Source organism: Periplaneta americana, chromosome 11, assembly GCF_040183065.1.
Source record: "Periplaneta americana isolate PAMFEO1 chromosome 11, P.americana_PAMFEO1_priV1, whole genome shotgun sequence".
NCBI lineage: Eukaryota > Metazoa > Arthropoda > Insecta > Blattodea > Blattidae > Periplaneta > Periplaneta americana.
Window position 1 is genome coordinate 32,718,090 of NC_091127.1, and position 144,179 is coordinate 32,862,268.

Here is a 144,179-nt window from a genome sequence, read left to right on the forward strand (position 1 = left end):
TTTTTTAGATCACACTTTTGCTCGTAAGTCAGTCTTGATAATAGAATTGTCCTAAACAATTCAAGTAAATTGGTGTCAGGAACTGTTATTTCACTCATTATTTATTATATCAGCCACAAAGCACACTAACACTTCAACTGAACACAACTGACGAAAAGGGATAACTCGGAAACTACTTATTTTCAATGTCAAAGCTAGCTTCCTGCGAGCCTTGCAACCCTATAAAACGTCTTTGCTTGCGACCAATGTAGTTTAGTTAGAAAGGGATGGAAAATCTGCGGGGTGGGTTACACAGAAGAATGAGTGTAAGAAACCAGTCTGCTTGGAAGCTGGTGTGTGCAGGCTTCTTGTTTACTGCTACATCACAAATCATCCTGAGCTGCCGCATCACAATATTTAACGCATAAATATAAATTTTATTAAAATTAATAAATAATTTTGTCCATAAATTTCAGGTTTATTATGAAATTATCATTAACTGGGGAAGCTGAGCTTTTTAGCTTACATTGACGCTACACCACTGGTAATTATCGCTATTAAAATCTAACAAAGACACAAAGTCCCTTGTCATAGCATCATGGTCTAAGGCATCATGTCTAGTACTCCATTACGGAATGTGTGCTGATTCGAGTCCTCATGAGAAAGGAATTTTCTCATGAAATTTCGGCCAGTGTATGGGACTAGTGCTCACCCAGCTAGTCATGGACTGTCGTGCCACATGAAAAAATCCAACGAAATTGTGTTATGTTCATTTATAATTGCCAACTTTTTTTTTTAAGAAAATACGGGAGATTAAGAAATTGACAAAATTTCACATACAAAATTGGCAAATTATTCAATTCAGTTACTAAAAAGCAACTTCATTCTACACTTCGACAGCTAGGCTTACATTAAGAGTATTTTGAGACAGATCTTGTCTCGCATAATAGTTGAAGTCAATTGCAATTTACAGCTTTGATTAGATTATGTCGTACTATTGTTTCGAACACATGTCCAATTACGAGTATTGTTCATGAGTTAAAACATTCTTTTTGTATGAGCATTACTATTTGGTATGCATAGAAAAAAACTGGACAGTTTTTTCCAAAATTATAATATTAGTATTGTTTGTTTATAAACAGGTGAGCATTACCTTCCGAAAAGACTGCACATTTCAATGCATCTCTTGAACAACAAAATTCATCATATAAACAATAATCATTCACGGCAAAATGAAATGTTTAGAATAATTATTTTTACATTGCAAAAATAAAGGAGAAAAATGCTCGAAGAGAAGAAAAATACGGGAGCTGGAAGACTGTTAAAAATTAGGGGAAAATACAGGAGATCCCAGGATATATGAGCGGGTTGACAGCCCTACATTCATTCAAGCATACGAACCCTGTTAACATGTAATTATTCTTGATGATTTTTTTATGTTTATAATGAATCAGGTATGTAACAGAGTGAAAATGTTCATATACCGTGTATTGTAACATAACAATTGAAAACTTTTTAGCAGTTTGATAAAAATTTAACATTGTCATAAAAAATAATTTGAAATCTTTGTTCTCGTGTTACTACTGCATTTTTAGTTAGTCGTTTGTATTCAAATAATTTAATTATAGTTTACTCAGAATAAAACGTCACAACACCATACATTCTATGATCGCAGATGCACTTCAATCCAAAAATCTAGACGTTCACGAGGAAGTTCATTGTATTGCTAATGGAGGAAGCAATCGTAGGATCGATATCATAGCTATAAATAGGAATAAACAGTCAGCCGAAATAATTGATCCTACCATCAGATTTGAAATCTCAGCCACTCAACCATCTGAAGTAAATGAAGAGAAAAAGAAAATCTACGAGCCCACGATTCAGTACCTTTCGGCAAAATACAACATTGAAAAAATCACAGTTACCGGTCTCTTCTTCGGAGCGAGAGGCACCATCCCGAAAGCCTTTGTAAAGTGGAGGGAAAAATACAAGCTGACGAGAGATATTCAAGATGCTATCGTCACAACCATAATAAAATTTTCTGTAGCGATATTTCGTCAGCATCTTTATGGTGTACATTCAATTTAAATTACACTTGGTTCTATTTTTTTTCTTATGTCTTATTCACTTTTGTCTGAAACCTGTTTATATAATTTTTCATTTTAAATTTTATTGTGAGATATTCTGTGTCGCAGGGCAAACCCAAAATATTGGGTCAGACTACTAAATTAAGTTTAAAAATTCGCGGTTCTTGACAATTTACATATTTATTTTATATTTTGTTATGTGATACGACTCAACCTTCTATCTAATAAAGTAAAAGGAAAACAGATAATTACGCAAATTCGTACCTAAATCTAAATTTTATTACAATAATGTATATTATGACAAAGATTATTTTAATTATTCTAACAACAAAAACTATACTAAAATAAATTGTAGTTATGTCGTAGTGTAGTGGGTTATTATAAAAATACTTTGAAAACATATTATATTTTTAGATTTCTGTAACGCACATCCACCCCTGAAGTGATTTATTAATATGTAATGCTTAGTCTTTACGTAAAGAGCTAATAATCATTGTTACCACAACAGATAAATTCTGTAAAACCAAAAATTAAGCAGTGCTCGTTAGGACAGTTATGCACGCAGAACCTATACCCACTGCACAGTGCTGTGGATTGAACGTCGGCGTAGCTCAGCGATTAGAGCGCTTGGTACATAGAACCAAGGACCCGGGTTCGATTCCTGGTACCACAGCGAATTTTTCTCCTTTAATAATCATTGTTTAGTCTTTGTTTTATGAGCAACAAAGTGTCTCGTAAATCGGATCTGAGTTTCATGATGTTTTCAGGCTGCTCTTACATCTGCATCAAGTTGTAAATTCAGTTAATTATTGTTGTGGATTTCGTAACCTATCTTAAATAATTAATGAACAATAAATGTTTTAATTACCACTGAAAACTATTTTTGTATTAATATAGGTATTTGAATACAAGTAAAATGTGTGGAATTTTGGATAATTATATAATTCAGTCTTTATTTTACTTAAGGTTGACAACCTCATTCAGTCGACTAAAATTTTCGTTGACATTTTTAAAATTGTAATTGATATAAATCTTGTGATTTTTTCTGAAACTCAAGATCTCGATATTTAAACCGTATTTTCAACTATAAACAACAGTGGTTGCTTCAGTAGATGTGCTAGACGGGCTCAAATACCATACAAAACTGTGGGATAAACTTTTTTTTCTTTTATCGTAAAGAATAAACATTTACTTCTATAATTAAATGAAAACTGAAACTACACTCAAATCAATTCTTATAGTTTACTGATGGTGATAAGATAATATTAATATTTTTCGGAAGATGAATATTTCCATCTTATAGTGATTAATAAGATTTCACAACATTTCGAAGATTGATCATCTCATAAACAAAAAGAGTAGTGAGAAGGGAATAATGTCTTGTTTAGGTCTTTACAAACGACTAAGTCCACTTGACTGACCTTCTAAACATTGTGAAATCTTGTTCATCATAAGCAGTGGAAGAATTCCAAACTATTACTCTTCTGAGTAACCCAACATTGGTTTTTCCCTCACTCAGAACTCTAGTTTGCAGTGGCGTAGCATAAAATTTTGAGCAGGGGAAGCTAACTCAAATTGTCTTCCATGTACATATGAAAAAACGTATTGCAAAAATATAGTCTTAAAATAAATAGTACCCGGTAATCAATGTCAAGTCAACAGTCCGAAGATTGGTTGGAACCTCGTAAATAACACCAATAAGGCATCACCTCAAATAGTACCTAGTAAATTATGATTTCATGGTTTACACATAGCTCTAACAAATAGACACCTATATGTATAATTTAACACTAGCTCACTCTCTGTCATAGTTAGAGAAATCACAATATTAACGGTCCATAAATACAGTATTAGTAATTACGTAAGTATGCGTCTGTCTTGGTTGTGTCCTTCATTGACAGCAAGGGAGTCGGTCGTTTCTTTTTAAATTACACTTTTGTTCATAAGTCAGTCTTGATAATGGAATTGTCCTAAAAATTCAAGTAAATTAGTGCCAGCAACTGTTATTTCACTCATTATTTATTATATCAGTCACAATGGACACTAACACTTCAACTAAACACAACTGACGAAAGGGATAACTCGGAAACTAAATTCTTTTCAATGTTAAAGCTAGCTTCTTGCGAGCCATGCGACCAGGGTAGTTTTGTTAGAAAGAGATGGAAAATCTGTGGGGTGGGTTACACAGAGAATGAGAGGATTGCAAGCTGGTGTGTGCAGGCTTCATGTTTACTGCTGCATCACAAATCATCCTGAGCTGCCGCATCACAATATTTAACACCTAAATATAAATTGTATTAAAATTAATAAATAATTTTGCTCATAAACTGCAGGTTTGTTATAAAATTATTATTAACTGGGGAAGCTGAGCTTTTTAGCTTACATTAACGCTACGCCACTGCTAGTATGCTTACTGTGTTTGTCATTAAATAGTTGAAGATGTAGATATTTATAGTGTGCAATGAAATCAATATAATGTTTTACTTGTTTTGATAATTTCCTGAAGTCCCATTTACTGTTTCAGTTAAAATGTAAATTGTTACAATTTTATTACACTAACTTGATATATTGTGCCATAACCTATTTGTCGTTTATGAGGAAGATGAAAGTAAATATTTCTAGCTTGTACAATTTACTTAAATCTTTCTCTTAAAAGTATTATACTACCCAGTGTAATTTACTGTGAATGCATCTATAGGAGACTTGGGCAAAGCAGTGAGTGAGCTAGTGACAGTGATGACAGATGAGGACCAGCATTCAGAATCGGCCAGCCCCAGCGACGAAGACCTGCTTCCCTCGGCCAGGTTCAACCCCAAGTAGAGTGATGGAAGACTGGCTTAAAACTTTGTCTTCAAGTGCTTCGACCAGTGACCCCCTTTCATTATGGCAGTATGATTGTTATGTAGGTATTTCTTATATCGTTCAGGTATATGTCTAATGTTTTTAAACTTGTCCCAGCATTTCAGAGATTGAGTTTTCTTCCGACAAACCTACTACAATACTGTACACAGCATAAAAATATAATAACATTTCTTTAAAAATCAATTAAAAATTCAGTCAATTTTTTACAATATTATATGACTTTTTGCATAATTGTAGGAAAATTGTGTGTATAGCAGTATATGTAAAGTGGTAGTGAAATAAATATTATATTTGAAAAGAGATAGAAAGTAAATTCATAGTGGAGAAAATTGTAGTTACAGTGAAACCTGATATATTGGCCACCTGTAGGCGGCCAATTTAAATAGTAATAGCTTTCAATTTTTGTGTCACTGATTTATATGTCTTAAATGCATTTGATGAAGTTTGAAGTTACATCATTAATCACTGATCATGTGACTGTGAATTAAAAACAAATGATAACAGAAACAAGTGAACTGCACAGATACTTAAAAACATTCAAGTACTTACTGAGAATGAAAGTAGCTGATTTTAGTCAGTGTGACCAACTTAAGAACGTGAGAAATAATGTGTCATGTTGCAAGATAAGACAAGTAGACGAATTATAGAGGGTTTTGAAAATAAATACGACGTTGAATTAATGGAAATATAAGTACCTTCACAGGTTTCACTGTATTTTATTAAGTTTTATCGATCTAAACAAAATTGCATAGTGCGAAAGGTAGATTCAATCTCTGCAAATGTATGACTAAATCATTAGTCATTACCGAATAATTGTTACTCACTGCTACTTCAGAGTTGTCATAATATCGTTAAACAGTGAGTGTCAATGAATCAGCACAAATTAATAGGACCAATCAACGGAACTGATTTATCGAGTGGACACTTATAACTGCGTTTTTTGAGTGTTGGACCTAATGAAAATGCAAAACTGCCATATCATACAAAATGTTAAATTTTTTCTCTTTGAACTCAAGCTGATATTGAATCCCAAACACATCTTATTTGACATATCTGTTCCCCGGAACAATGTTTTACTGTCTGTTGGCAGATTGGTTTATATATTTAGGGTGTTATTATCATTATAATGTATCTTGGATGATGACAACTGGATGTAAATAAGCAAAACAAATTTAAAAGATTTGCAGGATGAATGCATAGTCCTATACATACATATACACAATTTAAAAGTGTGGATTACAGGTTGTTCTCTCTTTCTCTGTCTCTTTTAAAAAAAAACGAAAGAAGTTTTCTCCCTTTGTGAACTGCACAAACATGGTGCTTTAAATATTAAAAAGTAAGAGATTTACATAACCCCAAAGACGTCTTCGCGTCGATAAAAGGCACATATCCTTCCCTGTATCAATACAAAGTCTTAATATGACTCTAAGTTAGAATGATAATCTTTTTATTACTTCGATTAGTTTTATTTTCTTATAATCAATTTACCAAAACGTTTTTTCATCGGGTGCTATGGCACCTGCCATCTTTTCTATCCACACACAAGACTTGAATAGCTCCACTTCATCTCGCATTGTGATGTAAATATAAAATTGTTTCATTGCTGTAGATAGTTCGGTCACAATGGTAGCAAGCTTCAAGGAGGAACCACCAGTTTGAGTGGCATCTCCTCTGGCATCTGATGATCGTGTGAGTGGAGCATGGAAGTACCATAGATATGTTGTTGATAATGAGTATGGTCTTCAGAGTGAATCTTTATAATTAAAAAGTAATATTTGTAAGAGTATTAATTCCATTATATCACTTAAATTGAATAAAGAAGTTGGTAGAAATAAAACAGCAGCTCTCAAGCCGTGGTTCCTCTTTATGCACAGTGATGACAACTGATGCAAACTTTGCACTGTTTTCTCTCCTTACTGTTCCCTGCATCACAGATAGATTTGACAACCACAACATCAAAAAAATTGATTATAAATTGCAAATGCTTTCTCATATATAATGACAAGCGTTCCTTTTAAGTTTTTAAATATTGACGGGAAAGGAACATTAGGTCCCCCCCCCCCAATCCCCCAGTGGAATGTATCTGACATTATCATCAGTGCCTCAAGCTCCTTTCCCTTTATAAGAATAATATTCCAAAGCTCAAATCGTTTTTTTATTTTAACTACAGAGATTCGATCTTGTTTTATACTGAGGGAAATTTCTCGCAAAATTTTTAGTTTTTATACAGTTGGCTGTCAATATGTTTTCAAATTCTTGGAACCAATGTCCTTTGCTTGCCATTAATCTACGAAACGAACGGGATCTCCATTTTTATTTCCCATTCGGAAAATATATATAATATACAGTATATCTCGCCCTTAAAATTCACCTTCTTGGTTTAACAAACGAAACTCTAAAGAAACACTTTTAAGACGCAAGTTTTAAAATTGAATTATTTTATATCTTAGATTTATTTCAGGAACTATCTACTGTAAATTTTTAATATGACGTTCATAACATGGACGTATATAGTCCATACTACAGAACGTCCATATAATAAAACGTCCATAAGATCAAAATGTCCATACAGCGAAAATGTCCATGTACTAAATGTCCATATGACAGAAAGCCCATATGATAAAACATCCGTAAGTTCAAAATGTCCATAATGTCCAAGTTCACAGGAAAATTCTGCTTGAATAGAACACAATAAATTTTATTCCATAGCTCTTACAAATAAGTTATTAATCATCAGGAACCGGTGCCCCACTCTTAAGATGGTAACCAATACTTTAAAGGTATATGAGAATTTCTCCATTTTCTTTTACCTGTTGTAGTTTCTCACAATCTGGAAAACGTCTTTGATTCGTCAAATACGTTTCACTCACCGGCTCTTTAATTTGTGTATGCTCCCCTCTTACTTGTAATATTTGTGTCCAAATTCCATTTTCTTCGCGCTTTAAGCACTGTATAAATCGTCAAATGGATGGATGATGTACAGCCATCACGCATTGAAGAAGATTGTGCCAGTCGTCTACCGCATTGTTTGTGGGCTGCATGCCTTTCAGGCTTGGGAGGTTCATGTTCCTGTATCGCCAATATATTTTTGTCCTATCTGTATTAATGTCATGATGTTGGTACAGGTATCTACGAAAAGAAAGAAGTGGCTTACCCTTCTGTGATGGCACTGACTGAGGATTTCGTTCCATCTTTAAAAAATTCAGTTCTGATTAGTTCTGCATTTGAAAATTTGTACATAGGTTACTATAACTACCATGAACAATGGATATAATGTACATTATAGAGCTATGGACATTATGACTCTGGACATCAGAGTGAAGTGGACATTATAGAACTATGGACATTTTGACTCTGGACGATTTAGCATGGACATTTTCAACGTGGACATTTTGACGTATGGACATTATAATCCTGGACTTTATGTCTGGTAACCCTATGCGGCAAACGAGAATTGTTGTAAATGCTTACCTCATGGCTGTACTTTGAATTTTCTGAAGTACAAATAATGTTTAAAGACAATCACTTTTATAGTTAATTCTCTTTGAGATTGTAATTACCTTAAAATTATAATGAAAGTCGTTATCATTAGTCAAATGATCAAGATGAATAGATTTTCAAAGGCTAACAATAAGATAAAAATCTTCCTTTGTCAGGCCCGGATTCATATTCTGGTTGGGGTTTTTTTTCCTAAGTTTTTTCTCAACCACTTGAAGCAAAATTGCTGGGTAACATTCGGCATTGGACCTCGGACTCATTTCGCCATGACAATGAAAAAGAAACAAAATGGCAGTAAAAAGAAAAAAAAAAAAAAAACTGAAAATGAAAATGACACTTTGGGCCGTTAAACATTTTCACTTTCAGGAACTATTTTATGTTAGGCTAATTACCACATGGCTATAATTATTAATTATGTGAAGAATAATGTTGGGCTAAATTATTTGCATGCAGGTATTTAAAATGTTTGAATGTACAAATGAATGGTTTTTATTTTTGTAAATAGTACTTTAAAAGTATCTATGCCATATGGTTATTGATTTCATAAAGGTGTGTAACCTCACGACACTAAATATGTTTTATTTTCGAACAAGCATTAGCTTTGTTTTAATATATCTTAACACTAATGCACTGAATGAACTTTGTTCTATTTATGGCCATCTTAGTAACTAGATACATAAACTTTCATCAGCAAAACATTATAATCCACAGCTGCTGCAGTTCTTCCTTGAATTCGCCTCCCACACTACACGCAAGGTACCTGTGTGTTGCAGGATGCATTTCTTTGAATCTCCCTGGCTTATCGTTTTGAGCATATTTGTGGTAGAGGGTGGAGTGGGACCAGTCTGCACAGAAATACTCTATATGTAATGCTAATTTGTACAGAAATCTATTACAGAATGCTCTCATTTTCGTATTTATTACATAAAAGGTAAAACTTCGCGTTAAATTTAGCATCATAGACCCTTTACAGTTCACTTATTTTTTACCTCGTGCATAAATTACTATTTTAAATTTTTGTTAATAACAAAAAAAAAAAGAAAGGATACAGTTCACCATATCTGGAGGCACTGGCAACCATCCAACCAGTATAGTTCCTACTTCTGTAGTCACGAAATTAAGAAAATATCTCCAGGTCTCGTTCCCTTTGTTAGGATCTGATCATATGGAATTTGTCCGAATTCACTGTAGTGGTCCAGGATGCATAGCACATATTACGAGAACCAATACCAGTACTATATTAGCTTCGCTTCGTTATTTAAGTGATTCATCCATCCATTTTAATAGGCCTACATGACTGCAATTACATTATATAAAGTGAAACGTCAGTAATGTCATTAATTTCAGGGGGGTTATTCTATGAGATATTTCAAACAAGAAAATTTAGTGCAACTTTGCTTGTTTTTGCTTCCTTTTGGAGATAAAAATTGTTATATATGAAACATTTCATAGCGTGTTTTGGGAAAGTCATTGATTTAATTCCAAACATGCTCGGTCAATTTAAGAGAGCAGTGTATTATGATAATAAATGTTTGAAGTAACTTCAGTTTTGTCCTTTAAATGTGCAGAAATTTTATGAAAACATATATAACTTTTCGTTCTGCAAAGAAATTTTAAAATGTTACATTTTTCGGATCAAATTTCTCCACATTTAAAGGACAAAACTAAAATTCTTTCAATCATTTATTATCGTAATACCATTGCTCTCCTAAATGGACTGAGCATATTGGGAATTAAGTCAATGGCTTTCCCAAAACACGCTATGAAATGTTTCTTATAAAACAATTTTTATCTCGAAAAGGAAGCAAACACGAGCAAAATTGTATTAAACTTTTTTGTTTGAAATATCTCAAAGAATAACCCCCTGAAATTAATGACATTACTTACACTTCATTCTGCATAGTCAACCTCACGATTTTCATTGTAGAGATGAACTACATGCATCTAGAGTCCTGCAATAATGACGAATTGGTAAAGTGGTGATGCATTGGTGTCCAGTTGTTGTTTCCGTTTATATTTTGACTGGAAAGTAGGTCCGTCTTGTTCATACAACACTACATTCAGGATCGATGATTAAGTTCAACTGATGTAATTATCATCCTGTAATTATACAGGGTGTTAAAAAAAAGTATCCAATATTTTAGGAGGAGATAGTATGCATCAAAACAAGAAAAAAAGTCTAATGAACATGGGTCCTACAACACATACCTTCTGAGATCTGAACACTTGTTCATAGAAGGTGCTCAATGTGACGTCCATTTATGGCAATGCATTTTTCTGTACTACAATACAGCAGGCTACCAGATAATCATACCGTAGTTGACACCCCTGGCATGGAATACTGATACATCGCAAGGAATACTGAAAAGAAAAGTTTGGTTGCGGATATGAGCAGGGTTCAGCTGAGATGGTGTTGTGAATTTTCGTAATCAGCATGTGTAAGCTGATGAAAATTCCCATGCACTTGAAGAAACAAAGCATCAGCACCGATTCTCAATCAACGTATGAGCAGTCGTTCTTGGCGATAGATTAATGGCCATACCACAGAGATTAACTGGGGATCGTTATCAGGACTTTCTTATTAACGTATTGCCTACCTTGCTGTAGCATGTCCCATGTCAGCAAAGACTACAGATGTGGTTCATGCATGATGGCACACCAGCACATTTTCTCTGCAATGTGTGTGAACACCTGACTCTGACATTTCAGGACGCTGGATTGGTTGGGGAGGCCCCACATCTTGGCCTGCTCGTTCCTCAAATCTAAATCCCCTAGACTTTTGGTTATCAAGAACAACCAGATCAATTTCAAATAGTGCGTGATTCCTTACGCCGAAGGGCAGAGGAATGCATTGCCATGAATGGACGTCACATTGAGCACCTCCTATGAACAAGTGTTCAGATCTCAGAAAGTATGTGTTGTAGGACCCATGTTTATTAGACATTTTTTTCTTGTTTTGATGCATACTATCACCTCCTAAAATATTGGATACTTTTTTTTAACACTCTATATAACCAATTTTTCCTAAGGATGTAATTGTTTGTACAAGTTGAGAGGAGAAATGTTGTTGTGGTATGTTATTCCCTTTGGTTTCCACTGTATTTCGGATGGCAATGAATTATTGAGAATTGTTAGAATTATGGCAGGAAAAACAAGGATTACTCTAAGAATAACCTGCCCCAACATTCCCTTTACACACCACAAATTTACCGGAATTTGAAGTCAGACCTCAAACATAAAAATATTACACTGAAGCTGTTCGACTAACAGTGCACCGAACATCATTTTTATGTAATTATATATGAGAAAGTAAAATGCAAAATTTGTCTCACCTTTGAGTTCATATTACATGTAGGAAAAATTACTTTTCTGAACATTGATCCATATCTATGTATGTGGCTTTGTACTAGGGCCTCTGTGACTTGCATGTTACTGAATGTCTAATTGGACGCCCCTTACAAAATCTTGGAGTGTTGTTGGTTGCATATAACGATTTGTAATATGGGCTCTAAGGTCACAGTTGTGTATAGAGATCCCACTGTGCTGTATGTTCTAGCTTGTGATCTACCGAACCCCGAACCTTTCTTTTTTTTCTCCATCCTTCCTCAGCATTTTGAATGTTGAAAATATTTTGCAATAGCTGATGGCCTTACAAGTAGAGGTAACCTAACGTAGATTGGCCAGGGTCATTTCCTTGATTTCAAATTTTTTAATTGTAGTAATATGCAGTTCCTCTTTGTTGATTAGAACCAGAAATTTGAAAAAAAAAAAATGTAGTTATTCCAAGAATGTTCCTTGAAAATAGAATTTTCAACAAAAGACAATTTTTTGCTTTTTCTTCAATCACATTTAGGAATGTTTTCCTCTTTTTATGACTCAATTTCAGTTATCATTTGCTATGTACGGTATGCAGTGTTAAAATGGTTTGAATACATTTAATTTTTAAACTTCTCCTGACAATGGGTAGAGAATATAGTACAGCCAGGAAGTCTTTATGTTTATTCTTTGTTGTGCGATGTTCGAATGTTTTCAGCCGGAATACAGACCTTTGTGTTTAATGTTTGCTGTATACAGTTCTGAAAACTACAGTTGTATGTTGCCAGTATGGACTACCATGCTGCCAGCTGATGGAAGCTAGCAATTGACGTTAAGATGGCTGACGTTAAAACATTTATTGACAATTGACGCGAAGGTAAGAAAACAATACAAAAATCGACAGAGAATCAAAGACGAAACATACCAATGCTAACATTGTGTGCACAATAAATGTCGCCAAGAGAGCAAGCTATTAAGCACTCGCCACGTGAGAATGGTAAGTTTGGCAACTCAACCATTGTTACCAAAGCAACAGGCCTACCACGCTATGTGACATTCAGTTGTTTTTCCGATTGCAACACTCCTGTCATGTCCCATCTTTCAAAAAAACAAGTATAGTGAAGATCCCGCGTTATCTTTGGTTTCCTGTTGTGATGGGGTGTGTTCATGATTGTGTCGAGTGTGTTTTGAAATTAAGTTGAGTGTTCAGGATGTACTGGGGATGTATTTTTGTATATTTGTAAATGTCATATTGTCCTGTTGTTACAAACATACAAAAACACTCCCCCAACACATCCTGAACACTCAACTCAATTTCAAAACACACACACTTTTCGACACACTCTACCACAACAGGAAACCAAAAAATAGCGCTGGATCTTCACTAGGTTTCAGACAATGAAGAATACCACTTCGAAACTAGTCAGCTAAGTAAAATTCCTCATACTAACACAGTAAAAAAGTTACAAAGTTAATCAGTGATTATATAAGTGTTAAAAGTTTATACGATGTAGAACAATGAAGAAAAAAACAATAGATAGCAGGTGCACATGTAAACAAAGACATTGGGAAGGCGGAGCTATCTGTAACTAATTTCTTCATCATGAGGTTCAGATTTACACGAAGAAAAATCGAACAGTTTTACGGTATTATTAATTCTGCTTGGTGTACATAGTTTTTTTTGAGTTGCCGATCTCCACAAGAATATTCTGTTCACATACTACCAACTTCATCACATTGAGAATTGACGTATAAAATCATTTGACACCTCATGGAATCCTTCTCAGCTACAATTGTACATGCCGAAATGAAGTCCAAATGTTTCTCCACACTGGAAACTATTCCAGGTCAATAGCAGATAACCCATCTCATCATTTTTTTCCTCTTTTCTCACCTTATGAAGTCATGTTACATAAAATCATTGGTTATTTATTATGTAAAATATCAGAAACAATAGAAATTAACGGAAATGAATAGACGAGTACAAGGCTTTGAGAGTAATTTTTTTTATATATTATGTTTGGTTTTTTTTACAACTGATATCCAATGTTTCGAAACTACAGGAAAGATTTTTTTACAAACATCATGGAACTTTACTCTTGAGATGATGTGTTCCAATGCAGGACATCTTCGTCCACCTGCATTTCACTCTTATCAGTCGTGATCAGTGGAGTCACCAGCATTTTTAATTTTGGGAGGGAAGCACTCAGGTGGACAGAACTTGTTCAAAATGACCAATCGTCCTACCTCTTTTTTCCACAAATTCAAATTTATAGAAAAGAATCTCTCATCAGAGAAGTATTGTTATTGCAGCAGGCACAAGAAGTCAAATGTAATTTCAGAGATGTAATTCTTAACATGTTACGTGAAGGACTCCACCGAGTTACGAGGAACATATTCTGAAGATTCTAGGTGTGTGCACAGATAACTGGTACCGTAATCATTCTGAGCATCTACTTTAAAAAAAATTTTTATTATGTTTTATTTAACGACGCTCGCAACTGTCGAGGTTATATCAGCGTCGCCAATGTGCTGAAATGTTGTCCCGCCGGAGTTCTTTCACATGCAAGTAAATCTACTGACATGAGCCTGTCGCACTTAAGCACATTTAAATGCCCTCGACCTGGGCCGGGATCAAACCGCAACCTCGAGCACAGAAGCTTAACACTCTACCGACTGTGTCACCCAGGCCGACTATCTAATGTACATAATAAATACTGGTGCAAAGCATTTCATTGCAAAATTAAATTATATTTAACTGGTATACAACTTATTGCTGTGAAAGTGCCTTGTGGAAGGCTTTGATGTAGTTTCATCCTTAAGAATAAAAGTTACATGAGATCTAGAAGTTTATCAGTAACAGATTGTTCAACTTTTCAGGTCTTTAACAGCATTACAGTGAATAAATATTTCCGGAACGTCAAAGAAATTAAAATCATATAGGCCTATACGAATTTAGTTAATTCTGTTGAAAATAGTTTAAGAATTTATTTTTCGAAATTTTTAAGTTTTTACATCTTGTCATAGATGTAAAAACATCTAAAGTTTTGGAAATGTGTACCTGTACCGGTACCATCTCCGTAATAAAGGAAAGGGGAACCAGCAACTCATCTGTTGGATGTTCTTCAGAACTGGATATATTTCTCTTTCCTTGCTTCCCTAGTAGTGATAGATTCAATACACAGCTTCGAAACGCCCCTTGTTTTTACATAATATGACACTGTGAAAAGCATATAAGTTCTCTTTCTCTTGCATTTCCTGACGATGAAGCTGATACCGGTACATAGTTCCAAAACATTGACTGTTTCTACATTTATGATATTCTACAGAAACTAAAATAAATCGTACCGGTACTCAATTATTTGTTACCTTACTATGTTAATAAAGGTAGCAATCAGTTGATTTCATTAATGTAATTTCTTTAACCCTGGAACCGAAACACCAGCCTGTAAGACTTTAAGTGTTAAAGAATAGTATATTGTGGCAACACTGTTGGAGCTGCGCTTCTCTCCTCTCCTCCATAGTACCTTCATTTCAGACATTTGTCTACAATGCACAGAAGTTATTAATTATAGTCGCGATGCTGTTATTCCCGGCGTGACTCCTCCTCTTTGCTTACGTCTTAGGAAGTGAAGGCTCTATAAAGTCTAGGTAAGTAGTATCGTCCGCCATTTTTGTTCTTTCGTTCCCGAGCTACCAGACGAGGGATCTATTTGCCACACCATTAAACATTATCATGTCATAACTCCTACGATAATAAATCAAACGCACTGTAATTCAGCAAATAATTGAGTGGCAAATAACGTCTTCGTGTGCTTTCTGCGAACGCTAATGGAAGAGCCAAAATGGCGGGCGATTATATTAAGTATTTATCGAGCCTTAAGAAATGAATAACGTCTTCCTCAGCGAATCACAAGATGCACACGTTTAAATGTAGCCTACCTACAACGCGATTGGCTGCCGGAAATTAGAGCGATGGGACTATAGTTACTGAGCGATTATTGGAAGTTCCGAATCGTTTTGTGAAATTTTGCTGGGAACTCTATCCAGATGTTTCTTATTACACACTAAATCTATTAGGTATGTAAGACCAGATGTTTCGCGTTGTTTATGCTTAATGGTTTTCTGAATTCTTTTTATTTCAGTAGTATAATGTATCAATTGTAGGGAATTTTTTCGGGACTATGGCAACATCAAGTATTGGTAAATCATCAACAGCTTCGAAGAAAGAGAGATTTTACTTCAATGACGAGAACTTTGAAAAGAAATTTGCACATCGGTGGGACATGAGTGAAGACGTGTGAAGAGGAATTTGATGACTCAGATGCCGATCCTGACTTTGTAATGTATGAGGGTGTGGAAGAAAAAGGAGAAAGAATAGACGGAAGTGATACAGAAAGTGACATTATTGATGATGAAAACCCTGAAAACCTTCTATAAAATGTACATGAGATTCCGATCAATGATAATTCACATGATGATGAAAATGAAATTCCCCAGTCTTTCATCGGGAAGAAAGATAAATGGGATTCCATTTGGCAGTCACATAAGCCTTCTCCAGCGAAGAGAAGGACATTATTCGAAGTGTCCATCCTTCAAGGAGAAGAAAACATCTTACAAATGAATAAAGCATAACAACCTTATCTGCTTAGAATGTAGAAGAAAATTGTGCGTCACATGTCCAGTAACAAGCAAGAAAGTGGATCACCTTGTTAATCAGTTACGATATGCAGCATATAAGTATAATGAAACTAAAGTGAATATAGGTTAAATGGGTCCGTCTTCTTGCTTATCAAGTAATGTGTAGTCTTAATTATTAACTATGTCACATTTAATAATAATTAAGACTACACATTACTTGATAAGCAAGAAGACGGACCCATTTAACCTATATTCACTTTATTTAATTGCTTATCAGTCTACACCACCTTTACAAAATGAAAATGAAACTAGCTTGAGACATGTGTAAATATTTTTTGGGCATACCGCAATGTTGTATAGTTTCACTTGTCAATGTTTGTTTGCTTCTACTGCCTATTAACTTATATTTATTTTTCTCTTTTTGAGTATTGCTTTAGTCTGAAGTTTGTAATTTTTATGTCGGTAAATATTTTATTTCTTTCAATATAGTATATAATTTTTGTATGTTAATAAATTACATATAGTATCAAATATAACAAAACTAGTGAAATAAAACCATGAGAACAGCGATTAAATCATATCAAGTCTCAGATCGGATGTTTCTAATTATGTACTACTAATCGATGTTTCATTTTAAGGGTTAATTTGTATAGGTATATGTTGTGAATTCTCTACTCAGAAGACAAATTTAATGCAAGATTGGAAGAGTTTTCTGATATATAATCCAATACTCCTGATTTGACCACTTTCCTGTTTCCCACGAATATCCCATCCTAAAACATCCTTTTAACAACCATCAAAGGAAAATTGTCAACATTGAAGAGTAAAAGGTAAGTTATCAATCAATTCATTCATATATTACGTTGGCCTTTTGTATTACCTTAAATATTTTATAATGCCAATATATCATTTTATTACTGCTGTATACTGGTATTTTTTTAGTTGGTTATTTAACGATGCTATATCAACTACGAGGTTATGTAGCGTCGATGAGATTGGTGATAGCGAGATGAGGCCGAGTATTCGCCATAGATTACCTGTCATTCACCTTACTGTTGGGGAAAACCTCGGAAAAACCCCAACCAGGTAAACAGCCCAAGCGGATATCGAACCTGTGCCTGAGCAGAACTTCAGACTGGCAGGCAAGCACCTTAACCAACTGAACCACGCCGGTGGCGGGTATTTATTTAAAACAACCTTTAACAATACAAGGGTATTTATCTAACACAAAATGGTATGAAGCAAACAGTGTAAGAATCTACATAAGAAATAAAGCAGATCGAATGTAATGTACTAAGGTAATGTCTATTGTTTTGTGATAATGCCTCACATTTTTTAAGAAATTATGATGATGTCGATGATATTATTATTATTACTAGCCATACCCGTGCGCTCCGCTGCACCTGTTAAAATAAATATAAAGTAATTACATTATTAAAATAGGACGTTTGATCCAGGGCACATTCGTGTTTGATAGAAGGATAAATCGTTTAATATGTTACTTAATTTAAATTGTATTTAAATAATTAAAATGCGGTCATTTTGGTCCAGAGAGCAATCATTTGGTGCAATGACAATTCCTTTAACATGTTTCTTAATTTAATTTCAATGTTATCTCTGTAGGTTCTTATGGCCTAGCAAGGTCAATGTGGATATCTGTTCCTCGGAAAAAATCAATACTTTCGCGTCTGCGCACATCTCACAACATACGGAACATTGCTGAAGGTCAAATACAATTAAAATTAATTTCTATCATTACAAATAATTGTTATTACATGCAACCATAGTTTAATGAAGATTGACATGTCATTTAGTTTTAATGTGTATACTTTATATTACTTACTATATGTTTCAGAAGTTACTGTAATAACATTGTAGAATTATGTCCATCTAGAGAAACTACACTTTCCAATGGTAAAATAATAATTAAACAATTATTAGCTTCCGATATTACTTCATACAAACACAGAAACATTCTCTTAGGCTATGTTTAATAGCTTTCGATTGTTGTTGTCCAAGGCCCCTTATAGACGAAATCATTTGTTTTTGTTTCAGTAGAGCGCCTTAGATGGCATTGTTATTGTAATTTTAAAACTCATTTATCTCATTAAATATCAGTCCTATCAAAATTTTGTATAGGATAAAACTTATCGGAAATTATTTTTAAAGAAACTTTTGTTATGTAATATTGTGCATGAAAATAAATAATAAGCGAGATATTTCGATTTATTTAATTCAGGCCCCCTTATAATCACCCTTTTAAATAAAGTATTTTGAATGCCATATAGCCTAAAATCTAAGTTACAACGAACTTAATTTATATTCCAATTTTCATATAAATCGGTTCAGGCATTATCGCGTGAAAAGGTAACAAATATCCAGACAGACATACATACAAACAAAATTTTCAAAAAAGCGATTTTCGGTTTCAGGATGGTTAATTATACATGTTAACACCAATTATTTTTGGAAAATCGAAAATTACCAGAAAAATTTCGGCTACAGATTTATTATTAGTATAGATTATTATTATTATTATTATTATTATTATTATTATTATTATTATTATTATTATTATTATTATTATTATTATTTGAAAAAATGGAAAAACTTATTTACAGTAATAATAGTTTATGTACTCTACTTTTCACTGAAATTTTCACACGATTTGTCTGCAGTAAATTCCTGTATAACTGTAATGAAAAAAAAGTGTCATTAACACTGCATTGTTTATATTAATGAATATCAGAGTTGACATAGAAACACAAAGTAGTTATGAAACATTTATACTGGTCTTCCCAGCTGACGTTACATTCGACTTAACAATCAAAGCTGTTATATAATTTATGGGTTTTCCCACATGTTAACTACGTTGTCCTCATCAATATCTCAAGTTGTGCTTGATGAGGTCGAATTGTAGAAGTAGTTGTTACATCTTTCAGTTGAAATTCGTTGAGTTAAGTGCCTTTTCTGCAATCGATTATTTCCTCTTCATGTCACAAATTGTAAATGAAATTGTATTAAGCTGAGAAATAGTTTTCGAGATTGTGATGGAAGTTCTCATATTTATCGCTCATACCCCGAAGAAAAATATTTTTGTCATTTTACTATCAGTTTCTCAGAATACGAAATGTAGTAGCATACGTACATGAGGTACGTATCAAAAATATTAGTCCTAATAATACATGAGATATCTATCGATATGGACAAAAATCACGATCCTACTCGCAATAGTTACTGAATAAGAGGGTGTTAAACATTTGAGGGGGGGGGGACATTTTTTCTGACAAAACTATGGATTTTCCACAAATATGATATTACACTTTTTTGTTACATACAACATAAGCTATTTGCTCTGAAAATCTGTAGGGTTATTTCACTTCCACCCTGTATAAGCAGTTTTTTCATTGCTTGATATTTTTTTAATTCCGTAATTTTCCTCAACATAAAATTCTGAATATTGATTCTAAATCATTACGGGTGCTATTCATAGACATTTCGCTAGTCTGCGCTACGAGCGTGCTAAACTAGCCCCGACTATCGACTGATTACTTGTACAGGATTCATATCATATCATACCGCGAATAGTGGTTTATGAATACGAAAAACGTTAGTTCGCTGATCATCCACCGGAAGCCCGCGCTAAGAATGTCTATGAATACGGCCCTTCATTACTTATTTTTGTGTTTGTGCCCATAGACAAAACACTTCAGCAGAAAGCAAAACTGATCGCACTGTATTTGTATATACAAGGTGCTCAGATACTGAATTGAAAGGAACTGGTTAAGGACTAGAAGATACCGGGTGGCGGTAGGAATTTTCCCGCACCAAAACTTGTAATAGCTCCTTTTCCGAAACTGTTGCAATTGTGAAGCCTTTTCAACACAACTTTTTCTCAATTTTTATTCGATCTCTTAAAAAGTGTTAAGACCCAGAAAATTTATATAATACCTGAACTTTGTACGCCACTTTATCTTTTTATATCAAGCTAATCTTAGAATCTCAACATTCTCATTACAATGTAGACGATCAAACGTCCCCCCCCCCCCAGGAAAACAGACTGTGAGACTTGCAGTAATGTCTGCTAACAACGTGCTCACTTAAAATTCAAGGTCTTCTACGAGTCCGTAAAACCCAGCGAGATTGATACTTTTATTATTGTCAGTGACCTTTCCTATTCTTAATCAAGTGTATTAATTCAGAAGTGGGTTTTCCTTTAATTAACATTTTTATGTCCACTTGGTATTCCAATCATAAATTCCCCACAACACTACACGATAAAATATAACAATAAACCGATGGTGTTTGAGTTAAAGGGAGATAAGCCATAAAAATTAGTTTTGAGATAAATGAAAATTAAACTTTGTATCCTTACTGTAAATAATTTTCTACACAAATAAAACACATCAAATGCTACTATTATTTATTTTTCTTTTGCACACCCGCTTGTAGAATTTAACTTGCGTATTAAACTGGAGAACAAAACCATATTTGGTACTATTATTATTATTTTTTCGTGCACACTCTCGTTTTAGAATTTAACTTGTGTGTTCACCTGAGGAACAAAACTATATTTGCACAAAAAATGACTTAACCCACTTTGCCCGAACACCATCGAAACAATCTTATAGTACAGGTTATCATTCAAAATATTTAGGATATTAACTGGCGTAGTTCAGGCTACCGTCTACCGCGTGTTTACCTACCTACCGACAACTGCGCTCGGGCGAATCCAGAACACATGTATTTCCGTGAAAATCTCGAAATGTTTACTTCTTATAATGTGAAATTAAAATATGTAATTGAAATTCCATTGTAAGTAAATGAATGAACACACGTAGCTCACATCAAATAGTTACCGTACGTTTCGTCACCTGGTAAACACAATCTCAGCGTAAACAAGCGCATTAGCTGTTTTATTGCATACAATTAAATCACTGAGAGTCTTGCATTACAGATAAAGCGCTTCTTTCCAGGAATTTTCTGCAGATTATGCAATTTGCTTGCGATGATGCAACGTGCATAGACTGAAACGTGAATATCAAAATAAACATAATAATTTGATGTGTAATTCAGCAATAAACATCACTCATTCCCGATTTCACAGTATGAAACCAGTGCAAAACCCAGGCCTATTTGCTGGCAGAGGTATGAAATAAACGGTAGTCGAAGAAAATGTTGAAAAGTGATTTGCTAAACAGACGGATCTTCTAATTCAGTGGTTCCCAAACTTTATGAAGGCACGACCCACTTTTGAGCGAGAATTTTGTTTGCGACCCTCATTACCGTATGGGTACCTAAGGGGAAGGACCTATAGAAATTACCAAATATGTGTTAAAATTATTATAGTTTTATTTTTAGCCAAAAAATACTTCATAGCACTGACATCATTTGAGCGAAATTGCAAGGTTGTTAGGAAGATAATAATTGCTTTTACACCATTTTTAAATGTATGTGCGCATATTATTATTATTATTATTATTATTACTTACTTACTGGCTTTTAAGGAACCCGGAGGTTCATTGCCGCCCTCACATAAGCCCGCCATTGGTCCCTATCCTGAGCAAGATTAATCCATTCTCTATCATCATATCCCACCGCCCTCAAATCCATTTTAATATTATCTTCCCATCTACGTCTCGGCCTCCCTAAAGGTCTTTTTCCCTCCAGCCTCCCAACTAACACTCTAAATGCATTTCTGGATTCGCCCATACGTGCTACATGCCCTGTCCATCTCAAACGTCTGGATTTAATGTTCCTAATTATGTCTGGTGAAGAATACAATGCGTGCAGTTCTGTGTTGTGTAACTTTCTCCATTCTCCTGTAACTTCATCCCTCTTAGCCCCAAATATTTTCTTAAGAATCTTATTCTCAAACACCCGTAGTCTCTGTTCCTCTCTCTAAGTGAGAGTCCAACTTTCACAACCATACAGAACAATCGGTAATATAACTGTTTTATAAATTCTAACTTTCAGATTTTTCGACAGCAGACTGGATGATAAAAGTTTCTCAACCGAATAATAACAGGCATTTCCCATATTTATTCTGTGTTTAATTTCCTCCCGAGTATCATTTATATTTGTTACTGTTGCTTCCAGATATTTGAACTTCTCCACCTCTTCAAAAGATAAATTTCCAATTTTTATATTTCCATTTCTTACAATATTCTGGTCACGAGACATAATCATATACATAGTCTTTTCGGGATTTACTTCCAAACCTATCTCTTTACTTGCTTCCAGTAAAATTCCCGTGTTTTCCCTAATCGTTTGTGGATTTTCTCCTAACATATTCACGTCATCCGCATAGACAAGCAGCTGATGTAACCCGCTCAATTCCAATTATTATTATTATTATTATTATTATTATTATTATTATTATTATTATTATTATTAATTATTAGTATTATTATTAATTTATTATTAATTGTATTTTTATTGGTTATATTTATTATTAATTGTCATTATTGAGTGTAATTAGTTACCACTGCCACCGGGTATATACCCATTTGCAGTGTGAATAAATACATACACATACTTATCCGTTGAATATCCGGAATTTGTTTATTTTACATTTTTCAACATTTAATATGTAATATCTCAGATAATAATAGAGATAAATGAATAAAATTTTCAGGGCTTGTGAATAATTCTGTAAGAGGAAATTGTCAAGTTGCAAATTAAAGAATAAATTAGAAATAGACGTAAGTAATTGATTAACTAGCGGACTTACTCGTGTGAATTATGTTTGTGCGGCTTACAGCTGTTTCGGTGCTTCATCACACCATCCTCAGAGCCTGGCACCGAAACAGCTGTAAGCCGCACAAACATAATTCACACGAGTAAGTCCGCTAGTTAATCAATTACTTATAGTGTACCCAAGATTCAAAATGGATAAAAATAGACGTGCAAATTTTCCTTCTGCTCATAAAAATGGAGAATAAAAATAAATATAAAAATTAAAATTTCTAAAAAATCATTAAAAACATTGATTAGCAGTCTTTTAGCTTTCCTTGAAGACAGAATTTGTGATTTTGTACTACTCTTGAGAGCAGATACCGGTATATAACTTTTTGTAATACAGCATTTTTTGCAATTTTTTATGTCTTGTCACTATAACATAAAGGGCGAAATTGAAAATGTTATATTTCAAAGGCTTCATACATTGATATGAAACTACCTATGTTAGTGAAATAGAGGTCCACTTAAAATAATATAAGAAATGAGGTTTCCTGTAGCTCTTTCCCCTTAACTTCAATAAAAAATACAAATCCCTCTAAAATCGGAAAGAATGCTAATTTTACTCAAAACCATTTGATACCGTCAGACTTCTAATGTACCGGTACCTGCAAAACGAGAAACTGGAATATTTAAATCTTCTTTCCAATTGTCTTTTGTTTCTTAAACTGGTCGGCCATCCTTGCTGATATATTTTTCGAACTTAAACGCTTTGATTAATAGTTTGCAAGGCCAAAATATTAACATAATAGGCAGAGGTCAAATAAAATCGACGGGTTTATAAAGAAACTTAATTTCGGGTCGACAACAGATGACAAAAAGAAATTTAATTAATTCCAGTGTATTAAAGAACTCTTGGATACTTTAACTACGTACCGTACGCTATGACATACAGGGCATATCAAAAGTCCGGTAACACTTCCAATATTTTATTACACAAAAACTACAAATGATAGCACTTTCAAACACACGTCAGTTTAAAGTCAAACTCTCAAAGTTCTGTTTACACCTTACGGAGATTAAATGTGTGAACCACGAGTGACTCGGCAGATGTCCAAACGATAATCAAACTCTTCCCATACCCTTTTCAACATATCCTCTGTGACCGTGGCGGCAGCTTCTCGAATTCTGGTTTTTAGTTCCTCTAAATCACGTGGCAAAGGCGGTACAAACACACGGTCCTTTAGCTACCCCCATAGAAGAAAGTCACATGCAGTCATATCGGGTGACCTTGGTGGCCATGTCATGAAACATCTGTCCCTTACTCCAGCACGTCCTCTCCAACGATCAGACATCAGGTAAGCACGAACTGCATTGTGGAAATGTGGCGGAGCCCCATCTTGCTGAAAGATGAAATCGTCATCGAGATCTTGTCTAAGTTGAGGCACCAACCATTGCTCCAACATGTCCAGATATGAATGTCCAGTTACAGTAGCCTCAATGAAGAAGAAAGGTCCGTACAGTTTGACTTTAAACTGACGTGTGTTTGAAAGTGCTGTCATTTGTAGTTTTTGTGTAATAAAATATTGAAAGTGTTACCGGAATTTTGATAAGCCCTGTATACTATTTGCCTCTGGGAGACATGCAATTAAGTTTGCACAATTTTAAAGAACGGATATTTTTATAATTTTCCTGAATAATCTCAAAACTGTTATGACAATAACAGAAGGATACTGAATCCGTTTTTAGATACTTGCTTTCAACTGGCTGAAATTACAAAGAATATTAAGGAAAGACTCGAGGCGTGTCGGCAAGCAGGTCGCTGCTATCGGTTTGTTAAGATTAGTTTGTGGTTATGTTACAGACTTGCAAACTTTTCTTCATTGCGTGATCCAATCGCAATATTAGTCCACGACTTCCTTTCGACCGCATCTAATCTACCGGATATTTTCATTTTTAATGTTATATTTCCGCCCCATTCCCATTATTTTTATTAAAAAGGATATTCCCTACCAAATTCCCATTTCTTGTAGATTAGCAGGTCTAATGTTACATGTCCTCTGTAACTGTCAAGAATGACGTAAGAAATTTAGTTCAGTATTTTGCCGGCACGGTTGGAAGCTTGGTCGAATAACAGTCAGTTTTCAGTACACTGCTCCGTCGATATAGGAAAAAGCCAACGTTTACCTACTTAGATATAACACGCAGAGCAAGTCCCCTGTAATCGGCAAGCATCATGTTTAGGTATAGCTTAAAAGTCAGAGAATATTAAGGACAGTAAAAAGTTGACTATATTGGAATGGGTATTTAAGAGTTGTTAATTCGTTATAAAAAGTAAACCTGATACAACGTTAATACAGATTAATTTTATTTCCTAGAATATATCAGTCTATAGCAGTGATGTTAAAGCAAGCGCATTTTTCTGACCTTGATGTCGTGCGCTGGCAGCAAGCGCTAAGTATGGAAAGAGGAAGGGTTGTGTATATGAATAAGCAACCTGTTGGATTAAGGAAACAGTGGTGCACAAACTTCAAACGGAACGTGAAATTTTATGTCGTTATTTTTACATGAATCCCTTCTGTTTAATATTATCTATATTGTCTCTAAAACAAAAGTACCAACACTGATTTCTTAATATTGTGTTTTTAATCTTAATAACATAATAGAAAGTTAAGAAGGAATATTCACTTAAATTCCATAGTAGTATAATATTGTACTGTATTAAGTGGATGAAACACATCATTCATAAAGAAAGTGATATTCCAAAGAAAGAGATTGAGTATGACATGATAAGTTGGAATTTATATTGATGGTATCTTTAGCCTTACAAAAGTAATCAATAAACTAATCAAAACAATATTACAGTACAAAGCAAAGTTACCTAGGTACTGTATCTGTTTTAAATGTAACTAATATTACATAACAAAACTCTTATCGCATTATGCTTTTAAGGTGATATTTGTGAGCAACTTCCTATCATCAGAATGTTAAATTATTTTCTCGAAATGTGCTGAAGCTATAGAGCTGACATTTTTACAACACATGGGCACGTATCTTTTGCTTATGATGTAACAGTAGTTGCTTTGTTAATTAATTTCCTTACAAACAATTTCCATGCGAATATTTTCAAAATTTTCAATACACTATCTCCAGTAATACGTATATACGGTATATTAGATTTACGAAAACATTCTGTAAGGCTACTAAATAAATAGGCCTATACCTGAAAATTTCACTTTTCTATACGAAAAGTTGAGAAATATTTCTTTTGAATAAAGAAATCAAACTTGTGAAAAATGAGCATTAAAATTAAAACTTAGATTCTTATAATGTACTTATACTTCTCAGGCAAATCTAAAAATTAACATGGATACAGTTTTAATAAGTTCTCTTCCCTTTATCTATTGAATCAGTGCTGGCCATCCCTGAATATAGCTCGATCAAGCGGCATATACCACCTCTTTCGTCTGTCTCTTTCCTTTCCGCTGTAAAGCGCTCAGGCTCTCCTGGGCTCTAAAGCGCGCGCTTGCTCCTGTGGGCATCAATTGACATATCTGGTCTATAGGATAAAATAATAAATAAATAAGAAAGTAAATAAATAATAAATATTACCTTAAACTCTCCTTAATATTTGCGCCGATTTCCAGGCGTTGAATATTATTTATTTTGTCAGAAATACTCAGACGTGAAAGTGTTTGTGACATGGTGCCTTACAGGAATGCGAGGGCTTGGATTTTCGTCACAACAACGGACCACGTTGCAGTGGTTTGCTGCTTTCTTTAGACTCAAAGGCATTCTCATCCTACTAAATCGGCGGAACAGTGTTTTATAAATCAATTCCGAATCCAGTCAATTAGAAGACTGTAGACCTAAACTGCAGCAGAAGATCCTGTGAACAATCTTCCATCGCTAAATTAAAAAAAAATGTAATCGATTCCTTTATTTATGGCAGTTCTAGACATTTTGGTTGATCAACTTGACAAAATTCCAACTCACTTTTTATAACCATATAATTTACAAGCGTTGATTATTATAATCCGTTTGTTTTCGACATGAAAGTTATTTTCTGTGTTTGCCAACACGTCATTGTATTTTACTTTATAGAGGTTATTAACACGTGTAAATTAAAGCGGTTTTATTACAATGAGCAGAACTCTGACGACGTGGGAACAACGTCTCCGGAAGCCATATAAATGAATGGGTATCTACGTTCAATTCATACAGACGACTGACACTTAGAGTGAAAGACTTGTCTTCAATACGGGTGTTTTATATTATTTATTTTAGATAGTGTTACCTGTTGTTTGTTTCGTTGCGCTGTGAGATGAGCTTACTCTTCTAAGTGCATATTGTAACCTACTGACGTGTCATCAGATCAATTTCGTCGTGATTTAAAAGATAACATGATAGAGACACATTTGTGCATTACTTTCTCATTCTTCTTACTATTATAGGCATATGACTATATCGCCTACATAGTATATATCGCCATTTTTTTCGTTCTTATTTCCTTTTTTCTAAAGTTTTATAGTGTAAACCAATCGTGTAGCTTATATGATATTTAATTTTTCATTTTTTTTATCATTAACATATTATTCTTTTTTATGGCATTGTTTATTAGCTCTCCTCTCTTGCAACCCTTCATTTTCCTCGAGAATCTCATCTCTAAGTTTTGTATTCTGGATACATTTCTTTAAGTAGGGAGCCAGCGTTCACTGCCATATAGTAATGTCAGAATAGCTATTACCTTGTAATATAGATATCATTCTTTTTTTCTACGTGTTTCATATTTCTTCCACTATTTTGTATTTTGTTACTTTCATTTCTGTACCTATAACTATACAAAAATTCTAAGTTTATATCACAAAGGAGCTTTACTTATTCTCTTTCGCAACAATGAACATATTTTTCTTATCTCTTATGTACATCACAACAATTTTCATATCGATATTTCTAGCGTTATATATTTATTTCACACGAAATTTCTCATTCTGGCAGAAACATAAATTTCCATATGAAAAACCACTGCCTTTTCTCGGAAACTTCAAAGATGTTATGCTACAAAAGGTAGATATCGGACACCATCTTAAAAATATCTACAATGCACATAGAGATAAACCCTATGTAGGGATATTTTCTTTCGACAAACCTGCCCTTCTTGTTCGCGATCTCAAACTAGCGAGAGATGTATTAGTAAGGGATTCCAATGAGTTCTTCGTGGATCGAATACTGAGTATGGACGAGAGAGTGGATCCATTGGGTGCAAAGAATTTATTCAGCCTTAAGGGACAGAAGTGGCGCTACATTAGAGGCATACTGACACCCTCTTTCACATCAGTGAAGATGAAGAAAATGTTCTGCATCGTTAACAATTGCAGCTTGGAGCTCGTTGACTTCCTCGTCAGATCTACTGCAGATGGTGAGTCAATTGTGCATCTACATGGTGGTAATAATAGGCTGTAACTTAACTGTGCAGATTTTAACATCTTATTTCTAGTGACGAAACTCTTAGGGCTCTTTTGAGGCTTAGCCTACCCAGTGTTTTCCAGTGACGAAAGAGCTTTCAATATTGAATCATATTTTCGCACAGGTACTGTCGTCCGTTTGCCTACGTCGCATCCCCGTTTTCCCACCCGCTTCTGCTCGCCCCTCTGTAAAGGCTAGTGGCTGGGCTGTATTAGCTCTTTTCTGAAAACATTAATTTCTGTTAGGAATTGGACGTCTACGTAATATTATACAATTGTTTAAAATAACTTAAATAAAAGGGCCTCGTTAAGTAATTAACTGTCACGTGATTTCTCCCCTTTCTTCGACTTTGCGACAAAACCACTTGGACGGACAGCAGATAGCATGTCTGAGTAATTTTATCTTTTCGAATCGGGCAGAAGTGAAGATTGTATTTACAGTACGTAAGGTACTCTTTTATAGAATAGGTACAGAATTATTCCAACATGAGTTACTAGTACGAAGGACGAAACTGCTAATTGGAATTAGGTACAATAATCTATAGTGCGATAATATGCACAAAAGAACTGAAGCCTGTATCGAAATGAACGGCCACCATTTAAAAAAAAATGTGTTTAAATATCCATATTATAATTATTTTTTAATTTAGCTTCATTCTCTATATTGCACGCTAATGTGCTGTAGACAGTATAATGTACACTGCATAATGAAAACGTCCGCATGGATAGCTCAGTTCGTGAGTAAAACACTTATTGTTAATAAAGTACCGTATTTTGATTAAACAAAAACCTAATGAAAACTATCAAACTCAAAATCGCGATATTTCCTAGTTTACGTAAATGGATGAACTACTTTTCTTCCCTCCTGTACCTAGTAAAGTGATTTGTTTGTATTTTACTCCAATGATTCAATATTGAAAGCTCTTTCGTCACTGGAAAACGCGAACATATTTCTGGAACGTGCTATACTCACTAACTCAGTACTGTTTAAGGCGACTTTGACTGCATACGCGGCCTTAGTTCTGTGTGGACGACGATTGGAAGTTTATTAGTAGAGGGGGTGGAAGTGAAGTACATTAAAAAACTCAGGTATAATAAAAATTGAAGTAAAAATAAAATGATGTCCATGTATAAAGGGAAAGTTTGTTATATCAAAAATCATCGAACTCCAGTCGTAGAAGGGGGTAGCAAACGGTGTTTCCGGTTCTCAACCGTTAATCCAAAGGTATAGCCAGATTAATATTAGAAATGTTAGTAAAAATAAAATAATGTCCCTGTACTTCTTACATTGAGAATCTAAAAAGTGACAATATCATGTGGCAAAGCAGTTCGTTGGCCTCCATTTGAATTCGCCCATGCTTTGTGTTTGATTCAGGGTCTCCGACCGAGGTGAAGGACACCATGGCGCGGTTCACGACGGACGTGATGGCGTCCTGCGCCTTCGGAATCGACAGCAATTCTCTCAAGGATCCGAACGCCGAATTTCGCAGAGTGCTGCGAACTGTATTCCAGTTCTCGCTGCAGAAAGCTCTGGCCGGTTTTACCGCCTTCTTCGCGCCAGCTCTGCAGAGCTTCTTGAGGCTTCGTCTGATAGATGACAAAATCACGACTTTCGTGAGGAACACTGTCTGGAGCACCGCCGCCTACAGGTCAGGTGCACTCGATATCGAGATTTGATTCGATTCGATTCGTGAAGTGCAAACGTCGGAAATGCCGAAATATTTAAAATGATAAAGTAGCCTATTAGATATAAAGCATGAGTCCACACCTGTCAGCGCGTCTGGCCGCGAAACCAGGTGGCCCGGATTCGAATCCCAGTCGGGGCAAGTTACCTGGTTGAGGTTTAATATTTAGAAGAATTGTCAATCATTTTGTCATTAATAATAACCGTAAAAATTGCTAAAGACGGCAGCCATATTTCCATTTATTTTCTTGTTTTTATCGCCAACACGCAATTAGTTTATAACAGGCCTGCACAAACAGTGCTCAACGAGCGCGCGCGCTCCTTCGGAGCGGGAGAGCGGTGTTTACCGCTCGCCGAAACGGAGAGGAAGATCAAAGACGTTTTATAGTTTAGGAAGATACGTCAGAATGACATAGACTTGCTTTAGGTAGAGGAGAGGGAAACGACCACTCAATTATCTAGTGGAGTGCATTGTGTAGGCTTATTCTCAGTAACTGTTTCACGTTGCTTACCTACTGCTACAGTACAGTATGGAGGAATCTAAAAGACGGAACATAACATTTAACTATTTACAGCTCGAACTTATTGATCTTCAATGTGAACTAAGGGCTAAAGATCATTTGAATAATACTAGTAGCCTAGTTGAGTTTTACAAGACTAAACATTAGCAATAATATCCACGACTACACAGGCTGGCTGTGAAAATGATTGCTATGTTTGGCTCAACATTTATATTTGTGAGCAACTGTTTTCTATAATCAACTTTAATAAAGGCAGATATCGAACATCTGTAACTGATGTTTCATTACGATCAGTAGACTACTGTTCCTGTCAGGTGCCAACAGCATAAAACCCCGTTTGGATGTACTGATAAATAAAAATATAACAAAATGATATTGTACATTTAAGCAGCTATAGAATTTCTATTACTTCTGTAAAATAAATATTTCTTTATTAATTAATAATAGTCCAAGACAGTTTTGCAAACACTGAACGGGAATTCATTTCATAAGCACTCGTAATAGTATTTCCTTTTGTGTATATTTTGTACGAGATTATCCCTTCTTCCAGTCCACCCTATACAGAGCGCAGCTAATATCTGCATTCCGCTCATGAGCTGTGAGCCGGCTCGGAGAGCGCAAACCTTGTGCAGGCCTGATTTATAATTATCAACAATTAACGTTTGATACGACCGCGAACATAATTCAACACACACTTATATTGTAACATTAATTTACATTGAAAATCGGCATTAGCACCAACACGTGTTCTGGATAGTAGGCCTCCGTTTGACAGTTAATTACAGTGTTGCTGACGTATGGCTTCGGATTGTAACTGAAGAAGGCTCTTACTGTAAACAAGACCCGTGTCGATGATTCACTGCACGTGAAAGTGCCCCAGTGGCTCGTGCAGAATTAATCGACCATTTTTCGCATACGTAAAATTTTAACTCTATACACTACCGTAGTATAGACCTACATAAATGCAAAAAAAAATCAGCTCCACTGTATTGGTCACATCGTCTGTGGCTCAGGTTCCATCTGTACGAACCACAAAAAACTATATAGCCTGACATTTACTGTTAAAATAAAGAAAATTAAAAAAAAAAACTCTATTTTTCGTGTTTATCGTGCAAGTTGAGACTTTCGCAAGAAAACTTAAAATTCGCAAAAATTCGCCTTGAAAGAATATTGTCATAGTTAAACTGTACTTAACACTAAACTTGTACATATCCGTAACCATGACTAAAAATTATTTTTCGTATTTATCGTGATACACAAAAAAAAACACGGCTCTGTGTAGTATAGAGCTAATAATGGTTCAATGCGAGTCTAAGTTGATGATAATAATAATAATAATAATAATTATTATTATTATTATTATTATTATTATTATTATTATTATTATTATTTATTTTAGCTGGCAGAGTTAAGGCCGTAAGGCCTTCTCTTCCACTCAACCAGCAAAAAGTATACATACATAATATGTATGAACTTACAAAGAATTCAACAATTTGATTTAGATAAGAGCTACATGTATACAAGAGTTATTTACGAATTAAACAACAAAATAATATGAACTATTAATTAAACACTGAAATACAAACTATGTAGCAGAATTAAGCTAAAATACATAGAATGTTAATATATTTCAAATAATGTTAGATAATAGAAAGAGATTATTCTGAGACAATTTTGAAAATACAGCACTATCAGGATGCATGTCTAAAGGAAGGAGTAACAATGTAGACAGTGATAGTTTGTCAGATGATTGGAGTGATATGCTAAGAAGGTTATCTTTTAAGCTGTTTTTAAAATGTTTATTGTCTTGCAGCCCCTAATACTTTGTGACAGGGAATTCCATTGTCGCGAGGTGGATACTGTAAAAGATGACGAATAACGAGATGTTCTATGAAGAGGTATACTTAACGCGCCACAGATAAGTGATCTGGTATTTACGTCGTGGTTAGAATATAGATAAGAGAAACGAGACGAAAGGTAATTTGGTGTTGAAGTGTGCAGAAGTTGATGTATCCAGCCTGAGTCTAGTCCTCTAAACACCAGCCAATCATTCATGAACGCAAAACATCAGCCCCATTCTATCAAGGAATAGGAATCGGCACTGTTTGCTGTTTATATCTGCAGCGTGAAGCAGCTGATTTCTGTCCTCAGGCAGCAGAACGGAGTTGTGCGCAACGACTTCTTGGACAGTATCATAAAGCTCTCGCAGAAGAACGGAGTGCAGAAGACGGGAGTTGGCAACGTAAGCTCAAATGGAAACGAATTCAGTAAGTGCACGTATTAATGTATTTATTTTCTCTCTTAAGTTTGTTTTAAACTGAAATGTCCAATCACATGCGAAGACCATAGTATGTGCCAAGTGGGTAGACCTAGTGGTTTTCAATTTTTATGCTTTCCACGAGATCCGAAATTACGGAATTCAGACCGAGACGAGAGCAATGAATTTTTAAGAGATGATAAAGTGCTTAGTGTGGTTTCATTCATAAGGAAAGTAAAATTGGGATGTTTGTTCGTACGTTGAGGAACATCTCCCTGGTTCAAAACGTTCCAGACAAAATTTCCAATAAATTTACTTTTGTTTCGCGTGAGGACGTCTCATTTATTAGAGCCTCTTGTTACATAAAAAAGGGCACAATATATTATAGAAAATATGAGAGCAGGCACAGAAGCCAATATGTTGTAGTAGCGTATTCGATACACATAATAGGCCTACTTCATTATTGTAAGTTTTACGTGTTTCATAGACACTCATTTCCTTACTTACTTACTTACTTACAAATGGCTTTTAAGGAACCCGAAGGTTCATTGCCGCCCTCACATAAGCCCGCCAGCGGTCCCTATCCTGAGCAAGATTAATCCAGTCTCTATCATCATACCCCACCTCCCTCAAATCCATTTTAATATTATCCCCCCATCTACGTCTCGGCCTCCCTAAAGGTCTTTTTCCCTCCGGTCTCCCAACTAACACTCTATATGCATTTCTGGATTCGCCCATACGTGCTATATGCCCTGCCCATCTCAAACGTCTGGATTTAATGTTCCTAATTATGTCAGGTGAAGAATACAATGCGTGCAGTTCTGTGTTGTGTAACTTTCTCCATTCTCCTGTAACTTCATCCCGCTTAGCCCCAAATATTTTCCTAAGCACCTTATTCTCAAACACCCTGAACCTATGTTCCTCTCTCAGAGTGAGAGTCCAAGTTTCACAACCATACAGAAGAACCGGTAATATAACTGTTTTATAAATTCTAACTTTCAGATTTTTGGACAGCAGACTGGATGATAAGAGCTTCTCAACCGAATAATAACACGCATTTCCCATATTTATTCTGCGTTTAATTTCCTCCCGAGTGTCATTTATATTTGTTACTGTTGCTCCAAGATATTTGAATTTTTCCACCTCTTCGAAGGATAAATCTCCAATTTTTATATTTCCATTTCGTACAATATTCTGGTCACGAGACATAATCATATACTTTGTCTTTTCGGGATTTACTTCCAAACCGATCGCTCTACTTGCTTCAAATAAAATTTCCGTGTTTTCCCTAATCGTTTGTGTATTTTCTCCTAATATATTCACGTCATCCGCATAGACAAGAAGCTGATGTAACCCGTTCAATTCCAAACCCTGCCTGTTATCCTGAACTTTCCTAATGGCATATTCTAGCGCGAAGTTAAAAAGTAAAGGTGATAGTGCATCTCCCTGCTTTAGCCCGCAGTGAATTGGAAAAGCATCAGATAGAAACTGACCTATACGGACTCTGCTGTATGTTTCACTGAGACACATTTTAATTAATCGAACTAGTTTCTTGGGAATACCAAATTCAATAAGAATATCATATAATACTTCCCTCTTAACCGAGTCATATGCCTTTTTGAAATCTATGAATAACTGATGTACTGTACCCTTATACTCCCATTTTTTCTCCATTATCTGTCGAATACAAAAAATCTGATCAATAGTCGATCTATTACGCCGAAAACCGCACTGATGATCCCCAATAATTTCATCTACGTACGGAGTTAATCTTCTCAAAAGAATATTGGACAAAATTTTGTACGACGTCAACAAAAGTGATATTCCTCGAAAGTTACCACAGTTGGTTTTGTCCCCCTTTTTAAAAATAGGTACAATTATGGACTCCTTCCATTGTTCTGGTACAATTTCCTTTTCCCAAATAGCAAGTACAAGTTTATAAATTTCGCTATATAATGCGCTTCCGCCCTCTTGTATTAATTCTGCTGGAATTTGATCGATACCTGGAGACTTGTACTTTTTCAGATTTTCTATCGCAATTTCGACTTCTGAAAGCGTGGGTTCGGGTATAAATGGCTCAGCAGTTTGTATTTCAATTTCGTCCCGATCATTTCTATTTGGCCTATGTACATTTAGTAGTTGCGCAAAATAGTTTTTCCATCTGTTTAGGATTGATGGAGAGTCTGCAAGCAAGTCACCATTCTCATCCTTGATCACGTTTACCCTTGGCTGATATCCGTTCTTAAATTCCTTTATACCCTTATATAAATCTCGAATGTTTTTATTCTTACTATTTGTTTCTACCTCATTCAGTTTTTCCTTCAAGTAACCTCTCTTTTTATTCCTAAGTGTACGACTTGCTTCCCGTCTTTCATTGAAATAATTATCTCTCTTCTCCTCAACTGGATCCTGTAAGAATTTCAATTTTGCCTGTTTCCTTCTTTCTACTACCATGCAACAATCTTCATCAAACCACGGTTTCTTTTTCTTAGTTTCATAATAACCTATGCTCTGCTCAGCTGCAATTTTGATACTATCTCTGATATTTTCCCACACGCTATTAACATCTAATTCTTTCTCAACTTCGTCGGAACTTTCTAAAGTGGCAAACCTATTCGAAATTTCGACCTGATAATTTTGCTTAGCTTCCTCGTCCTTTAATTTCAAAATATTGAATTTAGTAATATTAACTTGTTGCTCTACTCGCTTGGCTACTGATAATCTTTCTCTTAATTCTCCAATCACCAAATAATGGTCAGAATTACAGTCTGCACCCCTGAAAGTTCGAATATCTACTATACTAGTATGTCTCCGTTTATCTATCAAGATGTGATCTATTTGGTTGTGTGTCAATCCATCTGGAGAAGTCCAAGTATATTTATGTATATCCTCATTTCCTTACCATATTATTAACAGTGAGGGAAGTGAGACGGTATGGAATACCCCTACTGGTTTCTATGTCCAGAGAACATATCGTCACTGAAAAAAATGTGATCGTAAAGATTTGTTTATGCAGGGACATAATTTTATTTTTACTTCAATTTTTATTGTACCTGAGTTTTTTAATGTGCTTCACTCCCACCCCTTCTACTAATGAAGTTCAACCGTCCTGCACACAGATCCAAGACCGCATATACAGTCATAGTAGCCTTACAGTCATAGTAAACAGTACGTTCCAAAAATATGTTCGCGTTTTCCAGTGACGAAAGAGCTTTCAATATTGCATCATTTTCCATTTGCCTGCGTCGCATCCCGGTTTCCCCCACCTGCTTCTATTCGCCTCTCTGTAAATGCTAGTGGCTGGGCTGTCTTAGCTCTTTTCTGGGAACATTAATTTCAGTTAGGAATTGGACGTCTACGTAATATTATACGCATACAATTGTTTAAAATAACTTAAATAAAAGGGCCTCGTTAAGTAATTAACTGTCACGTGATTTCCTCCCTTTCTACGACGCTGCGACATAATCACTTGGACGGACAGTAGATAGCATGTCTGAGTAATTTTATCTTTTCGGATCGGGCAGAAGTGAAGATTGAATTTACAGTACGTAAGGTCTCTTTTATAGAGTAGGTACAGAATTATTTCAACATGAGTTACTGATACGAAGTACGAACCTGGTAATTGGAATTACGTACAATAGTCTATAGTGCGATAATATGCACAAAAGAACTGAAGCCTGTATCGAAATGAACGGCCACCATTTTCAAAAATGTGTTTAAATATCCATATTATGATTATTTTTCAATTTAACTTCATTCCCTTTATTGTACGCTAATGTGCTGTAGGCAGTATAACATACACTGCATAATGAATACGTCCGCATGGAAAGCTCAGTTCGTGAGTAAAAACACTCATTGTTAATACTGTACTGTATTTTGATTAAACAAAAACCTAATGAAAATTATCGAACTCAAAATCGCGATATTTCCTAGTTTACATAAATGGATGAGCTACTTTTCTTCCCTCCTATACCTGGTAAAGTGATTTGTTTGTATAATACGCCAGTATCATCGAACTCCAGTCGTGGAAGGAGGTAGCAAACGGTGTTTCCGGTTCTTAATCGTTGATGCAAAGTTATAGCCAGGTTAATATTAGAAATGTTAGTAAAAATAACATGATGTCCCTGTACATTTCTTCACAGCAAAGAGTACTATCTGTTTGCTTCGTAAATCTAAGCCACAGCCATCTGGAACTGTAGTCAGTGTGTATTTAGACACGCTTATTTGATAAGTTCAACTCCTGGAATGCTTACAACGGTAGTATTACAAATATAGAAGGCTGTGGTCTATAGCTTGTGGTGGCCATTGTTGCCAATTTAGTGACTGTCATTTTTGTTGCACTTTTTATTAATGATTAAGTAAGGCACTTTGAATCTTGAACATTACAGTATTTTAAATGATAAATCTCAATGGACATTTCAAAATGATCTAGCAAATAACTGAAGTAACTTGAAATTATTTTATTAAGAAATTTAATGTGTTGCGTAAGCTTCAAAGATTCGCGTTGCCGACTGCACGAAACAATTTATTGCATACATCATTTATGTCTATGTTGTAAGGAAGGGGATATACCTTTTTTAAATCGAGGTATGCCAGAGGAAAATCTTGGGGTAGCATACCGGCTCTGGTTTTTTCTCACTTCTCTCACTGATTATTAATGACATTCCAGTTTAAACTTCATTTTCATAGACTCTCATTTTAGGCATCCATACATGAACTCTCTACTGAACGCTTAGAGAGAAAAACAGTTTTTTTAGATTGCACACAATGTGCAAGCAAATAATCTGATAAAATCTATAAATTTTACGGTCTCTACTCTATGTAAATCTATATAATTAATCTGAGAGAAATTTATATAAAATAATTATTTATATACTACAATCCATCGGTGTCCATTACGTGATGCGCGACTGTAGTCACAATGCAACCTACAATGTAACTTCCCCCTCAACCTTTCAGCATCCCCGTAAAGCTCAGATATGCATCATTTTTTTATTTACTATCACTAGAACACAATGCTGTGACGGCAATGAAGCACATCAAAATATGTCTATGTCGAAGAATTAAACCTCTATAAAAATGATTGGTAGGCTAATTATGAAGGACGACCACTCTACGATTTAGTTCTACCCTAGATCATATATGTAACAGATAACTCATCGCTATGTTAAAATCGGCAGCACTTTGAAGAGAACAACCGCCAGGATCGCAACCCGTCCGCCGTAAACCAACACGAGATGGCAGTACAGTCGCTAATTCAATTCAAATGGGAATTATAACGTGACTCTTTATGTAACAACTAGATGGCAGCGTAGTAAACCTGACAAAAGTTGTTAACCTCAAAGCATATAAGGCCGACCTATCTGGGTATATATGATCTAGGGTTCTACTCTTAAAAAATCGGACCGATTATTCGTCTTGCGCTAACAGCACACCAAACTCCAACTTTCCTAACATGAAGAGGAATTTCTTGCACACGATGTGGATTTTCAGAACACAATAGCGAATGTTTGGTTGTTTACACGACCAGAAAGGTGGAACCACACCTGAAAAGAACAGGAGCTGTAAATCATTAAACTTTCAGTCACTGATGGAAAAAAAACAGACAATTTGTCTATTCTTCATTGTTCTTAAATTGAGCATTTTAATTATTGTGAGGTTAAATATCATACATACTGGTAAAACAAATCAAATCAGAAATATTAGAGTGGGCAAACTTAATCGTGTAAATCAGAATGTGTTTTCCCGATACAACGCCTGTTTAGCCGAGGGAGAACGAAATTTCCAGCGTCTTCCATAAGGTACAATTTTATGCACCTTATAAGTAGCGGTGTTTTTCATTTTTTTTTCATTTCATTTATTGTATTTCATAGATCTTACATTAGCAATAAAGCTTTAAGATGTGGAACAAGTCAAAATTTTACAAGATTACAATTACAATTACAATTTTCTACAATTTCTTACAATTTTCTACAATTTTTATCATATTTTGGTGAGATGTAGTGAGATGAGTTGAGGCCCGAGGATTCGCCAAAAGATTACCTGGCATTTGCCTTATGGTTGGGGAAAATCTCGGAAAAACCCCAATCAGGTAATGAGGCCAAAGGGGGTGAAATGAAGTGAGGCAGAGGACTCGCCATAGACCATCCGGCATCAGTCCCACGGTTGGGGAAAACCTCGGGACCAAACGGGGGATCCAAACCAAGCCTGAGCGCAGCTCCGGATCAGCAGGCCAGCGAGCTTGCCGACTGAGCTACATCGATGGCTCTACTAAAAGTATACAGTACATAGCAATCAGATTATTAAATTTACAACACAAACGATTATTCGTCAGTTGAGCTATAAAAATAATACGTAACAAGTTAATTCAATTTAAGGCATAAACAATTCAATCAGTTGAGATATACAGAAATTGATAATACATATCATGCAAATTACTTCAAATTACGAACATAAACAATTCATCAATAGAGGTATACAGATTACTATTCATTTTAAAGCGTATACAATCCATCAGCCATACTATACAAACATATACAATACAAAGTAAACAGATTAATTAATTTACAAGCATACTTTCGTTAACGTACGAGTGCGGCCAACTGCGACATGCCTAGCCGCCGAGAAGCGCCTATGGTCATTACATATAATAGAAGCCGTAAACAACGCCATTGAACAGTATTAGACAGTATTAGAACTTCATGTTGATTATGTCATTATGTGTCTTTCACTTCGCTCTAAAGAATTTGTTTCAGAGTCACCAGACCAATTCACGCTTACTTGTTTAATTTTCAGGTATCGACGGGGACGATTTCGTGGCCCAAGCCTACATTTTCCTGGCCGCTGGCTTCGAACCTGCCTCCACCACACTCAGTTTTGCTCTCTACGAATTATCGTTTCAGCCGGAAATTCAGGAGCGACTAAGAGCAGAGATAGTGGAAGTGACTGCTAAATACAACCATGAAGTCACTTACGATGGAATACAGGAAATGACGTATCTAGATATGGTTGTATCAGGTTAGTGCATTGGGATTTGCTTTATTTGCTCTTATCCCTGGTTAAGGTTTGCAGATGTTCAGATTTGACAGCAATCATCTTTAAAAATCTCAAAGTAGTATTAGTTTAGCAACTGGACCCCATTTTTTTATGAATTACCTTTGTGTAGCGCTGTTCCCGATTTATCATCAAACGTTTTTTTTTTCTTTATTTCTTTGCATTATATAACTGCGACAATATTTCGACGATGTTACACTTTTACAAATACTGTATTATGACTTGCATAGCCGACTATAGGTTGGCTTAAACTAGATAAGAAAAGAAATTTACATTCACTTCTCCTTCTCTTCGAAATCTTGAACTCTTCTATTCCTTCGTACCTGTCGTCTCGCTTCACTTACCTTTCTTCCCACCACAATTTGAACACACGCTCTCGCCATGAAACAATACTAACAATACCATCCCATCACACCTCCTCATACTCATTCTCTTTCACAATAGCCCTGCCAAGACTTTGGAATTCGTTACTTGCTAGCATCAGGACTGTCGAAATAAAACTGAATTCAAACCCAAACTTACTAGGCAGTTGGTCAGTAATTGAGACTCGTTCAGACATGGTTTCTTGTAAATAGTTCTCTTAATCTATCACAAAATATCTCAATATATAGTAATTTCATCACTATAGAATTTTGTTGTTCTAGGTTTAATTTGTAATTCAGTAAATACAAAAATATTCTTTGTTCTTAACTTCTATGATAAATTGTCTAGCTTTCATTAATCAGGTAATCTTGTCGTACTTTAATCAGAGCGTTTTGCTTTAATTATTATTGTAATTGTAAATTTAATATTAATTATAATTTTATTCTTCATATTGTAGTTGGAATCTCCTGGTAGAGGGGCAGAGAAGGCCTGATGGCCATATCTCTACCAGGTTAAATAACTAAATACTACTACTAATACTGTCAGTGATAACGATAAGGTTAGGTAGAGTTTGATAAGGAGATAGATTAATGACAAGTTGACCCTCTGTCGGAGAAAAGTAGTCTCTGGAGTGATGTGTTCACTGTTGGGTCAAGGATAGAGATCGTCCGAGTAAGTTGCGGTAACTTTTCGCTGCCTCTCTCTGTACTAACAACATTAATATTCGACTGTGGCTTATAATTTTGTTAAAGTAAACATTTGAAATGCTGTCATTTTTTTTTTCATCATTGATTCCGGAAATGGTGCCCATACTTAGTAATGGTAAAGATGTATTCTTCGTTTAGAAATCTTATATCACGCTGTCCTTTCATGACAAAGGCTTTCTATTAAGACCATACGATTAGATATTTTCACTTTCGAAGTACGAAGTCGCAAATTATTATGACATTTGGCAAAACAACAAAAAAAGTAATTCCAAACATACATGAAATCTCACAATATCTTTTGCAAAATAGAACTCTTCTGTTTGTGCACAGCGAACAATATTCGTGAGTTTTTGATCAGTGAATAAGTGATAATATCGGTGAACTTAAGTTAAGGGAATCTATTTAAAATGAAGAATAAATAGGCTAAATAATAATAATGACAATAATAACAATGCTCACATACGGTTTTTAGAGAACCCGGAGGTTCATTGCCGCCCTCACATAAGTCTGCCATCGGTTCCTATCCTGAGAAAGATTAATCCAAATTAATATTATCCTCCCATCTACGTCTCCCGCTCCCCAAAGGTATTTTTCCTTCCGGCCTCCAACTAACACTCTATATGCATTTCTGGATTAGCCCATACGTGCTACATGCCCTGCCCATCTCAAACGTCTGGATTTAATGTTCCTAATTATGTCAGGTGAAGAATACAATGCCTGCAGTTCTGTGTTGTGTGACTATCCCCATTCTCCTGTAACTTCATCCCTCTTAGCCCCAAATATTTTCCCAAGCACCTTATTCTCAAATACACTTAATCTCTGTTCCTCTCTCAAAGTGAGAGTCCAAGTTTCACAACCATACAGAACAACCGGTAATATAACTATTTTATAAATTCTAACTTTCAGCTTTTTTAGAGCAGACTGGATGACAAAAGCTTCTCAACAGAATAATAACAGGCATTTCCCGTATTTATTCTGCGTTTAATTTCCTCCCCAATGTCATTTAGGCCTATATTTGTTACTGTTGCTCCAAGATATTTGAATTTTTCCACCTCTTCAAAGGATAAATTTCCATTTTTTTTTTCATTTCGTATTATGTTTTGATCACGAGCCATAATCATATACTTCGTCTTTTCAGGATTTACTTCCAAAACCATCTCTTTACTTGCTTCAAGTAAAATTCCCATGTTTTCCCTAATAGTTTGTGGATTTTCTCCTAACATACTCACGTCATCCGCATAGACAAGCAGCTGATGTAACCCGTTCAATTCCAAACCCTCTCTGTTATCCTGGACTTTCCTAATGGCGTATTCTAGAGCAAAGATAAAAAGTAAAGGTGATATTATAATAATAATAATAATAATAATAATAATAATAATAATAATAATTTATGTTCGTTCCAGAAACGCTACGCAAGTACCCTCCCGTTCCATTCCTGGATCGGATAACGTCGCGCGACTACCGTCTACTTTCTGCGTACGGAGGTGAGGACGTCGTCCTGAGGGCGCAGACTGGTGTATACATTCCCGTGCTCGCCATTCACAACGACCCGGATTACTACCCGGAGCCGCATAGATTCGACCCGGAGCGCTTTACGGAAGAAAACAAGCGCAGCCGACCCAGCTACACGTACTTTCCGTTCGGGGAAGGACCACGGACTTGCATCGGTGAGTTATTATTATTATTATTATTATTATTATTATTATTATTATTATTATTATTATTATTATTATCATCATCATCAATATCATTATCAACATTAATATTAATAATTCCTTTATTACAATAATCATCTTGTACCGAGGTACGTTTGGAACTAAATCCTGAAAAAACAGTCTCGTGACCAGAACATAGTATGAAATGAAAATTTAAAAAAACATTGGAAATTGAGACTATCCTTTGAAGAGGTGGAAAAATTGAAATATATTGGGCAACAGTAACAAATATAAATGGCACTGGAGAGAAAATTAAACGCAAAGTAAATATGGGAAATACTTGCTATTAACCGGTTGAGAAGCTTTTGTCATCCAGTCTGCTTTCAAAAAAGCTGAAAGTTAGAATTTATAAAACAGTTATATTACCGGTTGTTCTTTATGGTTGTAAAACCTGGACTCTCACTTTGAGAGAGAAATAGAGGTTAAGGATGTTCGAGAATAAGGTGCTTAGGAAAATATTTGGGGCTAAGAGGGATGAAGTTACAGGAGAATGGAGAAAGTTACACAACACAGAACTGCACGCATTGTATTCTTCCCTGACGTAATTAGGAACATTAAATCCAGACGTTTGAGATAGGCAGGGCATGTAGCACGTATGGTAGAATCCAGAAATGCATATAGTGTGTTAGTTGGGAGGCCGAAAGAAAAACGCCTTTGGGAAGGCCGAGACGTAGATGGGAGGATGTATTAAAATGGATTTGAGGGAGGTTGAATATGATGGTAGGAACTGGATTAATCTTGCTCAGGATAGGGACCGATGGCGGGCTTATGTGAGGGCGGCGGTTTCTTTAAAAGCCATTTGTAAGTAAGTAATCATCTTGTACTATCCTGTTAACCTGTTATTGGCTATTTAATGCGGTCTTTATAGCTAGAACTTAGAGTAAACACACTAGAAAAGAATAGAATATAACTCAAAATAGTTTAAATTAAACCTGAACTCTTTAGCTTAAGTGGCTCATTGTTTGTATTTCTTTTAAATGAAAATTAAACATTAATCACATAGTGAAACTTTGGCGGTCGGGTAGCTCAGTTGGTAGAGCAGCTGGTAGGCTACGGACTGGAAGGTCCGGGGTTCGATCCCAGGTGGTGACAGGATTTTTTTCTCGTTACCAAACTCAGCCTCCTATAAAATTGAGTACCCGGTCTTTCCCGGGGGTAAAAGGCGGTCAGAGCGTGGTGCCGACCACACCACCTCATTCTAGCCGAGGTCATGGAAAGCATGGGGCTCTACCTCCATGCCCCCCCCAAGTACCTTCATAGCATGTTACGGGGATACCTTTACCTTTACCTTTACCTTTACCTTTACCTTTACCTTTACCTTTACCTTTACCTTTACCTGAAACTTTAATAAATTTCAGAAGCTTACACAATCTTGTTGCATTGTATCAAGATTGACTTAAAGATACCAAACAATTTACACAATCACAATCATAGATTACATGCGATCTCTACTTCTAATTCGTATTTTTTAGTCGATTATTTAACGACGCTGTATTAACTACTAGGTTATTTAGCGTCGATGAGATTGGTGATGGCGAGATGAGGTCGAGAATTCGCCATAGATTACCTGGCATTTACCTTACGGTTGAGGAAAACCTCGGACAAAACCCAACCAGGTAATCAGCCCAAGTGATGGGTCGAACCCGCGCCCGAGCACAACTTCAGACTGGCAGGCAAGCGGCTTAACCGACTGAGCCACGCCGTTGGCTATAATTCGTAAATCTTTACCTGGAGTGTCAATCCTGTTAATGCATTTTCTAAGGGCAAACTGCCCATAGTAATTCTAAACCATAAAAATGGTTAACAATATGTTAAATAATTCTAATCTGTATCACATTATACACCGACACATAGAATTGGCTACGTCACTCTGCTTCAGGAATGAAATTACAACCTGCTGTTTTATTGGTTAGGCCTGGTTTCTTCAACCTTTGTTAAAATGCATCTAACATAGCGTTAATTAACTGTAAGTTAAAAGTATGAAGTGCTGTTAAAAATATTGCGTTTCTTCAACTTTACATTTCACATTTTAACATTCTGTTTGTTAACTCTCTGTTAGGACCAGAGATTCTAGAGTTTAACCATAACCTATAACCAAGTATTAGCTCACTTCTGTTTTCTGAACTCTGACAATTGCGATTCTCGCTTGTTTTCGTTGTTTGATTCAGAGAGGATAGAAGTCTTTCTATTCTCCCAGGTTTGATTTCTGCTTCTTTCCTCATCTGTATCACAATAGCATGGAGCGGCGTATTGGTATTGCTGTTATGAAATGGAAAACACTGGAACAAAAAGAAATCGTGGGACTAATTTCTCTTTGTTCGAAAGAAGTCTTCTGCTGGAAATTATTTCGCAGTATAAGCCAATTAATGAGAATAAACAAACAAACGGATCTAAGTTGAAAGCGAAAAGTGATTCTTGGCAGAAAATAGCCTGTACCTTTGTATGAACTTCTGGTCTGTCAAATCACAGAAATCATCCCCTCTGTTTATGTATTCATGGATATCATTTTATAAATAATCTAGATATATGTAAGTTCAGCATCTAACGCACCAGTCATATTGAATACTTCTATGCTAACAGGAGTTAAATGATTTAACTGCATGAAATTGGGCAGTTAAATTAACATAGGTTTTAACAGTCTGTTAGTACTAACAGTAGTTGAAGAAATGCTTCAACTGTTAAGTTTACAGTTAAAATGGAATAACACACTGTTGTAATTTAACAAAGGTTGAAGAAACTGAGCCTGTCAACGTTTTATTTCTGTTTCGGTTTAGAAATGGAAAGCATGAATCTATGATAAGAGGAGTAATTAATAAAGAGCATGCAATAATTATTTTCTCTTCATATGGAACAATGTTACAATTAGTCCCAGTTCACAAAACTCCTTTCACTATGGTTTACTGAAAGTGTATCGTGGCTACTGTCTATTATCACTTTAATGTCCCGCGCCGTGACATCGTGGTCTAAGGCATCCTGCCTAGAACTCGTGTTACGGAATGCGCGCTGGGTCGAGTTCTCATGAAGGAAGAAATTTTCTCATGAAATTTCGGCCAGCGTAAGAGACTGGTGCCCACCCAGCATCGTGATGCGTTTAGAGAGCTACGATAGGTAGCGAAATTCGGTTACAAATGCCAGCTATAATGGCTGGGGGGATCATTGTGCTAACCACATGATACCTCCATTCTGGTTGGATGATCGTCCACCTCTGCTTCGACATGTGGCCGTGAGGTTAGCATCCTGCCGGTTGGTCTGAGCCCTTAACCCTTAAACCAAATACCTTACTGTATAATACCGGACAGCTGTATACTAGCAGCATTGACGTGAGTGCGAAATATCACGGACTTGACATCTAGCGGAGCGGCGTGGAATTACGTCCACAAATAGAAATATTAGTTGAATAGTACCGTATTTAATGTAACATTATTTTATATCAAAGCTGCATATTATGAGAAATATTGCGTATTTTTTCTTTGCTTTAGTGAAACAAAATTAATTCTGACATTAAGAATGAATTTACAATAACGCTTTATATACTCATTGCTGACAACTGCAAAGATGAAAATGGTAGTAATCTGATGCTTGTAATAATTAGTAAAAACATGTGAACAACAATAAAACTTAATTTGCTAAAACCTTAAAATTCCCAATACATTTTAACTTCTATTCATTTATTAGGCTTAAATAAAAAAAAAAAAGATGATTTTTATTGTTCCATGAACACAGAGACAAAGGCATTAGGCCTAATATAGTAATATACGTTACAAGAGCGGTATGTTGACGTTTTCATGGTCGAGGAAAAGATTGAAAAAGCGAAACGTAGCTGAGCTTTTTTAATTTCCGAGAACATGAAAACAAACATACCACTCGTGTATCGTACATTATTTTGTGCGAAGATCGTTTATTACATACCTGAAAAACGAATTTCTAATTAGTTGCAATGAAATCTCCATGTTGGTTTCTGTTTAATGACGGCAACTTCGGAGAACCAAAATATCTTTCTTCAACATTGTTGCTATAAAATGTTTTCTGTGTTTACTATACTCCAGCAGGCCGTGATATAAGTCTGTCTTCCCCCCCCCCCCAGTCTATAAATGCGAACTTAAAACAAACGGTAAGGTTATGTAATGATTTATTTTTCATTTTAATATTTTAACAATATTATTTATATAACATATTGCAGTAATAACATCGGAATCTGGAATCTTGCTGATTTTTTCACGGCTTCCTTAATGTTACTTGTATCAGGAATGCAATAAGTTTCGTGGAGTAGTAGGCTTTACTTAATTTTTGCAAATATTTAAAAACAATAATTAACATTGCAATTTAGGTGAAATTGCAGTGGTAAGTTTCCAATTTATAATTATTACTATGTTAAACGTCTCTAAAAATAATATGTTAAAAGCCTAAAGCAGTAAAATGAATGTCGCGCTTAAGCGGTAAGAAGAGGGAAATTGTTATGTGTGTTACATTGGGAATACTGAATGTGGTATTTCACACTTACCGCGTATTGGTTCTGTGCGGAAAACAAGCAAATACGATCTCGCACAAAATAATATTTGATTCCTTCCTGTTAAGCAGTGGAGCCATATGTTATTGCGGTTCAGCAATTCTACCAAGCAACTGTGTTGCAGGAATGAGACTGGGCTTGCTGATGGTCAAGTCAGCCCTGGCACACGTCCTGTCCCACTACGAGGTGACGCCCTGCAAGGACACACCGATACCGCTACTGTTCGATCCTAGGCCCTTCCTGCTGGCAGTAGAGGGGGACATACCCCTTTTATTCAATAGTATTAAGAACTGTTCATCTATGACAACATGAAGCGACGATTCTTCTTGTACAACAATATTTCTGTAGTGCTCGGGAAAAGTGGCACAATTCAAAAATGTTAATTTTACAGGAGAAGGAAAAAAACTGTCTTCACACTGATTTATGACGCTTTGATTTTCTTCTATATGAATTATTATAATGGGAGAAATACTTATAATATTTTCGCTGTAAGAAAAATCCTAATATAAACAATAGCACGTGACTGAAGTGAAGCTTCATTGGCCGCTGTTTGGCGCCATAGATTCTCAGTACGTGTTCCCGCCTACTGTTGTACATTCTGTTTCATGTTAAACATTTCCCGTTACTCGTCAAGTAGACCTAACCTCACTATTGTGCATCCGTTTGCTTAGGAAACATTTACTTTATAATTATTGTAATTAAAACTCACTTAACTTATTAATTATATACATTTAAGACTATTTGTTTTTCTCCGCTTTTGAGAGGGTTTCCACTCTTATGTTTAATAATCACACACATCGAGGATGCAGAAGCCATACTTCAGTACCACGTGCTTATGTGGACAACTACGAGCTCAAGTAACGCCAGCTTGTTACAAGAACAGACTACCTCAGTATTACTGTTGGTATTCATCCGCGTTCATAGTACATAACAAAATATTTTAAAGTAGCTTTTCTTTTACATGGCGTTTTACATATGAGTGAAGTTATATGTTTCATCGTGTTTAACAACTAGAATTCAATTTTTTATTTTCAAATAATACAAGATTATGGTTTCCAAATACGAACTATATTCTTCTGCGCCATGTGAGTGTTTCGACTGGGAGCCAATCACGGGTATGACAGCAACGTGCTTGTGTTTACATTAGGATTTTTCTTACAGCGAAAACAGTATATGTCTCTTTTCCCAAGCGAGCAGATGTTCCGTAAGTTGTCAATAAATTAATAAAAAATGTTTGTGGAAACTGACTTATGCCACTTTTCCCAAGCACTCCAGATTTATGAAGACTTGCTGAATTTAGATTACCGGACTTTCGTCACAGCCAAAACGTACCACGGACTTTTTGTCACAGACTTTTCGTCACGTGGGTGTTTTGTCACTGCAGACTTTGTCACAAGGACGAAAATTTCACGTGGTACATTTCGTCATCCGTCGCGAAAATAATATAACATGGTTTGACTAGGGAATAGTATTTTATTATTGGTACAGGTAAGTGTGAGTGTAGAATATTGGATACTATGTTACAGAGAAATGAAGCTGTATGCTGTTTATAGTCTGGGTCAGCTTATTTAATACCCTAAGGGTGAAACCTAACCATTTTTCCCCCATTACTACATATACTAGTGGATTATAGTGATTTTCTAGCTCTCAGGTTGAATTTTCTTTTACCAACTTCGTTTCGAATTTCGGGTACTGACAAAGGCTACAACTGGCAGTTATTTTCTAACTGTTATGTTGGCATCAATAACTTCGGTTTTCAGTAAAGTAAACTGATGAAAATGCAAGTGCCTAGGCTTGTGAATTAATAAATTAATTAGTAATACCGGTATTAATATTAATATCAATACACAATTCAGTTCTGTTTCGTTATGATTCCAATTCAACTCTGTATTCAGATATCTAAGTGTAATTAAATAAGAAATAACTTATAGACCTACTTCGTATGAAACATGCTTGTAAATATATTGACATTTTAATGAAATTCTGTATTTAGAGTTTTATTAAAATGTCCAAGAGAGGAAATAGCATGGTAGCGATTTCTCCAAGAAAGAAAGTGCTTGGAAGTATTTTAAGTAAGCTATACATTTTAAAGTGGTGTTCTGTTTTCGGAATTCGTACTAATCATTTCACGTGTTCAAACTACATTTTTAGGTTAGATCTCGTGAATCGTAAACTGTTTAGTTGAAGAAATGAATTTCATGTTGCCAGACAAAATAAATTTTAATATTAGATCATACTAATCATAATTACCAACATAATATGCGAGAATTCTAGAAGGAAAATTTACTATTTCATAAATTATTGAATCATGTAGAAAACACCTCGCAACATAAAGATGAGATGTGGTAAATAAGTAAGACATGTAGTTACTGTTAATTACTGTATTATTATTATTATTATTATTATTATTATTATTATTATTATTATTATTATTTCAGTACGTAGCATTGTGATTTTTCCCTCTTTGGTGATAACTGGTATTAGTTGGCAACACTGAAGAGACCAAATTAGACTTTTAGAAACTACACTTACGTGACCCTCACAATAGCATTCTCCAGTAAAATTGTGACGGAGTGCCAGTAGGTATTGAATAATCCTGTTCTCGTTTCTGTAGGCCTATTTCTGGTATCTTGCCACGATCAGTTCGATCCTTTTTTCGAGATCTGAGTATTTCTTTTCTTCGTGGGTGAATGGCCCTGAAATATCTCAAGTGATCTCTGCAAGTGTTCTACGAGATGGTAAAGTGAAGGATGGTGCCGGCCAACCATTCTGTTTATTCTACCAGGCCTCACAGGTATTGGTTGTACGCGGAAGCTGTAGGACTCGTACGTAGCAATTCCATGTGCTATACTTGTTTTTTTTTTAATGGGACATGACAGGAGCGTTGCGATCGGAAAAACAACTGAATGTTACAGAGCGTGGTAGGCCTGTTGCTATGGTAACAACGGTTGAGCTGCCAAACTTACCGTTCCCACGTGGCGAGTGCTTAATAGCTTGCTCTCTTGGCGACATTTATTGTGCACACAATGTTAGCATTGGTACCTTTCGTCTTTGATTCTCTGTCGATTTTTGTATTGTTTTCTTACCTTCGCGTCAACTGTCAATGAATGTTTTAACGTCAGCCATCTTAACGACTAGTGCTAGCTTCCATCAGCTGGCAGCGTGGTAGTCCATATTGGCAACATGGCACTGTAGTTCCAAGCTCGGCCGCTTAACTGTCATGTCCCATCTTTCAAAAAAACAAGTATAGGTGAGAACGTTGGTTTTCTATGGCTCCTACCGTGACACCTACCAAGAACGTACTTTAGTTCACCTCAAGAAAAATCATAAATTATTTACAGGTCTTCACAAATTTCTTCTCTAGTATATCCAACATCTCAGGGACATGCTGTACATAAACGAAGACTTAGGCAATGATAGAATGAAACTGTGCCCGAATTTCAACATTTTCTTCGGCCATGAACTGATAAGCAAACTTCTGATGGGGGGGGGGGGCAGATAAAAAATTTAATTTTTTTCTTACACCATGTTAATGTCAAAAGAAGTGTTTATAGAAATTTTGGCCACTCGAGCGCAATTACGAGGACCGTAAAAAAATAGGTTCGCCATGGACCGTTAACAGAAAGAAAGCACAATTTAACTGGAAAAATGTATTGGAACAGACACAAAAATTGTTGAGCTATTTTGAACATATTCCCCACCGGAATCGAGACATTTATCATATTATGGGCTCGACAGAGAGGTGCAGACGGCTGTCTTTTTTCAATTTTTATATGTAGAAACCGAATATGTTGTTTAAGTTACCCTATCGATTACCGACTATGGTAAAATTAATATCATGTACAGTAAGTACTAAGTCTTTGCTACTTATATTTTGTAGAATAAATAATAAAAAAATATTTATATGCAGTTTAAAACATAATTGAATCGCACTTTTTAGAAAGGAACTAAGTCTAAATTTGATACTTTTTAAGAGAGCAAAAATTTATTTTTATGAAAAAATACCAGTGTATCAGTGCCGTACTTGATGTTAGAGATACAGCCAAAGGTTTGACTGAGTTCCTTTCTTTGTCAGTCACTGCATCACGGAAGTATTTAATAATTTCATCAGTAAAAATAAAAATGTGAAATTTTGACTTCGTTACTTTCTAAAAGTGCGATTAAATTCCTACACTTCATAATGTTTGTACTTGGTGGGTTCCCCAATCTTTAAACCTATTTTGTGTGTCATGTACAGGGCAGGCAGGACTTTATTACTGGAGGTTCCTTGCCTGGGATGGGGTTCTAGAGCTGAAGAATTAAATTGTTTGTAATGAAAATTAGTGTTATCTTAAAATTCAGTCTCATCCGTTTGAGTATGGATAATATTAATTTATTATTATAAAGAGGGAAGTATTATATGATATTCTTATTGAATTTGGCATTCCCAAGAAACTAGTTCGATTAATTAAAATGTGTTTCAGTGAAACATACAGCAGAGTCCGTATAGGTCAGTTTCTATCTGATGCTTTTCCAATTCACTGCGGGCTAAAGCAGGGAGATGCACTATCACCTTTACTTTTTAACTTCGCGCTAGAATATGCCATTAGGAAAGTTCAGGATAACAGGCAGGGTTTGGAATTGAACGGGTTATATCAGCTTCTTGTCTATGCGGATGACGTGAATATGTTAGGAGAAAATACACAAACGATTAGGGAAAACACGGACATTTTACTTGAAGCAAGTAGAGCGATCGGTTTGGAAGTAAATCCCGACAAGACAAAGTATATGATTATGTCTCGTGACCAGAATGTTGTACGAAATGGAAATATAAAAATTGGAGATTTATCCTTCGAAGAGGTGGAAAAATTCAAATATCTTGGAGCAACAGTAACAAATATAAATGACACTCGGGAGGAAATTAAACGCAGAATAAATATGGGAAATGCGTGTTATTATTCGGTTGAGAAGCTCTTATCATCCAGTCTGCTGTCCAAAAATCTGAAAGTTAGAATTTATGAAACAGCTATATTACCGGTTGTTCTGTATGGTTGTGAAACTTGGACTCTCACTTTGAAAGAGGAACAGAGATTAAGGGCGTTTGAGAATAAGATTCTTAGGAAAATATTTGGGGTTAAGAGGGATGACGTTACAGGAGAATGGAGAAAGTTACACAACACAGAACTGCACGCATTGTATTCTTCACCAGACATACTTAGAACATTAAATCCAGACGTTTGAGATGGGAGGATAATGTTAAAATGGATTTGAGGGAGGTGGGATATGATGATAGAGACTGGATTAATCTTGCACAGGATAGGGACAGCTGGCGGGCTTATGTGAGGGCGGCAATGAACCTCCGGGTTCTTTAAAAGCCATTTGTAAGTAAGTAAGTAAGCTATTATGATAGTAGGAAAAATTTCTTGCTGGTTATATTATGATTAAAAGATGGGAGTTTCCATAATATGACAATCAACAATGCATAATCTAAAGGACAAATGAATTTGGGGGGGGGGTTATTTTACGACGCTGTATCAACATCTAGGTTATTTAGCGTCTGAATGAAATGAAGGTGATAATGCTGGTGAAATGAGTCCGGGGTCCAGCACCGAAAGTTACCCACCATTTTCTCGAATTGGATTGAGGGAAAACCCCGGAAAAAAACCTCAACCAGGTAACTTGCCCCGACCAGGATTCGAACCCTGGCCACCTGGTTTCGCGGCCAGACGCGCTGACCGTTACTCCACAAGTGTGGTCAAGGACAAATGAAAATCGAAGATGATTAAAATGGATACTACAAATCAACAGCGGGCACAATGTGTTCTTTGGTATGCTAAATTTGAGAGTGTTAAAAGAGTTCAAAGGGAATTTCGACGTGAGTATGGTGTGCGTAAATACGATTCCATAATGTTGTGGTATCGAACATTTGTAGAAACAGGTTCTCTATTTAAAAAAAAAAAACATGCAGGAGATCGCAGGCGAAACCCAGTACGAGAAGCAGCTATCTCTTGGCTTGGTCCCCAAACTCCCCAGACCTAACCCCTCCTGACTTCTTCGTGTAGGGTTTTGTTAAAGATATTGTCTATTCACAGAAATCCAGGAACATTGATGATCTGAAAATAAAAATTACTCAACCCTCTTGTGTTACAACGGACGTGGGCTGAATTTCATCACCGTTATGAGTTGTGCAGGGTGCGCAATGGGGGTCATGTTGAGCTCTGAGCAATCTCCCATCTTTCAGTGTTGTATGCATAAAGTTTCAACAAATAAAGTTCAGTAGTAAATTTTTTACGTTGTTTTTATTTTATCCATACCCAAACGGATCACTCTGTATACTAATAAACATATTGTTTGTTTTAAAATGTTGTTCTGGGTGAAACTTTCGTTTGGAGGTTTGGATTGATATATTATGTAGTGCTGTTGTTCTTTGAAGCAAGATAGGCTTATCGTTAGTTGTGCATTGATTTTATTTCGTCATCTTATCAACTGACGAGATGGACAAAAAACAGCTGTGGTAAATATTTTCTCGGAGTACAATTCGGTTTGCATTGCCAATCTTATCTTTTGTAGTAATAGTAAGGCATACCCATAAAAATATCGTTTTCGATGGGATAATGATCATAGGGTATTTCAGCTGAGATCTCTCTCACTCCAGGACTTCATGAGGAGGATAGTCATCTCACTATTACCTACAGTAGATCATACAACGTGTGAAAAGTTGGTTATTGAGAGTATTTTTTATTTTTATATAATTATAATAAATATTCTACTTTTATATTTTTATATTTTATTGTTTGCATGATTTTGGAAACAAACTGTCTACATTATTTAATTGTAAGAAAGAAATCGTGAATAAAATATTTACATCCGGTTTTGAATAAATCGCCATTTTCTGTCAGTTTCAAATAAAGGCCTTGCCACTTTTAACAAAATTTGTAATAGTTCATATGCATCATACCTAGTTCAATTCAATCGTAGATATTGAATATGAAAAAGTTCACCTAAGACGAGTAGTTTAGGGGAAATCACAACATTAAAATTTAAATGTCAAAAGCCAATTATCATTATTAGATATGCCGAAAAATTGCATTTTGTTGAAATTCAGGAAATAGACTTTTTAGGATTGCAATACTCTTATTTCGTATAATAAGAAAGTAAATGGGTCTGCTCTTCATTTTCGAAACATTAGTTTAAACTCAAAAAACATTGTTTGAATATATATTTTCGGGATATTCCTATTTCTGCTGCCATATTTCCAGCATTTTTCACGCTTCACTTTCACCTTTCTGATACTGCTACTTGTCTGTGGTGTAGTAATCATGATGAAGATCTGGAACACATTCTTCTATACTGTCCATCCGTAAACCACAGAAGAAGTAGGCTAAATTAAAATCATCAGTACCACTTCCAGAAGACACAGCTCTGCAGTATATATTGACTACACCCCAACTCTGGCTACTAGCAACAGGCATCTATAATGAACACCGATCAAAATCCCCTTATTTCTCATGAAAAACAAGAACTGAAAAGACTACAGTGGACTTATGTTGTCAGTAAACAGCTGGATTAAACTTTGTATAGTTTTTATACGATACTTATACAGAGTTGAGACAGAAAACGTTACTAATAAACCGTAAATAAGCTATGGACGTATAAACAGGCTGTAACTATACAATGGGAATTGCTTTGCAGTAGTTATATACACGAAACCCCTTGTTTAAGCGTTGTATATAGCGAAAAAATGGCCGCCCTCTAACAGCTGTTCGTATCGACTGCCATTTTATGATGATGGATGCCTTGTAACCACAGAAGAACAAACCAAAGATCATAGAATTATTAGAATAATATTGCTGTAGCTTGTACTCTTTGACCAAAATGTAGTGTGGTAATCGATTAGAGCCAGTTGTACTATCGATATTTAACATGCCACACTAGAGCGCTCTGCCGGATCCAGTAGAGAACCTCAGATATTTTATTACCTTTCGTAACGAAGTAATGACGAAACTATGACGTAGCTGTGTAACAGTTATACTGTTATACACGACGTATGTAGTGATTATTAGTAAGGAATTTACACGCGACTTATAAACGAGCTACTCATTGTATAAGTATAAGACAGTTAAACGTCTGTATATAGAGTTTTTATTAGTAAGACCGTAAGAAGATTGGATTGATTTATTTACTTACTTTATTTATATATATATATATATATATAAAATACTGTATATATATATATATTTATTTACTTATTTATTTATTTATTTATTTATTTCCCAGATGTAGAAAAAATGAAAAGTTTTACGTCTTTTCATTATTTCGCGAAGGCAGTTTTGTCGGACTTCCACAAGCAAAAAAATATAGTAGAAAAAAGAATAATTATCATTTAGTTTTAATAATTTAACAAAAATATTGGCCTTGATTTGTTCTTTTATTTATTTTTAGAATTATCTTAGTTTTTATAGGATTTTATTTTATTATTATACGCTCCAGGGAGAGAATAACCGTAGAAAACAACAGAATAGTCGCCGACGCTTGAATAAATGTGTGTATCACAATGAAGAGGAGTATGTTGTTATCAGACATAGATTCTGTGCTGTTGGAATTAAAATTAAAGATAGTTCCTTAGGACTACGAGTTTTTTTTTTTTATAAATAGGATTGAATATAGAATGAGCAAAGCTTCGCTACACCGCTACACACTGTATCGTTTCTGTCGGCTGATGCGATCGTAGCGCCAAGTGCTGTTACAACCAACGCGTACGGCAGTATCTTGTGCAGAGTGAACAAAGTTCATGTATAATTTTACGTTTGAATCGGGCGTCTGCCGGCATGGCAAGAAAATTTTCGTGTAGCGATATAGAAAAGTTTAGTTCATTCTACAATAAAAAATAGTTGGCATTAAAGAAGGCACCAATGTAATGTAAAAATGGAAAGTACAGCATATAGTACAGGATCTCAACAATATTTCATTCTTGCAGCTTGTTTTCTGAATGCTTAACAATCTTAAATGCTCATATCGGATTGTTCAACGATCACAGACTCTTTTCTCCTGTACTCAGCAGAAAGGGACTTATGCTGGTTAAGCCTTTCCTTTCAACGGATGGATCATGACTTTGATCGGATTTCCTTCACCCGTTTTGGCGACCTCGAAGGCTTTCAGCGTTTCTTCCAGCGAGAAGTTGTGTGTAATGAGCTGTTTCACATTGGCGGCGCCAGATGCCACCATCGACAAGGCAATCGGGTATCTGTAATTAAATGAGAATAACAGGATATGAACAACTACAGACTAATGATTTATAGTTTTGAAAACAGGAAGAAGTTGACGAGAGTAAAGTGCGAGCTTCAGAAATGAGTCTAGTAGATGAAGTGCTGGCACATTATAATGGGAAATGAAGAATTCAGTAGGATTTTTCACGTAAAATGCCGTCTGTTCAATAAATTGGCAACATGATTTCGAAGACGTGTAGGAAAACATGTTTTACCAGAGCATTTGAGTTACATGTCACTTTGTGTACCAGCGATTAGATCGTATGTTACTTTTTATTACCGATACATGTTAGAGAGAGAGAGAGAAACTCATCCGGCCTTAATTAAGGATGACCACGAGGATCCGGAAATTGATAGCAAATAAATATAATTAATTAAATATGAATATTGTTATAAAAATAAAATGTAATAATTAAGCACCAGTGATTATCAATTATAAAATAAAATCTTAGAAGATGACTATAATTATACTTATAAATAAAAGATTTTATTTAAAATTAGCATATCCTTAATTAAGACCTTCTGAGTGGTATAAATGAAATTGTATAATCTGCAGGGAATCTTTGAGAATTTGGGAGATGATTTTTTTAATTTCAAAAGATGATATTGATAATTGTTTTAAAAAATATGTAAATTTTGGTAAAGAACTCCGAGCACCAAAAATTAAACCTGTCACTGACCAATTGAAGAGAGGGATGTTATACTTGGTACTAAGCAGGGGCGTATTTTGCGGGCTACCGGCGGTAGCCCAAGGAAATTACAAAAGAAAAAGTTTATAATATAACATAATGTAATAATTTTGTATTATTAGTTTTACCATAGTAATTAAAATTAAAGTAATTGTTAGATATATTTTGTGTAATAATAGGGTCAGCGGTAGCCCAAACCCTTTAATCAGTATACCGGTACGCCACTGGTACTAAGGTAGGGAATACAAGGTTCATAAATGGCCCTCTTTTCCTGATCAACCTGATGAGCTTGGTTTAGATCTCTCTCCATGCGTATAATATTAGTATTAGTAGTAGTAGTATTTATTTATTGAACCTGGTAGAGATAAGGCCGTCAGGCCTTCTCTGCCCCTCTACCAGGAGATTCCAACTATAATATGAACAATAAAATTACAATTAGTATTACATTTACAATTACAATTACAAATAAAATTACAATTAGGGTATAGTTGGATCTATGATAATAGCCTTTTGTTGTTGCCTGTTTATTGCTATTATATCCGCTCTTCTGTGACAGTCGTCTTCAGAAATGCAGTGGACCTCTTCATGAACTTCGCAACCCTTGTTCCGAAGAAGACAGGCGATAGCTCCACGGACTCTATGATGCCTGTTGTTACGCAATAACTCTCCTTTCCGACAAAAGCCTACTCAAACTTAAAATTTATTGGTGAAAATGTCAAGCCTCTGTACAAATTTTCAATAAACATTTCACTTTCGATTTAGTCGTTCCAAAGACTGGAAACATGAATTGTAGCTACAGAGGGAGACACAATGCCATAATCACGGAGCGAATTGGCTCAGATGGCAGTGTTTGAGACCATTTTTGTTGCTTTGTGAGTAAACAATAAAAGTTAGAAAAAAAAAGTTTGAGTAAAAGTTGTTTCTTTTTCAAAGTCGTTTCCAATGGCACCTTCAATGACCCATGTTCTCATTTGAAATTCCGAAGTTGACCACAGGTACCTCTACTTCCGGTTTGTTACGGGAAATGGTACTGCCACCAATCAATTCTTTACATAGGTTTTGGTTATCAAAATTTTTTATGAACAACCAATGTCATATAGTTTTCGAGAAAAAAGGCTGATACGGGTAGTCTGAAACACCTGGTATATTAAAATACTATTCTGTAGCACAATAAAATGAAAAGAAGTGACGAGGATTTGAACCTGAGACGTTAACGTCTAAATTCAGACGTTCTTACGACTGAGCTACGGCATTTACATGGTACTGATGTAATATAACGCATTTTCAATACAAATGTTACTTATATATTTTGCAATCTTGTCGTAAACAAACATTTTTCCAATTTCTGGCAGCAAAGTTAACAGATAACAACACTACGACAGACTTCCGTCCTTGGGACTATCTCAAGGAAACCTTTTTTAAAGTCATTCAGTAACTATTGAGGCGCTAAAATATTTAATTTCAAAACAAATCGTAGACATTCCACTAGACTTATTAGAAAACTTTGTCCAGAAAGAAGAAAAAAAAAGGAGGATTTCTTTTGGTGAATAACTTGGAGGACATATTATTCAACATTTGAGCTAAGTAAATCGCATAGCTTTACAAATGCAAATTAATGTTTTTGTTATATTTTTTTTTATTTTAGTAGGTTATTTTACGACGCTTTATCAACAGCTTAGGTTATTTAGCGTCTGAATGAGATGAAGGTGATAATGCCGGTGAAATGAGTCCGGGGTCCAGCACCGAAAGTTACCCAGCATTTGCTCATATTGGGTTGAGGGAAAACCCCGGAAAAAACCTCAACCAGGTAACTTGCCCCAACCGGGAATCGAACCAGGGCCACCTGGTTTCGCGGCCAGACGCGCTGACCGTTACTTCACAGGTGTGGACTGGTCTATTTTGAGTGCCCTTTTATTTATAAATAATGTTGCGGCTATTTCACAATTTATTTTATTAATTTCATATATGTTACTTACTCATTAACATAACGGAAGATTCCTCGGATGTCCACCTCTCTTGCGAGAGCATTTACCAATGGGATCTTGACTTCTGGGGCGCCCATTCCTACCACCACAGCCACACCTCCAGACTTGGTTGCCTGAAACAATCAGCATGTAATCACTGATAACACTCGTTCTTAGCATGTAATATCTGGCAATTTATCACCAGAAGAATCTGACTCGACCTACAGCAGGTCCAGTGAGACTAAGCGATTTTTAACTGTGGATACCCTAGACCTGTAACTCACAAGGAAGCCTCACCAAGTGGTAATGGATTTTCAAAACGAATTTTCCCGCATACGTTCGATTTGAAATAAGAAACCTCCCTATAAATTTCTACATCCGGAGAAGGCCCAGTTTTTATTAGCGGGTTGATGAAGAACTCAATGTTAGTGCACGAACTAGGGCTGGGGACGAAGCGGTTCGGTTCGGAGCAGTTACTGTGACGTCATTACTCGGTTGAACCGAGTACAAATTTGTGGTGGCAGATTTAAAATTTAGATACATTGAGTCGGTTTTAGAACGTACTTTGAAAGTGAAACCAAGCGTGTTTTAAAAGCGTTGTAGTAAAGCGCTTTCGCTTTGCCAATTGAGGAGAAAAAAGTGCTTCTCTTCATTGCAAAATGGCGGTTGCAAATTTCATTTGCGTGATTGCAACTATTTGCGGAGTTATTTTGTATGAAAGGCCTATTTAACTTTCAGTGTTGTTTTGTATGACAGACGAAATAAAATTGATAAAATAATTTATAATACTAACAGCTAATAAATTAAATGTGCTGTAAACGTTAAACGCTGCAGCTAATTAAAAAAGGAAGATAGAAAGAAACGGACTCCATGAAGCGCTGCCTAAAACACTTAAAAATAACACACACAATGATTTACTATTACGGAAAGTGGATAAAATAATCAATAAAACGTGGAATCTTAAACTGAAGAACATAATGTTTATTTATTTTATAACATTACTAGCCTTCAATACAACCATGTTCTCTTTGGTGAAGAGTAATATTATTGATAAATTAAAGTAATTAGGTAACATAATTCATTCGTAGAAATAAATACAAATAAAATTACGACTGACGAGGTAACACAAATCCAATGAACACAAATAGAAGAAAAACATAATGCACTTCTTTTTTTAACATATTTTAATATTAATCAAACACTCTAATGTGATAATGATGATAATAATAATAATAATAATAATAATAATAATAATAATAGTAATAGCAATAATATTATTATTATTATTATTATTATTATTATTATTATTATTATTATTATTATTATTATTATTATTACTTTTGTCATTTCGTACTCACGAAAAACTACTTCCATAAAATTTAACTATTCTCTTAACAACGTCTGTATTATTAGAAAAAATTCTATTAAAGATCTTGGTGTACTACTCGATTCTAAATTATACTTTCACGATCATGTTCAATATATTTATAATCATTCAATAAGAATGCTTGGTTTAATAAGGTATATAACTTATTCTTTTTCTACTCCAGAGTCACTATTAATTCTATACTTTACTTTGGTTCGATCTAAACTTGAATATGCATCTGTAGCCTGGAATTCCATTACTTCAACAGATTCGGTTAAATTGGAAAATATTCAAAGAAAATTTATTTCCTTATGTGCTTTTCGATTTATACCCAATTCCTCTGACTTTAACTATGAGATTACCTGTAAATATTTTAACTGTTGTAGCCTTTATTCTAGACGTCAAAATCTTGATTATCAATTTCTTTGCAAAGTTATCAAGGGTGATATTGATTGTGAGTCTATCATAAACAACATCAGCCTTCGTATTCCTACAAAAGGTTTAAGATTTCAAAAAAATTTTTATAACAGAAATTCTAAATCATTTTCTCCAGTCTGTAGATGCATAAAATATGCCAATTTGCATGGGCACATTTTAGATCCTTTTAAGGTATAGTTTCGTTTTGATTATTAGTATTTACTGTTCTTGTTATCTATTTTATTTATGTATGTTTTTGTTTATTTAAGATATTATTTATTTGTTTTTGCACCTTTGCATCTTCTGTTTGTGTATTGTGCTGAACAATAATTGGCCTCTGGCTGTTGTTCGGCACACAAATATTAATAATAAATAAATAAATTATTATTATTAGTATGTATAGTAATTTGTTTAGACTGTCGATGTTCATTAGGTCCACTTGACAGGTCATATAATAGGATGAACTCCTCTTCAATATTAGAGGCCTTACAGCCCGCCTTGGGGATAAGAAAATAATTTGTCCTGCAGCAGAAAATATTTAAATACAACAGTACCTACGTTGTTGTCTGCTAGAATTAAGTAAAACACGTGAACTCTGTTTGAATGTTTGAACTGACCGGTAACGGCTACGGTTAACCGAGTAACTTCGGTGCTCCGCTGCCAAGCACATAAATCGATAGAACCGAGTAACTCAACAGTTCTACTCGCTCCGTCCCCAGCTCTAGCACGAACCTCTGGTTGTAGTTTTGATGCCAAGTACCTCTCCCCCGTCTCTTTACTTCATACTCTGTCTCTCGCGCGAAATCACTGCCGTTCGAGTTTTGGTCAACCGCTGCTCTAGGCAAAAAATATGCAAAACATAATAATTTCCAGGCCCTGTCAGTAACAAAGAGAGAAATTGCTTGATTCAAACAGAATCAAATTCGAGCTATTGGAGTCCGTAATTAATAGCTTTACTGATTGATTCATTTTGATTAATTTTCAGAAAAGTCTATGTTATATAATAATAATATTTATTTTCAGTCAATGACTTTACTGTTAATATATGTAAGGTGCAAGTCCTTACATTACATGATTTAATATTGTATGAACGTTTTCGTCGGTTTCATACCAACATCATCAGATACAACATTCTATATAGCAGTGGCGTAGCATGAAATTTTGAGTAGGGGAAGCTAACTCAAGTTGTCTTTCATGCAATATGAGAAAACGTATTACAAAAATACAGTCTTAAAATAAATAGTAGTCAATTTCAAGTCAGCAGTCGAAGATTGGTTGGAACCTCGTAAGTAACACCAATAAGGCATGACCTTAAATGATACGTAATAAAATATGATTTCACGGTTTACACATATCTCTAACAAATAGACAAGTGTACGTATAACATTAGCTCACTCCCTGTCATACTTAGAGAAATCACAGTATTAGTATCATTACGTAAGTATGCGTCTGTCTTTTGGTTGTGTCCTTCATTGACAGCAACGGAGTCGGTCATTTGTTTTTTAAATCACACTTTTGTTCGTAAGTCAGTTTTGATAATACAATTGTCCTAAAAAAATTCAAGTAAATTGGTGTCAGGAACTGTTATTTCGCTCATTATTTATTATATTAGCCACAATGCACACTAACACTTCAACTGGACATAACTAGACGAAAAGGGATAACGCGGAAACTACTTATTTTAAATGTTAAAGCTAGCTTCTTTGCGAGCCTTGCGACTAGGGTAGCTTAGGAAGGGATGGAAAATCTGCGGGGTGGATTACACAGAAGAAACCGGTCTGCTTGGAAGCTGGTGTGTGCAGGCTTCTTGTTTACTGCTGCATCACAAATCATCCTGAGCTGCCGCATCACAATATTTAATGCGTAAATATAAATTCTATTAAAATTGATAAATAATTTTCTTCATAAACTGCAGGTTTATTATGAAATTATTATTAACTGGGGAAGCTAAGCTTTTTAGCTTACGTTGACGCTACGCCACTGCTATATAGCAATATCATCACTAACAGGTACATATGTCTCTACAAACCAAAATACAATATATATTAATAAGCATACAATATGATAAAAACATGATAAAAACCAACATCATTAGGATATAAATATGTCTTTCTTGTGTGACTACACCCTACTGTCAAATGATTAAAAGCACACGTGTGATTACAATACTTGTACAAATATGTTTGCAGGTCTTCACTGATAGAATAATAAAAAATAAAATGAAATCTGTATACTATATTGTGTGAAGAGATGCATTACAGTCTTTGAACTATGTTAACTGATTTTTTGTGCCCGTATTCTTGTTTTGTCATTACTGCACGTCTTTCACCTTCTAATGTATGTACGTCATCTATACTAATAATAAATCTGTAGCGAAATTTTTCTGGTAATTTTCGATTTTCCAAAAATAATTGGTCCTAACATATACAATTAACCACCCTGAAACCGAAAATATCTTTTTGGAAATTTTTGTCTGTCTGTCTGTCTGTCTGTCTGTATGTTTGTTACCTTTTCACGCGATAATGGCTGAACCGATTTCGATGAAAATTTGAATATAAATTAAGTTCGTTGTAACTTAGATTTTAGGCTATATGGCATTCAAAATACATTATTTAAAAGGGGGGTTATAAGGGCGCCTGAATTAAATAAATCGAAATATCTCGCTTATTATTGGCTTTTGTGAAAAATGTTGCATAACAAAACTTTCTTTAAAAATCATTTCCGATAAGTTTTACTCTTTGAAACATTTTGATAGGACTGATATTTAATGAGTTAAATGAGTTTTAAAATTAAAATAACTGCTATCTAAGGCGGTATAATGAAATAAGGAACAAATGACTTCGTCTATAAGGGGCCTTGGTCAACAACAATCGAAAGCTATGAAACATACGGTAGCTTACAGAGAATGTTTCTATGAAGTAATATCGGAAGCTAAATTAACCGATTTGTGTAATTAATTATTATTTCACCATTGGAAAGTGTAGTTTCTCTATAATGCTATAATATTATTACAGTAACTTCGGAGTGAATTGAGGACAGGTAAGATTAAAATAGCTTCTTATGCACAAACAACTTGATAGGCTATTCTGTGTATTCGTTTCCTGTATTTCTTAAAATAATATTTATCTCAGAGAATTAACGAACCACAAGAGTGTATTGATTTAGTATCCAGTAATAATATGTTAGCTTAGCATTCCATTATTTTATAATCCAAATTTTAACTATGCTCAATTGAATCGTGTTAAAATACATAAAATACATATGCATTAAATGCAATGCAAAAAAATTGGGTAATGAGCCAAGCAGATTATGTTGCACTGTTGTAAAATAAAATTTGTTCCTTCTGAGATTCAAGAGCCCCCATAACAAATTAAAAACTTACTTATCGGTGTACATCCGTTATCAACTCATTTTTTATATAATATAATATAATTTAATTTATTTAAGTTATTTGAAGGGTTCAGAACCATAGTGGCCCAAGCACCATTTACTGAATACGTAGAAAACAAGGGTTAAAATTAAGTTATTATCACAATTCAATGGAAACATATAGCAAGTAAAATAAAGTATACACATTAAATCTAAATGATATGTCAGTCTTCATTAAAGTATGGATGCATGTAATAAAAATTAAGAAACATGTTAAAGGAATTGTCATTGCACCAAATGAGTGGTCTCTGGACCAAAATGACCGCATTTTAATTATTTAAATACAATTTAAATTAAGTAACATATTAAACGATTTATCCTTCTATCAAACACGAATCTTCCCTGGATCAAATGTCCTATTTAAATTATGTAATTAATTTATATTTATTTCTAATGGGTGCAGCGGAGCGCACGGGTACGGCTAATAATATTATATAGACTGAGGTTGTGCCTTGAGTCTAATTATTCAAAGTTGTTATGGATATAATTTGTATCCGACGATATACTTCAATATTAGGCTGTCTTATGATACAAATGATATCCATAACAACTTTGAATAATTAGACTCAAGGCACAACCTCAGTCTATATATTATGACGTACATACATTAGAAGGTGAAAGACGTGCACTAATGATAAAACAAGAATACGGGCACAAAAAATCAGTTAACATAGTTCAATTACTGCAATACAGCTCTTCACACAATATAGTATACAGATTTCATTTTATTTTTTTATTATTCTATCAGTGAAGACCTGCAAACATATTTGTACAAGTATTGTAATCACACGTGTGTTTTAATCATTTGACAGTAGGGTGTAGTCACACAAGAAAGACACATTTATATCCTAATGATGTTGGTTTTTATCATGTTTTTATCATATTGTATGCTTATTAATATATATTGTATTTTGGTTTGTAGAGACATATGTACCTGTTAGTGATGATATTGCTATATAGAATGTTGTATCTGATGATGTTGGTATGAAACCGACGAAAACGTTCATACAATATTAAATCATGTAATGTAAGGACTTGCACCTTACATATATTAACAGTAAAGTCAATGACTGAAAATAAATATTATTATTATTATTATTATTATTATTATTATTATTATTATTATTATTATTATTATTATTATTATTATTATTTACTGATTGAGCTATGTAAATTGTTTTGCAGGAGAAGTAGCTAAGTAAACGACAGACCACATCACACAGTAATGTCGGACTTGGATAAATGAACCAGAGTTCTCACATATGAAGCTCGCATATGCTTCTAGCTCAAGGGCATTCAGTGTCCACACTCAGCTGTTTAATAATGTAGAGTATGCACAGTGTTTCCTCATACAACGAAGTCACGTACGAAATGTTTGTGTGGCAATTAATTACGTAAGCACTGTAACCGGCCGAGCATTGCTAGTCAATGACAAACTTCTGTGGGAAATGTCTGTCAGTCTTTCCTTACACCAACATAAGCGCAATTTTAGAGTCTGCAATATAGAGTTTAATGTTTGATCATTGTCGTTTTTGGTGAACTAGCGGTTTTTCATTTAATCTCAGGCTTATGAATGCAAACCCTGCTGACAGCTTTGAATTCTTAGGATGTTAAATGTTATGTTTTATTTAACGACTCTCGCAACTGCAGAGGTTATATCAGCATCACCGGATGTGCCGGAATTTTGTCCCGCAGGAGTTCTTTTACATGCCAGTAAATCTACTGACATGAGCCTGTCGCACTTAAGCACACTTAAATGCCATCGACCTGGCCCGGGATCGAACCCGCAACCTTGGGCATAGAAGGCCAGCTCTATACCAACTCGCCAACCAGTGAATTCGTAGGTAAAAAAAAATTCTTATTCTGGCTATCTTCGGATGAAGAAGATCCATGTAGTACATTTACTGCATGCGAAAAATAGGAACCGTTTGTACACTGTTTTCCGCAAGAAATCGATTCGAATAAACGCCCCTTTCGAGAAATTCCCGCACCGTGTGTAGGATCCATAAATTTCATTATGCACTGGATAAAATCGAACTGTGTGTACACTGCTGTCCGCAAGAAATTGGTTCGAATAAACGTCCCTTTTGAGAAATTTCCGTGTGCTTAAATATGACAGGCTCATGTCAGTAGATTTACTGGCATGTAAAAGAACTCCTGCAGGACAAAATTCCGGCACACCGGCGACGCTGATATAACCTCGGCAGTTGGGAGCGTCGTTAAATAAACCGTAATTTAATTTTCGATTGGAATAAATGCCCGCTTTGAGAAAATCTCACACCGTGTGAACGGGCCCTTAAATTTCATTATGCAGAGAAAAAGTCTAATTATTGCTATCCGCAAGAAATCCATTCTAATAAAGGCGCGTTTCCATCAATTCCCGTACCGTTGAACGGGCCCTTAGCCCAAATCTCTCATCCGTCATTTCATTCCACCAATGCTCCATGATAGCAGTATCATGTAATTCTCTATGATTAGTCTTTGTATATGAAGAAGGATGCTATACTGAGTGTTCATTTCAAAGTGTGTCATGACGTCACTGTTGTTGGGTCACCGATTTGAAGCGAGTTTCAGTTTATATGTTAGAGAAGTTGCCTATTATTTAAGGCGTTCTTCAATCTGAACTTGAGAACGTGTACGGTATAACTTGAACGTCGTAGCAACAGATGGCGGTCTGTACGGTCTGTGTGCTATCGTAACCTCTTTCGAACTGTGTTTTGCGCCGGCAAGTCGTACGCAGTGTATTTGTTATCATCGGTTGCGTATGGTAGCATTCCACAACACAAATCAAATGCTCCGTGTCCATGTTGACCGTCGAAGTTAATGTCAACAAATACGTAAGTAATCGTCTTAACCCTCTCCCCATATCTCGACAGTACGTATTTCCAAACAGTTCACATTCCTGCCACTACCGGCGTTACCGTACGTATCGGCACGCACTCTTCAGAATGAACGCCGTATTTGCTAGCCAACTTCTCTGCCTCTTAGATTATACACCTGAGCTGCGGAAGTGTAGGAAGATTGAATTCTCTAAGCTCATCAGCTAGCCACATGACGGCATGCAGCGAGCCAAGACACATTTTGAACTGAACACCCAGTATAAGACCTACGAACTATCATGTTCATTTAGCAGCCACATACCAGAATGGCAAGTCGAATGTTAGCCTCAGCGCCACTGCAGTCGATGGTGACGTCAGGGGCCTCTCCCAGCAGAGAATGCACAGTCTTCACTGTCTGCTGTTCGTCCTCGCCGATCTTGGACAGGTACGTGTAGTCAGCACCCATCTGTTTGGCGACTCCCAGGCGATGGTCCACGATGTCTGAAACACAGCGTGGGCATTAGCTTATATGTGTAAAATGTAATTTTTGTTTTGTTTTTCTTAATTTTGGCACTGTCACCCCCTGAATTTGTTCCATTGTACTTGAAAACAACCTGTACCAAGTCCGAGTAAGATTTATAAATATTAACTCGTGCCGCAAGCCATCGAAAGTTTGGATTTTTCAGTAAAATATAATGAAAGGTATAAAAATTGCAATATTGTTATACACTTCTTCACATAAAAAAATTTATCATACTATACAGGCTGTACATAAAAGAATATAGCGATTTTAAAGGTGTTTAATGATAATTTAACTAACTATGACAATAACAAAACTCATGTTAAATGAAAGAGTAACATCTCCAGTTTACATTATAAGTTCATAAGTGTTCGTTACATGACACACATGTAACCTGTAGGCTAATTCCTCCTACACTTTAATCAGCATGTCTGGAGTGATGGCAGCAACAGCTTCTCGAATCCTGTCTCTCAACTCGGGCAGGTTAGCAGGCAATAGAGGCACGTAGACTTAGTCCTTTACAAAACCCCAAAGGAAAAAATCATATGGGGTGAGATCTGGTGATCTTGGAGGCCACTGGAAATAAGCCCTGTCATCGGGTGCATGGCGATCAATACAGCGGTCAGTGACAACATCATTCAACTAATTTCGTACAAGGTGATGCCAATGTGGAGGCGCGCCATCTTGTTACCAAATAAAGTTACTTGGTTCATCCTGCAGTTGAGGAAATAGCCATTCTTGGAGCATATCCAGGTACGTAATTCGTTACCAACTGGTTATGCCATCGACGGATGTTGTTGGCATTTGAGGGATCGCGATTAAACTGACTACGAAACGCACGTTGAACTTTTATAACCGATTTACAACTCTCAAACTTCAAAACACAAAATGCTTTCTGATGAGGACTCGCCATCTTATTATTGCTTCTAAGGAAACAAAACAAAGGAAAGCTATCTGTGCATGCATACAACTAAAACTGTCTTCCTTCCTCTTTCATTTGAGCCTACAAACAACTTTCTACGCATCATCCGAGTGATAATATAACGACTATAAATTGCTATATTCTTTTAAGTACACGCTGTATTTACATACAATGTACGTCGCTTTTAGATATTTTTAAATCAGCTACTTTATGATAGAAGACAAAATTGAATATAGGCTACATTTTTAGCTATTATTTAAAAAATCTTGGCTTCAGCTAAAAACAGACAGGGTGTACCGTAAGTAATGTCATTAATTTCAGTGGATTATTCTTTGAGATATTTCAACAAAAAAGTTTAATACAATTTTGCTCGTTTTTTCTTCCTTTTCGAGATACTTATTTTATATTAAACATTTCATAGCGTCGTTTGGGAAAGCTATTGATTGAAGTCTCGATATGCTCGTCAATTTAAGAGAGCAGTGTATTATCAATCAATCTTCTTAATGTATTCATATATTATTTCAATGTACCGAAGTACATATGATATTTCCATGCAGATATTCTGCGTCATCATACGATGAAAGAGTAATGGAACGGAAAAAAATTCGACTTCGGTCCTATGTTCATAGACATCTATGACGTAGTGCAGAGGGCGGCCACTAGAGGGAACCCAAGAGTTGGAACTCAATCAGAGACAATTCTGTCCGACGCCGGGGTTGTATCCGGTGTGGCTTAGTGGATAAAGCATCAGCACGTAGAGCTGAAAACCCGGGTTCAAATCCCGGCGCCAGAGAGAATTTTTCTCCGTTCCATTACTCTTTCATCGTATTAATGTATTCAGCTGTTTGCTGACAACATAAAGTCCACTATAGTCCACTGTAGTCTTTTCAGTTCTCGTTTTTCATGAGAAATGAAGGATCTAAATCCTGATGATGTAAGATCAGGAGCAGGGTATTATATTCCAAAATATCAAGTAAGTTACTTCATACCATGTTCATCCTCCTCCAGTCTTGACACTGAATTGCTAGCTATTGATGCTTCTCTTAAGTGTGTTACTGAAATTTCTGAAAACTCTATTTGCATACTTACCGACTCCAAGGGGGCTATATTTAATATAATAAAATATGTACCAAACCTATATGCACATAGAATTATTCCAATTCAGAAACAACTAAGTAAACTAAAAAAACTCCAAAAGGAAATAACATTTCAATGGATACCTAGTCATTGTGGCATACCTGGAAACGAGAAAGTAGATAATATTGCAAAACAGGCAACATATTTTGCAACCAAGACCTCTTCAAGTGAAATCTCCATCCAGTGCATTTGCTTCAGTAAGATCTTATTTCATAAACTTATGGATCAACAATTGGCCCTCTTCTGACAAAGGAAAAATTTCACAGTCCGTTCAAAAGCAGTGTATTATGATATGATTGAAATAATTTTAGTTTTGTCCTTTATACGTATGTGCAGAAATTTGATTCGGACAAATGTAACATTTTAAAATTTATTTTCAGAGCGAAAAGTTAGATTTGTTCGGATAACATTTCAGCACATTTTTGACCATCACTTTCGAAACACGTTGTATATACATTTTTTAATTTATTTTCAGAGCGAAAAGTTACATTTGTTCGGATCAAATTTCAGCACATTTTTGACCACCACTTTTGAAGCACCCTGTACATAAGAATTAGATTTAGATGTTTTTTTTTTATTTCTGCAAAATATCGTTTCCTTCTTGATTCTTTTTGTTGTAGTCTTTAGTTCCGTGGCTCCAAGCGTACCTCATTGTCATCAATACCACTCATGTAATCCAGCGACCTTTCTGTTTTTGACTCAGTAAAAATTGGCGGTCATCTATTTATAGCTCTCCCTTGCAGACGATAGCGTCTGGCTTCCTTCCTCTATTCTCAGCTGTGGACTAAGCCTCCTTGAAAGGAGGCATATGAACATATGAAATTGTACGGTACTCATTTGTCCATCCGTCTATCCAATCTTCCTTCCGTCTCTTCGTCTGTCCTTCCCTCCACTCACATGTCCGTCCGTCCATCCATCCATCCATCCATTCAGTCCGCACCTGTGGAGTAACGGTTAGCACGTCTGGCCACGAAGCCAGGTGGCCCGGGTTCGATTACCTGCTTGAGGTTTTTCCGGGGTTTTCCCTCAATCCAATATGAGCAAATGCTAGGTAACTTTCAGTGCTGGACACCAGACTCATTTCATCGGCATTATCACCTTCATCTCATTCAGACGCTAAATAACCTAAGATGTTGATAAAGCGTCGTAAAATAACCTACTAATCTTCATCCATTCATAACCCATCTTTTTACCCATCCTTTTATTATCCATCCATTCCTCAGTCCTTTGTATCTTCTGTCTCACCGTCCGTTTATAAATCCTTCCGACGATTCGTCCATCAATTTCTTCTCCTTCAGGTCACTTGTCCATTATGCATCTATCTATCCATACTTCAATCCCTTCTCCGCCCTATCTCCTATCCTCTCTCTATCCATCCATTCACAATGTGGAGTAACGGTCAGCGCGTCTGGCCGCGAAACCAGGTGGCCCGGGTTCGAATCCCGGTCGGGGCAAGTTACCTGGTTGAGGTTTTTTCCGGGGTTTTCCCTCAACCCAATACGAGCAAATGCTGGGTAACTTTCGGTGCTGGACCCCGGACTCATTTCACCAGCATTATCACCTTCATTTCATTCAGACGCTAAATAACTTAGATGTTGATACAGCGTCGTGAAATAACCCAATCCATTCACAACTCTGCCCTTTCTATCAGTTCTCATTCCATCCATAAATCCATCATTCTATTCATTAGTTTCTCGTACTCGATTAACAAGTTTTTAATTCAAATATATTACTCGTTCTTATGTTTATTTCAATGAAGTAATTTGAGCCTAAAAAAAGGAACAAATAAAACAAATGAAAAACGAAATACAAGTCAGACAACAGCGCTATCACTACAATCCGCGTGGAATTAGAGAAACTAGATCGCAGTGCTAGGCTAAGATGCAAGTAGGAGTGTGGTGCAGAACTAATTGATTGTAGATGAAGGTAATTACATATGAATAACATTAATCTTAATAAACCTACTTAGATGAAACATTATCCCATATCAAATAAGAAATGGTCTTGTCTGTTTTAAAGGGAAAGCTGTTTGTTTCATATTACACAGTGGTGTATTTCTAAACAAAAAAGTGCCCTGGCTCTGATTTCGGTAGTACAAGTAGTAGTTGTCGTCATCATAATCATCATCATCATCATCATCATCATCATAATCATCGTCATCATCATCATCATTATCATTTCCGCAGGAATCCTTATGAAATGTTAGACAAAAAAACATGGATTCGAATCCAGATATAGAGGTTGTCAGGTCTGTTTAGTAGACGTCACTATGAAATTGTTTAAATATGAATATAATATGACTTTAATAAATGAAAAATTTGAAAATAGTAATTGAGTTGAAATCCGATTAATTTTCTTAATATATATGTAATTTAAAGATGGTTCTGTACTGTAGCATCTAGTAATAATAATAATAATAATAATAATAATAATAATAATTATTATTATTATTATTATTATTATTATTATTATTTGATTTATTTTATTTTACTTATTTATTTACTAATATTTAGGCTATTGTGCTGTACAATAATAATAATAATATAATAATAGTAATAATAATAATAATGGGATGGAACTGGCCACCCTACCCCATTACCTGCTGGCCTAGTTGTCTCATAAGTGGTGCCTTCTTGGTATCACTTGTGAGGTTCAGACCTGTCTTTGGGCAGTTGACTAAATAATAATAATAATAATAATTATTATTATTATTATTATTATTATTATTATTATAATAATGATAATGATCCAGCAATTATATTGGCTATATATGAAAATCATAAAAGTGTCCTGGCCTCGCCGAGGCCCGCCAGGTCTGAAATACATCCCTCGTGTTACAGCTATTACATATTCCAATACTGACAAAGTATTAAATTAACGGGTTTATAACTTTAAAATTGTATTTTATTATTTTTAGTAGGTTATTTTACGACGCTTTATCAACAGCTTAGGTTATTTAGCGTCTGAATGAGATGATGATAATGCCGTGAAATGAGTCCGGGGTCCAACACCAAGAGTTACCCAGCATTTGCTCATAATGGGTTGAGGGAAAACCCCGGAAAAAACCTCAACCAGGTAACTTGCCCCGACCGGGAATCGAACCCGGGTCACCTGGTTTCGCGGCCAGACGCGCTAACCGTTACTCCACATGTGTGGACTAAAATTGTATTATGTGTACGAAAATAAGAATAAGTCATTCTGTTGCTGCTATAGCGCTTATCCAGGAATGATATTTCTATATTGCACCCTTAGAATAGACCTCATACTGTCAAAACTACTAAATGCAAGATAAACATTTCAAAGTCGTATTAAACTCAGAATTACCCAGTGTCAGTATGAGCCCTGTAGACTTTGTCCTTGAACTTAGAGATACGACAGTTCTGCTGTTTTAAAAATGATTAAAATATAAACATCACAAAACTGCTCGTAACTCAAATTCAACTTTTGGGAGTTACGACAGTATTATTCTAGGGGTGTGAAATAAACTTATTATTTCCTGGTGAAATTTCGGTACTGCACCACATTACACAATATTCCTCGGCCTCATATTACTTAAATAATCCCCTCAGTTAACCCACCAACCTTGTCGCATACCTCGGCTTAATGTCACTTAGCTATCCCCCCTTTTAACCCAGCTAACTAATAGAGAAACATAAATCAGACGTCAGTCCCATGTGTGGTGAGGAGCGATAACGAAGATTGGCCTTATTTCCTTGTAAACAAGAGTCAGCACTGATATTTTTGTTGGACATATTTAAAACTCTACATATACACGGAGGGATTAGATTTGCAGAGATGATTGAACGTTCGTAATACTCAAACCTAAAATACCACCAATATCTGTCTTCTCCCGGCCTTGTGCATTTGTAACATTGTGTTCGTAATGACAGCAGCAGGGTTAGTCTTCTGTACAGTACGTAAAGAAAGTAGCTCCCTTCTGTTTCTAACATCCTTCCTCCTTACATTCGGTTTGTTACTCAAAATAGGAGAATTGGAATAACTTACATCCTATTTTAAAAAGCAGGAAAAGTGAAAAACTTTATACACTGTACCCACACCTAGGCCTATAACATGACAAACATTTATTGCAAGTTTTCCGATGACAGTTGCAACTTTGGAAAGAATACTTTCAAGTGTTGAACGGAATTCATTATTCCTGTCTGCCAGTACATCTTTACAGCTCACTAACTAGAGATGAACAAAACTAACTGCCGCTCTCGCTCGCTGTGTTCGTTGCATTTGTCTTTCGAGTTTCGTCTCGTAACTCTCGTACGATTCGAGTCTTGCTCATCATTCTCGAAATAGCATTTGGTCGGCGTGGAAAGATTTCGTAACTTTGAATAAAATACATCATTGAAATAAATAACATTGTAAATGTTTAAGACAAAACAAAACAGTATCTTAGTTACCAAAATGTTCTGGTTATATAATATTACCTATGGTTATATAAATAAAAAAATCTGAAATAAATTTGACATTTCTAAGAAACATGGAACATAACGTTAAATTAAGCGTTAATATTTTTTTTTACTTGAGATTGCACACTTGATCTCAAACATATGAAAAGAAAATTCGTAGCTTTTTAATAAGGGCCTAGTAATTAAATAAAGATAGGAGAACGGATTATTATACACTGAAAGGTAGAGATGATGTTCCAAATAGGCTACTTGATTGTTTATACATATATAACAGTTGCCAAAACAGATAAAAGTTCAGTCTGGCATAAACAACTGTGGCGATTCAAGGTTGCTTGACGTTCGAGAGTTGATCACTCCCGAGGTCCTGATGTCTTGAAACACTCGCAAGCAGTCTTTATGTCAATGACGCGAAGTAGGTAAAATTGTCGTGCGGGTTTTCGGCTTTGCAGGCGCTGTTAGTCTTGCTTTCTCGATCGTTGTTCAACTCTTATCACTAACTACTCAATAAATGAAAACCCTTCGCTGTAAGAATGTAGCCAGCCGCCGGCTAAATCTGCTGAGGCGCTTGCCTGCCGATCCCGAGTTGCGCTCGGACGTAGGTTCGATTCTCGCTTGTGCTGATTACCTGGTTGGGTTTTTCCAGAGGTTTTCCCCAACCGTAAGGTGAATGTCAGGTAATCTAGCTATGGCGAATCCTCGGCCATCTCAGTATCACCAATCCCATCGACACTAAATAATCTAATAGTTGATACAGCGTCGTTAAATAGCTGTAGCGCTCATGGAGCTGAATTTGTACAGAAGTATCAAGTGTGGGTATTTTTTGAAAAGCTCTTAATGAGCACTATTCAAAAATAAAAATATATATTGAGTGTTCCATTTAAAATAAGAGAGTTGGAGTTACTTCCGGCTAAACCGGAAGTAGAAAAAACTCGATAATACTATTATTGAGTTCTTAGTATATGGTTATCCCACATACCAAGTTTCATGTTACTGAACCACATGCTTCAAAAGTTATTTAGGTAGTGCGGGACTTTTAACTAACCCTGTATAATACATGAGTCAATATGATTTGGGTGTATTGGAGAATACGATACGGAACTGTACGTTTTTTAGTACATCGAGAATTTTCGTAAGCCTGAGAATCAGTGGCAGTTTAGGTTAGGTTTGTTGAGGCTTTTGGTATGCTTTGCATATACCATATAATGATTATATTACTATCATCTCCATCTTTGTTCCATCAGTGGGGTGTAATATGGTTGTATCGTATTCTTCATTAATCCCCATAGCAGTTGTCACCCTAGCCAGTGTCTAACCTGTTATGAGTACTTTCGCAGCACCCATCGCCTTGGCGGTGATGAGAGTGACTAGTCCGATGGGTCCCGCCCCCGTGATGAGCACCGTGCTGCCCAATTCGACGCCACCGCGGCGACAGGCGTGCACGCCCACGGACAAGGGCTCCAGCAGCGCCCCCTCCTCCAAGGACACGTGGTCAGGCAACCTGGAAACAGTCACCCTCAAGGTAGGAACTTGCATATACAGGTACTCACCTTAATATTCGGCCAGGCTTTAAATTTCAATATTTTCGAATTTGAGTCAGGTAGTAAGTACAAAAAACTTAAAAGAGTATAATTAATAAATTCAAGCACACGATAGAAGAATATTGAGCAAATACTTAATGATTTAGAATTAATATATACCATATAATTTGTGCTTTTCAATATAAAAAACAAAACATTGTATACACTTTAATATTCGGTCAGTGTGCTATGATCCCTTTTTCACTGTGTTTACTATGTCGTCTGCAAGCACTGCACAGTGAAGGGTGGGAGTGGTATGCCTCAGTTGTCTTCTTACTGTTAACACTTGCAGACCTGTAGTCCGATTTTGCAAGATCATTGTAATAATAGAGCACAGGCAAGAATACTAGTTTTGAAAAACGACAGTTTATTTTCCACCATGCGAAGGGACGTACACATAGAGAGATCGCCGAAATGTTGAATATGAGGAGTACAGTCGGGGACATAATTAGGACATATGAGAATGAAGATAGGATTGAATATGTGCCACAGAGAGGGCAACCAAGGAAGTTAACAGACAGAGATATACGTTCGATCATCGGGAAAGTTAATAAGAACTCTCGAATAAGTGCTCCACAACCAGCAAAAGACCTAGTAAAAGAATCTTCAAATACTGTATACCATGAAACAATTAGAAAAATGTTAAGGAAGAGTGGTTACCATGGAAGAATGAGTAGGAAAAAACCTCTGGTATCTGAAGTTAACGCAAAGAAAAGACTTAAGTTTGCAAACAACAATATTGACAAGAATGAAGCTTGGTGGAATGACGTTATTTTCGTAGACGAAAGTCCATTTAGCGTTTTTGGTCAGCGTGGTCGGGTGATGGTGTGGCGTAAGGTGAAATAAGACATGAAAATCGACAACTTGCAACCAACTGTGAAGCATGGTGGTGGAAAGGTATGGTTTGGGGCTGCATGTCAGTTGCTGGAGTAGGGGAGTTCGTCTTCATTGACGGTAACATGAACAAGGAATAGTATCTCCAAATTCTGAAAGATAAATTACACAAGAGTGCTGAAAAGTTGGGAATACGTAATACATTCGAATTTTACCAAGGCAACAACCCCAAACATAAGTCGCATATTATGCGCAATTGGGTACTGTATAACTGTCTAAAAGTTGTCGATAAGCCTCCCCAATCTCCCGACAGCAATTCCACAAAAAATCTATGGAATGAACTGGGCAGAAGACTGAGAAAAGTGCCAGTTTCTACAAAAGAATAGTTAAAGAGATGACTGGAAGAGGAATGGAGTCGTATTGATGGAGCATATACAAGCAGGATTGTAGCCAGTATGCCCAGATGGTTGCAGCATGTTATCCAGCAGAACGGGTACCCAACAAGTGATTAATTTTCTGTTGCTGTTGTTATGAGGAAGTATATTTTTGATTTCCTAACTTTTGACCGAATATTAAATTGACTGTGATATTTTTGTTTATGTTGATAAAAGAATAAATAGTTTGGTTTTTGTAATGTCAGAGTCAATTTGGAAAAATGTATTATATTGTTTACTTTGTATGAAGTACAAATATTTTTGTTTTATACGCATTAATGTATTTATTTCGCTTCGAATAGTTTATTAAAGTTTTTAAATATTCAATATAAAGCCTGACCGAATATTAAGTTGAGCACCTGTATACTGTTGTATCTTATACACGCATCACGATGTATATAATATTTAAGAAATTTTACATTGATATTTGCTTTTTATCCGGTTTAGCCCTATAAGGATTGCTACTTTACACAGAAATGCTCTTTCTGCACTTCGACTTCTCGTCGACAATTGCAAAGCCATGAGATTAAGAAACGCATTTTTATATTGCTTCTTTGGGACTGTACAATAAATAAAACCTAGATTTCTAACTTAAAACTTGTAATAAAATTACTAGACTCCGTATTCCAGCTACCTATAGCCTAAACTGAAAGAGATTGCATGATTCGAAATATATGTGACGTCACAGCACAGGTATACAAAATAGTTGCGCATACTCTGCCCTCTTCCTCTACAAAGTCAAAACCTGGACGCAATCACAGTGAGTAGTCTTATCGATCACTGCTCTTACTAGTCGTATTATTTAAATAACTACATCTTTGTGGCTCATTGAAGGTTCATTGCAGAGGTAAAATGCCCTAGGTAAGACGCTCAAGCGTGTAATATTGCAGGATATAGTTGAGGATATTTGAACTAATATTTTCGCTGTCAATATAGACAACATTACATAATAAATTGTGTAAAATAAACATAAAAGTTACTAAAACAGTGCACTGAAAGACACTGCAATACCAAAAGGCACAGAAAGTGTGTTGAACGTAATCAAAAAGAAACGGTATCATTAAAATTGGAAAATTATGAAGATATTAACTCGACGTTTAGCATGGATTTGTGTAGCCTACCATGATGTTCAATGCCAACATCCCAATTAATAAATTAAATAATCTAAATTTTAGGGAATTTCTAGAAAAGTACACAGAAAATTAATGGATTTTCAGTGATGAGCGATATATGCAATATCCTAATGAAACACGAAAAAAATATCAGACAATAGGAATATCTAGTACTACGTCATGCACCAATAACGTCATGTGCTATTAAAAGAATTTCTTGTAATAAAATCATTTCAAGTGACATCCGCATATCTACAAGTTCCGTAACTTACGACAGAGCTGACCTCTGTGATCCAATGGGTGCATAAAATGGAAATAGTTTACTGTATGCCTAAACTACTGCTCCTGCGTTAAAACATTCATCCATTTTGGAGCCTCCATATAGACTCTCAGCCATTTTTCTTCTGGGAATATCTCATTCATGGTTTCAAGAGCTAGGTGTCGAAATTTTTCCTGTTTTGTATCACTTTTGGTAATGGTTTCTAGCAGATTTATATTAAAGTCTTGTTGATCCTCTAATGAGTTTCTGGGCGGTTCGAAGGGCTGGGTATTTACCGAATAGTTTAAACACGTTTAATGAAATATTCCTGGAGATCCTACACGGTATGTTAGTGTGTTAGTTTGTCTATTATTAATTGTCGTGTTATCAATTCTAATCCTAATATAACGTTATCTTGTGTTAACATGTTTACGCCAGAGAGAGTGATAAAGTGGCCGGGATACGACGGAATAAGCGCCGTCTTGGATCATAGAGGGATTACTTACGCGTATCATATTATTATGATGTACCAAAGTACATATGAATTCTGCGTTACCGTATGGTAAAGAATGGGTAGAACGGAGAAAAATTCTCTCCGGCACCGGGACTCGAACCCGGGTTTTCAGCTCTACGTGCTGACCTCTGTACATAGCGTGTTGGACATTGTGCTACTGTCACACATTCTGTGACACAGTACATGAGGGTAGACCACCTAAGGGAAACAGAAAAGGTAGAACTTAAACTGAGAAGGATCCAATCCGGCATCGGAGCTGGAATCCGGTGTGGCTTACAAGGAGAGGACACACTGTATATCACCGAATTAAATCAGATTTTGTGACATGAAAGTACAAGAGACACTGTTTAAACTCATACCTGGTATGGGTGGCCAATGACCCCTCGTTTTGGAAATATTGGCTATTGTTTGTGACATACTTCCGTTAAGTGCCTAATAGGGAAGCATTAGACTGTGTAACGGCGTAGCTCATATGGTTGGATGCTGAGTTGTCATCCAGGCAACCCGAGTTCGAATCCTAATGCCTTCTCACTTTTTTTTAAAGCTTGATATTATTATTATTATTATTATTATTATTATTATTATTATTATTATTATTATTATTATTATTATTTTAATTCACTTTCAGTTGTCAGTTCCTATATTCAAAGCCATGTTGAAATATGCGTGGTATGCAGCAAAATTGATAAACGAACGAGGAGTGTTTGTGAATGTGAAGGATATCTGTTTCGCAGCAGAAGTGCGGAAAAATGTGTGTGACTGTGGACAACCTTCTTCATTTGCTGTACATGGTGCTGGGAATATGTATGTTTTGTGTGTTTTTATGACATAATGAATTGGGTACAAAATGAAATGGAATAGCTACTACGGAAATAGACCAGTGACACATCTTACCTTCCTACGTGAGCAGTATTTCGTTGTTTATCCTTTACAATACAATGTTAGTTAATTAGTAATTTGTTTAAAACATGACGAAGCATTCAATACATTGAGAAATATGATATAATATATATATATATATAATTTGAATTGGTAATGGAAATTACGGGAAAACGGCTGAACGGATTTTAATGAGTGACCCCTCATTTTCATGTCTGGCATCCAAAGTTTTTCGAAAAAGTAGTAGTTTTCTGTGAAATGTCAATTTTCCTACATAATTTTCCTATTTTCCAAAATCCATCTATTGTCAGTTTTGAGAACTAATTTTATTGAATCACGGCCGACTTGATTGAATTTCAGAACAAAATACACACTACAATAAACAATAGGCTATTACACGAAGGCCATGACCTGCAGGATTGCCAACATATTTAGAGCTCAATTCAATTTGTTATTAAAAACTTATTCTGCATGTAGGCCTATAATTTTCTGAGTACAGCTGTGTATTGGATATTCAAATCTACGAAACTTGAGGGGGTTTGATGATATTATTACCATTAGAAATTAAATATTGTTATAGTTAATATCATGATGTCACTATTTTTCACTAATTATACATATTAATGCTATATTGATGATATGAAAGTGAAACGTTTTGAGGTTATGTAAGTAAATATAGAGAATATCTTAATTTAGATCTTCATTTCTATAATTTACTGAGTGACTGCTATATATAACTACAAAACTTAAGTAAGTTAATAATATTGTTATTAAAAATCAAATATTTTTATACTTATTAAACTAATGGGGTTGGGTCTTTTTCATATATTTAATGGCGGTGTAGTGTAGATATTGATATGTGTCATTGTCTTCAGTATTGGCTCGAGAGAGCGCAAAAATTACAGTTCCTAAGAAAAGATAAAAAGGCATTACTTACTGATAAAATAAGAGGCCTAGAAAATTTTGTAGTCTCCAGATCATTTCAGCAAGATCTCTTAGTAGGATAAAATGATTTTACGCTCTACATTTCAAGTTCTACATGCAGCAGCTATACGAAAATGCTATTGTTCGAAAGCTTAGCAAACCTGACATTTTTTTTTTAACTTTTGCCTACAATCCACAATGACCTGAAATAGCTACTGCTATCGTCCTGACATTGATAAATGCGTTTTCGCGTTGAAACTCAAAAACTGAAGTTGGATAGGTTCAAGAAAAAGTATTTGGCCTAAAAAATCCATTCAGAGGGAGTATGTTTCATTATTATGGAATCAAATAACTATCAAAAAGACAAGTATTCTTCATTGAAAATAAATCTGAAAAATTTTTATTTGAACGTCTAACGAACTTAGTTTGCAGCAGCATTTGCTGCACAAGCCACTAGTAGGTATGTAAATAGATAACTTTGATCACAATATTAATCATTATTAAAAGAAAAAAATATATAGAACCAGTTAAGATTCGAACTCAGGTTGCCTGGATGACAACTCAGCATCCAACCATATGGGCTACGCCGTTACACAGTCTAATGCTTCCCTATTAGGCACCTAACGGAAGTATGTCACAAACAATAGCCAATATTTTCAAAACGAGGGGTCATTGGCCACCCATATTAGGTATGACTTTAAACAGTACGTCTTGTACTTTCATCTCACACAATCTTATTCCATTCTGTGATATACAGAGCGTGTCCTCTCCTTGTTAGTGCAGCGTTTCTCAAACTATGGTCCGCGGACCACCTGTGATCCTCGAAGTCTGCCCTTGTGGTCCTTCAAAAAAAAGACAGAAGAAAAAATAAAATTCGAACGAATTGCGTATCACACTGTAGCTTAAAATCTCAGAGTTTGAAAATGACACATGGCAATCGAATTTCAATTTTTCTCCAAGTACTGACATTTCAGGAAATTTATTACCCTACCCGTCTATCGACTTCCCACTCTACTCTCAGCAACAAAAGAGGGATTTAAAGCATTATGAACGTGGTGTTTCTCGACATCTTTTCCCTGCACATCTGGCGCCGCGCCTATAACCCAGCCAAGGACCACCCGAATTCATAACAGAAGACCAAAGTACCGAACCTTAATTCAGTTTTAAAATATAAGTATACTGATATTAAAATATACTACGAAAATGATAAATTTGCTTTCGAAGGGAACAAGAATAAGGTGGTCCGCGGAACTGTCCTGACTTTAAAAAGTGGTCCCCACTTCAAAAAAGTTTGAGAAACGCTGGCTTAGTGGATAAAGCTTCAGCACGTAGAGCTGAAAATCAGAGTTCCGGAGAGAATTTTTCTCCGTTCTATCCATTCTTCACCATAATTCCGAGTATGAATTCTCTCATTTCACTAAATAAACTTCACGCTCTCCATCATTTCCATCCAAGTAATTCAAATACTGTACAACAATAATCGTCTTCGAAGTAATACCTGTGGATCTGCCCGCCATCTTGTTTCACTTAACCTAGTAATGACTGGTTATCTCGTTTAACCGCTTGAATATGGCCGATTAGCGATTACTGTGGTTAATCTCCTATTTAAGTCCTAACCGAGGTTAATGCACCATAAAAATGCTTAACCATGGGTTAGGTGGTAATTCTAACTGGTGGTTACACTAACCGACGTTGATGCACTTGGCAATGGTCTTATAAAATATTGCAAAGTACTCACTTGTAGCAGAAGTCCGCCGCGTGGACGTAGTACCGGGACAGATTGCCGTGTACAGGCGGGGTGGCGCAGAATACAATGTCGGGGCACATGTTGTACTTGCCCTTCTTGCAGAACTCGCACACCCTGCAAGGCACTCCCGGTTCGATAGCCACGCGATCCCCTGCAACAAGGAAACTGGTTATTTGGCTCGATTCGCTAACTGCTGATCACAATAGAAACCAGGTTTTACTTCCCTGTCCATCCGCCTACCTTTCTAATTTCATGCTTTTGGATTAGCGAGTAAGATTCGTGGGTTCGAATCGCTCTTAGACTGATTACCTCATTAGGATTTCCCGACGATTTCCCCAGCTGTAAGGCGAATATCAGATAATTCCATGGCGAATCCTCCTCTATCACTAATTTTCATCGACGTTAGATAACCTCGAGGCTGAGACAGAGCATTATTTATTTATATTTTGTGTATTTATTTATTTATTTATTTATTTATTTATTTATTTATTTATTTATTTATTTATTTATTTATTTATTTATTTATTTATTGTGTATTTATTTATGTATTTATATTTTATCTATCTATCTATCTATCTATCTATCTATCTATCTATCTATCTATCTATCTATCTATCTATCTGTCTATCTATCTGTCTGTCTGTCTGTCTGTCTGTCTGTCTGTCTGTCTATATATCTGTCTGTCTGTCTCCATATTTATTTTCCATTCATTTACTTCGATATTATTTGATTTATATATTTGTGTATTTCCTCCCTGACAAATAATACATTTTGCTTATGAACATAGACACAGTGTTGTGTGAGATTCTTGCTTCCAACATGGATCAGCCTGAAGGAATTCCTAGTTTGTTATTCTGGCATATCGGCCGTGATAAGCATAACTGAAGTCTTGACAAGGCTGCGTTACCTGCTGACTACTTTCTTGGGTAGGGACTCGAGATGGCACTCTGCTCTTATGTAACATCACATTACAACCTTCATTGTAACGTCCACATAATCGCTTGCAATCTTAACAAAGTGACAATCCAAGGCTAAAATATTAATCGAGTTCACCTTGACATTAGCAGTAAGGAAGAAGATTGACAGCTGTATACTGTATAACCTAATCACTTAGCAAACATCAAAGATAGGATTAAGGTGCTTGCCAAGTAAGGCAGATGTGATAGCTTGTATTAGTAGTATAGTTCTGTGAGGCCTACTTCATTTTGTCAATATGCGATATAGAAAAGGTCGTTGTGATATTGTAAAAAGTGTAAATGTAATTCATCTTCTTGCTGTATCAAGGATTAGGCATCTTTTTTCGGCATTAATGGTTATTGATTTCGCCTTTTCATTGCCGTAAAATGTATAAGCCTGTATTGTAAATACAGGGTGGAAATGACGTAACTCTGTAGATTGAAGGGAGCAATAGAATACATTATAATAAGTAAAAAAAAAAATGCTATGCATTTTGTCATTAAATGCATGGTTAATTAGAAAATTAGACTGAAAGTTGCGTAGGTTGGCAACAGCGCATCGCTGGCTCAATTACAAAAACACACGCATTCCGTCTGGATAGCAGCGTTCTGTCCCTTGGTCATTGCATCAGGGTTGCCAGATTTCCTAATGACAGGAAATAACGTTACAAGTTAATCTTATTATTTAATTTGTAAGAAAACCGTCCATTATTTAAAAAAACTGCATAGGAATGAATCATGTCTCTAATACTGCAATATAAGTAAGACTCAGAATCGTACGGATAGTTCTTATCGAATGTAATGGACATACAAAAAGGATGGGTAGAAATCGGATAGTTAAAATTGCGAGGGACAACCTACAAACAGGTACAAGGAAACAGGCCGATCGAGAAGATGATATGACGATCTACGCTGAATGACAGATAACAGAAGAACATTGATTGCATCGATATTTTCAGTTCCCATAATCCCATTCATAAAATAATTTTGTCTATTACAACCTCGTCCTCTTTTCAGAAAGTTAATTTCAGTCGCTTGGATTCGGTGTAGATCAGATTTTTAAATTACACGTTACACTCGTGTTGCCATTGTTATCTAAAATCTATTATCCTTTCCTACTCCATTCTCTAAATCCCTCTCGATAGTGCCGCATGTCAATAACTGAAGTATAGCTAATGTATTATTTATATCGCAACTTGTGTCATAACTTAAGTACTTCAAAAGCTAGGGATTTTCTCTAAGACGTTATTGCGTAACAACTTTTTCTTTATCTAAGTTCTTGCTTTCCTTCTTATAAGTGACGCATCTTCCGTTTGTTTTGATTGATAATGATAACTAATACTGATTATTTTGTCTACATATTGTTTTACTTAAAACAAAATGTTTGCATGTTGTCTTCACTGAATTTTTCACAGAGATATAGATATTTTAAACAGTGTACATAATTTTCGATTGCGATTTTTAACATACCGTTTTTCTGTCTGTCTGTCTGTCTGTCTGTCTGTCTACTTAAGTCTTCTGTATTAATAGTCGTTATGCAAAGGAATTTTAAAATGAATTTAATAAATGGCTTCCCCAAAATATGCTATGAAATGTTTTATATAAAACAATTTTTATCTCGAAAAGGAGGTTGTATTAATTTTTTTTAAATATCTCAAAGAATAATCCCCTGAAATTAATTACATTATTTATGGTTCACCTGTATATATTTTTTTTAATTTTTATAGGGGCGACTACGCCTTAGTCTTACAGTACGAGTAGCAGCTGTTTCGAAATAAACGTTGTAAAAGGAACCAAAACGAAAATAACTGAAAAAAAGCATCGTGCCGTTAAACCCCATTTTTTTGTGAATGAATTGAGAATTATAATTTTATTTAAACCATCTTATTTCTAACAAAGTTTCAATGATTCCAAATGTGTCCTGATTTTCGAATAAGTCTGTATTTATTGTACTACAAACTTAATCCCTTTAATTTATGGTTGAAGTTTATCTGTTTATATTTTGTTTGTTAACAGAATTTGCTCTTTATTCCTTTCTGTTATGTCATCATTTATCAAGAGTCGCCACTGATCGCCTTAGGTTGGCAAAAACAGCAACACAACATTTCCATTCTTAATAGTGATTATCTTTATCTGAATATGCAAGTCTGAAATAAATTAGAAGACACGAACGACCAATACGCTCTCATTAGCCAATGCGTGGCACGACCGACAGTTCAAAGTTCTGGTCATTTCGTAGATTATTATTGTTCGAGGCAAATTTAATGTTGATTAACATATCGATGGTGTTGAACAGCAACCTCATATTATGTTAAAATACCCAATTTTGCCAGATAGCGAAAAAAAAATTTAATAAGTTGAAAGCCACTGATGTAGCTCAGTCTCCTGAGGCGCTTGACTGCCGATTTGGAGTTGCGCTTGGGCGTGGGTTCGAGTCCCGCTTGGGCTGATTATCTGGTTGGGTTTTTTTCCGAGATTTTCCTCAATCGTAAGGCGAATGTCGTTAAATAACAAACTAAAAGAAATATTTTAAAATATCAAATTTGTGACATAAGAGATTATTTAAATCTCTCATTGTGAAGTTTGTATCCGTGCTTTGATTGAAAATGTTTTTCAGAAGATTCAGGAAAATTTATATCATAGGAATCAAATAAAATTTTATTTTGTTCATATTTTTACATACAAGGTTGCTATTCAAACCCATTTTTTACATATGCATACCAGCTATAGCAAATAAAATAAAATAAAAATTTAACAATATTTAACTAACTGCTGTAAAACTTAACGTTTTCCAGTTTGTGCACAGAGATATCGGACTGTATTAAATAATTTTGGCGGAAAAGTTTAGAACTAAAGGTAAAAATAATGAATGTAATAACCAGACATCGAGATTTTGGACCCGATAGAATAAGTTTACTACGTCCGTACTATTGGCAGCTTTTTCATTGTGCTGGAGTCGGCAGAAGAAGAGACATGTGTACATGAAACCAAGTTCAGTCCAGTCCGCTGGTACTGTATAGTGACGTTCCAAAAAAGGCAACTAATTTATCAAACATTAAAATAAAATGATTGTTAGAGGAGAAAAATTCTATAGGACCAAAAAATTAATCTTTACATAGATTAAAATAAAAAGCCTATCATGCGAAATTTTCAAAATTAATTAATATGCATTTCCTTTCGGCTTCTGTCATAAGCACAAGTGCAATACTTACTCAACATACATAATAATTCTGCACAGCATACACAACTTATGAAGTACAATACATGGTACTGTTACAATGTAACCTACTGCAACACACATTCTGAAGGTCTCAAAACTAAACAAGACAAAGTTTATATTGGGAGAAGCTCCGCTCTACATCACATGATGTAATGGATTTATTTCAGTAGGTTATTTTACGACGCTTTATCAACATCTTACGTGATTTAGCGTGTGAATGAGATGAAGATGATAATGCCAGTGAAATGAGTCCGGGGTCCAGCACCGAAAGTTATCCAGCATTTGTTCATATTGGGTTGAGGGGGGAAAAGCCCGGAAAAAACCTCAACCAGGTAACTTGCCCCGGCCGGGAATCGAACCCGGGCCACCTGGTTTCCCGGCTAGACGCGGTAACCGTTACTCCACAGGTGTGGATGATGTAATGAATGCAAAACGAAAAAACACTAAGTCATTGAAATCTATCTTCGCTACCCCAGCAGTGTCCGTAGACTTCTTCCCTGCTAGCATGTCTTTTATGTCACAGAATATCGCATATTCTTAGACTAATCACATAGATAACCACATGTACAGATCAAAACTAGACTACTCTCTTCTGATGAAGTGAACTAGGTGTACGGGACTGTTTTTATTGTCAGAACAGTACCTCCTCTCCCTGCCTTATGAGTATGACTGAGTACGAGTAAATAAAGCACATGGGACGACAGGTAGGTCGCTACCATCACTGCCCCCACCCACTAAAGTCCAGCTATCCAACTTGAAATCGCACTGTTTTCATCTATCGGGTCTAAAGTCTCTAAGCCTGGTAATAACCAACTTAAGTTTGAAGTGTTCTGAAACAATTTTTAGCTTCACTTTCAAGAGAAGCACTACCCTACAGAAAATGCCACTCCTCGGCTCTGTTCCTACCCAACTCAACTGAATGTAGGCCTAATAAGTCCATGTAGTGAGTTATTTCAGAAGAAAGTCTGTACACAGACATCGGTAGAAACTATTTCTCGTTGTGAGGAATATAGAAAATATGTTATTTCTCTTTTTGTTTGGAAGTTAAGTTGGTATTTGCCCAAATTATATTTATTTTAAACCATTGTTAATAGAGGTTAACTTAAAATTTCCAATACTCTGATTGTGAAGGTCACTTCAATATTCGTCTCCCATGCAGAGAAGAATTTAATCGCTGTTAAGGGCATTTGTACTTGAACTGGGTGACCTGTAAATAAAATTCCATGACCTCAGCAAATTGATACCAACCTTTCTTCAAGTGCTTCACATTCTTGCCGACTTTGGCAACGATTCCACTCGCTTCGTGGCCCATTATCATGGGTGCGTTTACGATGAAGTCGCCGATTCTCCCTCTGACGAGATAATGGACATCCGACCCGCAGATTCCAACACAAGCCATCTGAAGCAGCACCTCTGTAGAAAATAAAATATTGCAACTATTAAGATATTTTTAAATAAATCAAGCAACATCAAAATATTTTAACTATAAGGGAACAACTTACAAAACTCTATTGGTCTGAAGGGTGAACTAAATGTACTGTGAGTTAATTTACTTTCTTCCCAGCAGTCACGCAAAATTACAGCTGACAGGGTTATGGTAGAGTCGGAACAACCGCGTAAAATCAATCTCTATTAGGAACTAGTACTTATGTAGAATTATGGCCAATTAATTTAAGTTGTAACTTACGATCATCATTTGGCTCCGGAATCGGCCGTTGTTCCTATGAAATGAAATTAAAAATTCGATTACAATAGTACATGGTGCATACCTTAAAATACAACACATAGCTAGCAAGAATAAATTAGAGACAAAAATATTTTCCCTTTAAAAATTAGCAGTTCACATTAGAAAAGTTAAATTAATTAAACAAATTGAACTTCAAAGGTTTCAGTTTTTTATGATGCTAGGTTAATATTAACTTGGATTTCTAAAGCGTGTCCTGAGATTTAATATACAGAATGTTAAAAAATGTATCCAATATTTTAGGAGGTGATAGTATGCATCAAAACAAGGAAAAAGTATAATAATCATGGGTCCTACAACACATACTTTCTGAGATCTGAACACTTGTTCATAGGAGGTGCTCATTATGACTTCCATTTATGGCAATGCATTTTTCTGCCCTACAATACAGCAGATTACCAGATAATCATTCCGTACTTGATGGAATACTGATACGTCGCAAGGAATACTGAAAACAAAAGTCTGGTTGCGGATATGAGCGGGGTTCAGCACAGACGGTGTTGTGAATTTTCGTAACCAGCATGTGTAGGCTGATGAAAATCCCCATACAGTTGAAGAGAAAAGGCATCAGCATCGATTCTTATTAACGTATTGCCTACCTTGCTGGAGTATGTGCCATGTCAGCAAAGAATACAGATTGCACACCAGCACATTTTCTCCCCAATGAGTGTGAACACCTGACGCTGACATTTCAGGACTGCTGGATTGATTGGGGAGGCCCCACACCTTCGCCTCTTCGTTCCACAAACCAAAATCCCCTAGACTTTTGGTTATCAAGAACAACCAGGTCAATTTCAAAAACTGCGTGATTCCTTATGCCGAAGGGCAGAGGAATGCATTGGCATGAATGGACGTCACATTGAGCACCTCCTATGAACAAGTGTTCAGATATCAGAAAGTATGTGTTGTAGGATCGATGTTTATTAGACATTTTTTTCTTGTTTTGGTGCATACTATCACCTCCTAAAATATTGGATACTTTTAACACCCTGTATAGTCTCGACACTTAGGAATTAGAGGTCACCCTTAGACGGTCATATCATCCAAGGCTTGTAAGGATCGCTTAACTGTACTGTTGTCAACTTTAACGGATAAGTTTTAATGCATTTTAATGATAAAATTACTCTTAAATATTGATCTGACAACAGCAATAAAAATACTGGAGTATCATTTGTCAGTCTTTAAAAGTATGTAAATACGGAATAATGTATTACTCATTGAAAGCCGGCAACACTGAATGTATTTTATTCTTTCTTTAAATATAATAATGAGAATACTACCGCGCCGTGGCGTAGAAGTCTAAGGCATTCTGCTTAGGACTCGCGTTACGGAATGCGGGCTGGTTCGAGTTCTCATGGGGGAAGAAATTTTCTCATGAAATTTCGGCCAGTGTAAGGGATCGGTGCCCACCTAGCATCGTGATGCATTTGGAGAGCTACGATAGGTAGCGAAATCCGGTTACGCAAACCAGCTATAACGTCTGGGGGGCTCATCGTGCTAACCACACGGTACCTCCATTCTGGTTGGATAATCGTTCACCTCTGCTTCGGCGTGTGGCTGTGAGGCCAGCAGCCGGCTGGTCAGTCTTGGCCCCTCGTGGGCTGTAGCGCCACGGATTATTATTGTTATTATTATTATTATTATTATTATTATTATTATTAATGAGAATACTATTTTTTGCATAAGACAGTGTTTATAAGTCTTCATAAGAAAACTACCAGTCTTCATAATTTTGTAGCCACAAGTTGATTCATTTTATTAAAAAAATCTTCGAATGAAAGTTATGCGCCATTTTACGTACGGTGTTTGTGCAGTCATTAATGAGAAATTAGTAATAATGAAATTTTTATTTTTCTTCTACTTATCACAAAGAACGATTTCCTAATGTTTCGTTTGCTCCCTCCCCATATAATCAAAGACAATCGTTCTTTTATATTAGCGATATACGAAAAAAAAAAAGTTTATTAAACAAACATGTTTTATGATGTATTTGGCATAGTTTTTAAGTGATTTACGACATCGTTTCGAGAATTTTCTAGGATTCGGCCCTGTTTTCTCACGTGAGCTGACCTTCGGAGCCAGTGATGTGCCATTAGCGAAAGTAAGTTCCATGCATAACCAAATGATTCGGCCTTGCGGTTATGCTGCAATCTATTAATTTAGTACAAATTAACTGCGCATATTTTCAGTCATATTTTAACTTAATATATACGTAATTAGATTTAATTTATTTACACCTATTTCTTACCTATTTGCACTTACAATTCAATTGATAAATAGTGTATGTCTAGGTTTGTTAAATTATTACACTTCCTTCTTACTTATTTGCACCTATATTTCAGTTGTAAATATATGCTAATTATAATTACCAACATGCACTAATAATTTTTAAGTTCGGTAGACATGAACCTATGTAATATATAACCGAACAGAAGGATAATAGGCCTGATGTTCACTTGTGCCGCTCTTATTGCGAAAAATGTTGTTTCCTTCTTTACCTCTTCCTCAGCCTTGATGTTTAGCAGTGTCATTGTCATTGATAAAGTTACGTAAGATTTAATGTGATGCTCGTAAATAGTAGCTAACAAGTGAAGTAGGATTTGATCACTGAAGAGATAGATTAAGGGAAAGTAGCCCCGCTGCCAGTGATACGTAGAACTGGGATTTCTATGTAATCATACAGTTTTTTCCTTGCCATTAATAATAATAAAAATTAATAATAATAATAATAATAATAATAATAATAATAATAATAATAATAATAATAATAATTCTTTATTTATACTGGCAGAGTTAAGGCCATAGGGCCTTCTCTTACACTCTATCAGGTCACAAAGTATACAAGCAGTTAAAATTTAACAAAAAGTTAAAGAACAGAATACTAACATATTACAAAAAAAATAATAATAGCATAATAAAATCGACACTAAACAACATGAAAATAATACCATAATAGAAAAAATAAAATAAAATACATTGGAATATAGCAAAAGCAACTCATTTAATACAAATGGTTAATATGGAAAACGTAAGGAAGAATATAACAAAATAGAATGGAATAAAATAATAATAAAAAAGAAATACGAAAATTAAATAAAATTCACAATAAAAAGGCTATGATAATAAATTCATCAGCTGATAAAGTGAACAAAAAGGGGAAAGGAAGTAAAAGAAATATATAGCCTATATTTATACAAAACTATCGCAGAGAAAAGGGCTTATAACTGAAAGGAATCTGAATTGAAAAAGCGCAATTTTAATTTATTTTTGAAACTAGACAATGTCCGACAGTCTCTGATATGTTGTGGTAGAGAGTTCCAGAGATGAGCTGCAGAGACGGTGAAAGATGAAGAGTAGAAGGATGTTCTATGTTTAGGAATGGAGAGTGTGATATGGTGTTGTGAGCGAGTATCTATTTCGTGATATGAGGACAAATGTTGAAAACGAGAAGCTAAGTAGCTAGGGTTAGAGGTTTGAAGAATATTGAAGAGTAAAGTGAGAGAGTGAATAGTTCTTCGCTCCTTGAGACGGACCCAGGACAGCATATTTAGTGAAGGTGTGATACGGTCAGATCTACGGACGTTGCAAATAAATCGAACACATGCATTAAGAACACGCTGTAGTCTGTTAGCCTCATGTTAAGGTCAATGTAGAGAGTGTCACAGTAATCAAAATGAGGTATCAAGAGCGATTGTACTAAATTCTTCTTGAGAAGCAACGGAAGGAAATTTCGAATTCTTTTTAGTATGTGAATTTTCATAAAAATTATTTTACATGTGTGTGATTTGAGTATTCCAACTTAAGTTTTTGTCCATATAAATTCCTAGTATCATGTATCACATCGTAGTAATAATGATAATGAATAGCAATATTTGTGTATCTGTTTTACTCCTCATATTCCTATTTGAACAGTGAATCATGGTGAGCCTAGCCATCTGCAGTTTAGGCTTCCCAGAAATATTTTTCTGAACAAATGAGATATACCGTTATTTTGTGTTACTCTGAAAATTCCATCCCTATCCTTAAATAACAATCTTTGTTATTTTGAAATGTCTTAAGCTGATTTTATCTTCAGCAGGCGAACAATCGAAATCAGTTTTTCTGTAGTGTGAGTATGGCGCCAGTCTCATCCCTGCTGCCTTCGAAGTAAAATCGTGTGTTGCAGTTGACGAGTCCTTTACAACTGACGGTAAAATAGTGATTTACTAACCATGCAATAAATATGTCGGGTGTTCCAGGAAATACTAGCACAGTTTAGTATATACAGTTGCGAAGCTCAATACTTACTAAATATGCAAACATAGACAGTTGAAATATGCATCCATAGATAGTTGCTAGCCACCAAGATCGCTACTATCGCCTTATCACAGAGACTTTCCATAGCAGACGATAAAATGTATTGTACTTTTGATATCGTGTTCTTTTGAAAAATTAACACCTTCCTTCCACTATTGAAATACGAAATACATAAGGTTTATATATTATTTTCATAAAGTATATATTATACATACTAGGTTCAAAAAGTTCCCGGAATTTGCTAGCATCATAGAAACAACGTACCTTAAACACTATTCTACAGCATTCCCTTCAAAATAGTTGCCTTCCGCAACAACACACTTTTGCCAACGCGTGTAGAGTTCCTGGAAGCAGGCCTGGAAGCCATTTTGTGAAACCCGTCTTAGTGCTCTCGTCGCGTTTGCGATAACCTCTTCAGCATTGAATTTCCGTCATTTCAGATGACTTTTCAGACGGGGAAACAGAAAGTAATCAGGTGGTGAGAGATCAGGAGAGTATGGTGGGTGATCCAAAGCAGTTATGTTGTGCCTGGCAAGAAAATTCTTTACAATAATTGCGCGATGAGCAGGTGCATTGTCATGCATAAGGAACCAGTTGTTTTCTACCCACTTTTCTGGACGTTTCCTTCTCACTGCGTCCCAGAGGCGACGGAGGGTTTCTACGTACAATTCTTTCGTTACAGTACGACCTTCTGGAATGAACTCATGGTGCATGAGACCCTGAGAGTCGAAGAAAACTTCCAACATAACTTTGCTTTAAGTGTGCTTAAATGCGACAGGCTCATGTCAGTAGATTTACTGGCATGAAAAAGAACTCCTGCGGGACAAAATTCCGGCACATCCGGCGATGCTGATATAACCTCTGCAGTTGCGAGCGTCGTTAAATAAAACATAACATTTAAAATAACTTTGCCTTTGGAAGTGTCCCTAGGAAATTTTTGCTTCCGAGGAGATGTTTTCGATTTCCACTCAGATGACTGTCGTTTAGGGACTGGGTCGTACAAGTAGCACCAGTTTCATTTTGTTTAAGAAATCACCATCTTCATCAGCCATACTGATCATGTCCCCAGCAAAACACAGAACTTGATGTTTGTACTTTGCTCTGTGGACATAATTACAAAATGCGACGAACAAACGAAACACTATGATAAACAATTGCCTACAACTCAAAACCAATAATTGCCATTATCAACAAACTTTAAGGAAATGACATCATGAATGTTACCAACAAAACAAATGTATAATATCCCTCGTTATATATTAACACGAAAAATGGTAGTAAAATTCCGGGAACTTTTTGAACCTAGTAGTATTTTATGCTCGACCATGCCGAAATGTAGTAATTATACACCTGGTAGCAGTCCTTTAATGCATGTCATTGAAGTACACCTACTCATTAAAGATCAGGTCTTTCAATCAATGACGACTCAGGTTACAACTGTTCAGCCAATGACAGGTCAGCTTTCTACCGTTATAAAACCGCAAGTATCGATTATTCTCGGATATGCAATCGAAAGAGAATAGCGAAAAGTCACGGAGGCTGGAAATCCAATACTGTCGCAGAAGGTTATGTTCTGTTACTATAATAATTAGCGTTAATTGTAAATAATATTCAAATAAATTCAATTTGTCATCTCGTTTTTCAATGTCTAATTTAATTTCAATGTTATCTCTGTAGGTTCTTATGGCCTAGCAAGGTCAATGTGGACATCTGTTCCTCGGAAAAAATCAATACTTTCGCGTCTGCGCACATCTCACAACATACGGAACATTGCTCAATGTCAAATACAAATAAAATTAATAATATCAAGTTAGAAATATGGTCGAGCATAAAAAGTCGTATGAAACTCGCCTATATTGGTAATTAAGAAGCTCGTATGAAAATTATGAAACTCGCTTGCGCTCGTTTCATAAATATCCATACTCACTTCTTAATTGCGTTCATTACAGGCTCGTTCCATAATGTACTATTATAAACTCACCTTCCTGGATCTTTCGGAAGGAGGATAAGTCTGGCCTCTTTTTCTTAGAATTTATAGTGCTACAAACGTCTCCTTGTCCCATATTATTATTAAAATTATTGTATTTTAGCCATTTACAGTTATTACAACCGATAACGAACATTTCAGTTTACACAACTTTTCACAAAATGCGAAATACGGCACAGTCAATGCCTTTTCGATCTAGACCAGGCCGTAATATACATATGTTCGGGTTTTCTATTTCAGTCTATGGAGCTCAGTGAATTATTATATTATAACTTTATTGCGTATCATTGCTAAGTTTTATTTAGTATAATGTGTCCATAAGTTCCCTTTACTTCTTGTTGCATAATAGCCTATGTTGCCTATGTTGTAAAGTTTCTTCACACCCATAAGCAGTGCTGACTAGATCAGACGCTATGGACAGTACTCTATAACAGAGTCGCGTGAGACGAATTCGATAGCTCAGTGGTAGAGCGCCTGGCCGGAGAACAGGAAGTCGCAGGTTCGATTCCCGCTCGAGGTTGTGAAATTTTTCTTTCATACCATGGCATGATTGTGACTATAATAGTATTTAAATGCATTAATATGTCACATCAACGGACGTGTATACGTCACCAAACATCGTTAAGATGAAGATTATATTTGCAGAAATAATTACAAAACTGTGTTATTTTAATGTGAAGAGAATTTTACATGTTAACATAATCTTTTCGCATCAACATTTTAAGTTTAGAATGGAAGCTATTTTAAGGTTTAATAAAAAAGAATTTATATTGTGATTTTAATATAGCACATCTACCTTCCTTGATAAAGACAGAAAATGTATCATACCTCTCTTATGAAATTAGTGTATGTACAGTACGATTGTTACTTCGTCTCTTAGGTAATAGATAAATACAATAATTCAATACTCAATTGTAGTATTAAAATACAGACAAATTGAATGTGCGGAGTATCATACATGACATTATGCTTAATTATAATATATAATTGCGAATTTAGGAATATAAGATATAGTAAACATAACCTATAATATTTCCATATGAATGGCTGGGCATTGGAGACCACTAAAATTAGACAGAAAGGGGCAACTGGGACAGTAAACATAACCTATAATTTCAACATATCGTGCGGTGCAACTGAAAATTATTGAATCGTGCATAAATGAATGCACAATAATTTCGCAATATTTAATCGAAATAAAGGCAGGTCTATTACACATACGAACAACTTAATTTTCACACCAAAAACAATATTACACCTTTACTCGCAAGGAATTATGTCTGAAGTGTCTCCTAATCATTGTTTTAAATTTTATTAATGCAATTACACTACATTTTAGAGAAATATATATTACTTTCTATGCATTCCAGTCAATTTATATGGTTGAAACGCCGCCCTTCGTGATCGGGTTAAGCGAGTCACATGGTCTGCCTTACGGCCTGTATTAGATCACGATGGCAGTGACACAGTCTATTGTCCCTAGTACACACAGCGCTCCAAGCGGCTAGCAACTATCGCGAGAAATGCAAAAAATCAACCCAAGCTTCGCGACTGTATATACTAGACTGTGATACTAGCTTGAACAGCAAGAATGAAGTGCACTGCATGGAAAAAACAAAAACGTAGGTCTGCCGAAGAATCGAATACATTTAACACAGGTGCAGAATCCTTGACCTTCAAGTAACCCTTATTATAAGGATTTATAGAGTGCGATGATTGCTGCCTATATTCCTGAACTACTGGCGTTCAAAGATAGTAACTTTTAGTTTTTTGGTCCCACTGTGGTTAATAGAAGCAATGCACAAAGCAAGAGACGCATAAAAAATGATAAAAGTAAAAATAGTAATATGCGTTACAAGAGCGGTATGTTGAAGTTTTCATGTTCGAGGAAAAGTTTGAAAAAGCGAAACGTAGTTGAGCTTTTTTAATTTCCGAGAATTGAAAGAAAACATACCGCTCGTGTATCGTGCATTATTTTGTGCGAAGATCGTTTATTACATACTTGAAAGAGGAATTTCTAATTAGTTGCAATGAAATCTCCATCTAGGTTTCTGTTCAATGACGGCAAATTTGCAAAACAAAAAATCTATCTTCAACATTGTTGCTTTAAAATGTTTTCTGTGTTTACTATACTCCAGTAGGCCGTGATATACATCTGTCTTTTTTTCCCCCCAGTCTATAAATGCGAACTTAAAACAAACGGTAAGGTTATGTAATGATTTATTTTTCATTTTAATATTTTAACAATATTATTTATATAACATATTGCAGTAATAACATCGGCATCTGGAATCTTGTTGATTTTTTCACGGCTTCCTTAATGTTACTTGCATCACGAATGCAGTAACTTTAGTGGAGTTGTAGAGTTTACTTAATTTTTGCACATATTTAAAAACAATAATTAACATTGCAATTTAGGTGAAATTGCAGTGGTAAGTTTCCAATTTATAATTATTACTATGTTAAACGTCTCTAAAAATAATATGTGAAAAGCCTGAAGCAGTAAAATCAATATGTCACTTAAGCGGTAAGAAGAGGGAAATTGTTATGTGTGTTAGGTTGGGAATACTGAATGTGGAATTTTAGACTTATCGCGGATTGGTTTTGTGCGGAAACCAAATACGCACGACCTCGCACAAAAGTATTTTAAAATGTTGCAATTGTTCAAATCAGATTTCTGCACATTTCAAGGACAAAAATTTTTTCAATCATTATCATAATACACTGCTCTCTTAAATTGACAGAAAATTGGGAATTAAATCAATGGCTTTCCCAAAACACGGTATGAAATGTATCATATACGGCATTTTTTTATATCGAAAAGGAAGCAAAACGAACAAAATTGTACTAAATGTTTTTGTTAAAAATATCTCAAAGAAAGCACTCTTATAGTAGTACTATATACCACATATAATATTGAATGGGATTATTGTTAAATACAGTGAAACAGTTAAAAAACTTGGCATTTTTATGGTTAGATATCTAAATTGGAACACTCAAGTAACACACATTTGCAAAAAAAATATTTTCTCAACTTCACTCCTTGTTCCATATGAAAGAATTTCTACCACTTCGTCTTAAAAAGAATCTTATTCAGACGCTTGTAATGCTCCATTCTGATTATTGCGATTGCTTGCTAACTAATGTAAGTTCACTCCTAGCTGAGAGACTACAACGTGTTCATAATGTGTGCATACGATTCATCTGCAATACTCGTAAATTTGACCATATAACACCTTCCCTCCAGTTACTTTCATGCGTGCGTCTGAAGGAACGAAGAACAATACATTCACTGTCTCTTCTGTTTAGAATCATGCATACTTCTACTCCGAATTATCTGTTATCGCGCTTTCAATTTCTTACAATTCTTCGAAACCGACATCATGCACTTCTTTCTATCCCTCATCATAGAACGTCTTTATACTCATCTTCCTAAACTGTAGAAATACCTCGCCTCTGGAATTTGTTACCTAATGACGTCAGCGACTGCCGGACTTTATCACAATTCAAAATTAAATTGGAAAATTTTGTCTTGGTTAATGTTTTTAGGTATTGCTAGGAGTATTGATTTATGTTTTTTTCTTTTTATTTTTTTAATCTAGATTAAATTGCAAGTTTCTTGTTTATGTTAGTTAATTAGTTGGGATACAATTAATTATGTTATTTAATCACTCATTTAAAGTTTGTGTGACTGCAACCTGTGTATATTTTGTGAGCTTTATTTAGTTATAGTGTTCTCTCTCTCTCTCTCTCTCTCTCTTTATTTCTTGTGTAGCTTTACTTTGTATATAGTGTATTTTTCTCTCTGTTTATTTCTATTATTGTATTTGTATTCCTGGTACTACACCAGAATCTATACTAATAATAAATCTGTAGCCAAAGTTTTTCTGGTAATTTTCGATTTTTCAAAAATAATTGGTGTTAGCATGTATAATTAATCATTCTGAAACCGAAAATCGCTTTTTTGAAATTTTTGTCTGTCTGTCTGTCTGTCCGTCTGTCTGTCTGTCTGTCTGTCTGTCTGTCTGTCTGGATGTTTGTTACCTTTTCACGCGATAATGGTTGAACGGATTTCGATGAAAATTGGAATATAAATTAAGTTCGTTGTAACTTTGATTTTAGCCTATATGCATTCAAAATACATTATTTAAAAGGAGGGTTATAAGGGGGCCTGAATTAAATAAATCGAAATATCTCGCTTATTATTGATTTTTGTGAAAAATGTTACATAAGAAAAGTTTCTTTAAAAATCATTTCCGATAAGTTTTATTCTATGCAAAATTTTGATAGGACTGATATTTAAGGATATACAAGACTTTTAAAATAACAATATAATACGTTTTCACCGCCGCCTCAGATTATAGTGTTGTTGTTCCTGCAGTAACTCCTATGTATAAAATATAAAATTTATGAGTAGAAAAAAAACACATTTATTCATTCCATGGCAATGGTACATAAGAGATCGTGAATTCTTACATTTTCGAAAGAAAGAAATATAATTAAATACCACTATATATGCTGTATCACTATTTAAATTATTTGAAGGGTTCAGAACCACAGTGGGCCAAGCGTCATTTACTGAACACGTAGAAAACAATGGTTAAAATTAAGTTATTACCATAATTCAATGGAAACATATAGCAAGTAATATAAAGTTTACACATTAAAAATAAATATGTCAATCTTCATTAAACTATGGTTGCATGTAATAACAAATAGGAAACATGTTAAAGGAATTGTCATTGCACCAAATGAGTGCTCTGTGGACCAAAATGATTGCATTTTAATTATTTAAATACAATTTAAATTAAGTAACATATTAAATGATTTATCCTTCTATCAAACACGAATGTTTCCTAGATCAAACGTCCTATTTTAATTATGTAATTACTTTATATTTATTTCTAACGGGTGCAGCGGAGCGGACGGGTACGGCTAGTAAATAAATAAATAAATAAATAAATAAATAATAAATAACTCTCTTTTTGATGTCTTTACAAAATGCCAATGTTGTTTCATATTTTCAACGTAGTTACTTAAAAATTATCAACTGGTTACTCGTTAACTCTTTGTAAATGTCTAAAGCAAGAAGAACGTGATTGTTTTTGTCATAACACGAAAAGGTGACAGCTCTTTAGATATCCCTAGATGAAATGCACAATTTATACAGTTCACGACGATAATAGAATTAATAGCAATCGTTGGGTGTATACAGCATATTGCGTAAAACTAACTTACCAGCCTCAAGTCGTTCACTTTGTACAGCACTGCCGTCAGGTTGTCTGTAGCCATGTTTGAGTCGATACCGTCAAGCGTGCGCTCTCCACTGCAAACACACTGAAGAATCTCACCAGCGTGTGAATGTTTAAACGCGCCGGATCTCGTTCTGCGCATGCTCCATCCGACACCAATCACTCCATTCGAGTGGAGCAGGGGTGACCACTTCGTCATTAGCTATAGATGGGAGGGACGTGTACTAAAACAGGCTTAATGTCAATTAACTGAAGAGAACGCACCTTAAAAAAAACCGATAAATTGTACTCCCTCCGTTCCAAAATATGGTACAGTAGCAAACAAAACAAGTTTGATTATTGCGCAAGCGCGCACGAAATGTTTCGCGGTGTGGTATTCTGTTCAGTAGTGAAGGGACTATTAGACAGTGCAGTTGTGAATGTTTCTAATCTTCTGTAGTGCATCAAACTATAATATTTAAATACAGTGGAAGCTCTTAAGTTCCACAGAAAACAAGTTCGACATTCTATAGTTCGACTGCTTACGTAGGAGAATTAGACACGCCCTTATACGGGCACTAAGAAATGGGTTTGCCATTTGAATGGGAATTGGTTCTGTGTCTTGTAGTGGTACTTTTGTTGAAGAAAAACAGAATATTTTATTGATTAGGACATCCATATTTAATCACTGGTTTTAAATTAATGAACTCTTCTTTTTCTGTTTGAGAATTGTGCCGTTTGTGAGACGGAACTGTCGAAACCCACTGTGGTACTAGAAGCGCATACACAAGTCTCGGGGCGGGCAGGAAATGCAAGTACAGTACTGTATTCGTTGATGGATAACCAATAAGAATTTGTATTCATTTCACCTGCCACACCCACTACCCTTATTGGACTGAACTTTCAATTCTGTTCAGTCGAACTTAGGAGAGTCCACTGTAGTTCATTATGAACAGAAAGAAAATGGGCACCTGCTGTGGTGTTCCTGTTGCAGAAAACGTAACACCAACCCAGTCAATTTTGAATAGGACATCTAAGGCTCAACAGTCGTACAAAAAACGGGTTGTAATTTATTGTAGTTTTATGTTAATTTGCCTCTCTCAAAACAATGTTTGTTTTTTTTTCTTTTATTAATTTGACATCACACAGAATGAAATGTACCTAATTTTTATATTTTTATTATGTTAATTTATGATACAAATAAGTATCTAGAAGATGTATTAAAGTTATATTATATTACTGAGAACTTCAACAAATGTATACCACAATGGCGGCTCCTGCATATTTCTTAAGAGGAGGAAAGAAGTTAACAGCGCAAAATGACACCTTCTTGAGAGAAACATGCTACAAATTAGCCTACATGCATATATGTAAGACCAGGTATATTAGGGTTGGCCTTCCCTTTTGTATAGGAATAATCTGTTCTTGTAAACTGAGTTTCTTAAATTGTCCAAAATATAATATGTTTTTCCTTCCATTCATTGTTGAATAATTGCACAAATTAACAATTACAAGGAAATTCACAACCTCGCAGCATTTTTCACGCACACTACAGCATCACACATCTTGGAAGAGACCAGCTACTAACACGGAACCGGAACCGTTTTACGGAAATGGGAATGAGAAATAATCTGTTAGGAAAGCGAGAACACTGCACCCACCCACGTGGTCTATGTTGCCACATGTACATTTTACAAGTTCAGTATCACATGCTTTTGAAGAATATCAGTTCTTGTAAAGTCATACTACCATTATTGTTCAAAGCTGCAGTTTGCAGTACCTTCAATTTCAAATATATTTGTACAAAATTGACAACTTGGCTGTTGTCCTGTCTAGTAGACAATGAATGGAAGTGAATTTCAGAGGCCAAGAAGATCTGCGATACTGACTTACAACTACTTCCTCTTTGTTTTATATAAATCCAACTTCAACTTTCAGATATCCTCGAAAGTTTCAAACCCTGAATATAGCTTATATAAAGTACAATGAATATATTTTGATTTATAATTTTTAAAAAAAGTTTATACGGTGTCTTTCATAGCGTTCCGTTAAAACTGTTTTATTGTGCCTCCTCCTAGTTGTGTTATAGTCTGGTTGAATGCAAGATCGTTAGATGGCAGCGGTAGTGAGCTTGCTGCACGACCAGTCGGTTTCTATTTCCCGCCCATGCGCTGATTCAGAGGAGGATCTCCTCCCTCTCCGTTCATTTACTCGCTTTAAAACTCTGCTTCTTTCTCTGGCCGCTAGTGCGCTGTTGTCTATGTGTGCTAACTGCAGTAAAGGAGGAATGGATTGGCTTTCCTCCACACAAACAATCTCGCATCTTTCTCACAGTTTTCTAGCAGCACATGAGCGCGCATCGTTTAAAACTCGATCAACCGAGGTTTTCTTATAGCTGTGAACTTAAAAATTATCGAATCTTCGTCGAATTTTAAGACATATATTTCATTTGGTATTTACTTTCAAAAGAAGAAAAATGTGAGGAGGACGTTCCTCCCTTCCCTTCCCCAAGGAACCGCCACTGGTATACCATATTTTGGAACAGAATTAATTACATCTTTCTATACCATATTTTGGACAGAGGAAGTAATAATTTAATCCCTAGTAGTAAGTGTAGATTTATAACGCTTTTTTGTGTTGTTTCAAACTATGACTTAGCTCTAGCATCCTGCCCATAACATAACTAGGAAACCCTCGATAAATTTATTGTGCATTATTGTATAGCGGCGATAGCCTAAGTTCCAGTGGGTTATAAAATATTATTATTAGGCCTATTATTATTATTATTATTATTATTATTATTATTATTATTACTACTATTATAAAATAAACACGTATCCCTGAATCTCTCTTCCTATTGAACGGCATCGATATCTTATTTTCGAAAATATTAATTTTCATCTTTCATTCTCTTTGAATGTTACAACTAATTGCTGCGATATCCATATGTTTTATTATTAACGGAATTTATTTACATTTTCAAGCACAACAATCTTGTGCAGTAAGCACTTCGCATTTTATTTAAAGCTTTCTCGTGCATATTCATATTCCACATATGCACTGTCTAGCATAGTCTAATATAATTGTAACGAAGCTTGAGGTGAATTTTTGCATTTCTCGTGATACAGCGCTCCAAGCGGTTAGCAACTGAGAGTAGTAGGAGCAATAGACTGTGCGGGTACTATTTAGCATTGTCTGTGATGAGGCTATAGTAGCGATTCTAGTGACTAGCAACTAAAGTTCAACTCTCATTGGATGCATATTCCCTACGTATTGAGCTTCGTGACTGTATGCACTAGACTGTGGTTACAGTACATACTAATACATAGGGATTTAACATGGAAAATCAGTCATTTGTAAATATTATCTTCTCTTTCGCATGAATGTTTGATAAGAGAAAATGTTAAGGGACTAAAAATACATCGAAAATCACTAACAACTTTTTTTTATTTCCTTAATAGTTCAGAGGAAATAATTCAGTCCCTTGGGGCAAGATAATGTAACCCAGTTACAGGTCTCGCAAGCAGAGAATACCGACGGCAGGAATGCGAACGAAACAATGTGATAAGGAAGAGCGGGCGATAGGGAAGGTCACGTGGTAGCTTGAATGATATTCAAGCGTACATTCGGAAGAGAAACGACATCGATAGAATCACTCTTGCGTTGTGATAGTTACATCACTGTTTATTTATTTATTTATTTATTTATTTATTTATTTATTTATTTATTTATTTATTTATTTATTTATTTAATTCTATTCTATTTTATTTATTTCATTTATTTATTTATTTAACAGTAATCCACCGCTTTGAAGTAGGCCTAATGGTTATTATGTCTAACCGTGAAAGGAGCAGGCCCAGGTTCAAATCCTGGTTGGTATAATTTACGTGGATGAGGTTTTTCTGGGGTTTTCCCTCAATCCATTAAGAGCAAATACAGGGTAACTTTCGGCGCTGGACCCTGGACTCATTTCTCCGGCATTATCACCTTCATTTCATTCAATCGCTAGATAACCATAGCAGTTGATAAAGCGTCGTAAAATAAGTCAATAAAAATAAATTAATAACTGTTTTCAATTTCATTATCGCCTTGAGCTCTGGTTTCCCTCTTTTCTTTCTTTCTTTTTTTTTTTTTAATTTCTCATGATGAGAGTAGGAAATTCAGATTCTGAGACTATATTTGTGACTTCGTACATAGAAAACTCATTTTAATTTTCACCCTATTAGACCTATATAACGGCTAGTATTAAGTCAATTTTACGAAGAAATTCCTGCCAGTATCTTTCAGCTTTAAAATACTGTATATCTCTTGAACTTTTTGATTTGAGGCACAATCCTATAAATAATAATTACACATGGAAAAATTCTTAAATTCGCTGTTCAGTAAATTAAAGGGATTAATTTTTATAGAGTTTATTATACTAATGAGGTCTCGCCAAAATTCCTTGTTGAAATCACATTTTACTCGGATTTATTATCATTGGCTATGTTAGAATTTTCTGCCATTTTTTAGTGTACCTCAACCTATTTCCCTGCTATATTCTCGTACGCTCATGTAATCATGTTTCTGCAATATAAATCTGTCTGTAGCTGACACCGATATAAAACAAAATTGTGTCATCCGTTGATAAAGTTTCGCCTTGAAAGCCACTTGCGTATGTTTCTATTAAACAGCGCGGGATACCTTTTTTTTTTTGGCATGACAGAGTCAGTGCACTTAAATGTTTGACATCTTAATGAATGACCACTCGGTTTTCTTCCGGCTTCTCCTGATAGCTCATGTGGGGTGAGTAGTGTATTTTTTTTTTTGGGTGGAAAGTCTATATTCGACCTACGAGGGGAGAAAAACTGTAACGTTTTGTCATGAAAGGTTTACTCTTGACGTCGCTTATGGTACCATGGAATAAGAAATGTAAAATATCTTTTCGTTTTCCATGTAGTCCGTCTCTCTACATTCTCTATTTAATATATCTATAATTAGACCCCACAATTTTTTTTTTCAAATTAAAGCCTTCTGAATCGAAGCCTTGGCTTTAGCATGTTGCATTCGAGCAGGGGCGGACGCAGGATTTTTTTTCGGGGAGGGATTTGAGGAGATAGTAAAAATGGAGTAATGAGAAATACGTTTATATACTCACAATTTGTTTCCGAGTCACAAACATTTACAAGTTGGCCTGAGTAGCGTAATCGGTATAGCCTTCTGTGCTCGAAGTTGCGGGTTCTACCCCAACCCAGCTCGATGGCATTTAGGCCTAAGTGTGTTTAAGTGCGACAGGCCTCATATCACTCGATTTACTGGCATGTAAAAGAAGTACTGAGGGAAAAAATTCCGGCACACCGGCGACGCTGATATAACCTCGGCAATTGCGAGCGTTGTTAAATAAACCATAATTTTTTAATTTTAACATTTACAATGATTGCAATACAAAAACAATGACAGAATGACATGTACAGAAGAAGGCGACGAGGCTTTTTAGACATTTCATCCAGTACTTCATGAGCTTTTACTTCTGCATATATATATATATATATATATATACGTATACATCAAGGCCAGTCCATTTCATCTGTCTGCTCCCATCGTGCTCCTCAAGTAAGTCTTCAAATACCGCAATGTTGAGAACGACCGTTCTGGTGTTGCTGTAGTTACAGGCAACGTGCAGAAAAGTTCAGCGCCTTGCGAATGCAGGGAAAACTAATTTCATTGCACCTGTTCAAAGATGATATAAAACAGTAGGTATTAGGTGAAGATTTTTCTGATCGAGGAAATTTCTTCTCCACATCTCCAATTCATTGAAGAAAGACTCCGGTGATGCATCAACATCATTGGGCCACTGATCACTATAGCCTCAACAGCAGTTTCTAAATCTTTATCTGATGCTCGCAGTATGTTTTTAGGCAGAAAAGTTTGTATGGATTTTAGGATTCCCTTATGATTTAAAAACCTGTCCTTGAGCTGACTAATGAAGTAGTCTAAGAAGAGAAGGAAAATTAAAAGCCTAAAATACTCTTCATGACTCTCTGTCTTGAAATAAGAACGATGTGTTTGTCTTCCTGCAGTTCTTGGAATTTAACATTTTAGCAAAGAGAATTTACGTGGAAAACTCTCTAATTCCTATGTACATTCGCAAATTAAAATTAATATTATTTTTGTTAATTGTTTCGTATTTTTCTCAAAATTTCGGGAGGGGATATATCCCCTTAATCCTCCCCCTTGCATCCGCCCCTGCATTCGAGTATCACTCGCACAGCGCAAGAGCTGGAATCCTAGCTCCCTCTTTCCCCACTCGCTTTCCGAGAGGACACTCTACGAAAAATAACTTTTTTCCTAATCATTTTTATCAACCAAATTTTGAGATAATTTTATCATGTAAAGGACTAAGAAAATCTAAATTTTGAACTCATAAATGGTTTTGGCTTTTGATTTTTTTTTCCATTCCTTTTATAAATATTTTCAAACCCAAGTTTTTAGTAGATCATCTCAATTTTTAAGCTTCTTTTTTTTATCACATTCACAAGACATAGAGAAACATTTCCATGCATTCATTTATGAAATATCTCATTTATTCACTTTCAAAAATTATTTTGAAATTTAAAAAAAATATTATTTTTCATGAAAAAATAAAATAAAATAAAGTAGCAGCATTTCTGATAAAATAAATGCCCAAAAACATGCAGCTACCTCATAAATACTTGCAGTAAAAATTTCATCCAGATTGATTAATATTTGGCATAAAAAAGTTAGTGTTGAATCAAGAAAAATAAAATTAAGGAAAAATGACTTTGAAAGTAAAATGAATATTTATGTAAATTAAAGTTCTCCTCCGCTACATTCGTCTAGTAACTTCAGGAAGCCAACTTTAGAACAAAAAGTTACTAGATTTGTAATCAGAAATTTGTAAAAAGAATTCGTTGATGGAAAAATAATTTTGAGAGCTCTTTAAATGCCACGCCTTCTAACAGCCTTAATTAAAAAAAAGTAAAAATATTTGTAATCAAAATTGAACTAAATCCATTTGGGGGTCTGAAAATATACATTCTAAAGAAGTGAAATGACCGATAAATTTTTTTTGAAAATTTTCATGATTTTCAGTGGAGTCTTCCCTTAACATCTTCGACGATTCTGCCCCGTTACTATTATGTCGTCCCCCTTCTCGCAGTAGGTGTTATGTTAGTCCATTTTCGTCTTTCCCTTTTAAAATTCTCTAATGTTCCTTCATGTGGATCTGAGAAAATTAGAGCAAAACAAGTGGCCAATGTGCTTCGAGCTCATATAAGCACTTCTCAGCCCCAATTCCCTTGGCAAGGACACATTTTCGCGCAAATTTTACAAGGGGCAATCAATAAGTTTCCAAACTGTTCTGAATGTAGGCAACACACAGTACATAGGAAACTGGAAAGTTATTTAGAATCAGGAAAACGCCTGGAATCTATACTAAATGCATTACTTGAAAGGCGGAGAAGAAGACTAGACGTAAGGCGTATATGAAAAGATACCACGAAAAATTTCCATAGGTCCTTCATATGTCTGCACACAATCACTGTAGAAGCTCAGTTCTTAAAGACAATCTGACGCTGTTTGATAGACTGCATGGAATTATCTTCAGTAATACGCACATGTATGTTTAACGATATAATATATTATTTCATCCATTCATTATTCATTCATTCATTAGATGTTTTTAATAAATTTTAATTACTGCTCAAATCGTCACTGAAATTACTGTTGACTTTCATGCTCTACCGCTTTCTGATCTTGACGAGATACACATGTAGGAAAGTTGTCCATAAATTTTATTTTACATTTTTTTTCACTTATTTGGTACAATATTGCATTTTTCACACCATACTACATAATTCTACATATTTAACATCATTACAGAATTTATAATAAATAATTTATAATAATAATAATATAGTAATAATAATAATAATAATAATAATAATAATAATAAATAGGCCTACTAATAATAATTCCTCGATTTATTTTGCGCTTATTAATTTATCCAATACCGTAGCAAGAAAGTAAAAATAATTTGAACGCTATAGAGCTACTCATACAAATTGTCGTCATATGCAAAGCTAAATTGCACTAATTCGATGCCGCCGACAATGACTCGTTTCAAGCGTTTTCTTTTCTTGCTGTGTTGCCATTTCAGCTGTTTTCCCGCTAGATCTGGTGTTTTTCAGTATTAGTTTAGGGGGTAAAAATTATTAAATTTATATTGCTCATATAGGAATTTAGTGGGTTTTGTTAACACTTACGGCGGTAAAATAAGCTTATTTTACATTGACATAGCAATTTAGCGGTTTCTGCACTGTTTCTCAGCGGGTTTTTAAGAATCGAGTTGGCAACACTGCTTTCTTGTTCTCAAAACGCATCAGAATTTGTAGCAGTGTCGTTAACCAGCTAGGGAGTAATCGATGTTATTATTTCCGGAGTAATAATAATAAGAATAATAATAATGTCAACACTTGTCTTGCTTAAATACGTAGCATTCTCCTGATTCCAGGAGACTTGCTCCGTGTGTTATATCTAAGTAGATGAACATTGACTTCCTCCTATATCGACGGAGCAGTGTATCAGGGAACACTTGCATCTTGTTTCTGCTCCAGTTGACGTTTTATTAACAATTCAAAACTAGACCTCGAAGACTGTTGAAAATACATTCTATTGATAAAGATTGATACTACAATAACTTTCCTACAATTTAAATTATTTGTTCATTTATTTAATTTATTTTTACTGGTACTCGCAGAGTTAAGATCGTAAGTTCTTCTCTTCCACTCAACCTGCATAAAAACACATATCGAAAATAAATAACATCAATATAGAAAGCAATGGAATAATTATTATTATTATTATTATTATTATTATTATTATTATTATTATTATTATTATTATTATTATTATTATTATTATGATAATAGTAAGAGCAAGATGTAGATGTGTTTAGTTACTTGGAATTCTAACAGTTAAACAGTTACAATTTAGTGTTTAATAAGACAAACTGGGCCGAAGGAATGATCAACATAATGAATGAAAAAGTTCTGTAACCTGGGTTCTTTTTAATACGTCATTAGATCTTATCATCTTACTGGAACACTCTCACCGAGAACATTGATATACAGTATTAACAAATAAATATTTTACAAAAGTAATATTTCAAAATATATCATATTCTAGAGACGAAAAACAGTATGTCTGACAATCGGCTTTTGAAAGTAGTCAATGTCTGACAGCCCTTTACACTATGTACCGGTACATTGAAATATATTATTTTCACTATTTACACTATCATAAATAATGAAGCTTACATTAATCGAACATTATTTATACTATTGTACATAATTTACAAAAAAGTAGGTCATAGTATTATGAAATAAAATACCTTGCATTACAATACACAACACTGTACTACATAAGTTTAATAATATATGTAAATAATGTTTGATTAGTATAGGCCTACATTCTTTATTATAGTGTAAATGGGGAAAAAGAGCTAATTGTATTCTACGTAGTGTAAATTGTAAATATTAGTGTAATTGTTAAAGTGGTCCATGTTTTGTTCTACCACATTTACGAAACAAGAGTCGCATGAGCCGTCAGTAAAGGATTTCGCTTGCTACTCGTAAATAGACGTGCGTTGTCTACTTAAAATTTTATTCTTTAATAAAAATGTGTAATGTATGTATGTATGCATCTTATTGCAGACTCGAAATATTAAAAATTAATATAAAGTATTACTTATATATGTTAGTTTCTGTCACACTCTTTATAGCAAAATATTTTTTTCTGAAACACTGGCATAATAGGGTAATACTATTATTTTATTTGTTTTGTAAACTGGTGCTGCCATCTTCAGTTTTGACTCTGTAGTTCGAAGTTTGCTCATTTTCTTAGGAGGAAAGGCAAGGAGCTAGAATATAAACTATATTCTTCCTCGTTGAGGAAAGGTTCCATAATCGATTAGTCGATATTTGGTATTTTTCGATATGAAGTGATCCGAAGTTTCCTGTGTCTGTCTAAGTAAGCTCGATTAGTATATCGAGTGCCCACTGATTCGACTTCTCTGTAATAATTTGTGTATACTGACGAGTGACAACTTCACTACATTATGTATATTGAATAGATAGGAGACGACACGTAATGAAAGGAAGCCTTGACGTCGAAGCGCAATGGCTGAATGAAGTGCTATAGTGCTGTCCTTGCTTTTCTTGCAGTAAATGTCTATACCGTGCACATTAGCTCATCGTAATCTTCAAATTTATTTGCAAAACTGAAAACTGTTAATGTTGTCCATGTTATTTCAATAAACATTGTTTATTTTAAACTAAGTTCTCATTTTCAGTAAGTTATCAATATTGGAGAAAGTGAAAAAACAAAATTCATATTCAATAAGTACAAAAAAGATTGTTTCTAACGAATATTAATCTCTATTTTTGACGCTTTAAGATCTGATTTTCGTTCGTAACTTTATTCATAATTCCTCACTATAATCTCTAGATGCCAATTTATTTCCTTCTAAACACTTCAGGTACAACTCCGTGATGTAGGAGTGGCGTATCGTATTTCCTAAGACTGAAATAAATTTTATTTATCTGTAAAAAGTTTATAAATCCACATACTGTAACGAAGCGGATGAAAATGCGAAATCAGACCTATTACTATCTCATGCATTATACTAATATCAGGGACTGGAATGCTTTACCTGCAGACTTACTAAAGGCTTTACCAACAACCAAAAACGTATTTAAAAATAGGCTTAAGGACTTTACTAATAGACGATAATTACACACAGTATGTAAAGGCTGTAAATAATATTTTGTTATTGAAGTGTTGTATCAGTGAAGAATTATGTTGTGTCAGTGAAGTACGTTGTGTCAGTGAAATGTGTTCCTGTCAGGGAAGCTTTATAGTTTATAGTGGCAGTGCAAAGTATTTGAACAGTGAAATGTTTTTGAAGTGATAGTGAAATCAGGATAGGATCAGTGAAATGTGTAATAGTTCCAGTGCAGTGAGTGAGTTGACAGCGAAATGAGTGTAATGTGGAAAGGTACTTGTGCAGATATGAACATATCATACTCGTGGGTATGAGATTTAAGATAAAAATTAGATTTATTTTAAATGTTATTTTAAGTGATCGTGCTTCATTTAATTTAGGATATTCCCTATTATTATTATTATTATTATTATTATTATTATTATTATTATTATTATTATAAATTATTGTTAGTATTAATTATTTTTATTAATTATTGGTATTATTATTAAGTGTATTTTTAATTAACAAGTTTATTATTGTCATTATTGAGTGTAATTAGTTACCACTGCCACCGGGTATATACCCATTGCAGTGTGAATAAATACATACATACATACATACAATAATTAAACGTACGCTGATAACCAGATCTTCATTGCCGAGTCAGAAGGATGAATCGCACTTGGATTGGACTTTTCCATTTGCTGATGAAAAGAATAAAAATAGAGATTCAGTCAAACTCTTCACGATAATTGGTTCCCACTCGCCAAACCGGAAAGTTTTTTTTTTTTCTTTTTGTTTCGACTGTACCGAAACCTGAAGACTTCGTAGGCCTATTCTTATCGATGGAAGTGATGATAGTGAGATGATATTTGGAGAAATGAGTCCGAGAATTAGCCGTAGGAACGGTTTATATTCGTCTTACAAATTGGGAAAATCTCGTTGAAAAACCAAGCCGTTAACCAGTCCAAGCGGGATTCGAACACACGTCCGACTGCAGCTTCAGATCTCGAGCTCATCTCGTTACTATCTGAGCTACACCCGTAATAGAAAAATCTCTAAGTTAAATTTCAGTAAATAATATTGAACTACGGTCTTCAGCTGGTTAATTGGTCTTCAGTCCATTAGATGAGAGCGTCTTCCGCTCCTCAGTCCCCGTGTTTCATCCAATTCATTTCCACTTCGCATTATAGCAGCTAGTGCTGCTTATGATTAGGTTTTTCTCCGGAGCGGTTGTTTGTGCGCTTTCAATCGGAGACCTCCGGCACCTCCGATTGATGCCGCGAGGTTGTGTATGTGCTGTGGCGCAGACATACACTTTCCGCTGAGCATTCCTTTAATCTGATCAGGTAGTGATTCGAGTCCGCTGACGTCCGCGTATCTTTTAAAATAAGTTGTAATTTGTTGTTTATTCTCTCTTTTATGTTAATCTCTCTCTCTCTCTCTCCTCGGCTCTTTTTTTTTCTCTTGTGTTGCTTAAAGTGCTACGTTAGCTGACAGATTTTTTTCTAGTTTTGAAATTCATAGTATATGTGGGAAGGCGTATTAGTTTTATGTCATTGATCAAATTAATAACATTCAATCTAACTGCTAAACTAACGCAGAAGTAAAGCTTTTCAGTAGCTAATATAAACATTTATACTTTAGTTCTCCTAGAAACTCGCGTTTAATCGCAAACAGTGTTTGTCAATTATTATTCTAACCGGTTTAGTTTCACGTAAAATATATTAAGGGAGCTTTAGAATGGAACAAAAGATACTTGGGCTATCAATGGGATAAAGTTTGCTGTCCAACATAATTTATTCAGATTCTTCACCGGACAGGATTGCGATTATTGTGTTAAAGAGTGTCAGCATTTGAACTGCCTCTTCTAAAACGCGCCACTCTTGCTCTGTAATAAAAATATAAACTTAAGGATAATTGTAATTATATTATTACCACGTGTTTCTTTAGTTTCATTCAGAAACTCAATATTTTAATCCAAACAGTAAAATATAACTCAAGTTGTCTAAACAGCAAAATATAACTCAAGTTGTCTAAACTGCAGAATATAACTCAAGTCGTCTTGTAAATATTTCATATGTTTTTTATTGCCTCGAAAGTTACGTTTTAGAGAAATGTCAAGATTTTACCTATACTGTGGGCCCTTGGGAACAATAGCATTAAAACAATTTAAAAAGAAATCGTATCAAATGTTTTGCGTAATTGTTTTCATCAAGTTCGCGATTGTGCGATCGCTTCAAATGGTCTAACAAATTCGAAGTTCCACCACCCTTAGAGTAAATTCGCCCACAAAGTTTACAGTGTGCGACTTTATTATTACCTTCAACTAAATTAAAGAATTTCCATGCAACGGATATCCGATTTGGTGTCATTTTATTCCACTCACAACTACAGTCAATCCGTACGCGCCGGTCGTCCTTGAGCTAACTGTCGCTTCGCTCCGAACCACCGCATCCCTCCGTATGTCCCCTGTTCCACCTACGGTAGTACCGGAGATCACCGGTGGAGAGCTTTATTCGTAATCTCCGATTCCTCCGCGGTAGTAGTCACTCCGATGAGCAGCACTGAGGCTAGCGTTCACTTGCCGGAAATAATTCGTTCGGCGCGTTCGGATTTTTATTATAGTGGGCTATCCCTCACTTGTCCGCATTTTCGTATTAATAATCAGATAGTGTTGTACCTTACCGCTATAGTGCATTATTCATTGCAGTGTTCTGAACTGAACCTGGAAATACATCAAACGAATAGCTCTGTAACTTAATAAGCTCTGAAGAACATACCTTGTTGATTCAATATTTTCCCATATCTTCTTTTTTTTCATATCACATTGCTTCCTCTTCTTCACTATCAGGGATTAGGCTTGCAGCCTGTTTCGTCTTCATTTCAGTCATCATTTTCTTGGTCTCCCCACTTCTCGTCTTTCGTCTGGTTTATATTTTAGTACAGCTATGTTTTACTATTCTGTCATTTTCCATTCTTCCAATAAGTTGTATCCATTGTCGTTTGTTTTCTTGTATACGATCATTAATGGAAAATATGTTCAGTTCTGTTCTTACAGCTTCATTTCGTATTTCATCCAGTAATGTGCAACTTTTGGGCGAACCCAGAAATGCATATAGAGTGTTAGCTGGAAGACCGGAGGGAAAAAGATCTTGGGGGGGGGGCGAGACGTAGACGGGAGGATAAAATTAAAATGGATTTGAGGGAGGTGGGATATGATGATAGAGAGTGGATTAATTTTGCACAGAATATGTACCGATGGCGGGCTTATGTGAGAGCGGCAATAAATCTCCGGGTTCCTTAAACGTCATTTGTAAGTAAATAATTAATGTGCAACCTTTTACCTTTCTTAAAAAATTCATCTCTGCAGTTTGTATCCGTTGTTGTTCTTTCTTGGTTAAAGTCCATGATTCACTTCCATAGGTTAGAACAGGCGTGACCATTACTTTATAAAACTTCAGCTTTGTTTCTTGTCTTGTTTTATTTTGTAATGTTCTCTTAATTGTACCACACATTATTTGGAATTTATTAAGTTTATCATCTACATCTTTTTTTTTTTTTTTTTGTTCATAACTTACATCACAACCTAAGAAGTTAAAATGAGATATTTGTTCAATTGTATTGTCGTTTACAATGATCTTAGAACATATTGGATATCTTCCTCTAAAGGCCATAACTTTAGTTTTCTTGTAAGATATTTTTAAATTATTCTCATATAATATGTTTAAATGGTGTGAGACAAGGGTGTACTTTATCACCCACTCTATTTAATATATACAGACGACATTGTAAGACAATGGAGAAAAGAAGTAAACCTAGAAATAAAGCTATATCCCGGGAACAAATGTATGAACACTTTAATGTTTGCAGATGACCAGGTTATTATCACATTGCTATAATCATAATTTTATAAATTGTAAATCTCTTCATGCTGTTGGGCTAAGAAAATAAGCTTCGCGTCATCCATTAATTTTTACCTTCAATATTACCGCGATTGGAGGCCTTGCAATAGATATAATTTTCATGGTATTCTTTATTTCGATCTAGAGGCGATACGGCCAAGTGAGCGATACTCCATTTAAAATAATGCAAAGAACAACAATCAGAACGGGCCGAACGAATCGGTTCCGGTAAGTGAGCGTCTACCTTTTACATGTTTTTTTAGCAGTTTTATTTTATCTTTCAGTTCCTTCTTTCATATTGATCGTGCTCTTGAAATGTCCTTCCGCTTTTACTCGATCATAAATAACATCTAGGCCCGGTTTATTCAACCTTTGTTAAAATGCACCTAACATAGCGTTAATTAACTGTAAGTTAAAAGTATGAATTGCTGTTAAAAATATTGCGTTTCTTCAACTTTACATTTCACATTTTAACATTCTGTTTGTTAACTCTCTGTTAGGGCCAGAGATTCTAGAGTTTAACCATAACCTATAACCAAGTATAGGCTCACTTCTGTTTTCTGAACTCTGACAATTACGATTCTGGCTTGTTTCCATTGTTTGATTCAGAGAGGATAGAAGTCTTTCTATTCTCTCAGGTTTGATTTCTGCTTCTTTCCTCGTCTGTATCACAATAGCGTGGAGCGGCTTATTAGTATTGCTGTTATGAAATGGAAAACATTGGAACAAAAAGAAATCGTGGGACTAATTTCTCTACGTTCGAAACAAATCTTCTGCTGGAAATTATTTCGCAGTATAAAGCAATTAATGAGAACAAACAAACGGATCTAAGTTGAAAGCGAAAAGTGAGGCTTGGCAGAAAATAGCCAATACCTTTGTATGAACTTCTGATCTGTTAAATCACAGAAATCATCCGCTTTGTTTATGTATTCATGGGTATCATTTTCTAAATAATCCAGATATATAAGTTCAGCATCCAACGCACCAGCCATATTGAATACTTCTATGCTAACAGAGAGTTAAATGATTTAACTGCATGAAATTGGACAGTTAAATTAACATAGGTTTCAACAGACTGTTAGTACTAACAGTAGTTGAAGAAATGCTTCAACTGTTAAGTTTACAGTTAAAATGGAATAACACATTGTTATAATTTAACAAAGGTTGAAGAAACCGGGACCTAGTCTTCTGTTACTGGTCACTGGTCTGCCATATGGATTTAGTCACTTGCAATAGACCAAATGATTCTGACAGCGTTTTGAAGTGAAACTTCTTTAGACGGGGTACTAGCACAGTCTAGTATATACAGTCACGAAGCTCAATACGTAGTAAATATGCTAAATAGATAGTCGCTAACCACTAGGATCCTACTATCGCCTCATTACACACAATACGAAATAGTACCTGCACAGTCTATTGTTCCTCGTACCCTCATAAACTCAAGCTTCGTGACTGTATATATTAGACTGTGGTGCTAGTGTGAAACTAAATTCTGTGACGGACGTTTTAAGAGGGATTTGCATATTGTTGCTACAGGATTGTGTACATTATTATGTTTTTTTAGTTGGTTATTTAACGACGCTGTATCAACTATTACGTTATTTAGCGTCGATAGGATTGGTGATAACTGGATGGTATTTGGCGAGATGAGGCCGATTCGCCATAGATTACCTGACATTTGCCTTACAGTTGGAAAAATCTCGGAAAACACTCCAACCAGATAATCGAACCTATGCCTAAGTACAACTCCGGATCTGCAGGCAAGCACCTCAGCCGTCTGAGCTACGCCGGTAGCCACATTGCTTTGTTATCGCTTAAATAAAGTTGTAGTTGTTTGCGGTTTTCCACTAATTTACATATATTACATTGTTGACTAGCTGTTTGCTAGAAAATATGCCCAGATCAGAACCTGAATAAACGAAAGCATAGAGTGAAAGATAGCGTGCAAATGAACCATCGAAAATTGAGCCAAATATGAAGTAGAGTAGAGTGGAATGAATATGTGAATAATGTTGGGTAAGGATTTGTTTCATTTTTAAATTCTGAAGTGTAACCTATCTCTTATATTTATATAAAATTGGAAAGGGATTCCTTTGTCGAATTTTCATGAGAAAACGGTAAACATAGATTTGCGATGTTACATATAATTTGATTCTCGTTGAAGCTTATAACGTGCTCCTTTTTCAATCTGTAACCTATAAATAAATATTTTAAAATATACTAAAATCTGATGGCGTTTCGTTGTAGAATTTTTATTTGGAAACGGTACAACACAGATATGTGCAAGCTTGTATAATTTAATTCGAATTAAAACAAGGAATATCGTAATTCCAGTTTATGCCCTATGAATCAATAATAGGAACAATATCAGATTCTTCATAAATCAACGTGAAAAACATCTGAACAGCTAGCTTGCCAACCAAATTAAAAATAATAAGTAGACCTATTTAAGAAGCAGTAAAATTCGTTAAATTATTATTTTTATTAATTGAACCAAGGCTAACTGGTATAAAAGCAAAACATTTATTTATATTCTCAAAACAAAATAAAAGCTTAAATATTGTTTACAAAGAAGTGATACATGATAATGCATGAGTTATCCAATTCCAACACGCTTGACTAATGCAGAGGATACGACTCGCTATCAATTTTACACTGACTCGTCAACAACGAGTACGACAGCCAACTTGGTTTAAAATAATGTGTTAAATTTAACACTAATTCATTGTCTCTCATTGCACGAACATTTAAAAAGTCTGCTACGCATTTAGAGTGTAAGGAGTTTTATTCATGCCACTCTTAGACACTATTTATTTATTTATTTATTTATTTATTTATTTATTTATTTATTTATTTATTTATTTATTTATTTATTTATTTATTTATTTATTTATTTATTTATTTATTTATTTATTTATTTATTTATTTATTTATTTATTTATTTATTTATTTATTTATTTATTTATTTATTTATTTATTTATTTATTTTGTTTATTTTATTTATTTATTTACTTATCTACCTATCTGTCTGTCTGTCTGTCTGTCTCTTTGTTATTTATTTGTTCAGTTTTTATTTCTTTATTCCTTAATTTGTTCATTTGTTTATTTATTTTTGTTCCTTTTTCCTTGTATCTTGTCCTTACTTCTTTGTGTTTCTCTTTGTTTCTTTGCTTGCTTTTGTTTGTTGTATGTTTGTTTCTGTTTGTATGTTTTATTTGTTTGTTTTTGTGTGCTTGATTTTGTTTGTTTCTGTTTGTATGTTTTCATTTTTGTTTTTGTTTGTATGTTTTTCTTTGTATATATTTGTTTATTTTTGTTTTCGTTTGTTTTGTTTGTTCTTTTTTGTTTGTTTATTTCTTTTTCTTTCTTTCTTTCTTTCTTTCTTTCTTTCTTTCTTTCTATTTTGTTTGTTTTTCTGTTTTTTGTGCTTGTTTCTTTTTGTTTTGTGTTTGTTTTTTGTTTTGTTTTATTTGTTTTTATTTTAATTTGTATTTGTTTGTTTTCCCTGATGTTCACCACAATACGAATATACAGAAGATGTGACCTTCGGGATACTGTGAACTTTTATTTCATATCTTTTCACTATCAGTGCTGGAAAAATTCCAATCCAAACTCCTAAATTATATAAGCGACCATGCTTTCTCCCTTACTTAAAATCAATCCAAGCGCACGGTCTAGTGGTAGGAAGTTGGACTCAAAATCTGAGGCTGTGCAATGAGGATTCTGCTTGGGCCGATTGCGTAATTGGGTTTTTCCTTGGGTTTTTCCCTGGGTTTTTCCCAACAGGAAGACAAATGATAGGTAACCTTATAGCGGATCCTATGACTCATCTCGCCAAATAACTATCTCGCTAATACCAATTCTACCGATATACATAATAAGTAGTTCTGTCGATCGATCAAAATATTGAATCGATTAACTATTTGAATTTGATTAATCGATACATTAATTGAGTGTTGATCGATTTAAAAAAGTTTTAATATACTGTAATACACAATTATTGTTCAATTTAATTTGTGTTCGGTGATAAGCATAAGCATGTTGTATATCTGTATATACTGTATCATTAGACTATATTACAAATCAATAATATTTCAGTTATTAAGGCTTATAATTTATTGGGTCAGTTCTCCGGGAAATTTTTAGACAAACACAAATAAAAAAGTATGAAGACTCACCTAGTTAATACTGCTTCATCCATGATTTTAAACATGTGAGTGCATTCACATGATCCGAATTAAGTGCCGCTCTACCTCTAGTAACAATGTTTCTTGCATCACTAAACAAGAAAAAAAACTGTTTTCTGTCAAGCACTTCTCCACGATCGTTCAATTTAAATCCAAACGTTACCGAGTTTACCTCTCAAGTTCTCATATGACGTAATGGAGTGTTCACTGACCACAGAAATCGATTTTTTTTTTTCTGTAGCAAACTAAACACACAACTTTCATCTACAAACTCAGTAAAGAAATTGCAACAATACAGCAGTCAAAACAGCAGATTGGCCTATTGTAGTCAGGTTACAAAATTTTAGAAAGAGAATAAGAGAGTTACTCTCTCACTTGCACACAGTGTAGCCATGGCTAAGAGATGGGGGGGGGGCGAATCCCAGAAAAGTATGTAAGTTATTTCATATGTTAGGAAGACGAGCTGACAAACTTAATGAGTGTTTCGCACTGTTTTTCAACTTTCAATAGGGGTACACCAGGTCACTGTCCTCATATCTCCAGCTCTTTCTGAAGTGTTTGTGCAAAGATTTGCCCTATGCTTCCTGCTTTGCAGTTATAAAATAGCGAAATTATTGTGCTTTGAAGTAAGACATTTTTGAAAGATGAATATTGTCGGAATTTTTAGTCTGAGTTTGCATTAACTAAATAATAATGAATATCAAGTACAATCGATTAATTTTAATCGACTCGATTATTCGATTAAATATTTTTGATCTATTAATCTTGCAACAAAAATTGATCGATTAATAGATCAGATTAATGAGCCTTCAAGTTATGGTGAGTTCAGAACAGAGGAAAAAGGCAAGATCACAAGTCTTAAAATAAATATGTCTATTCAATTTTATTTTTGTTTAAAGGACTTTGATTCGATTAAACTGCTATTTTTTATTAAGACCCAACATTTATATGAATCATAATTAGGTTGTTTCATTGCCAGGAAGTACACATTTACATATGGGAAAGCCCCGTATCTATGAATTTCATTCTGCAACTAAGGATTAAGAAAACTTGATATACTCTTGACGTACTGCATTTATCTTGTTGCTGATTTCAGTAGTTTGCTACGTTCACACTAGATTATATATTGGGGGTTTTTCCCAGAACTGAAAAATATTACAAATTTTACAACGATTTCCTCGAACACGTCAGTGCAATTTACTGAATGAGTTCTCCTTCCTTTATCTTTCTGACTACGCCCCCTTCACCCCGAGTTACAAAATCGTATGAGACGTAAGACTCCAGACTAACGTTCTGGAAATGATTATGGAAGTGCTGATAAAGCCGTTGGTTTGTTTCTAATGCCAACAGAAATTGTCAAGCATTGCACCACTGAGAATCAATTCATTCAATTTCTAATGATAGGACAATATGCGAGAATCGCTGCTATAATAGTAATATACGTTACAAGAGCGGTATGTTGACGTTTTCATGTTCGAGGAAAAGATTGAAAAAGCGAAACGTAGTTGAGCTTTTTTAATTTCCGAGAACATGAAAACAAACATACCGCTCGTGTATCGTACATTATTTTGTGCGAAGATCGTTTATTACATACCTGAAAGACGAATTTCTAATTAGTTGCAATGAAATCTCCATGTTGGTTTCTGTTTAATGACGGCACCTTCGGAAAACCAAAATATCTTTCTTCAACATTGTTGCTATAAAATGTTTTCTGTGTTTACTATACTCCAGCAGGCCGTGATATACGTCTGTCTTTTTTCCCCCCAGTCTATAAATGCGAACTTAAAAGAAACGGTAAGATTATGTAATGATTTATTTTTCATTATAATATTTTAATAATATTATTTATATAACATATTGCAGTAATAACATCGGCATCTGGAATCCTGTTGATTTTTTCACGGCTTCCTTAATGTTACTTGTATCAGGAATGCAATAAGTTTCGTGGAGTAGTAGACTTTACTTAATTTTTGTAAATATTTAAAAACAATAATTAACAGTGCAATTTAGGTGAAATTGCAGTGGTAAGTTTCCAATTTATAGTTATTACTATGTTAAACGTCTCTAAAAATAATATGTTAAAAGCCTAAAGCAGTAAAATGAATGTCGCGCTTAAGCGGTAAGAAGAGGGAAATTGTTATGTGTGTTAGGTTGGGAATACTGAATGTGGTATTTCACACTTACCGCGTATTGGTTCTGTGCAGAAAACAAGCAAATACGCACGATCTCGCACAAAAGGAATTTGAAAGTGACTTGTACTTTCGCTTTCTCTTTATACAATGTATAAAATGTTACGTTTCGCCACAAAACATTGATTCTTCGACATTTAGGAAAATAAATGAATACAGTTATACAAAAAGTATCTATGCATATTGAGCTTTCAGATATAACTCCCTGTAAAGTTGATTTGAATAATTTCAAGGGAAAAATTGTCCCGGCGCCGGGTATCGAACCCGGGACCTTTAGTTAAATGTACCAAGCTCTACCAACTGAGCTACCCGGGAACTCTACCAGACACCGACCCAAATCACCTTTACAGGGAGTTTTACCTGAAAGCTCGATTTGCATAATAAACGTCACTGTTCGTTAACAGAAAACCACAATTTAAGTCACACAGAGTTCGTGTGCACTCACTGTTGGTCGCTTGACGGTTGTCAGCCCACTTTGAGGTCTGTGAATATAGAGGGAAAAATTGGGTTGGTGTCTGGTAGAGTTCCCGGGTAGCTCAGTTGGTAGAGCGTTGGTACGTTTAACCAAAGGTCCCGGGTTCAATACCCGGCTCCGGAACAATTTTCCCCTCGAAATTATTCAAAAAGTATCTAACCCACAAAATGTACCTAAGTTTTGAGATACAAGCCTTTTTAAATTGGCTTAAAAATTAAGGCGGCATAGTATCAATTTTAGGCTTTGCTTAACAATAGGATCGAAATCTTTATTTTCAGTATAGCATTTTGGCGAATCGTTTTATTTTCTAGAAATGTATAAATAATGAAAATTTTGGTTGTATCTTTTTTGATTAATTAAATATAGGCTAGCCTATATATTTAAAATTTCATTTGAATCAACCAACTAAAGGTTATTTATTTACCTAATTTGCCTTTTTTCACATTTCGTTGCAAATAATGAACAATCTTATTATTTATTATTTTCAAAATAAGTCTGTCCGATATCTTTCATTCAATATAAAAACCTGGAGCACCTCGGAATCCATCACTGTCGTTTTCAGTCTGTCGAGTAACCATTTTTTTTTTCTTTCTTTTTTTTTCATTTTAAAGTTGGATGAGACTCAAGAAAAGTTTTTAACATTGCCAGTATTTTTATATTTTTTGTTCACTCAAAATAATCCGAGGAACACATAGATAAGCTGTGGATATCGCGCTGAGGAACACCCTGTATAATACACGATAATCTGTTATTATTACTCACTCTTCTCCATTTTTTCACTATATAGATTCCTCTGCTATTTTTCCACCCATTGACACATCATTTCCTTAAATTATATAGCCTACTGAGTAATAGGAAATGAAGGATTGTATGTTATGACTTTAATTTCGTATTAGCATAATGATTAATGAATGAGAAGGAAAACATTAGGCCTATATACTTTAATTTAATAAAAATTGTCATTTTCGGTAATTTTAAATTCATATTTAATTATAAATTCAGATAAAAATAAATAAATACAAATTTAATACATTCTAGTACATATAAATCCGTTTCCTGGTAATAGCTTTACTTTGTTACCTTACTCTTTGAGATTGTAAAGAAATAACTTTCATGCAATTCTAGCATTAAAGCACGCTTGTTATCACGATATAAATAGTGCACAATTGGCCTAATTCTGGCACTGGTGCCAGAAAAGGTTACCTAGCAACTAGTATTCCATGACGTCATGACCTCCTTCTCAGCATAATTTTATACAACGTACCTGTAACAAAAGGCTTCAAAACAACAATAAAATAACACTGTCTTAGAAACGGTTACTTAGCAATCATGCAATACATTGTCATATCCAGTATCATGTGTCTACTACGCCATAACATTACATTTTGTAAATTTCTAGTAGTTTTTTTTACATATTTTAATGCTAGAATAGCATAAAACGTTGTATGTAACACGAGTATAATCTTAATTAAAAACACTCGTGAAAATTATCAAGATTATACCACAGTCTAGTATATACAGTTACGAAACTTGAGTTGAGGGTACTAGGAACAATAGACTGTGCTGGTACTATTTCGCATTGTCTGTAGGCCTAATGGGTCGATAGTAGCGATCCTAGTGGTTAGCAGCTATATATGGATGCATATTTTCTACATATTGAGCTTCGTGACTGTATATGGGCTATTCCATATGAAATCGATCAGTAAAAAACCTCGTATTTTTTTTATACTCTAATCTTTTTCCTACTTATACAAGGTGCTGAGGGGAGTGCATTTTCAAAAATATACTATCGAAAGTCAAATGGTTTTCGTATTATTGAGCGACAAATTTAGCGTATTTTATAAAAACAAGCCTCTTTCAGCGCTCAGAACTCTGGAACCATTTACTGCAGAACATTGAACGAGAGCTTATTTTCAAGCTGACATTTGGTAGTTATGTTAAGAAGTAATCCTTATTTTTATTGTACACAGAGAGACAGATAATCTGATTTTACTTACTTTTAGGCTTTTTGCCCATTTGTAAAAATGTAAAAAAAATATATTGAGAAAAAACCTTGTATTATCAAGAGGGAATCGGCATTGTTTGCTTAGTGGTACGGCAATAAGTTTCGAGGGTAGTAAATAGATTATTTTCACACCCCTAGACTTGAACGGCGCAGTACCGTACGCACTGGCCGAGAGCTGAAGAAGATAAGCGAGCGTTGGGCGTCATTTTACTCCTGTGTTTATGAAAATCTGTGATAAAGTTAGCACGGTCATGACTGTTAGACGACACATCACGTGTTTATGTCTCCTGGCCTTGCTTCCCTCGGCTACCTCCCGTCTCACAGTCAGCTGGTTAGTTCACGCGCGTACTATTTATTTTCTTTATTTGATATTTTCAATACTTTCTTATCAACATACCATCAGTAAAAAATATGTGCTATTTGTACTTTCAAAGCGGAATCTAACTATAGGCCTATATTTTTTAAATATTTTTTCCTAGCCAAAGGCGCCTTAATGAGGAAAAATCTAAATTTCTCCATTTCCATAAAAAGTAAGAAAATCTGTTTATACGTCAATATAAACTTTAATTTCTCAGCATCAAAATAAACCATGATTTTGATCATTGAGTGAAAAGGTTTCGGAGCTACAACAGTTTAAAGTTGCTAATTTTATGAAAATAAGATAAATTTAAATATTTTTAATTTAAACACTATGAAGTTCTGATGCCTCAAACTTTGCACAAAGCATTGTATCACAGTTCTCTACGTACAAAAAAAATGTCATTGTATTTAGAAATTGTATGGTCAATTTTCTCTATATTTCGGTCGATTTGAGATGGAATAGCTCATATACTAGATTGTGATTATACACTAGTTTCATAAATTACTATTATTTAAGTTCAGAATACGTTATGTAATAACTTATGTATGTGTTTCGACTGATAATTGAATCAAATAAATCACAGGAAAGGAATGTCGTTGATAATTAATATGATAAAGGATAGAATTGTTACGAAACACGTATACATATGATGATGAAGTACGTGTCATCTTCATGACACCGGCGTGGTGATCTTATTTTTTTTTATTACAGGCCTAGTTCCCATGATGCCAGCTCTTAATGGATCTTTGTGTAATCACAGTTTTTATTATGCACCTTACTATCTTTGCAAATAATACAACCATAAAGGATAAGATTGATAAATCTGTTTAACTCACACTTCAAAGGCTTTGTAATCTCTTCTCCGTGGCAATATTCGTGTAAACATGCATGGCATGAGCACACACTCAAAAGATAAAGTCCACAAAAATTGATTGCGAGAGTGAAGATAGACGTTTTATAAAAACAGACAACATAATAACTGAGGCAGTTTTAGACGCACAGCTAGTATGCCATCTTCTCGCATTGGAAACCAAATCCTGGTGGATGAAAGTGAACACTCCAGTCTACAGATACGATATTGGAGTTATTTTGTACCTGTTTCTCCTATAAAAATTCTATCCACCATTTGCTCATTGTCAAAAGTCGCCTTATCGCCGATTAGAAGCAAAGCGGAACTATTGCATTTATATATTTTTTCCAGAAGAGCGAGTACCTTATCAACGGTATCTGTAATAATTGAGCCGTTCGGAGCAGAAGTGGTGTAAGTCAAAAATGGGTAATGAGGGTTAAACTAAACATTCTGTAAAATACAGCGCAAAGTAGCAATTAATATTCAGTTTATTTAAACTATTAGTAGTCAGTGGATAGCAAGAAGGACATATTAATTGCTACTTTCCGCTGTATTTTACAGAATTTTTACTTTAAACCTCATTACCCAATTTTGACTTACACCACTTTTGCTCTGAACGACTCAATTAGAGTAGTACCAATATCGGGTCTATTCTAAAATGGCACCAAACAAGCGAACAAGCAAGCAATACACTCGTTCTAAGAGATTTTTTCTTCATATTTTATAATTTCGGTGTTCATAAAATTTAAGATTTTCTACATATATGAATAAACTTCCAAATAGAATCCATCCCACTTCAACTCCATCGCACCGACACATAGTGTGCAAAAACGCAAATCTAACTGGACAAAATTAGTCTAATAACTTCTCTCAGTGCCGGATTTAGGCCCAGGCAATCTAGGCAACTGCCTAGGGCGGCAATTTCCAGGGATGGCACATACACTCTCTCTCTCTCTCTCTCTGTCCCCCCTCTCTCCCCTCTTCCCTATTCCCCTCTCCCCCCTCTCTCTCTCTCTATTTTTTCCATTTTCATTTTACAGTGACATTTGTTTTTAAAACACTTGTTGGTAAATCTTTGTTCTTGAACACGTAGAAATAAAATGGTTCTTCTAGTACAGGGACATCATTTAATTTTTACTTCAATTTTTATTGTACCTGAGTTTTGGAATGTACTTCACTCCCACCCCTTCTACTAGTAAACTTCCAACCGTTCACGACACAGAGCCGAGGGCGCGTAAGCAGTACTGAGTTAGTGAGTATAGTACGTTCCAGAAATATGTTCGCGTTTTCCAGTGACGAAAGAGCTTTCAGTATTGAATCATATTTTCGTACAGATACTGTCGTCCGTTTGCCTACGTCGCATCCCGATTTCCCCCACCTGCTTCTGTTCGCCCCTCTGTTAAGTCTAGTAGCTGGGCTATCTTAGCTCTTTTCTGAAAACATTAATTTCTGTTAGGAATTGGACGTCTACGTAATGTTATACAAGTGTTTAAAATAACTTAAATAAAAGGGCCTCGTTAAGTAATTAACTGTCACGTGATCCCTCCCTTTCGACGACCCTGCGACAAAACTACTTGAACGGACAGTAGATAGCATTTCTGAGTAATTTTATCTTTTCGGATCGGACAGAAGTGAAGATTGAATTTAGAGTACGTAAGGTACTCTTTTATAGAGTAGGTACAGAATTATTTAAACATGAGTTACTCGTACGAAGGACGAAACTGGTAATTGGAATTAGGTACAATAGTCTATAGTGCGATAATATGCATAAAAGAACTGAAGCCTGTATCGAAATGAACGGCCACCATTTTCAAAAATGTGTTTAAATATCCATATTATGATTATTTTTCAATTTAACTTCATTCTCTATATAGTACGCTAATGTGCTGTAACAGTACAATATACACTGCATAATTAATACGTCCGAATGGATAGTTCAATTCGTGTGTAAAAACACTAAGTGTTAATACAGTACTGTATTTTGATTAAACAAAAACCTAATGAAAATTATCAAACTCAAAATCGCGATATTTTCTAGTTTACATAAATGGATTAACCACTTTTCTTCCCTCCTATACCTAGTAAGTGATTTGTATTTTACGCCAGTATCATCGAACTTCCAGTCGTGGAAGGGGGAGCAAACGGTGTTTCTTGTTTCAATCGTTAATAGAAAGGTATAGCCAGGTTAATATTAAAAATGTTAGTAAAAATAAAATGATGTCCCTGTACAAAAGCAAGCTCACATTTCAAAGATAAGTAAATATTTTAGTAGGAGTATTTCCTGTATAATAATAATAAAATAATAATAATAATAATAATAATAATAATAATAATAATAATAATACTTTATTGCCAAAACAAAGATACATATTGATTTTTTTTATGTAAGAACTCTCTAGCACTCCAGAAAGAGTAAATTACATACTCGTGCTCAGGGGACATTCCACATAAGTTAATGTTAAGACATTTTATTGAATAACAGAGTAATAAAAGAAAATAATAATAAGAAAAAACACATATCACAATAGTTGAACTTTAAATTTTCTCTGTTAACAGCAATTTTTAACAGATATTTTTTTTAAATAAGGAGCATTAGCAAATTGTATGTTTGGGAATTTATCTATTATCATGTTATAAAGCCTTGGACCGAAGTTGCTACTGTGATTATATGCTACAGTTATAGTACATTTAGGTTCTGTTAAGCATATGTTGTCTGATCTTTTGGTTTTATATTTATGTGAATATAAATTAAATATATTTCGGTTTTTATGTACGAAATTCAATTAATTCGTTGTTATAAATTTGGTGGAAGTCAAATACTTTAAATTCTGAAAACAGCAGCTCTGAAGGTTTATTAAGGCATATTATTATTATTCTTTTCTGTAGCAGAGTTATTGGCATGAGGAAGGTATGTATTTATATTTTTAAAATGAAATAGGCATAGGCCTATTGACTCACTCTATAAATTAGAATAAAATTAAAATGATGATTATTCATTCCTGAATACACTCTTTTAACATTTATATAAACATTGATTAACTATTAAGTTATTTAAATTAATAAATAACGACTTCAGTGAGTTAATATTTCAAATAATGATGTTATTGTACCTGATTGACTAATTTCGAAGTATTTTCATCATCTGCTGAATCCCCTAGCGCTGTCATGAACACACTTTACCATAACAGGAAACCAGAAGCCAGAGAACGTTACACAAGGAATTCTCAAGAGGAGAATTTTTTTGTCGTCGGAGTGAGTTTGAGGTGATCACTTGCGATGCATTTCAGCCTCGTTTTCATTAATTTAACATCCATGATCTCTCAATGATTTGGGGCGTGGGTACGTGATGACTCTTTAACCCCCTTTAAAACCTGAAGGTCTTCTCCATGACATCTTATAATAGTCCTATCACGACATTCTTTGTTAAGTACCTTTTGGGAGTTCCAATATGTTTTCCCATTTGGCGAAACTCCACTTTTGACATAAATATATTCATTAACTAGGGTTTTTACTCCTCTGCCGACAGAACTAACAATTTTAGCACCCATGTTTCAAATAACGCAATAACAAAAAGCCTAGCAACAGAATAGATTGTTAGTTCGTGTATTATTGGATTCGAGGAAAATTATTCGAGCTTCGTAGCCGTCCGAATTTTGAATTCGGGGAAAATTCTTCCGGTATTTTGATTCGGGAATTGTCCGTTCGGGTATGTATACATTTGGGGTATTTGATTCGCAGGGTTGGTATTCCGAAGAATGGGCGGGAACGGAACTGGACCATCTTCATGACTTGATTCACTGAATTTCTGTATTTAAGCTTTATGCAATTCTACATTTGCTACGAAATAACCATATGTTTATAGGAGATTTGAACGCAAGATTAGGTGTGAAATTTTTATACTGCCAAGGTGTGTAGTTCATTAATTGAAAATAGGCGATTAGGGAAAATACGGAAATTTTACTTGAAGCAAGTAAAGAGATAGGTTCGGAAGTAAATCCCGAAAAGACAAAGTATACGATTATGTCTCGTGACGAGAATATTGTACGAAATAGAAATATAAAAATTGGAAATTTATCCTTTGAAGAGGTGGAAAAATTCGAATATCTGGGAGCAACAGTAACAAATATAAATGATACTCGGGAGGAAATTAAACACAGAATAAATATGGGAAATGCCTGTTATTATTCGGTTGAGAAGCTTTTATCATCCAGTCTGCTGTCAAAAAATCTGAAAGTTAGAATTTATAAAACAGTTATATTACCAGTAGTTCTTTATGATTGTGAAACTTGGACTCTCACTTTGAGAAAGGAACAGAGATTAAGGGTGTTTGAGAATAAGGTTCTTAGGAAAATATTTGGGGCTAAGAGGGATGAAGTTACAGGAGAATGCAGAAAGTTACACAACACATAACTGCACGCATTGTATTCTTCACCTAACATAATTAGGAACATTAAATCCAGACGTTTGAGATGGGCAGGGCATGTAGTACGTATGGGCGAATCCAGAAATGCATGTAGAGTGTTAGTTGGGAGGCCGGAGGGAAAAATACCTTTGGGGAGGCCGAGACGTAGATGGGAAGATAATATTAAAATGGATCTGAGGGAGGTGGGATATGATAATAGAGACTGGATTAATCTTGCTCAGAATAGGGACCAATGACGGGCTTATGTGAGGGCGGCAATGAACCTCTGGGTTCCTTAAAAGCCAGTAAGTAAGTAAGGCGACTCTGCATTTTATTTGGTTGGCAAGACAAGTCAGCACCAGTTGATTTTAGAAAATTTTCATCATGACTCCGAACTAAAACATCTCATGTTTAGTCTATATTTGTATCTAATCTTGGTAATTTTATTGTTATTTCGGTATCTCCAGTGACCCGCAAGTTGGGCACAACCAGTTTTATTCGGTTTCTGTTAGATTTTTATACTTATTTGTTACGTAATATTGATATTGGGCTTTGAATTCGATAGTTGTGATACCATCGAAACGTATTTGTTTGTGTCAGCTACTGATTATCAGTAATTTGCATTTTAAATGACCTGAATTCAATAAAAAAAGTCTTTAATCAGCATTATTCCTCTATATGACCCATGAACACACAAATCAAAATTATGGCTAGTATTAGATAATGAGTAGGCTATGCTAAGCAGAAAACAACACCGAGAGAGATGACAGGAATAATAACAATAATAATAATAATAATAATAATAATAATAATAATAATAATAATAATAATAATAATAAACTAAGATTTTTATCTACAAGTGATTTATCAAACCAAAGAAACTGCAGAGGATTCACACGTGTTTAAATGATAAATAAAGGATTTTATTTGGACAATCACTTAATTGAAAAATCAATACAATACGCAAAAGAATTTCACGTAACACTTATGGATTTAGAAAAAGCATATGACAGTGTTCCAGTTGAAAAATTCTGGAATGTGCTTCGATATATGGGAATTAATTAACGAATTATTCAAGCTATAAAAAATTTATACAAGAATTTAGTGTCGAAAATTAAAATAGGAAAACAGTTTTAATGAATTTCCAGTCACCAAAAGATTACATCAAAGTTGTTGCATATCACATTTAAAATGTAGGCTATACACATACAGCATTGCAAGTTCGGAGAAGTTGGGTTTGTAATAATTTCAGATAAATGCATTTATACTCTTCATTTCGCTGATGATCAAATAATCATAGCTCAGGATCAGAAAGATATGGAGTATATAGACAGGAGTCGGCCTCGGTAGCGTAGTTGGTATAGCGCTGGCCTTCTATGCTCGAGGTTGCGGGTTCGATCCCGGCCCAGGTTGATGGCAATTAAGTGTGTTTGAGACAGGCTCATGTCAGTAGATTTACTGGGATGTAAAAGAACTCCTGCGGGACAAAATTCCGGCACACCGGCGACGCTGATATAACCTCTGCAGTTGCGAGCGTCGTTAAATAAACCATAATTTAAAAAAATTATATGGTCAGGGAATTAATAATATATACCGGTATGTGGGGAGTAACGGTAAACTCTAATAAACCAAAATATTTATTAATTGGAAATACAAAAATAGAACATTCAGAAATTGAAGGACAAACAATTATAAGAGGTTGCAACGACATAGAATACTTATGGGTAAAAATAAATAAAAATGGAAATTATGATAGACTAAAGTAAACATAGGAATAATGCAGGTAAATTTGCTGTATCAACTTTAAATATAGTTTTATGGGATAACAAAAGAACTTCAACAAAACAAACAATTTATTTGGCCAATCAAGGAAAGAAATAAGGCTAAATTATTAGCAACAGAAATAGATTTTTGGCGTCGAACTTCCAGAACCTCAAGAAGAAAAAAAAATTAAAAATGAATTTATTAGACAAAAAATAGGAGTCAAACACAAATTTTGGATGACTTCTCAACAAATCGTTATGGACACCTGCAAAGGATGAATGGATACAACTTTCCAAAAGTGTACTCGAGTGGATACCAGAGGAAGAAGGAAGAGCAAAAACTACCTGGCGAGATGGGCTGACAGCAGCGATGACGACAAGGAAATTTATTTGGAAGATGATCTGTGGCCCGATAGAGAAACGTGAAGAAGGATAATCGGATGATGTCAAAGACATTGAAGCAGATTTTCAGAGCGAATAGCTAATATTGTATGTAACAAAAAACTACAATATCATATTGGTGGAAAGTTCATAGTTTTTTTTCCAAATCTTTAACAACCTCTTATTCTGTAACTATTGCGAGTAGAATCGTGATTTTTGTCCTTATCGATAGGAAAGCTAATAAAATAGTAATATGCGTTACAAAAGCGGTATGTTGAAGTTTTCATGTTCGAGGAAAAGTTTGAAAAAGCGAAACGTAGTTGAGCTTTTTTAATTTCAGAGAATTGAAAGAAAACATACCGCTCGTGTATCGTACATTATTTTGTGCGAAGATCGTTTATTACATACCTGAAAGACGAATTTCTAATTAGTTGCAATGAAATCTCCATCTTGGTTTCTGTTCAATGACGGCAATTTTGGAAAACAAAAATATCTATCTTCAACATTGTTGCTTTAAAATGTTTTCTGTGTGTACTATACTCCAGCAGGCCGTGATATACGTCTGTCTTCCCCCCCCCCCCAGTCTATAAATGCGAACTTAAAACAAACGGCTTCCTTAATGTTACATGCATCACGAAATGCAGTAACTATAGTGGAGTTGTAGAGTTTACTTAATTTTTGCAAATATTTAAAAACAATAATTAACAGTACAATTTAGGTGAAATTGCAGTGGCAAGTTTCCAATTTATAATTATAACTATATTGAACGTCTCTAAAAATAATATGTTAAAAGCCTAAAGCAGTAAAATCAATATGTCACTTAAGCGGTAAGAAGAGGGAAATTGTTATGTGTGTTAGGTTGGGAATACTGAATGTGGAATTTTAGACTTACCGCGGGTTGGTTTTGTGCGGAAACCAAGAAAATACGCACGATCTCGCACAAAATAGTTTATCCCTCTGGCGTATTTCAATAGGGTGGACGGTTTTCGTGTAAATTTAATTTTAAAAACTTCTAAATTCAAGCCACGTACGGTGCGAGTTGGTTACAATACAGCACCAGGGAACAGCTGATCTAGCGAGTTCGTTGACCTCTTACATCTGTATCACGAGAAGAGTGTGTTAGCGACTATGTTGCCGGACTGCTGAAATTTCAAACTTAATTTTCTAATTAACCGTGCATTTAATCACAAAACGTAGACCTAATATAGGTTTTTATATTCATTTCAGAGTACCCTGTCGTTCCTTTAAATCTCCAAGGTTATTTCTCTTTCGCCATGTACAGGGCTCTCATTTCAAAACTTCCCAGTCTAAATAATTAATTATTTAAATTAAATTCAATTTAAACAAAAAACACGTCAATTTAGATATTGAGAAGGAAGTCTGAAACCAGACTTAATTGCATTTTAGATTTCACCCCCACCCTTCAGCCACCCCACTTTGAAATTTCAAATAGCACACCTATATATTTATGCTTAAATATGAAAGATTATTCAATTGTTTATACACCTCATTCATTTTTGTTTTTGCATCTTTTGTTTTCTATCGTCTTCTGTCAACTGGATTACTGTTATTGTTGATTACAGCTGAAGAGAATAAAGGTACAAAAACTTATTGAACATTTCATGTAATAGTTGCGTTTATATTGTAATGTTTTATTTACTAAACAACAACAATGTAATTTATTGTCACAACGATAACTCTTCCCTCTATACAATTTAACTTCACTCCCGTCAACAATGGGATTTGCTCTCCACACAGCAACACAGCGTTCGTTATTGCACTCCACAAACGACAATGACAATTTACTTGGACTATTACGAACAACAATGAACTGTTAATCTTAACTAATATTCACAAAGCACTATTTACAAATCAGAACTGTCAGTTCTCAGTTCACAGTTCTTCTAGCTCAGTCACTCGAGTTCACAGTATCTCGAACCACAGACCTTCAGAGACAGTCCACTGTACTCGAACTCAGGTCCCTCCAACTGCGGTCCACTGCACTCGAACTCAGGCCTTCGGATGCTGACACAGTTGCGGACGCACACTCGAGTCGAACTCCGGTACACAAGACTGGCTTGCTTGCTCTGGCTTACTCACTGAATGGCTGAATAAACTGAAAACAGCTCAAGTTCGCTCGCGTTTCTTCTTTTATAGCAAAATCATTGTTACGAGAAATTTCTACGGGTGTCCTCTCGAATTATCTGGATATCTCCACTTCGGACGGACTTCTCTGGAAGATTCGGGAGGGTCCGTCCCCCCTTCACTCCGCAAGTAGCAGCTGCGCGCGCACCCTCCCCTCGCCGTGTTGACGTAATACACCCCCTCTGCCCTTCAGCATGCAGATGCTCCCCGTACCAGGCGTTTCGTCTGCCGCGCGCCCTGTCGGACGCGTATTCGAACCCCGTTGCAGCTGTCACAATATATTAAATTATTTTAAAATGGTGTATACCCTGCAAAAAAAGAACATAAATCATCATATTGATTAAATTTATGAAATTACACAAAATAAACTGTGTTTTCATCCTACAATCAAGTAATGATAACAAAAATACAGGTTGCCAGGCAACGAGACAAAACAAAAGTTGCGAAAACGAATGAGGTGTATAAATAATTGAATTCTCTTTCATATTCAAGTATAAAAAATTTCAAAGTGGGGGTGGCTGGGAGTAAGGGTGAAATCTGAAATGCAATTAAGCCGGTTTCAGACTTCCCCCTCAAAATTGGCATGCTTTCTGTTTAAATTGATTTCAGTTTAAATAATTAGTTAGGCCTATTTAGACTGGGAAGTTTTGAAATGAAAGCCCTGTCAGTGTTCTGCCTAAGGGCATATCTTTCACTGCATTCGCCAATCTTTGCTATTTTCTGTCTTTCTTTTTGTCTCCTCATATGATCCATATAGCTTAATGTCGTCTATCATCTGATATCTTCTTCTGCCCCGAAATCTTCTCTCGTTCACTATTCCTTCCAATGCATCCTTCAGTAGGCAGTTTCTTCTCAGCCAGTGACCCAACCAATTCCTTTTCCTATTCCTGATTAGATATACATAGTACAGGGACATCATTTTATTTTTACTTCAATTTTTATTGTACCTGAGTTTTTGAATGTACTTCACTCCCACCCCTTCTACTAGCAAACTTCCAACCGTTCACGACACAGAGCAGAGGGCGCGTAAGCAGTACTGAGTTAGCGAGTATAGTACGTTCCAGAAATATGTTAACGTTTTCCAGTGACGAAAGAGCTATCAATATTGAATTATATTTTCGTACAGATACTGTCGTCCGTTTGCCTACGTCGCATCCCGGTTTCCCCCACCTGCTTCTGTTCGCCCCTCTGTTAAATCTAGTAGCTGGGCTATCTTAGCTCTTTTCAGAAAACATTAATTTCTGTTAGGAATTGGACGTCTACGTAATGTTATACAAGTGTTTAAAATAACTTAAATAAAAGGGCCTCGTTAAGTAATTAACTGTCACGTGATCCCCCCCTTTCTACGACCCTGCGACAAAACCACTTGGACGGACAGTAGATAGCATTTCTGAGTAATTTTATCTTTTCGGATCGGGCAGAAGTGAAGATTAAATTTACAGTACGTAAGGTATTCTTTTATAGAGTAGGTACGGAATTATTTCAACATGAGTTACCCGTACGAAGGACGAAACTGGTAATTGGAATTAGGTACAGTAGTCTATAGTGCGATAATATGCACAAAAGAACTGAAGCCTATATCGAAATGAACGGCCACCATTTTAAAAAATGTGTTTAAATATCCATATTATGATTATTTTTCAATTTAACTTCATTCCCTATATTGTACGCTAATGTGCTCTAACAGTACAATATACACTGCATAGGCCTAATTATTACGTCCGAATGGATAGCTCAATTCGTGAGTAAAAACACTAAGTGTTAATACAGTACTGTATTTTGATTAAACAAAAACCTAATGAAAATTATCAAACTCAAAATTGCGGTATTTCCTAGTCTACATAAATGGATGAACTACTTTTCTTCCCTCCTATACCTAGTAAAGTGATTTGTATTTTACGCCGGTATCATCGAACTCCAGTCGTGGAAGGGGTAGCAAATGGTGTTTCCTGTTTCAATCGTTAATAGAAAGGTATAGCCAGGTTAACATTAAAAATGTTAGTAAAAATAAAATGATGTCCCTGTATATATAATACCTATGTTAATTAAGACACGGTTAGCACTTACAAAATATCAATGAAGAATTATTTATTAGAGAAAAAATAGCTCAGATCGTTCAGACAGGGTAATCAAAAAGATGAGATAGAAAGCTGAATTATTGTAGCACTGAATACAAAATATTGAAAAGGGCGCAAATAGCCTTAGCAGCTGATGCGCCCTTTTAAACCCCACTAGCTAACTAACTAATAAAAGATTATGTCAGTGTCAAGATTCCTAAATGGGCACCACATGAATATCTTGCTAGACGTAACATGTGTAACTAATACATTATGCATTTATGCAATCCAGTGAGCGAAACATTAGCTGGACACTTACTAGTACATACATGATAAAAAAAGTTGTCGTGACAGAAATAACCACTATACTGTGGGACTTTCCAATACAATCCGCGGAAAATAGTAGAAAACAAATTACCGTATACATAACTTTGCTGATAATAACGCCAACATATTGTTGTAACTGTCCCAGCTGATAAAAATGCAATAAAGAACGAAGCTATTTATGTATCAAATTACGCAAAATAAGACTTCAGCGGACGAATTTAGTGGGTTTTTTGTACGAGGCGTAAGCAGAGTCCAAAATACGGGATGAGTCCGCGTAAGGTTTTGTGTATGTGGTGCATACATTAATTTTTAGTGAAAGCTTTCTAAATTATATGAAATAAAATAAAGTAAAATACAAATATAAGTATAAAAGGCATAGTCAATCAATTGTTATATTCTCACTGCCGTCTGATAAACATAATGAAAAAATGTTGGAATATTAAAGGTTGCCATAATGACCTAAGCCACTAAAGTTCACCGACTAATAACACTCTAAAAAGCAACTATTTTAGAGAGTATGTACTTAAAAATTACTTGTCAGATTATTTCAGACTACATTTTATTTATAAGACAAGTGGGACGTACAGACTACTGTAACACCAATATTGTGAATAGTCCTCCAGTACTTACTTACTTACTTACTTACTTACTTACTTACTTACTTACTGGCTTTTAAGGAACCCGGAGGTTCATTGCCGCCCTCACATAAGCCCGCCATTGGTCCCTATCCTGAGCAAGATTAATCCAGTCTCTATCATCATATCCCACCTCCCTCAAATCCATTTTAATATTATCTTCCCATCAACGTCTCAGCCTCCCTAAAGGTCTTTTTCCCTCCGGCCTCCCAACTAACACTCTATGTGCATTTCTGAATTCGCCCATACGTGCTACATGCCCTGCCCATCTCAAACGTCTGGATTTAATGTTCCTAATTATGTCAGGTGAAGAACACAATGCGTGAAGTTCTGTGTTGTGTAACTTTCTCCATTCTCCTGGAACTTCATCCCACTTAGCCCCAAATATTTTCCTAAGCACCTTATTCTCAAACACCCTTAACCTATGTTCCTCTCTCAAAGTGAGAGTCCAAGTTTCACAACCATACAGAATAACCGGTAATATAACTGTTTTATAAATTCTAACTTTCAGATTTTTGACAGCAGACTGGATGATAAAAGCTTCTCAACCGAATAATAACAGGCATTTCCCATATTTATTCTGTGTTTAATTTCCTCCCGAGTATCATTTATATTTGTTACTGTTGCTCCCAGGTATTTGAATAGTCCTGCAGTAAATTAAAAATAATAATAATAATAATAATAATAATAATAATAATAATAATAATAATAATAATAATAATAATAATATAAATGTTGCTAAAACGCTCTCTGAATATCTTTCTATAATTTATTCCTGGATTTCAAATGAACAACATTTTGTATCAGTTTCGTGACTATTATTATTATTATTATTATTATTATTATTATTATTATTATTATTATTATTATTACTTACCTACTGGCTTTTAAGGAACCCGGAGGTTCATTGCTGCCCTCACATAAGCCCGCCATTGGTCCCTATCCTGAGCAAGATTAATCCAGTCCCTACCATCATATCCCGCCTCCCTCAAATCCATTTTAATATTATCTTCCCATCTACGTCTTGGCCTCTCCAAAGGTCTTTTTCCCTCCGGCCTCCCAAGTAACACTCTATATGCATTTCATTATTATTATTATTATTATTATTATTATTATTATTATTGTTGTTGTTGTTGTTGTTGTTGTTGTTGTTATTATTATTATTATTATTATTATTATTATTATTATTATTATTATTATTATTATTATTATTATTGTAATAAGGTGTTTTAATATCACTAATGCAAATAGTAACAACACATAGTAATTTTTATTTCGCATAGTATGAAGAATTCTTCGCCATAAGTCCATAAAAATATTGGAGACCGAATACAGTAATCGAAATACGGGAGGTCTTTGGAGATACGGGAGGGTTGAAGAACCTATTGCAATTAAAATTTTACTTTTTATTGACTGTTGTCCTAGGAATGTCATTACTTTGGATTTATTGAAAGATACTGTAATATTGAACTACAGTATTTTTTAAATGTTGTTCAGCGTGAAATATTGATGTTGTTTAGTCAATTGTCCGAAGATGGGTTTGAACCTCAGAAGTGACACCATCAAGGCATCACTCATGAGGAATCTAAGCCAGAAGATAATGGGGTAAGGTGGACAGTTACTTTCCTCCTCCATTGCATACATCACAAATTAGTAACATGTGAATTATTATTATTATTATTATTATTATTATTATTATTATTATTATTATTATTATTATTATTATTATTATTATTCAAGAGTTACCATGAATGCACCAAATACTACATAGAGTTGCAAGTAGGAAGGTTGTGGGTAGTACTTAAAATCATTATCTGTAACAGCTATACTTAAATCTGAAGCACACACGACTTAAAATACACTGATTTTTATATAACTACAACACAGATAAGATTTATTGCCGCAAAGCACGCAGCATGTTTTACACGCCTCGGATGGGACGCCACTGTCTTGCAGCCTATTTGTAGGGTGTTGCGGAGCTTATTATATTGTATATCGATTCCTTCAGTAAAATGTCGTCTATTTCTCGATATTCTAAATTTCACAAAAAGTAGGTTGGCGAAACTCTATTCGAAATATTATAGGTACAGGATAAAGGTTTCTAGTATTGTGATACGAGTAATATTGTGATAGTTCTTTTTGAGAATTTATTACAATTTTACTGAGAGAGAGAGAGAGAGAGAGAGAGAGAGAGAGAGAGAGAGAGAGAGAGAGAAGGACCGGTTTTGTGCAGAAACTTATCCACGAACATTTCCTTAATACGTTGACGCGAGAAACCGATCTTCCTCTCGTTCAGTAAAATTGTAATAAATTCTCAAAAAGAACTATCACAATATTACTCATATCACAATTTACCAACATTTACCCTACAGTATTGAAACAAAATAGTACATGTTATCTATCCAATGCAAGAACCATACTAATGTATCACTACGCCGCGGTAAAGAGAAAAGATCAAGTACACATTAATGTATAGGTATACTAGGTTTCTCTTAACCTATCTTAATGGTTAATTACATTGCACTGATTTGAATTGACATAATATGTGTAAACGTTTGAGTTGTAATGAAATATTTATGGGACTATATTTTGTAGTAGGATATTGGCTTTGGCTTTCAGCCAATCTCAAATCAGTCAGTAGCGTCATATTGTTTTGGTCTGGCTTGGATAGACAGCAGATTATATAATATTTGAGCTGTTGTATATTGTATGAAGAGGAAGATATTCAGTTAAAAATACAAAATTTCTTATGTTGTTGGGCTTTTTAAATAGAGTTTTAAAAGAAAATCATGTAAAACGTAGGCGGAAAATGTACAACACATTGACTTTTGGACACCAGTGCTAAAAATAATAAAAAAAAAAGATATTAAATTATACAGTAGCATCACAGTCTAGTATATACAGTCGCGAAGCTCAATACGTAGTAAATATGCACCCATAGATAGTTTCTAACCACTAAGATCGCTACTATCGCCTCAATACAGACAATGCGAAATAGTACCGGCACAGTCTATTGTTTCTAGTACCCTCAACAACTCAAGCTTCGTGACTGTTTATACTAGCATCAAGTTTCACCAAATTACGGTAAAATAGATAAATTCGAAAGAATCTAGACCTAGCAACAGAATGTCTCTCCCCAGCCATGCAAAATGTTAGAATACAAGCCTAAAGAGAAAAGAATTAGCGAATTCTGGGAGACTGAGAAAGCAAAATCATACTAATTAATCAATTTAATGGAAGGAAATCTGGAAACATAAGAGTCCACCAATCCATAACATAACAAGATTATGTAGACCTATAGATAATATCACAGATAATACCACCATTCCGCTAAATGTTTATTCGTATAAATCATTTGGAAATACATAGGCCTTATAACACTCGAGAAGATGATTGATGTATTGAAGGCGAAAGGTTATTTTAGTAGCCATTACCGCAAATCAAAATGCAGCCCCTCTCAATAAATCTGAGCTTTAAAAACAGTTTATAACGATAAAAGCAGACTGTAAAAATGTAGAGATTTTACTGTAGTAGTGCAAAGAAGATGGCCAAGGACAATTGACATTCGATTGTGATAAACACTCTTGGTGATAGCGAAGACTTTGATGTAAAAAAGGACGGAGTTATCACTTATGTAATTCAGTCTTTGAACTCATAAAATTTAAGAGGAATATATCGCATCATCTTTTTATAACACCACACTAAGTAAAAATAAAAGATTAAGTCTACATTAAGTGTGATGTCCTTGGATGTAATTTCAAAATAGTTGGCAAATATCTTAAAATACAAAAACTAACATCGCTCAAGAAAATACTAAATCCTGATTTATTAAAATACTTAATTTTACTAGTGTCGCCATCGAAAATAGGTGACTTGCTGGTGGACAGCCCCAGCACCAAATCGGGCAGCATTTTGTGACGTCACTACTAGTTGAAACATTATGTAGTCTATTAAGTTACATCACTAGTGGCGCCACCATAACTGCGCGCGCATCCTTATCACCCTCTTCACGTAACCACAAAGTTGATTGTGCTGGTTGACTGGTATGATGTCGAGTGAAAACTTATTAAAAGTGGTGAGAAAGGCGGGCAAAAATAAAAACATCTCTATCTCTGATGGAATACATCTTCGTGTCAACACACTTAGACTATATCTTCTTTTATGTAGTCCAGAAGTTCGAAAAATGACGATTTTGATATGCGATATTGAAAAATGTATTATCCGCACAGTTACTCAAATAAAGAATAATACAATCCTTTTTTTCTCTTGAAGCTAACATTGGATGTACCGATTAGAATCGTGCACAACCGGTTACGAAAGATAGAAATTGTATATTGGTACTGAACGCCTGGCGCTATAGACAGTTTGCGAAGCTCTTGCGTCTCGCGGATGGTCCAATGTTCGAATCAGTTATAATCCTATTTCAAGCTAACACTTTTTTAAATTAGGAAAAGTACATTTCCTTCAATTGTTATCCCATTTGTGCAGTTACATGTCATCAGAGTTCCTGTATGGTGAAATGCGCTTGGTATTCTGTCCTATACTGCGTGTTCAGTTCAAAGTGTGTCATGGCTCGCTATATGCCGTCATCTGGCTAGCCGAAGAGCCTAGAGAATTCAGTCTTCCTACATATCCGCAGAGGCGTATGTGCCAGAGATGTTGCCTAGAAAGTACGGCGTTCATTCAGAAGAGTACTAACCGATACGTACCATAACGCCGGTAGTAGCAGGAATGTGAACTGTTTGGAAACACGTACTGAGGTGAGTTTTTTTTCTTAGGAGAGGATTAAGACGATTACTTACGTATTTGTTGACATTAACTTCAACGGTCAACATGAACACGGAGCATTTGATTTGTGTTGTGGAATGTTGCGGTACGCAACCGATGATAATAAATACCCTGCGTACGACTTGCCCGAGCAAAACACAGTTCGAAAGAGGTTATGGTAGCACACAGACTTTACAGACCGCCATCTGTTGCTACGACGTTCAAGTTATACCGTACACGTTCTCAAGTTCAGATTGAACGCCTTGATTAATAGGCAACTTCTCTGAAATAAAAGCAGAAACTCGCTTCAAATCGCTGACTCACCGACAGTGACGTCATGACACACTTTGAAATGAACACCCAGTATATTTCTGTGGTTCTGTATAGCTAGCAGGCGCAACCGCTTGAAGTACAGATATTCGGCTGAATGCTCAAGCTCGCCGTTGTTCTGCGACCGGTCGAATATAAACCGGTTTTAAGCGTTGTTCTGCAGCACTCTGGTGTCGATATAGACATTTTCATCATTCTCTGCCTTTTTTTTATTAACAGAGCAAGGAGAAGTATAGATTCGTTCGATGACATTTTCTCAAAAGAACAAAAATTTATTTTACGGTGGCGCCACCAGTGGGTGATAATCCTTTTCACGGTGACTAATGAATTTAATGTGGCAGCTACACCAGTTGCGTCACAAGTGGCCTAGTCCAAATGGCCTTATTGGATCTACTGCGCCGACTCTCAAGCTAGGCGCGTATTTTAGTTTTTCTTGGGAAAGATAAATGCGGTAGCTTTTCTTCCGCACACCTCTCTCTTTTTCGCATCCTAAAAGATCCCAGGGAGCCAAACCGTAGAGGCGAGGAGAGTGAATTTGACTATAGGCCCTCCGAACTTCACCGAAATTCATCGCAAGGGTTAAATATCAGTTCTATCAGGGTTTTTCTTAACCAATCAGAGATCGGGAAACAATTAGTCTTTGCCCCGAAATGAAATATATGGTGTGCTATTAAAACATAACTTTGTGTTATTAAGAATTTCTGTAACATTCTGTATGATTGCCAGTTACTCCAAACGGTGGGCTTTGGTCAACCCTACAAAGTAAATACAAAACTATTTTTAGATACCTAAACTGAAATACGCTAGTTATAGGAGTGACCCAAAAGTTGTGGGACACTCTGTATAATAGAAAACATATAACAGTAACCTAATACATTTCTAATAATTGTAGCTCTATTAACATCTACAATATCTCTGTAATGACAGTATCTGAAATATAATATAAAATAACATAATTTCTAACAGTCATTTGAAAATATCTAGTAAAAGTCTGATACAAATTGTCTAATAGTTGCTAGATATTGTCACGTAAAATATCATAAACCGATACCCAAATTTATCAAAATCGAATTTTTATCCAACATAATTTCTATAAAAATTCACAATATAGGATTGGCTAAACCAGCGTTTTTCAACCTTTTTCAACATGTGGCACACTAAAGTTGTAATTTAAAATTCTGAGGCACACTCGTAATCTAAACCAGTGGTTCATAACTAGTGGGGATTCTTTTCATGAAACGTATCAAATACATTTTTTTAAGATAGTCTAGTGACACTTGTGGCGGGAATCCCCCAGAAAAATCTCAAGGTTTTTCTTCGGGAATCCCCCCAGAAAAATCTCAAGGTTTATCTCGGGAATCCCCCATTCCTACATATAACGCACCTACATCATTACGTCAACATTTTCCCATTCTGTCATCATTCCATAGTATTCCCCGAATGCCAACTGGGCGTCCCATGGAGGGGGCTAACCTAGGTAGTGGCTGTTCCTCGGGGGAGGGAAGGGAGGAACGTCCTCCTCACATTTTTTTTTTCTTTTGAAAGTAAATACCAAATAAAATACATGCCTTGAAATTCGAGGAAGATTCGATAATTTTTAAGTTCTCAGCTATAAGAAAACCTCTGTTTATCGAGTTTTAAACGACGCGCGCTCATGTGCTGCTAGAAAACTGTGAGAAAGATGCGAGATTGTTTGTGTGGAGGAAAGTCAATCCATTCCTCCTTTACTGCAGTTAGCACACATAGACAACAGCACATTAGCGGCCAGAGAAAGAAGCAGAATTTTAAAGCAAGTAAATGAACGGATAGGGAGGAGATCCTCCTCTGAATCAGTGCATGGCACAGTGGGCCAGACTGAGTCGAAAATGGGACAAAATTGAAAAAATAAACTTTTTTTTTGCAATACTTTTGACAGTGTATACTCATAGTAGGGATGTTGGTGAGCACTAAACTCATGATGCATCATCGATAACATGTTTTAACAACTGTGGCTACAGCCTTGAAAGAGAGCTATTGTAACCAGGCGATAGTGCACCAGTCACTTCTAGGCCGTGCACTTGAGACAGTGGTGTGTGTTATGAGGTCATATTAATGAATAAAGAAATAACAATAGCTGAGAATGTTAGAACAAAGGGTAGGTTTTATTAGGAATATATGTAATTTTTAATTGGTTTAAATAGAGTGTAAATATTTGCGATAACTTGGAGGGATGCAATTTAAGCTAATATATTTTAGTTTTCAATATTTAAACAGAGTTATAAAGTGCGTGTCACTCGATGTCACGAAAACTTTTGTGACGCTAGTTTAAACAGACCCTATAGATTGCAGAAAAGTCGTATTCAGCTGCAGCTACTTGCACGTTTCTGTTTAATGTGCTAAAATTCAGATACTTACGTATTATTCAATACTATTCCAGATGACCGCTGTTTTTACACTGTGAAATCATGGAAGCCCTGCTACAAAATAATAATGATAAGACAGCTGTTCATGAGTTTGTTATTTCATAATTAGGATTAAGTGAAAATTGTCAACAAGATTTTTCTTCAGAACTAAAGAAAACAAATAGTTTACTCTGCAGTAATTTTAATGAAAGATAGAAGAATTGCTGCAGAAAAAAAAATAAATAGGAAGAAAAATATGGCAGTTCGTTGGATCAAGAATTT

The 144,179-nt window shown here is 35.2% G+C and overlaps 3 protein-coding genes across 14 annotated transcripts in view; 2 read left to right on the plus strand and 1 right to left on the minus strand.

The window, feature by feature from the left end:
- Dys (Dystrophin) overlaps positions 1–12,250 on the plus strand; it is a 2,834,509-nt gene extending 2,822,259 nt beyond the window's left edge. For 11 of the 12 annotated variants that reach the window (XM_069839232.1, XM_069839233.1, XM_069839235.1 and 8 more), the window contains one exon: positions 4,765–12,250. Coding sequence is in view for 10 of the 12 variants with exons in the window: in XM_069839235.1 (XP_069695336.1) it covers positions 4,765–4,886 (122 nt within the window). In the remaining 2 variants the exon portion in view is untranslated. The remainder of the gene's footprint in view (positions 1–4,764) is intronic. The other variant, XM_069839236.1, reaches the window with a different exon arrangement.
- Positions 12,251–27,279: 15,029 nt separating this feature from the next.
- Positions 27,280–49,740, plus strand: LOC138708909 (cytochrome P450 6j1-like). Its single transcript, XM_069839237.1, has 6 exons — positions 27,280–28,479; positions 29,901–30,174; positions 32,882–32,997; positions 39,783–40,004; positions 42,514–42,777; positions 47,457–49,740. Exons 1-6 carry the CDS (start codon positions 27,957–27,959, stop codon positions 47,642–47,644), a joined length of 1,587 nt encoding a protein of 528 aa, XP_069695338.1. The 5' UTR covers positions 27,280–27,956; the 3' UTR covers positions 47,645–49,740.
- A 6,468-nt stretch (positions 49,741–56,208) lies between these two features.
- On the minus strand, positions 56,209–100,207 carry LOC138708910 (sorbitol dehydrogenase-like). Its single transcript, XM_069839238.1, has 8 exons — positions 99,980–100,207; positions 88,402–88,435; positions 87,963–88,127; positions 82,530–82,689; positions 75,572–75,756; positions 67,584–67,762; positions 59,243–59,364; positions 56,209–56,555 (listed from the first exon to the last, which is right to left on the minus strand). Exons 1-8 carry the CDS (start codon positions 100,190–100,192, stop codon positions 56,390–56,392), a joined length of 1,224 nt encoding a protein of 407 aa, XP_069695339.1. The 5' UTR covers positions 100,193–100,207; the 3' UTR covers positions 56,209–56,389.
- Between the last annotated feature and the right edge of the window lie 43,972 nt (positions 100,208–144,179).

Coding starts and splice junctions, on each gene's coding strand:
- LOC138708909 (XM_069839237.1), top strand. CDS start 27,957: ATGAACATATTTTTCTTATCTCTTATGTACATCACAACAATTTTCATA. Junction 30,175..32,881: donor TGGAGCACCGCCGCCTACAG/GTCAGGTGCACT, acceptor TTCTGTCCTCAG/GCAGCAGAACGGAGTTGTGC. Junction 32,998..39,782: donor CTCAAATGGAAACGAATTCA/GTAAGTGCACGT, acceptor TTTAATTTTCAG/GTATCGACGGGGACGATTTC.
- LOC138708910 (XM_069839238.1), bottom strand. CDS start 100,192: ATGACGAAGTGGTCACCCCTGCTCCACTCGAATGGAGTGATTGGTGTC. Junction 82,690..87,962: donor TGTGAAGCACTTGAAGAAAG/GTTGGTATCAAT, acceptor TCCTTGTTGCAG/GGGATCGCGTGGCTATCGAA. Junction 75,757..82,529: donor GCGGCGGACTTCTGCTACAA/GTGAGTACTTTG, acceptor GACTGTTTCCAG/GTTGCCTGACCACGTGTCCT.